The 134265-nt window shown below is 59.2% G+C and overlaps 8 protein-coding genes and 1 long non-coding RNA gene across 15 annotated transcripts; 4 read left to right on the plus strand and 5 right to left on the minus strand.

The window, feature by feature from the left end:
• Positions 1–1875: 1875 nt before the first annotated feature.
• On the minus strand, positions 1876–14331 carry ADIPOR1 (adiponectin receptor 1). Its single transcript, XM_037160987.2, has 8 exons — positions 14206–14331; positions 8492–8726; positions 7113–7229; positions 6441–6612; positions 5608–5794; positions 4537–4724; positions 3230–3423; positions 1876–2690 (listed from the first exon to the last, which is right to left on the minus strand). Exons 2-8 carry the CDS (start codon positions 8630–8632, stop codon positions 2562–2564), a joined length of 1128 nt encoding a protein of 375 aa, XP_037016882.2. The 5' UTR covers positions 8633–8726; positions 14206–14331; the 3' UTR covers positions 1876–2561.
• Positions 14332–16387: 2056 nt separating this feature from the next.
• Positions 16388–21249, minus strand: LOC119060804 (NADH-cytochrome b5 reductase 1). The gene is made up of 9 exons (XM_037161101.2): positions 21154–21249; positions 20766–20915; positions 20577–20649; positions 19960–20066; positions 19636–19765; positions 18924–19007; positions 18014–18099; positions 17474–17573; positions 16388–17183 (listed from the first exon to the last, which is right to left on the minus strand). The coding sequence occupies exons 1-9, from the start codon at positions 21166–21168 to the stop codon at positions 17011–17013; spliced, it is 918 nt and encodes a 305-aa protein (XP_037016996.2). The 5' UTR covers positions 21169–21249; the 3' UTR covers positions 16388–17010.
• A 114-nt stretch (positions 21250–21363) lies between these two features.
• LOC128626577 (uncharacterized) lies at positions 21364–27156 on the plus strand. Of its 3 annotated transcripts, none has more exons than XR_008390539.1 (3): positions 21364–21455; positions 23231–23342; positions 24652–27156. It is a non-coding gene; the product is annotated as an uncharacterized LOC128626577 (long non-coding RNA). The 3 variants fall into 3 exon arrangements; XR_008390540.1 differs by lacking the exon at positions 21364–21455 and adding an exon at positions 21480–22412; XR_008390541.1 differs by lacking the exon at positions 21364–21455 and adding an exon at positions 21480–22346.
• A 3402-nt stretch (positions 27157–30558) lies between these two features.
• LOC119060798 (alpha-1,3-mannosyl-glycoprotein 4-beta-N-acetylglucosaminyltransferase C-like) lies at positions 30559–37917 on the minus strand. Of its 2 annotated transcripts, none has more exons than XM_053659577.1 (2): positions 36829–37917; positions 30559–34557 (listed from the first exon to the last, which is right to left on the minus strand). In XM_053659577.1, the coding sequence occupies exons 1-2, from the start codon at positions 36947–36949 to the stop codon at positions 33584–33586; spliced, it is 1095 nt and encodes a 364-aa protein (XP_053515552.1). In that variant the 5' UTR covers positions 36950–37917; the 3' UTR covers positions 30559–33583. The 2 variants fall into 2 exon arrangements, with proteins under 2 accessions (XP_053515552.1, XP_053515551.1); XM_053659576.1 differs by having other exon boundaries at positions 30559–34689; positions 36829–37915.
• A 2778-nt stretch (positions 37918–40695) lies between these two features.
• Positions 40696–50410, plus strand: TMEM183A (transmembrane protein 183A). Of its 4 annotated transcripts, none has more exons than XM_037161004.2 (8): positions 40696–40906; positions 41025–41114; positions 41883–42050; positions 43826–43985; positions 44811–44991; positions 47317–47397; positions 48138–48285; positions 49740–49834. In XM_037161004.2, exons 1-8 carry the CDS (start codon positions 40798–40800, stop codon positions 49832–49834), a joined length of 1032 nt encoding a protein of 343 aa, XP_037016899.2. In that variant the 5' UTR covers positions 40696–40797. The 4 variants fall into 4 exon arrangements, with proteins under 4 accessions (XP_037016899.2, XP_037016900.2, XP_037016898.1 ...); XM_037161005.2 differs by having other exon boundaries at positions 43829–43985; XM_037161003.2 differs by having other exon boundaries at positions 40697–40906; positions 43829–43985; positions 48130–48285; positions 49740–50410.
• A 3546-nt stretch (positions 50411–53956) lies between these two features.
• PPFIA4 (PTPRF interacting protein alpha 4) lies at positions 53957–82027 on the plus strand. Its single transcript, XM_053659608.1, has 31 exons — positions 53957–54066; positions 59635–60264; positions 61728–61829; positions 62046–62210; positions 62457–62531; positions 62762–62851; positions 63362–63553; positions 63657–63803; positions 64041–64175; positions 64435–64518; positions 64754–64885; positions 65109–65171; positions 65761–65852; positions 67455–67551; positions 68711–68910; positions 69765–70005; positions 70367–70402; positions 70537–70670; positions 70937–71103; positions 71270–71363; positions 71702–71783; positions 72149–72349; positions 72817–72879; positions 73250–73276; positions 73549–73602; positions 74522–74697; positions 76633–76730; positions 77115–77290; positions 78952–79020; positions 80191–80332; positions 80763–82027. The coding sequence occupies exons 2-31, from the start codon at positions 60031–60033 to the stop codon at positions 80810–80812; spliced, it is 3618 nt and encodes a 1205-aa protein (XP_053515583.1). The 5' UTR covers positions 53957–54066; positions 59635–60030; the 3' UTR covers positions 80813–82027.
• A 1911-nt stretch (positions 82028–83938) lies between these two features.
• MYOG (myogenin) lies at positions 83939–86240 on the minus strand. Its single transcript, XM_037161073.2, has 3 exons — positions 85645–86240; positions 85050–85131; positions 83939–84580 (listed from the first exon to the last, which is right to left on the minus strand). Exons 1-3 carry the CDS (start codon positions 86119–86121, stop codon positions 84459–84461), a joined length of 681 nt encoding a protein of 226 aa, XP_037016968.1. The 5' UTR covers positions 86122–86240; the 3' UTR covers positions 83939–84458.
• A 17131-nt stretch (positions 86241–103371) lies between these two features.
• On the plus strand, positions 103372–128070 carry ADORA1 (adenosine A1 receptor). Its single transcript, XM_053659615.1, is given in 3 exon segments — positions 103372–104194; positions 124166–124398; positions 124401–128070. Coding segments are annotated over 3 exon segments (978 nt in total). The 5' UTR covers positions 103372–103853; the 3' UTR covers positions 124805–128070.
• MYBPH (myosin binding protein H) lies at positions 126840–133429 on the minus strand. The gene is given in 11 exon segments (XM_053659614.1): positions 126840–126891; positions 127181–127367; positions 127496–127582; positions 127584–127633; positions 128650–128809; positions 129117–129253; positions 129421–129616; positions 129972–130060; positions 132179–132346; positions 132976–133110; positions 133199–133429. Coding segments are annotated over 11 exon segments (1419 nt in total). The 5' UTR covers positions 133392–133429; the 3' UTR covers positions 126840–126874.
• Between the last annotated feature and the right edge of the window lie 836 nt (positions 133430–134265).

Here is a 134265-nt window from a genome sequence, read left to right on the forward strand (position 1 = left end):
TCAAGTCTTTTTTTAAACTTAACATAGTTTTTTATTAAATATACTCATTACATATATGCAAGAGAAATGACCACAGCTTAAGGAACACCCAGATCCCTGCCATTTGGTCAGAAAGAAAGTAAGCTACAGTTCTGAGATGCCCGTGTCCCTCGCCTCCTGCTCTTGCTTTCAGGGGTAATCATTTTTTCAGGATTAATGTTACCTTTTTTTTTCTTTCTGTTTTTAAATTTTATTTAGTAATTTTTCAAGTACAGTTTTTTTGTCTATTTCTCCCATCCCAGCCTCCCCCGCCCCTTGCTCCCCACCTCCCTCCCATTTCCACCCCCCTTAGTTCTCGTCCCTGTGTCCTTCCTATTTGTTCCTGCAAATCCCTCCTTTTTCCCCTTAACTTCCCTTCCCTCTCCCCTCTGGTCACTGTCCCCTTGTTCTCTATTTCAGTGTGTTTTTTTTTTCTGCTTGTTTGTTTTGTTGTTTAGCTTCCTGTTAAAGGTGAGATCATATGGTATTTGTCTTTCAACACCTGGCCTATTTCATCAGCATAATGCTTTCCAGTTCCATCCATGTTGTTGCAAAGGTAGTAGCTCCTTTCTCTCTGCTGCATAGAATTCCATTGTGTATATGTACCACAATTTTTTGATCCACTCATTTACTGATGGGCACCTAGGTTGCTTCCAACTCTTGGCTATTGTAAATTGTGCTGCTATGAACATTGTGGTGCATAGGTGCTTTGATATTGATGTTTTAGGATTAATGTTACCTTTTTAAATGCTTACCATATTTGTGTCCTTTAGCTATCATTAGTTTTGCAAATTTCTGAACTTTACATAAATGCAACCAGACCCATTATGTCCTGTAAATTGCTTGTCACTGTCATTAACTTTTACTGCTTAACAGTGTTTCGTTATACGAAGCCATGAGTTACTTTCCCATCCAACAGTCTGGACACGGGCTTGAGCACAGTGTGTTGCTACTGCCTCTGGCTGCAATGGACTTTCTGACACAAGCTAAGTTCCTCAAGGGCAGTGGTGCTCCAAGTGTGGGTTGTGAGCCGTGAATGAATTCTGAAACAATCTAGTGGGTCAGAACCGGGGTTCGTAAAAATGCAGTAACTTAAGAGTGCATTTCCGATGCACGTTGTGAGGTGTTTGATGAGGTGCTTGGAAGGTGCACCCCAAGTGTGTGTGGCTCGCACATCACAAACTGGCCCCACCACCATCTTTCCTGGTCTCCGCTCCACGTCTGCACAGCGTTCAGGATCTCGGATCTGTGCTGAGCTGGTAGGGAAATGGTTTACCACTTCAGTTCTGATTTGCATTTCCCCGACTTCCACTTGAGGCTGAGAATTGTCCTGCTTGTTGGCCCAGCTAGATTGTTTTCTTAAAGGATAATTTAGTCCTCTAGCTGTACAAACTCCACCAGGAAGGAGCCCATCTTTGTCACTCACAAAGACCGCCTGCTGGGGTGGTGGGGCCGTCACCCCAGGCCAAGGACAGTAGCAAAGGCACAGAAAAGCAGGGAATAACCTCCTCCTGATGGGACACCCTTCAGCAAGGCCGTCCTCAGACAACGGAACCCTAGAGTGACAGGGAGCAGACCCTTCATATTTGAAGGGATGTGTCCCAACACTATTGAAAATCTAGTCATTCTTAAATACTTTAGCATAGCAATTTCTCTAGTAAAATTCTGTGTATTAGGCAGAGAAAATAGGGTTGTGTGGAGGAGCTGATGCTAGAAACTCAATGGGGCCCCTTCCTTGGCTCACATATGCTAACCTACCAATGCCTGTGACTCTGATTTGTGCCTCAGCAGAACCTGAGATGACTTTCCCAGTTTTAACCCTTTGGAGTTACACACAAATAGCTTGGATCACATGTGTTCAATCTTGAATGCTAATTGTCTTCTGTACTTCCTTTTATTATCATCATAGTCTTTGCATCAAGATACATAGCAATGATAGCGATTTCTTTTTAAAGCTTAGTATTAAATATTAAATATCTTTCTCCATTTTAATTTTACATTACTCTGCCAAGAAAAAAATTAAAACGCAACCTATCTGAAGCCTGGACACACTCCCACGATCAGCCGGGCTGTACCCAAGCTGGTGACTGTCCTTGCTGTCAGCGGTCTAGGCCCCAGAAAGACGGGACCAGCGCACCATCGTTTCTGAAAAGTGTGCTACAAAACAGGTGGCCTGTTCTGGGCCAGGTTACAAAGTAAGGACGGAGTAAGGGGGACGTTGTCTTCCTGAAACAGGATTTCCCAAGAGTCCCAGTCCATTACTTCTCCGCCAGGTGGCTGGAGGAGGGCAAACTCTCAACAGGAGCTCCAGTGCTCTGTGCGAGGGGACCGGCCCAGCAGACACCCCCTTCCTCAGTGAGGGGCCCGGGAAGTTGAGGCCCCCGCCGCAGGGGGTCTAGGGGGTGGGCTGAAGCCTGACCGGCACTGAATTCGCTAGGAGGTTTCTTCTAGAAACAGACAACTCTTGGACGCCTCACCTCAGTGAGAAAGTTATTTTTAAAAGCACTTGGGAAGTTCCTCTCTGGCCCCGGGGGGGGGGAGGCTCAGAGGAGGGAGTCGTCGGTGCAGCCGCCCTCCAGGCCGTAGCGGAACTCCTGGAGGTTGGAGACCCCATAGAAGTGGATGAAGGCCGCTGCCACCACCAGGACGTGGAAAATCTGATGTGACTGGAACTGTGGGGACAAAAGGCAACTCTCAGGAGGGACCAGAAACAAGGAGGGGAGCTCTCACCTCGTCCACTTTCTCCTTGAAATTTCATTCCTGTGAAAGTGCTACCTTTGTTATGGAAAATTTTCTAAAAGTCATATCAGAAATATACCAAAATGTGCCCTGGCTGGTGTGGCCAAGTGGATTGAGCAGGAGCCTGTGAAGAAAAGGGTCGCCGGTTCGATTCCCAGTCAGGGCACACGCCTGGGTTGCAGGCCAGGTCCCCAGTAGGGGACACATGAGAGGCAACCACACTGATGTTTCTCTCCAGATCTTTCTCCTTCCCTTTCCCCTCTCTAAAAATAAATAAAAAATATTTTAAAAAATTCCAGTCTTAAAAAAGACAAAACCCCACCAAAATGTTCCTGTCAGTTACCACTGCCAGCTGCCCCCACACTCACCCCTGCCCCCCGCACAGCACACAGGCCCGCTGCTCTCATCGCCTTGGACTCAGGCTCTGCACTGGGCGCCTGACCATGGGGGCCGCCAGCAGCCTGCCCCTTACCCAGATGTCGAACTTCCCAGGAAAGAAGCGCTCGGGGATCCGAGCGGCGTAGAGGCCGGCTCCGGTGATGTACATCACGGCCATGAGGAAGAACCAGCCCATCTGGCCCACGGTGGTGGCCTTGACGAAGCCCTCGGCAATTGTGAAGTGCATGGTGGGCACGACGCCGCTCAAGCCAAGGCCCAGGAACACCCCTAACAGAGCAGACACAGGGCTGTGAGAAGCAGGGACGCGGCTGCCAAGCGGAGCACGACACACTAGTGCCCCACTCTGGCATGCAGACGTGCACGCCTGCATCTGCTCAGGAAGTGTGGCCCCACAATGGAGAACAGTCCGCAGAATCGCTCCAACATCCAGGACGGGAAGGGCGCTGAGAAAGGGCTCACACGGACACTACCCTCTAAGCAGCACCAGAGCCAGTGCCTCCCAGTCTCGTTTGCTGAGAAGCCTGGGCAAAAAGGACAGGCCCAAACCGTCTGATGGCTGACTCGGGAATAGACGGCAGAGCTTCGGGTGGCTTCAAGGAAGAGGGGAGTGGACAGGTTTCCTGAGAAGAACATAAAGACCCATAACCGGAGACTCTGACCCACCCAGCAGGGAGAGACAACAGGGTAGGAGCTGTTGAGGCTGTGGGAGCAGACAAATCAGAGGAGGGACGAACAGACGCCTGTCTTCCCACCACCGCACTGCACATACGGGATGGCAGGGACCCCGCCTCTGCCTGTGCAGACACCCTGGCAGCCGCACCACGCTTGGCGAGGGGGTGATGCTCAGTGCGTATTTCATTCCTTTACCGAAAGTTATCAACACACCAGGTCCTGAGCAATCCGAACAGGTCACTGGTGTGCTGCTGCAAGTTATAAAGCTTAAAACAAGGGTCTGGATGAGACAGCCCAAAGATGCCTGTGCTGTAGCTTTGGCACTAGTGGTGACGAGTGTCCAAGCTCACACTAAGCCTCCAGGTCCTTCAGGAACCAGCTCAGGTGGCTCCAGTCCAACCCTGGCCTGAGTGCCTAGGACTCGAGCCACTGAGAAGACTGTGCTGTGTGTGTCTTGCAACACTCTCGAACCGAAGATGACAGCGGCTCGCTGACAGCCTTGGTCATCACATGTCCCACGGGCATGCTATTAAATCAGTATAAAAACTGAGGGGACAATGCACTTCAAAACTCCACACTGCTCTGAGAGTTGCAGACAGAACCAGGGCTTGAGTGGGGTCCTCAAACTGCAAACTTCAGGGCCCAAACTCGAGCCTGTTAGGGTCAAGATCCATACACCTGTGAGGCTTACCTGGTCGTCCTACCCACCTGCTCTTGTCTGCCGGTGTTTAGGAGTGGCAAATCGGTCCCACTGGGCCACAATGATGGCGGAAATGCCCAGGACACAGACGATGGAGAGGTAGATGAGCCGTGGCTGTGGGGAGCAGTAGAAGGAGTAATAGAGCCAGGGGACAAAGCTCCCCATGATCAGTAGAGCGATCCCTGAATAATCCAGTCTGGAAAAGAGCGCAAAAATTGAAACGTGTCAGCGGGAGGAACGAAGAGGTCCTTTCTGTTTTCACCTGCACCCACATCTGACCACCCTCATCTCGTCTATAGCCTCGATCCAAGCCCCACAAGGTCAAGTACTTCTCCTTGCAGTGGCAAAGTTTCTAAAAGTCCCGATCACAGAGCCTTGTCTGTCCCTCAGTTGGGAAAAGCCACGCCCCCCAGTGGGCCCTTCCACTCAGGAGCTGCGGCCTAACCCAGCTGGATCCCAGCTCCCGTTCAGGAAGGGCTCTGAGGGTCCCCGGCACTGACAGGCTGAGTTCTGAAGGCAACACCCTTACACTGGGAGTAGTCTGAAGGGGCACTGTTCTGTTTCAGTTGACTGTTAAGTGATGAACACAGCAACACCACTGCCTTCAACACCAACAATGAACACAGGCGGATGAGGACCCCGGGACTGTGGGAGGCACCAGATGGCGGACATCTGGGGCTTCCACCAGCGCATGGGCAGCAAAGATAAGCTCCTCAGCTTCAGGCAGGAGCTCAGCAGAACACAACACAGACCAGGCCACCACGCCCTGCCTAGCTCCGTCACTTGGCCTCAGAGAGCAACCCACTGCACCCACGTTTTACAAAGGTAGTGCCGTGCAGGTGGGAGATGTATCCCACAGCTGGGCTGCAGCTGTGGGGGAGGCTGTGCGGGCCGTTTCACAAAGGACTTAAGAGAAGGGCCTTCTCACACGACCACACCGCAGCGCAGAAGGCCTGTGCTCTGGCACAGCAGGGTGTCTGCAGGGTCCCTGGGGTCCCAGGACCCAGTTGGCACTTGGATCACAGTACGAGACCACGAGGCTGGCACTTGTCCCCATTGACGAAGGGCCTCTCACTCACTTGGAAAAAGTCCGGGAGACTTTCTCTGAGTGACAGTAGACGGTGTGGAAGAGCCAGGAGAAGCTGAGGCAGAGCACGGCACCCAAGAAGAACATCCCGAAGACCACCTTCTCCTGCAGGGGGGCCATGAAGTACATGTTTGGCCTGAGCATGGTCAAGATCCCCAGAAAGAGAAACAGCACGAAACCTGCAGGAGGAAGAAGGGGACATGTGTATTTCGAAAGGTGATGGTGTTAAATCAGGACTAAAATGACAGGTTTAACTGTGAGAACTGCAGCCCAGAGGTTCCGAAGAAAGTGGCACCAGTCACACAAACCCAGACAGAAAGGTCACTGTAAAACACACTGCTGTTCTGGCTGGTGGGGCTCAGTGGACTGAGTGCTGGCCTGTGAACCAAAGGGTTGCTGGAGTTCGATTCCCAGTCAGGCCACAGGCCTGGGTTGCAGGCTGGGTCCCCAGTAGGGGACGCGTGAAAAGCAACCACACCCAGAGTTTTCTCCCCTTCTCCTCCCCTTTCTCATAAGCAAACAAAATCTTAAAAAAACAAACCACTGGCATTTAGCTGTGACCATGGGAATTCACGAAAGGGAAGGGACGTGTCCACGCCGGGCAGTTCCTCCGGGGATCACGAGAACAGCCAGTTCCACTTTCTTCTCCTGTTTCCAGTCCCCTCCCGCGGTCACCTTCACGGTCAATGACCACGAGCCAACCAAGCTCACTGGCAATTTTGAGGTACAATGCCAGCTTTCAATCAGAACCACCTGGTTCCTCTTCCTTCCAGTGGCACTTCAGGAGGAAAAGAAAGCACCTCCTCTCCGCCCCAGATCACTCACCGAGCAGATGGGTCCAGATGTTGCCGGTCTCCGTGTGGATGCGGAATATGCTGCGGAAGCAGGCCCGGAAGGAGGGCATGGGCGGCCTGTGGCCGTGCAGCAGGTAGTCGTTGTCCTTCAGCCAGTCGGGGAGCACGTCGTACGGGATGACCCTCCAGCGGCCCTCCCAGACCTGCAACAGTCGCCCCGAGCACCGTGGGTGGGGCTGCGCTGGCCCGCGGGTCTGCGGTGTTTCCGGCGCAGGCAGCTGACGCCCCCACAGCAGGGTCGGAGCTGTGACCGTCACCAAAGGAGGTCACCGAGGAGCTCGCCCACTGGTTTGGCAGATACTAGAATACTCTTTCTATTCATCACCACTTAGCTTATACATTTTACTAAACAAGTTGCATCCTGTCACCGACACACATTCCACAAGCCCAGTAAGGAGCCCATGTGACTACACCACATTTGAAGACTGTGATGACCATCAAAGGGATCCACGTATTCTGAACAATGACTAACACACCCGGCAGGAAAAATCTGCCAGCCTTTCCCTGGATTTACTTCATTTTAAGAAAAACCAACTCTACGCACAGTTAAAGGTCTTCAACCCAACACAGGCCTGCCAACTGGGACCCCCAGCCAGGCCGCCGTCCCGCCTACCCCGCCAGGGCAGAAACTGGCAGGCTGTACCTTGTACACAAACTCCTCCATCTTCTCCATTGCATGGTGGGCCTGCAGGGGGAGGGTCAGGACCCGCACCTCCTCCTCCTCCTCTTGGGGCGCAGGGCATGCTTGCTCTTCCTCAGCCTGCACCCAGAAACAAGCACAAACAACCTAGCGGTCAGCACCATCTCAGACCAGATGCATCCAGGGAAACCGGGCTCAGTGCCTTGTGCCTCTCTGCTGCCACGGGGCCCGGGGCCTCTCCTCTAAGAGCACGACAGGCAGGCAGCGCCCACACTTGTCCGGGGTCATTGACACTGTGTGTGTGTCGCAGGGAGAGCTTGACTCAGCACACGGGGATGGGCTGTGGGAGGCTGGCCGCAGCTGGGGGGACACAGGGGTAGCACAGCAGCCCCCAAAGCTCTCACAGTCTGAATGCCCTCCCTGTCACCGTCCCCGCAACAGTGGTTCTCAACTTCCCCTGACCTCCCAGTCACATCCATTTCAGAAACCTGCGGCCTCTGGGCCTGCCCAGGTGAGTGACACCTTGTAGCCCAGCAGCTCTGCTCCCACAGGAAAAAGCCTGGACACGGTGCACTGGGGGGGGGGCACTTGCCCACTGCGGGGACTCCCTCCATCCCAAGACTCTGAACCGCAGAGGACGGCCCCGCACTTCAGCTCCTCCCCTGAGCTGTCTTCTCTTTCCTGTTGACACTCCCCAGTGGCAAACGTGGTCCCCTCTCTGACTCCATGGCACACACTCCTGCTTGCCTACCCCAAGAGCCGCACTCTCTCGTCCTCAGTGACAAAGTCCTTGGTGTTGGTCAGGGTGGTAATGTGCCTCGGACCCAAAGCAAAGGCTGCGCAGCCTCCGCTGCAGCTCAACGTGAGTGGGAACAAGTCCTCGCCCCAGGGACGGCCATGGACGGAAATGACAGTGCCACGAGGCACTTCCCCTTCCTCCATCGTGGTGGCCGGTACGTGGGCGTGATGAGCAACATTGTGAGTGAAGGAGGAGCAGGACAGGCGCATGATAGTGGCATGGCCTTGGCCTGGTTCCATGTAGAATTCTTTCATGGCAGAGACTCCCGTCTTGGCAGGCCACAGAGATTTCTGTTTGTTACCTGAAGCTGAACCACATCCTAACTGCATCCTTCACTCATTCAGATGTTTGCTGATTGCTTGTGGGATTTCAGGCCTTGTGGTAAGCACTGGGGTCTCAAAGATGACAGTGGGAAAAAGAGACCCACAGGCAAGAAGGTGCTTATCGTGCAGCTTGAGGAGGCTGTGATGAGGCCGCCCGGGGCACTCTGACCCCTCCTGCGGGGGTGGGGGGGCCCAAAAACCCTGGACAACAGAGATGCAGGGATGCTGATGAGGGAGTGGCTCCTGGGGAGACGACTTACTTTGGTGGGGTTGGCGATTCCCCGTTTGCCCTTCTCTTCTAGCAGAGGTCCCAGTTCTGCCAGCTCCACCGTGTCCGTTTCCCTGGTGCTGGCAGGAGCCCCGCTGCCCTGGGCCCCCCCAGGTCCTTTGTGAGAAGACATCTAGCTGGTCCCTCAATACCCCGCAGCTTCAGCCTGGGGAAAGGCTGGGTGTCTCGGCCCCGGGGAGGCTGAGGTCTCCCTGTGACGGTGGACACTAAAAGCAAACACAAACACAAAGCGGGATGACAACTATTCCTCCTACGGCTCCATCTCCCCCAGTCACACCTGCGTGAGACACTAGCCAATCAACTCATGCCCTGTCTCCAGCTCTAAAGGCTGACTGATTGCTACAATGGAACCTACCCCTGCTTCTCCCTTTCTAATACCACCCTTACTCAGAACCCACTAACCTAGCAGATCAGCCTCAAAACATAATGCCTGGCTGCTTGCCCTCAAAGCACCTGTGGTTTTCATACCAAACTGTCACCACAGAAAAACAACTTTCCACCTCAACCCCCTCCCATGGGCATGGAGCCCGTTTACTATGAAGAAACATCCCATCATTCCCAAAGCTGTTCTGTCCAAGAAAGGTCTGACTTTAAGGTTGTGGGGCAGAAGTATGTGAATCAACAGCCAACTGGTACTACCAGACCTCTCATGCTTATAAAGGGAGCACATGCTGGTTGGTTGAACTTAGCTGGGTTTACCCACAAGCGCTGACAAGCGTGCCCCGCAAGCAGAGCAGCCCATCGTGGGCGGGAGGCCCAGTGGCCACCTCTTTGCAAGGCCTACTAATTCTGCTGTAGGGTTAGAGCCCGGGTCCAGCACCTGGAGAACAAGCTTCCTCACAGTCTCCGTAACCAGTAACTTACCTGGAAGCAGGAAGCTGCACACAGGGGGGCAGCCCCGCCCTTTGCCACACACACACACACCAAACAACCAGCTCAGCAAGGGCCTGGCCAGCTGCTGCACTAAGCGCCACTGAAACTAGTTTTCTGGAAACCGGAGACAGGCACACAGATCCTCTAGGAGAATCGGAGAAACCCAGAACTGGGTCTTCTAGGAAAAGTCTAAAATTTCCAGGTTTGCCCTGCATTGAATATCAGGTGGTGTCTTAATCAGGCCTCAGGGAGATGAAAGTAATACTGAAAAGTTCTCCAAGCTTTCCAGTCTTGCAAATCAGTTTTTTTTTTCCTCCCAGAAATAAAGAAGTTTATTACTCATAGCAACAGCAGTAGCCAGAATATTAGCATTTCCTTGCACTGGTCACCTGAGTCCCCTCGGCCGCAGAGCAATGTGGAGGGCCGGGGACACCTGCACCCGCAGGGAGCGGCAGAGGCTGCAGCTCAGGGGGCCCCGGCCTTTGTTAGGGGCACGAGCTGACCCTGCGCCCCAGGGATGCACCTCCCACAGCTGTTCTCTACACAACATCTTTGCAAACATCTTGGGCATCTTCTACCAGCTTCTCTTTTTTAAAATCTGAGAGTTACCCCACTTTCTTCTCAGGGATTATAACTGGGCTTACGTAGCAGATAAGGGCAACCCTCAAGGTTCAGAAGTCAGGCTGTGCTCCACTCACAAGCAGACCTAAACGCAACAGGCAGATACAGTTCAAGACAGCAAACGACAGCCCGCTCTGCAGCTGCCTCTGCATAGTGTCGACTGGGCCAGACTGGGCCAGACAGGCCAGACGGACGAGACTGGGGCGCTCGGCTGACTACTGAGACCAGGAGACTGGAGGCGCCTAAAAGCCTCAAGAGAGAGGCAGTCCCCGAGAGAGGGGCTGGGCAGTCCCGTTCAACAGGCTGACCACAGGACACGCCTCCTCAGAGGAAGTGCTGCTGGATCAACGGCTTTGCTAAGAGATGATTACACTGGAGAAAAACGTAAACAACTCTGGGCATTTGGAGAAGTAAGTCAAAACAGAGAAACACTTTAGCTTAGAATACAGAGACCAGTGCTTCAGAGGTTCAGGGTGTGGGACCAAACACCACAGAGGCAACAAACTGATGTACACCCTGGATTCTGGTCTGAGCACACATTTCAAAATGAATGAGTGGAGTGGCACTCCAGCCAACAAGAACATCCCTTGTTACCTTGTTGTTCCTTGCTGAGGGCCGCGCACTTTCTTGTGCTCGTGGGACTTCCCCATAACACCTAACGCGTGTGCTTGGCGCCCACCCCGCGGCAGGTGAAGGCCTGTGCCAGACGCAACAAGGAGCCCATGAAGTCGCTGTCTCTGGCGACCCCTCAGACAGTTAACGTGTGGCATGTACAAAGGCCGAGGTACCCTCGCTGCTCCAGGACGGCAGTGGAAGGGGAGGGCCCTGAACTAGAACGGCCGCCCACTGGGTTCGGGCATCTTGGGTGCTGTGTAACTGCTCCACCAGAGGCAAGGAGAGTCCTGCAGACAGACTTTAGGTTGGGCAGTTAGAGACAGATGCAGGTCCCACCTTGGTGGTGTTCCTTGGCCCGAAAAGCTTCTGTACCCTAAAGCCAAGCATCCACTTAGGGTGACCTTGGCCTCTTGGCCATGGTCAAAGTCTCCTCTCTTTCCATCCAAATCACTTTCTGATTCTTCTGATTCCCTCCAGCTTCCCTATCACTGGCTCCCACGCCCCTTCCCCAGCACTGTGTCCTAGACTCAGAGTCACCAAACCTAGCACCCTAGTTAACGCACAAACCAGCCGTCAGCTGCACCGCACCACACAAGTCAAGTCGTCATACTGAGCAAAGTCCATCGCGTACTTTGGTCCTCACAGAAACAGGGAAGGCGGAGCGGGGTCAGAGGCAAGAAGGAAGAGCAAGCTCTGCTAGGACTTGAAAACACAATTCCTCGCAGGGCAGGCCACTCACGAACACCGAGAATTTTTACAAGTGTTTTAGTGTTCATGACATAAAATCAGCACACACCCCTAACACTGATTCCGGGCACACTCAGGAGAGCCAAATACACTTCACCTTACGTATTTCAGAGCAAACACGTTCTCCTTCAAACTCACCACACTGAAAAGGGCAAATTAAAATTGGGCCAAACTCCTCAGAGTGCATTTTTGATGGGATTTCTCCAATTGTAGCTATTAAGTGTTTACCACTAAGCTTTCTAACTGGATAAACCTACTTTAGAGAATAGAACTGTGGGGCAGGGAGGTGTTTGTGCTCCTGTAAGTAAGACAATCCTGGGCCAAACCAGGCAAGCACTGATCACCAGCCAGCTAGCTGGAGAGTTTATTTCCCTCAGTTTTTTGAGACATTTATTCTTTGAACCAGTTCCCAAGTTTTCGAGGCTACAGCACACTCCTTCCCTGAAGTCCAGGTACAACAGAGCTTCTAGAAGTTTTCCATCTGGGGCCCCGGGCCCTTGGAGAGTCCGTGGGCAGGCTCTATCTTCGTCTACCTGACTCACTGTGTTAAAGCAAAGCCCGGCCTAGCAGTGAGGACAGACCACAGCTACTTCCTCCTCCACGCAGCTTCTCTTAGAGACCGCAGGTCCTTAGCCCTGCTGACACAAGTGAGTCTGGCCAAGGCCTATGTTTGAAAGTTACCAAACTGCAGCAACAGGGCCTCAGCTTGGCTGCTTGATACTAAGTCACTGACTTAAGAGTCTGAAGTGGAAAATCAGAAGGTAATATCCTTTGTAGCTCTTTTCTAGTTAAAGCAGTCCCACCAGAACCCACCAGAAGTCTTTCTGATTCCAGACAGGTAAGCTTCTCAAATTCCATTAAAAAAAAAAAAAAAGTAAATGGTATACAGAAACACGAAGGAGTTTCATGCCAGTCCCTGTTTTTAATACCTGGCTGTCAAGTAGAACATGGAGCTATATGGTCACTAGTCACAGAACACGGTGATCGCTTCATACCTGTGTCCCAGAAGCACCTATGAAACACAGCAAACAGGTGCATGCCCAGCAGCCAATCACTCAGAAGTGGTTTGTCCAGAGGGCACACTCAGGGACCTTTTGATTGGAGTTAACTAGATTTTAGAAACAATCATCACGCCCCCACACTTCTGAGAACAAAACTAGAATCCACTTTGAAGCCTAATGAGAGGCGCCAAGTCTGGGGTAGGGGTCGGCATTAGGGACCAATGGATGTTAAAGACAAAATGTAACAATGACTTTAATGAGGATCAGCACCAGAAAAAAACCCACGGTACTTAATCAAGCCTCTGGGTTTACAAATGACTGTTTAGTTCACCAGCGTGATCACAAGTAGATGGGACAGAATAATTTCCGACAGAAGACAACAAACTACACTTTTTTTCTTTTCCTTTTCCTTTTTTCCTCTTTCACAAAGGATTCCTGGGCAGGTGAAATGAGGCAGGAGTGCAGAAACTGAAGACGGCCTGAAAGCCGAAGTGCATCGAGGGTGGTGCATGTCATCCATTAGCAATGCGTTAGTGCTGCGTTCTGATACCTAAGTCTCACCTAAGTCTTTCCTACGCAGGCGAAATGGTTGATGAATGTTTTCAATCCTCGGGAATCATACAATCTCTTAGCTACAGAGAACAAAATGCTTTCAGATTTTACTCTGCAACTAGGTACAGTGGAGGCACTCCAAGATGGACCTTCACAGACAGCACACGGGCTTTGAGGACAGATTTCCCAAGTACCAACCAGTACACGGGGACAGAAGCTACTCCCGGGATAAAGAAACTGAGTGGCTGCCGCGGCCAACTGGTATCTGACACTGCCATCTGTTTAGCACACCCAGCCTGCATTCCTCCTTCTGGGCGGACGCTCTGAAAACACGGGGAACAACAGCTGCTCCGTCACAGATGATTCAACCCCAACCAAGAGAGCAAGGCAGTGAACTGACCCCACCATTGCGTTTCAGCGCTCACTTGACTTAAGGTGGCAGGCTAAGTCCCTGCTGCTTTCTAGTATGTCTTCTCTCTACTGGGAGAAATACTATGGTTAGTCCAGTCAAGTGCGGTGTCGGCCTCCTACTGCTGCTCCCACACCTGATCCTGTAGGAACTGAAACGTGCCTCGTCCGTTTCCCACCGCCTATGAGGCAGGAGAAACTGAGAGAAAGCACGCATCCGTCTCAAACATAAGATGACATACATCAGTGTGAGATTTCCAAGGAATGAAATTTCGTTTTCCTCAAAGTAGTTTAGATTTTGCTCATGTTTCAGCGTTAAGGATTAACTTAAATAAAGGTAAGCCGTCCACTGAGCTTCCCTTTTCCAACATCAAGGTGTGGGCACCATCTTGACCGAGGAACCCTGGAGCTCCCAGGCCACCAAAGGCTGGAGTTCCCAGGCGGGGCAGGCGGCCCTGAGACCCTGGCCCGCGATCCCCGCCCAACCCCCGCTCCCTACTTGCCTCGCGCGGCGGCCACGCTTAGCTCTGGGCTTGGCCGTTGTCGGGCCAGAGCCTGAATCCAGACCTCTCATCCCCCGCGGGGCTGGGGAGACATGCACTCACCGGGACCACTGGCAGCTGAGGGAAGCTGGGGGACTCGTAGCCCATCCGCCCTTAAATGGCATTTGAGGTCTCCTCGGAGGCGGAGGCGGCGCGCAGTGGGAGGGGCCGAAATGTTTACAACGCGGCCCGCTCCACATGGGGGGGGGGGCGAGGTCTCGGACCCTCCGCACGTCCCTGCCGCAGGACTGGGCCGAGGCGCCCCAGATCCCGGCGCTCCACCGATCCACACCCACTCACTCGCCGCAAGAGCCCCGGATACTTACCACCGGGTGACAGGCTCGACTGGGGGCCGCAGGCCCACCGCTACATCCCGCAGCACGGTAGGCGGCCTGCGGCCAGCGGCCCCGATATTGACGCTCTCCGCGCCGGAAGGGGCGCCGACACACTACGTCACCTCCGCGTCCCGACCCGCTCCCGGAGTTCCCGCCCCCTCACACCGGCCAATCGCAGGCACGCCCCTCCCCGACTCCAATTCCGAGCTCCACCTGCACGGCGGCGTGCGGGCCACACCCACAGTCGCGAACCCGGGGCTGGTGGGGGCGGGGGCGTGTCGGAGAATTTGACTGGGCCCGCGGCCGGCGACCGAGTCTCACTGCAGCTCTTGTCCTCTGCGCGGACCTTTCTTCCGCAGCCCATCTCCAACCAGCGCCAACCGCTTAATCTTCCAAAGACATCGTCCCTCTTCGGCCCTGCCTACAGATATTTACTGAGCCCGCCCATGCGAGGTACTGGGCTAGCCCTCGGTTCGCCTTCCGTTATTTCTTGTCTTAAACGACGAAACTGCTTCTACTTAGTCTTGCTAGAGAACTCCCAGCTGCAGCCCTTGCTCCCACACTACGGCCCGAGCGCACGTCCGGGGAACAGGTAGTGAGAAGTGATTGGAGGGACCTCTTTCTCGGTCCTCTGGTGGTGGTACGTAGCTTTTGTTATTCTAGATGCAGAGACGCCTCGAGGTAGTGGGGTTAATTCTCTCAGTGCTGGTCACACACGTGAGGTCTGGAGTCACCCTATGATCTCGAGCACTTACTGCACCCCTCCCTCCAAATGACTGTCTTTTAAAACTTGGAGAGAAAGTGCTACTAAGCTGGGTTGAGGTAGTTCAGGCAGGCTCTTAATATGAAGCCAGATGCTTCATAAATGTTAGCTATCATGTGCTGCCCGCTGTATAAAACCGTCAGGAACCTTCGCTGACCACAGAGCTGACTTTGTTTTCTCCAGCGGGACTAGCCGTATGACCTTTGGCAAATCCTTACAGACTCAGGATTATCACAAGGATTAAATTTTTGAGGCTTTGGCACAGTGCCTGGTGCATGGCTGCTAACTCAGTGACATTTTCTTCCCCCACCTCTGCATCTTCACCCCATCTATATCTTGTGGCATTACTATCGTATTAATCACACTGGAATTAGCTATCACGTGTCTACCTTACTCCAGACTATGAGCTCTCTGGGGGGTCTAATCACGTCTTGAGCTGAACACAGTGCTTAGCACCTGATGGTCCTTGACCTGTTTGTGTGCTGAGTGGAGGAGGCAGAAACCTATGCAAACAAGGGATCTCGAGCTTGTGTGCAAGAGCTTCTCTCTGCCAGGTGGCTTTACTGTCGGAGCCCGATCCCCCAGGCCCGGTTTCCCTTTCTGGAGGTGAGGAAGCCAAGGGTCTCCCACTACACAGCTTTGGTATGTATGTACCAGGGGATGAAGAAGTGGCCCACAGAATCCCAGTAACAGAATTTACTAATTAATGATTCTGCCTTGCGGAGGGGTGAATTCTTGGGGTCCCAGAGCCTTTCTTTTAGGGGCCCCACAGAAAGCAATACATACTGACATGCAGAAAAACAATGTTGACCTTCCTCCTGAGAGTGATACACTGTTCTGTCCCAGTGGGACTAACAAAGATTCAAGAAGCTGCCCTGGCCCAGCTCTAGAAGAAGGGAGTGGACCGGGTGGTGCTGTCAGAGCACGGGAGAAGGGCGGTCAGGATCTGTGGGCCAGGAAGGCCAGCTCTGTCCAGGCACCAGCAGGGCTGGTGATGTCAGGTTACTTTTTAAAGGAAGAGGCTTCTCTCCCAAACAGAAAGACAGTATTTTGAGTTGTTTGCCAGGTACCCTGAGGGATTGAATATGGCGAAGGAAGGGTCAAGAGAAGGCAGAAGGAAGAGTAGCCAAACCAAAGGACCCCTTGAGGAGTACCTGGACTCAAAGAGCATCCCCTCTGACCTGTACTGTTTCCCCCACCCGAAAAGCCTCCAGGGAAAAGTTGAGCTTCTGCTGAGACAGCTGCTAAGATGATCATTACATTTGGGGGCTGCTCACAGTTCAGCCCAAGGTGTAACTGTTCAAAGGTTCTTTGGAAGACCTGGAAAAAAATCTGTGCTGGGAAACCCTTCCTCCCAGAATTTCCAGGCACAAAAAGCCTTGGAAACAAGGATCCCAGACACAGCAGTCCTTTAGGTGTCACACTGGGGCCTTCGCCCCGTTTATTTGCATAGCCAGAGGTTCCTGCCATAAGCAGAAGTCTCAGACTGCGGACAGACACTTCCCTCCAGCCTGGGCCAGATAGAGAGAGACACACAAATGCATATTTCAGATTCTTCTCTCGAGGTCTGCAGTCTGAAAAAGCCACTTCCTCCTCCCCTGCAATCTGTGTAAGACTAGCTCTAGAAGTCTGCTCAACTTGCACTCGCACACACAACCTGCTGTGAGGTAAGCACCGAGTAGTAAGAAAACCCATCGCAGACTGTTCCTTCCACCCCAGACACAAAGAAGAGGGTGATGCCATCCAGGAACTAGCCAGTGTTGGAACTAGCCACCTCCTTTCTGACCCATGGAAGAGACTGTCCTGTGGCTTGAGCTGGACCTTGTATCACGGAGATCTGGGGGGGGGGCCTCCCAGGGAATGCTCAGCCTTGACCTCTCCCAGGGTTACAAGGATGCTGTCTCTGCAGGTGCCGTTCAGAAATCAGCTCCAGAGAAAGACAAAAGGCTGGTCCTGTGGGGAAAGAAACCTAAGGCTTACAGCATTCGAGTACTGACCAGGACAACTGCAGGGAATGGGAAGCAAGGGGACGCTCAGTAGGTGAACCGCATCTTCTGCGAGTAGCCCAGTTTGTCCAGGTTGGGGTGGCAGGCCAACTGCACCATTGGCGGAGGCCCACAGAGCAACAGCAGCACATCGTCCCCCGGGGCGGGCAGGTGCTCCTGGATCATGTCCGCTGTCACAAAGCCCTTGCTGTAGGTCCAACCTGAAGTACAGGGACAAAACTGACACTCCAGACCCATGCTGGCAAGGCCTGCACAGCCAGAAAGGCTCTTGAGGTGTTGAGCAGGATGGCTACACTCAGCCCCCCTCAGCAGCACAGGTGTTCCTGCCGCCCGCCCAGTGAACAGGAACCCGAACGGAAGGGCCGGGAGGGCACTGCACCCCTGCAGCCAAACTTAGGACTTTGGCTATGTCGAGGAGGGTTGGCTCCACTGGAACAAGAACCCAGGGGGCAAGGCCCTGATTTTGCGATATGCAGAACTGGGAGGGTACCTTCTGGGGGATGATCCAGGGTGAACCAGAGCTTAAAGCGACTGGGATGTCGGGCCTGCAGCTCCTCCAAATCCTCCCGTAAGATTATGTCCTTTTCAGTCTGAAGTGAAAAGGGGAAGCAAAATCTTTAGGCACCTTCTCAGGCCCACACAATGCTGTCCAGTCAGAAGAGAAAAAGAATGCTGAAGTTCTAGGCAGGAAGCACAACTTTTAGGTCGTTAGCGTAAGGGGAAAGAGAGAACAGCCTTTATTTACACAACGTGAAGAAATAAAGATGGAGTATTTAACAAAGGAAAGTCAAGGTGTAAGTTTTTATGCTCGGGACTAGATTCCCAAGATGTTTTCTTCTTTCCTTGTGGGCCAGGGAAGAAACATGGCTCACGGCTCAGTCTGCTTATTGAAACAGTGGTCCTCTACCTACAGGGGATACCCTAGGCAGAGGCCAGCACAGGCACCAGCCCACCTCTGTCCATCGGTGCCACATTGCTGAGCCCACCTATGCCACTATGAAGTCCCAGGATTAAGGAAAAAAAAACCAACCTGGTTGGCAAATAGCAAACAGCACTGGGTTGGATCTTCAGGGTCTTTCAAGATGGCCCGGATCAGCTGGAACATCGGGGTAATTCCTGCATGGAGACACCCCACAGTGAGACGTGGCAGCCGCAACCCACCTGTCCCAGCCCCTCAGTTGACCAATGCTTCCATCTGAATGCTGCCCATTCAGCCCTGCACCCCACTTTCATCCAGTGTCTAAACCCTCCAATCTCCTGTGTGTTGTCCAACACCCACATTTCTGGGCAGGTATGCCTCTTACCCCAAACTCATGAAATTCATATCTGGTAGGAGAATTGTATGAGTTCACACTGTTGAAATTCTTCTAAGACTCTTCCTCTGAACGTCCCTTGTTGATTAGGACTCAGGTGCCACGGGTGCTGATTTGGCGTGAGAGCCCTGGAACACTGGGCTTGCGGGTTAAGTGCAAGTGCTTCAGGTGTGCACGACTCGGGTAGAGTGGGATGGAAACCCTGTGACCACCTAACCCCTCTGAACTTACATTTTCTACAGAAGGAGAAGGCAAGCATCCACTTCACAGACACAGACGTAAAGAGACTAGCATAGTACCTAATAGAAATGTCCACTATGCATTTTCTTTCTCTTCGACTATCCTATTTCTAGGTCTTTCCCTATTTTCACTTAAAAATCACAAGACCCATTCCATGTGGGTCTTGGGAGAACGCACGTGATTTCTCATTCTATCAGTCAGGAATTTTTTTTTTTTTGGTTTCTACCTAATCACAATTTTGTTTTCAGGTACTGGGGAGCCCTGGGCAATGCTAGGAATCCCAATAAACAGCTTGGCTATGATTCCTAGACCTTCCAGGGATCACTGGGAAGTTTTCATGGCAACATCAGCAACGGTGGGAGAGAAGGACTCCCAGGCGACACACACCTGTCCCGCCGGCGATCATGCCCAGTCTCTTCGCCACTCGGGACTCCGGTGGAGACTTTTTGTTAGGCTGAATGCTAAAATTCCCTAAGAAGTGAAGTACAGAGGGGATGGGAAAGTGGCATCAATAGAGGAAACAAAGAAAACAAACGTAGAACCAAAGACACGTCCCAGGCCAATTTAACAGTTGTGACGGAATCTGACCCTGGAGCCTGTGGGGATGTCTGAGTTGAGCCAGGTCTGATAGCGATAGCTCACATGAGGGACAATGGGGCCTGGGCCATGTGTCCCGTATTAGCTGCCAGTCCATTTAGGGCCACAGAGTGAGTCAGCAGCTGCCTCTGGCAGATGGTCACCCCCCAGTGAGGGTGGCAGGCCTGGTGCCAGTGTGACTCTGCTTTCCCAAGTGTACAGAGCAGCTCCAGCAGCTGGCTAACATGCCCAGCGCTCTCCCTGGGGAAGGGCTGAAAGTGCTCTCTGGCTCTCCACACAGCTCAGCCTAAGGGGTGAGCCATGAGGCGGGGCTGCTTCCTGACCACCCACAGCTATTATGGCTGGTGAATTCAAGTGGATGGGGAACCTGTCCCAGTGACAAACAGGGCTGATGTTTGCAGGAACATCATGGCTCTGTGCGCAGGAAGGGCAGCTCTGGCCCATCGACATGGTGCGTATGCCCAGAGGATGGTGGGCCTGGGGGACTGGTTGTGGCCATCACCTTTCCCCATGTAAGTAAGCAGTCCACTTGGCCCTCGGAATTCTACCACATCCCCGATCTTCAGGCTGTTCAGGTACTGAGACATCTTCCCTCCCTCAGGAAATTTGGGGTGCACACCCTTCAGGTAGACCTGATAAGACAGAATAGAAAATATGTTATTTGGACAGTCACTGAGTTCTGAGCCCTGCTGACTGAGCCTCTGAAGGGTACATGTGCACTCGGCACATCCACACATAACATGCACCTCCTTCTATCCAGCAAAACCTGCACGTTTCCCAGAAAGAGTAGAATAGGGAGCTCCTGGGGTTCCTTCCTATCCCCTACCTTGATGACAAGATCCACGTAGCCTTGGTCCTCATCACTGGTGACAGGAGTGTATGGTCTGATGACCAGGCTGCCATCGATTCGGGCAGAGAGGTAGACGTGTCTGCCTGGGGGCCATGCAGAGAACTACATGAGTGTGGCTTGTGGACAGGCTGCATTCCACTCGCCTTGTGTAAGTGCAGGGAGGTTAGAGAAGACAAGAACATCTTGCTTCCCAGTGCGGTCCCACTGAGCTACCAAGCAGGGAGGAGTCATCCCTTTGAACTCCCTGTTGGACCCCTCATAAGTGCCCCATTGGAGATATTTTTATCAGTTTCTGCAGGGCCTTAGCTGCAACCGCAGGTGAGTCGGGGCAGGGTGGGGGGCGTGCAAACAAGTCCTGCAGGAGGGAGGCAGAACTGCTGAATGTTAAAGACGCCTGGGGCAGCCGGTGGGGGAGGCACACAAGCCACACCCTACAATGGCCCAATGGCACCTCCCAGCCTGGAGGATCCAGCCAGGTGGGGAAGGGAAAGGGCTGTGGATGGAACAGACTAAAGCGGCCTGTTTCTGTTTTGGGAGACTCTGGGAAGGGAATCGCTCAAGATACGAGAGAAAGGAGCCCACATTTTCCTTACCCACAGGCAGCCCCAGAATGTGCTGGGGAGTGGGCAGTGCAAAGCGGAACCTCTTGGTGTTGTGGCTCACAGTCTGCAGGACAGACGACAGTTTTACCAGAACGCCCCAACCGCAGAGGAGGCTGTCGCTTCCCAGGAGGAGGGGAGTTCTGGTCCCTCCGCCGCCCTACCTCTTCCTCCACAACTCACCGTCTTGTCTATCAGACGCAGCAGGTACTTCTCATCGGGGTCCAGGAGAGTGACCCGTGGCCGGCGGGACCTCCGAACCAAGTAGGAGCCCAGAGCCAGGCCGAGAAGAGTCAGCAGCCCCGCCCCCAGGGAGGCCAGCAGGCCCGGGCTCTGTGGGGAGAGGAGGCAGTGTGACCGTCCCGCGGGGGAAGCGCCCACTCGCCCAGAGGTAGGCGACCCCGAGCTGCAGCGCGGGGGCAGGCTCAGGCCGGAGGGGTCCCCTGGGCAGGGTCCCGGGACCCCAGCACCCAGAGCGGGGACGGCGGTGAGACCACCTGGTACACAACTGAGCGGCCAGAACCGGATGGAGCCGCATCCCCCGGGGTAGGGCATGGAGCGTGGGTCTCACCGGCTGGAAGCCCATGACCGAACCCTCAGTCCTCCTCCGTAGCCACGCCCGCGGGGTGAACTGCTCCCACAATTCGTCGCGGGGCGGGCAGGAGGCGGGGCCTAGAAAAAGCCGGGGAGGGGCGGAGGCAGGTCTTGGAGAAGTGGGGTCCAATCAGTGTCCACCGGAATAGGTGTGGGCTGGCACAAGCAGAGACGGAAGTGGCGTAAGGCCAAAAAGGCGGGGCTTCTCGGAAGGGGGCGGACCCCAGAATGGTTGGCCTCAGGAGGAGGGGGTGCGGGAAAAACATGGGCCCGGCGGAGGTAGGTAGGCCGAGAAGGCGGAAGTAATGTGAGCAGGGAGCCGGAAATGTAGGGCCTGGCAACAGCAGGTCCAGAAGGGGCTTGGGGCGAAGGGGACGAGGCTGTCAGGGGCGGCACCTGATCTAGAGCCGCCGTGCCAGAAATAGCTGCGTGTGGGGCCTAGAAACACCGGGGTCTGGAATGTTTGGTGCCGGAAGAGGCGGGGAGGCTAGAGGAGAGGGTCTAGAGCAGCGGGAGGTCGAAAGGGGCGGAAGCCGGAAGTGCGGGGCCTGGCAAGACCCGGGCCTGAGGGGGTTTGGGGCCAGCGCAAGCGTCAGTAAAAGTTTTAGACTTTGTGAGCTGTACAACTTAGGTCGCAGCTACTCAGCTTTGTCCTCGTAGCTCGAAAGCAGTCCTAGGCAGTATACACGTGATGAGCATGGCTGGGCAAACTGTTCCAGCAGGGTCTCAGCCTCGGCACGTTGCAGGATTGGGCCTTTCTGTGGTCTGCAAGTGCCATCTCCGCAAATTCATGTTGAAATCCTAATCCCCAGGGTGGTAGGAGGTGCAGCCTTTGGGAAGTGGCCTTGAGGGTAGAGCCCTCACGAATAGGATCAGTGCCCTTATCAAATACCATAAGTGCTCCTTCACCCACTTGTGCCAGGTGAGGACATAGCAAAAAGACAGCCGTCCATGGATCAGGAAGTGGACCTCTACCATCACCCAATCAGCTAGCACCTTGGTTTTAGACACCCCAGCTTCCAAACCCATGAGAAATATACTTCTGTTGTTCTTAAGCGACCAGTCTGTGGAATTCTATTGCAGCACCCTGAACAGACTAAGAGGCGTGTGGATGTGAGCCACTGTCGGGCCTCTGTGATCACGGTACTATCAAGACTGTTGCTACTCTAGGTAGGGCCATAGCTTTTTCATGGAAAGATCTGAGAGTGTGACACTCGTGTGCAGATTGGAACCAAGGTAGTTCATGGTGACTCCTTCCCTCTCTCTGACCCTTGGAAGCCAAAGGGATATTGTCTTGTCTCTTCCCCTCATCAGACTGTTATCTATCTCAAGTGGCCTGCAAAAATCAGAATCAGGCGGAGCATACATCTCTGCTTGCCTGGGAAGTCTGGCTTACATCTGTGGTTATAGTGTCATTTTTAACAGTTCTTCCTTCCAGTCTCCGAAGTACCCCAGGCTGGACAGTAACTTACATGGTCACCCTACTCAGAGTGCGCAGGCCTTGGCCAGTTTCTAGCTTTATTTCTTGCCGGTTGTGAAGATTGCCTGCCCAGGACCAGTCCTTGCAGAACTCCCCGTGTGCCTCTAGCTCTCCTCCTCCTCGGGCTGTGTCCAGACCCTGATCTGCCTGATGAGCAGCCAGGAGTCCTGAGAGGCCAGCACCAGCAGCTGTATGCAGCTTGGCTGCTCCACAGAGTCTTCTTCATAGAAGACCCTCTGGTCCAAGTGTCCCTCCACCAGCAGTCCGAGCAGGGCGTAGCGAGCACAGCCTTCGGAGTGCGGCAGGAGGCTGTAGCCCAGCTCCACTTGGCCCTGCTGCAGCCGGTACAGCCCTTGTTTGTCAGAGCCTGTCAGCACCTCCACCCGGATGACTTTCTGTGGCTTTTCCAAAACCACTGTCAGGTAGTTGCCTCTTAGGGGATCGAGGGTGTAGTAGCTCTCCTTGTTCAGAACATAAGCGTACTCGGGAATCGTGTTTGATATTGTCCTCATGTCAGTGAGGACACTGGCTGCGGGGTTGTCTGGCTCACCGAAGGCCGGTTCCTTCTCCACAGGAAAGCAGGTGTCCGCAGGCGCGGAATAACTGCGTACAGGGTGCAAGACTGAGGAACTGAAGCGAATCGGAACATGCTGGGCCAAGAGAAGGCGGAATTCGGAAAGAAGCAGGTGAGTGGGCACGTCTTTGGTGAATAAGAGTAGGAATGCAGTCAGGCGGGCAAGGTCGCTGGTGTGGAAGACTTTCCCGGAGAAGGTCAGGCTGGAGAACTCTAGGGTCACCCAGGGTTGTTCTTTCCAGGCTGACAGTGCCCAGTAGATGGCAGAGACAAACTTGGGGGTGCACCGAACACGGTCTTCCATCATCAGAAAATATTCAGAGAGGTTGAGAGCAAAGTTCATGAGGAGGGTGTAATCGACCTTCTGCCTGGAGTACACAGTGGCACAGGGCGAGGAGTCACCAGCATCACCTGGGTCTCCTGGGGCAGGGTGGCCACCGAGACGGCCGTGGATCACGAGCAGCTCCTGGGCCTCAATGTGAGGTTGGAAGAGGCTGGAAATACTGGCGGCCATTTGTCTGAGCCACTGAGGGTCAGGGCCTGACAGGTGGACCAGCACCACGATACAGTGCAGCTCTGGCCCTGAGGAGCCTTGGAACAGGGACTGCAGCGTGTCCAAGAGGGCACTCCTGTGAGGACGCTGCCCTGAGGAGATCCCCACTGTCAGCAGTTCTAGGGGTGAGGGGACAGAGGGCGCCGTTAGCACTTAAAGGTGGTGATGAGACCCTTCTCCACTCTCCCCTTCGTGCCAACATCTGGGACAGATTCCCATTTCCTTTCCCTTGGAGAGTGTGGTCGATAAGAGGTTGATGTCTGGTCAGAGGATGTGACACAGTTTTGCTTAACCAGCACTTGCAGGGATGTTGGGGGCATCTTTATGAAGGACAAGGCTCTTTCTAATGGGGAGGCTGCCAAGTACCAAACGTAAATTTGCTGGTGTGGCAGATTAACCTGGCCTTGACCTCAGATCTGGGTGGGAGGGTCTGCAGGGACCGAGGAGCCCAAGGGCCGCAGTCTAGGGCCCAGTTAGTTGGCACCTGCCGAGCTCAGCTCCCTCCCTAGGGGGCCAGTCATGAATAGGCTGTTCTGGGGGGAGATCCCTAGCGGCCATTGTGGACTCTCCACCGTGTGAGGCACTCCGGGTGGCAGGTGGGAGTGGAGCCTGCACCCAGTGCCCAAGCACGGCTGTCCCCAGAGCCCCGATTTCCCCAAGATACCAGCTCATTCCCTTCCCCTCCCATACCCCAGCTTCATGATGGATTGCCTGTGTCACTCCCCCCCCCAATCTGGCCTCCCTTCCCACACGCACTCACTCTTCTGCTGGGGCGGGGCCCCAGCCAGGACTCTGTAGGTGGCATGCTGGAGGACAGGGGGCCTTTTCTGCATCTCCCTGAAGGCCTCCATGTGGTTCTTGTTTTCAGAGTCGGTTTGTTCCTGCTCTAGATGCTGTAATATCTTCTTTTTCTCCTGCTGAGGATGGATAAGCATCGGCCCTGAGCTTCACCCTGCTCCTCTGGAGACAACTGAGGACAAATCCTCTTTTAGGACAGGCTGGGCAGTCCCCAGGTCCAATCACTAGGGAGCCCAAGTGTCAGGATCCGTGAAGCGCTGTTCCCACCTCACCACGAGAACACATGTGCTCTAGGCGGGGCAGTAGGCCCTGGGGTCGGGGAAGTGGTTCCTTGTGGGGTGCCTCTGGAACTCCCCAGGCTTCTGCAGGGGAAGAACCCACCTCCCCAACCTTGCCGCACATCTAACTTCTCCACCACCACAAGCTGGCAGCATATCTCTGTTCAGACTGTGCCAGGCCTGTAGCAGATGCCGAAGACCATGTGTGCCTTGTCGTTAAGGAAGTCACACCTGGTGCCTTGATTCTGAAGCCCTTTCCTCTGCTCAGTTCTGGCCATATCCTTCCTCACACCCCTCAGGCTCTGCTCTCGCTGGCTGGACCATGTAGGGAGGACGTGGACCCCAGAACCTGAACCTGACCTTCTCCACTGCGGACTTGTACGTGTGGTGCAAGGAGTGCCCCCCACCCCAGTCCCCACTGCCCCCAACGGGAGAAGGGGAGAAGCACTGCCTCCCTGGTGGTGAGGGGGGAGGTTGCCCCTGGGTAGCCTTCTCTCACACTGGGCCTGCCTGCAGCATGGCGGTTGAGGTCTGTGCAAGGCTTTCTCCCTTCCACACTCAAATTCTATCCATAGTGAAGGCGGATTTAATATTTATCTTTAAAAAGATTTTTGTAGCCCTGGCTGATGTAGCTCAGTGGATTGAGCGCAGGCCTGCAAACCAAACAATCATGGTTTGATTCCCAGTCAGGGCCCATGCCTGGGTTACAGCCCAGTTCCCAGCAGGGGACGCATGAAAAGCAACCACACATTGATATTTCTCTCCTTCTCTCCTTCCCTTCCCCTCTAAAGATAAATAAGTAAAATCTTAAAACAAACCAAAAAAAAAACCCTCTTTAAAAAGATTTTTTAAATCTTTACTTGAGGGTATGTTTTCATTCCATCTGGAGACAGAGGAAGGGAGAGACAGAAACAGCGATGCAAAGAGAAGCATCGGTTGGTTGCCTCCCTTACATGCCTGGACCAGGGAGCAAAATTGCCCTGAGTGGGAATCGAACTTGCAACTTTTCAGTTATGGGATGATGCTCCAACCAATGGAGTCCCAGTAGTCAGGGCAGTATCTATGTTTTTCGGACACTTTCCTGAATCTTCAAGGGCCCTTCTCTTAGCACTGCTGTGGTGACACTAGAACTTTCCTCCCAGCTGAAGTGTTGGCGGGTGGCTCAGCCTCGATACATGGCACTCACCAGCGACAGGCCATGCTCCAGGGGCTCTTCCTCATTGTCCTGGAGGAAGAAGCTCAGGGAGAGGAAGGACACAGCCACAAAGGTGCATTTCCATAGGCAGCGGTGCATGGTGCCAGGCTCGGCTGTGCGGCAGGAAGGGAGCGGGACCTGGACCCTGAGAGCCTCCAGCTCGGGAAGCCAGGAAGCTTGTCCTGTGGCCCAGAGGCCTCCCCTCCCCTCCCTACCCTTTCTCCTGGACACCTCTGGCACTGCCCTTTCTTAGCCTCTCCCACCCGTGGCGCGCCTCCCCCTCCCTCCCCACTTGTAACCATCTAAGGAGAGACAAGGCTGTGGAGCTTGGTTCTCTTCAGCTTCTGCCTTCACCTCCTGGCAGGGTTTCCAGGGGAAACTGGAGCAGCTTCTTACTTGTCCGTTCTTGGAGTAGATGCCCCACTGGAGAGGAACCCTTCCCTAAACTCAAACTCGAGGTACAGCCTCCACTGGCCTGCCAGCTCCTCATGGGCTTTTTGTCTGATCTCCCCGCCCCCCAGCATTATGTCGGACAGGTGAGAGAGAGGTTAGAATCCAGGCAGAGGGACCAAGGGAAAGGCTTGTTTCTCCCCCACCCTGGCCTGGTAGCAGTGGCGGACACCTAGAGGTGACCAGGAATTTCTATGCTGTGGCAGTCTTTACCCTGTCTGTGGATCTGCAGCCACTGGAGACTTTTTGTTTGACAGAAAAAGTGGCTTCATAAGTCATCAGAGAGCAGGATTTCTCTGAAATCGATGAGAAGAACTTTAAGGTTGTAGGGCGGGGCCCAGAGGGGCTCATCTGAGGTGGAGTCATCTCCTGGGAGACCCTGCCTGACAACCATTGTTCACCCCGAATGGGGCTGCCCAGCACCTGTCTCACACAAGCACCTGTCTCTGGGTGCAGTGGGAATAGGCGTGAACGCCAGCTTTCCAGTCTGACCTCCAACCCAGAAGCCGACAGTTAACTGTTGGTTTAAATCAAGTTGCTAAGGGTCGATACTGAGTGATCCCTTCCCTTATTAGAAGGGAACCATCCACATTTATAGGATATCCAATTATAGGGTAAATAAGTATCATTATTCAGTTCACAAGAATTTTTAATTTCTTTTTTGTTGTTGTTGTTGATTATGCCATTACATTTGCTCTATTCCCCCCTCCTTTCCCCTCCACCCTGCATACCCCTCCCCCACCATTTCCCCCTTTAGTTCATGAACATGTGTCTCAAATTCTTTAGATTCTGTATTTCCCCTACTATTCTTACCCTCCCCCCTATCTATTTTCTATCTACTGTCTATGTTACTTATTTTCTGTACCTTCTCCCCCCTTCCCCTCCTCCCACTCCCCTGTTGCTAACCCTCCATGAGATCTTCATTTCTATGGTTCTGCTCCTGATCTAGCTATCCTCTTAGTTTGCTTTTGTTTTAGGTGTGGTTCTTAATAACTGTGAGTTTGCTGTCCTTTCACTGTTCATCTTTTTTATCTTCTTTTTCTTAGGTAAGTCCCTTTAACATTTCATATAATAAGGGCTTGGTGATGATGAACTCCTTGAATTTGGTCTTATCTGAGAAGCACTTTATCTGTCCTTCCATTCTAAATGAAAGTTTTGCTGGGTAGAGCAATCTTGGTTGTAGATCTTTGGATTTCATGACTTGGAATACCTCTGCCCAGCCCCTTCTTGCCTGTAAGTTCTCTTTTGAGAAATCAGCTGACAGTCTGATGGGAACCCCTTTGTAGGTGACTGTCCCCTTAGCTCTTGCTGCTTCTAGGATTCTCTCCTTCATTTTAATCTTGGCTAATGTAATTATGATGTGCCTTGGTGTGTTCCTTCTTGGGTCCAACTTCTTTGGGACTCTCTGAGCTTCCTGGATTTCTATTTCCTTTGCCATCTTGGGGAAATTCTCCTTTATTATTTGTTCAAATAATTTTTCAACTGGTGGTTGTGCCTTTCCCCCTTCTGGTACCCCTATAATTCGGATGTTGGAACGTTTAAAGATGTCCTGGAGGTTCCTAAGCTTCTCCTCATTTTTCTGAATTCTTATTTCTTCATTCCTTTCTGTTTGATTATTTTTTTCTTCCATCTGGTCCTCTCCCTTGACTTGAATCCCAATTTTCTTTCCATTACTATTGGTATCTTTTGTATCAGCATTCATTTCAATTAATTTAGCTTCCATATGTTTCTCTAATTTGTGACTAAAATCCACCAGTTCTATAAGGATCTTTATAACCAGTGTTTTGAACTGTGCATCTGAAAGACTGGCTATTTCTTCATCACTTAGGTCTATCGGTTCTGGGGCTCTGAGTTGTCCTAGAGCCATTTTTGGTCTATTCGTGCTGTTAAGTGAGCGGAGGGAAGCCTTAGTTGTTTACCAGGACGGGGCGACCCAGGTCGCTGGTTTGTGACGCTGTGTGTGTGGGCGGGGTCAGAGAGGGAGCAATGGCGTTCCTCTCCGCTAGCCCAGCGCATTTAGTCACTCAAACGCCTCGGGCTTGCTTATCCGATCCTAATTTTGCGAGCCTGCTGCACCGCGTGGGTTTCCCTTCTCACTGGTTTCTCCGCAGTAAATGCGCGCGACCGACCGACCCACCGCGCCTCTTCCCTGTGCCTCTTCTCTGTGCACTCCCGCAGCCAGCTCACTGGCGATCAGCGCCCTCGGTTGCCTGCGCGCTCCACGCACCGCCCCGGGAATTTTTTCTTGCTAACCTGCTCCGCTGCTGGCCTCGCTCCTCGTACCGGTCCAGCCGAGTATCTAGTTGTCCTTTGGACTCCGTATTGTCGATTTTCCGTGTGGCTTGGTTGTGACTGCTGTTAAAAATAGTTGTTCTTAGATTTGGTTGTGCACAGAGGTGAGGTGGAACCTCCACCTACTTCTCCATCTTGGCGGAAGTCCCAAGAATTTTTAATTTCTACTGTGATTTCTTCTTTGACCTATGAGGTATAAGAAATGCTGCTGGACTTTTGGTCAAGATGGAGGCGTATGTGGAAACATTGTGCCTCCTTGCACAACCAAGTTTAAAGACAACAAAGTTTTAGTAACAAAAACTCAACCAAAACAGAAAATTGAACTGTACGGAAGTCTGACAACAATGAACCATTCAGCCAGACTGGTAAGAGGGGCGGAGTCAGCGGCTGTCAGAGCAGGGTCACGCAGGAAAAAGTGGCCAGACCTACCCAGGCGCACAGGCAGCAGTTGGCAGATCCCAGGCGTGGGGTGGCAATGGGCAGACCCAGTGAGGGCTCAAGGGGGCTGGCTGACCGCGGTCACACATTTGCACAGATAAACCAGGGGAAGGAGCGAGCAGTGAGACAGACCTCACAGGCCAGGGCCCCAGCAACGGGAATTAAAGCCTAAAAGCACCAATTGGAAAAACTTTTGGGGGTCGAGGTGCCGAGAGAGGCTCGCAGGCTCACAGAGAGTTTGTTGGAGAGACCCACAGGGTCCTGGAGGGTGCACAAGCCCACACACCCGGGAACCAGCACCAGAAGGGCCCAATTTGCTTTTGGGAAGCAGTGGAGGGGACTGAAATCCAAGAGAGCGCAGAACAAACGCCATTGCCCCTCTCTTACCCCACCCCTACATACAGCGTCACAACCCAGCCACTGCTTCACCCCGTCCTGGTGAACACCTAAGGCTCCGCCCCTCATACGTAACAGGCACGAACAGACCAAAACATTATGGCTCAAGAAGAAGAACAGCTCAAAGCCCCAGAGCCAATACTTGTAAGCAACCAAGAGATAGCCAACCTATCAGATGCACAGTTCAAAACACTGGTGATCAGGATGGTCACAGAACTGGTTGATTTTAGTCACAAATTAGAGGAACATATGAATACTAAACTAATTGAAATGAAGGGAAATGCACAGGAAACCAATAGTGATGGGAAGGAAACTGGGGCTCAGATCAAGGGAGCAGACCAGAAGAAAGAAAAAAAATGACCAAACAGAAAAGGATGAACAAACAAGAATTCAAAAAAATGAGGAGAGGCTTAGGAACCTCCAGGACATCTTTAAATGTTCCAACACCCGAATTATAGGGGTACCAGAAGGGGAAGAGGAACAGCCACTAGTGGAAAACTGATTTGAACAAATAATAAAGGAGAATTTCCCCAATCTGGCAAAGGCAATAGACTTCCAGGAAATCCAGGAAGCTCAGAGTCCCAAAGAAGTTGGACCCAAGAAGGAACACACCAAGGCACACCATAATTACATTAGCCAAGATTAAAATGAAGGAGAGAATCCTAGAAGCAGCAAGAGATAAGGGGACAGTCACCTACAAAGGACCCATCAGACTGTCAGCGGATTTCTCAAAAGAGACCTTACAGGCAAGAAGGGGCTGGAAAGAAGTATTCCAAGTCATGAAATCCAAAGACCTACATCTAAGATTGCTCTATCCAGCAAAGCTTTCATTTAGAATGGAAGGGCAGATAAAGTGCTCCTCAGATAAGGTCAAATTCAAGGAGTTCATCGTCACCAAACTTTTATTATATGAAATGTTAAAGGGACTTGTCTAAGAAAAAGATAAAAAATATAAACTATGAGCAAACTCACAGTTATTAACAACCACACCTAAAACAAAAGCAAACTAAGAGGACAGCTAGATCAGGAGTGGAACCATAGAAATGGAGATCACATGGAGGGTTAGCAACGGGAGTAGGAGGAGGAGAAGGGGGGAGAAGGTACAGAGAATAAGTAGCATAGACGGTAGGTAGAAAATAGACGGGGAGGGCAAGAATAGTATGGAAAATATAGAATCTAAACTTGAGACACGTGGACATAAACTAAAGGGGGGATGGTGGGGGAGGGGTGTGCAGGGTGGAGGGGAATGAAGGGGAAATGGGACAACTGTAATGCATAATCAATAAAATATAGAAAAAATAAATACAGTGCGTAAAAAAATGCTGCTTAATTTCCAAACGTTTGTGGGTTTTCTAGATACAAAATTATTTTACTTTTATTCATTTGTGGTTAGAGAGCGTTTTGTATGATTACAATCTTTTAAACCAGAGTCACCCTTTTCCCACCTCATCCCAGTCTTGACTCTCTGGCTTCCCTTCCAGATGAGCCCTTGAATCTGAGCAGGTCTGGCTTCTGACGGTCTGCCATCACGTCCTTGGAAGCATTGTCCCCGCTGGCCTGAAAGGAGTGGCCATCTCAGCTACGCTAAGCTCACCACCCTCCTGCTGGTGTGGCCCTGCGGCCAGGCATCCTTGACAATGAGCGCCTGTCTTTTCCTGTAAATCTACAATTCTCATTTTTGGGGAGCTGCACTGTGCCCCACGTGGACCTGAGCCTGCACTTTGGCTCATGCTTCACCTGTGCCCTTTGGCACACCTGCAGCAGGGCGGGGTACCAGCTGCATCAGGCAGGAAGAGCAGGGGGTCACCTCTGGTGAAATGAAGCCTAACCCTCTCTCTAAACCACCGGGATCTGCTTATTTTGTTTAAAATAGAGTTGGTGGAGTGGCCCAGTTTTTTATCTGGACTCTACCCCAGCCTTGTTTGGGTGGCTGAGTTGGTTAGAATATAGTCCTGATACACCAAGGTTGTGGGTTTGATACCTGGTACAAGAGGCTACCAACAGTCCTTGCTGGTGTAGCTCAGTGGATTGAGCACGGGCCTGTGAAGCAAAGGGTTGTGGTTTGATTCCCAGTCAGGGCACATGCCTAGGTTGCAGGCCAGGTCCCCAGTAGGGGACACGTGAGAGGCAACCGCACATTGATATTTCCTTCCCACTCTTTCTCCTTCCCTTCCCCCTCTCTAAAAATAAAATTTGTTTTTTAAAAGAGGCAACCAACAAATGAATCAATAGTGGAACAACAGGTCGCCGTTTCTCTCCCTTCCTCTCTCTAAAATCAACTTAAAAAATCAAAAAGGAAACCCAGCCCACCTGTGAGCCGCACCTCTGTGCGTGTGCAGCTGCGTCTCGCCCAGGGGACTGGTGGGAACTAAATCCACCACTGGAAGCCCTGGTGCAGGCTCACCTTGGGAGCCACCCACCATAGGAGGGTGTGCCTTCTCCTGGTTTGTAGAAAATGGAGCAGCGTGGCCTGGCTGAGTCCACTCTGGGTCCCACACCAAGATGAGGCCCGGGTGCAGGGAATTATTGGAGGGGGTGGTGGTGCCACATAGCCTTTGAGGTCGACCTGCAGGTTTGACCCATGGGAATCAGGAGGGCGGGGCTGTGCAGAGGGCACCGTGCACATCGGCACAGCCTCAAGAAAGCTTCAGACAGGCCAGCGGGGACAGTCCTGGTGCCCTTGGAATAGGCCCACCCTTGCAAACCTCAGCCATCACCTCAGAGAGCTTGGTGGCTTCCCTGATGGTGTGACCCAAACCTACATTCCTAAATGGATTCCGGGTTCCCCACATGTCCGGGGGTCTCCCTCTCCCTGTTGTGCAGCTGCAGGTGCCTTTCGGGAGTATGTCTGGGGGGGTCTCACAAGGCCCATGTGTCTCAGGGTCTCCTTCCAGGGACCTGCCCACCTCCTCCATCAGCACATGTGGACGTGAAAATTGGCTTAGGTTCAGGGATGGGGCCAGGGCTTGTGACTTACCGGATGGCCTACTGCCTGGTGCTCCCAGAGCTGCTCCCTGCCACCCTACTGTGTATCCCCACTGCCCCTCATCTCTCTCTCGCTGCCCTGTTTCCAGACACTCCAGCCCATGTGTCCACTCTGATGACAGCTCATGTGGACACAGTGCCCGGCTTCCGATTGGAGCTCTTCCCTGACGTCCATCTTAAAGCTCTCCTTTGCTTGCTTCCCTCCCTGCCAGGGAGGGTCGCACTTCTCCAGCTAGCAACACCCAGATGCTGCACGTTAGCTGCACATCAGGGCTCAAATGTCTTCTGGGACTCTCACAATCTTCATAGCCAAACTGAGCTGAAAAAGTAAAGCATCCAAAGTTTTCCCCGTCAGGAGCATAGTCCCTGAGATAAGACTGTGTTGGACACAGGAGCCACCAGAAACAGTGAATGATTTTCAGTGATTCTGAGGCTATTTAGAAAGGAGCACCTGACATGCCGGGTGGTCACGGACAAGAGGACTCTGCCCGATGTGAAGGAGGCAGTGTCATGAAACGACTGTCTTGGGTGCAGAGGCCACTCCGGGGGACACAGGCCTGTTTCCCTGCTGCCACACTGGACGTTCAGCCTCCAGTGCGTCCGCTTGGTGCTGGTGGAGAAACAGGCCTCCCCATCTTCTCTCGTGTCCATCTAGAGCCTCAGGACATGAGCGCCAGTCAGTCCCACCCACTGTTCCTGCCCCAAGCGAGAATTCTGAATGGGGGGCTTTCAGCAGAGGGACCCAGGAGGGGTTTAATGAGCCCCCCCCGTGCCTCTGGGACCAAGAGCATGTCACCTCCTTTCAACATGCTGTGTCTTCTAGACCAGCAGTCCCGAAAGGGCCCAACAGTGAAAGGCACCCCACGGATTTCAACATAGTAATGTTTTGGATTTTAAGCTCTGCAGACTAACCTCCAACCTGGCCTGTCCCAGAGCTCCCGGTGGCCCCTCCACCTGAGACACAAACTTCACTCGGCCCACAGGCGAATGTGCCTGAGCACCACTGCGGAGGGCATGCGGTCTGTCACAAGCACACGCACACACTTCACCTTCCTCCCAGCCCTGTGTGACAGCACCCGCTTGTCCAGGCTGCCGGCCACCAGGGGCCCCAGCAGGACGTAGTCATCGCAGTCGCTGACCCTGTTGCTGGAGTCATAGCCCAGTTCCACATATCCCTCTTTCAGCCGATTCTCATCTCTCAGGTTGGAGCCAGTCTGCACTTGAACTCGGAACACTTGGGCAGGTGTGTCCAGAACCACAGTCAGGTGGCTGCCAGCCTCCACCGACTTGGCGTAAAAGACGTTCTCATCCAGGCTGTAGGCGCTTGAGGGAACAGAGTTGTTGGCAGCCTCCAGGCTGGTGTGGATGGAGGCAGCTGGGTTGCTGGGAGAGCCGACGTTGTCCTCCTCAAAGTAGGAGGGGCTGCCCGAGCGCTGGAAGAGGGAGGGCAGGAACTGCACTGGCGTGCTCTGCACGAGGCCCTGAAAATGGGAGAGGAGCTGGGCACAGGGCATTTCCTGGTGGAAGAGGAGAAGGAAGTGGGCGATGCGGGGCAGGTCTCCAGCGTGGAAGAGCTTCCCAGTGAGGCCCAGCTGGGAGAACTCCAGAGTCACCCAGGGCCGGTGTGCCCAGGCAGACACTGCGGTGGCTATCTGGGTCACAAATCCGGGGGCACAGTTCACGCCATCTTCGACCATCAGGAAATAGTCAGAGCGCTGGGTGGCAAAGTTCATGAGGAAGGCGTAGTCCCTGTTCTGCCTGGAGTGGAAGGCTATGTGGGCAGGAGGATCGCCAACGGTCTTCTTCAGGTCCTTCAAGGGCAGGCTGCTTGTAGGTGGAGTGGTGATCACTACAAGCTCTCTGGCCTGGACGTGAGGTTTAAACAGGGCCGAGAGGTTGTCGGTCATCTGAGCAAGCCACCCAGAGCCCTTGGGGTCGGGGCCTGCAACATGGAGCAAAACGGTGAAGTGTTTCCTCTCCAACGAGGAGGAGGCGGAGAAGAGGGACTGCAGGGTGCTCACGAGGTTGCTCCCCTGGAGAGGGGGCACTGCAGAGATGCCTATGGTCAGCAGTTCTGGGGGTGGGAGACAAGAGGGTGTTTGTCCACTTACAGAAGTGAGAAGAACAGTTGCTGTGGGTGAGGCTGTGATACTCTCAGATCTTTCCGTCTGCCAACTTAATGAGTTCCTATGGTTACTGTACATCTTCTCTCCCCCAGGCCTAAGTATGGACTATGTTAGGAGTTTAGTACCTGGTCACAAGGTGTTTTTTAAAAAATTGCTACCTTTCAGCAACTATTGTGGGAGAAATAAATAAAGATGATAAGCTAAAAACACTTGCATTTATGTCTCTTCCCTCCTAAAATCCCACTGAAAAACCCGAAGGGATGCCATTAGAGAACCAAAATATTTGCAGAATTCCTGGAAGACCGTGAAAGTGCACGGGAGAAGTCTAAGTAGAAGAATTCCTAGTTCAGCAGACACAGAACACAAATGCACAGGTGCATCTTCTTACCAAAAGCCTCAGAGGAATTCTAAGTGTGCACCACCAAAAGAAAGGAACGAGCCCTGGGGTGGTCATCTGGACAGTGCGTCAAAGGACCGCTTCCAGAACCACTGGACCAATGACCACCACAGGGCTGGCTGTGGCCACACCCACTGCAGGTGGACATGCTTAGGGTTGTTGTCAAAGTGAAGTGGAAGGTCTGCCTGGCAGAGCCCATGGGCTGAGTCCTGGGGCTGCAGGGAACCCCAGGATGGAGGCAGGAGCTTGAGCAGCAGCGGGGAAGGTGGGGGCACATCAGATGTGGCATCTGCCTCCAGGATAAAGCCCACCGCTGGCCCCCTGAAGGTGGCGTTGGGACGCACAGAGGTATTTGTGTAAGCTCATGGATTTCAAGTTTCAGACCACTGAGAGTTTATCCTGTTGATGCTCAAATTGTTCTGTATTTGGCAAATAGCCTTTTGAAGTTAGATCCTCAGCGTTTTTGAAGTGACTAGTTATTCTCAAAAGCTTCCTCACTCTACTGTGACATTTCCTGTCTTGGACCCTGAGTCCGCCTTTTTTTCCAAGGAACCTGGTTCCTTTTAATGGAAAACAGTATTTAACAAGCACTCATTGCTGGTGGGTCATTTCTAGGCCAGCAGACAGACCTAAAACGTTTTTTGAGAGAAAACACATCCTGAGTTTATACACATCCTGAGTTTATACAGATACTTCGCAATGCCCTGAATTAAAAACGCATTTAGCTAACTTTGCACAGTGCAGCATTTTAGCCATGAGGGTTATGCAAGGTGGGGTTAGTGCTCATTTGAAAAGATGCCTTTGAACTTAAAGAAAAACTAGTTTTTCCTTATTCAGGGTCCTTATATTATTGTTGTTTTTTATTGATTTGAGAAAGAGAGACATCGATGTGTTTTTCCACTTATTTATGCATTGTTGGTTGATTCCTATATGTGCCCTGACCAGGGATCGAACCCCCAGTCTTGGCGTCTCGGGATGACACTCCAGCCACCTCAGCTGCCTGTCCAGGACAGAGTTCTTGTCTTGTTAAGGCCAACACACTTAAGCACCCTTCAACTTAACTATATTCTGTTGACACAATAGTTTACTCCTGTCCTTTCAAGTCTTAAACTATTTCAACCAGAAAAGTTTATTCTGTTTTATGGTTTATTTTTTCTTACCAAATACCATCCCAACTTATGGGGGTCAAATGTGTGTCGGAGTCGGACCTCGGAGGGTGTGCAGTGTCAGTGGGAAGCTTGCTGAGCGGGGAGAACCAGTGTCCTGACGGAGCCGCAGATTAAAGGCCACGTGTTGTCTAGGCACGGATCTCGGCAACAGAGGCCAGCACGGTCCCCACCCGGAAGAGGATGCTGCAGCAGGGTGGTGAGGACTACAGACAGACAGAGCTGCAGTGTGGTTCTGAGACTAACCAGTGGACAGATGGCTCTGACACTGGGTGAAGTCACCAGGCAGTCCGGACAAGGACGGAGCTCTGGGGTGCATCGGCACTTAGGTGTTGGAGAGAGAAGATAAAACTAGCAAAAGACCTGGGGATCTACCTGTGAGGTGGGAGGAAAACCAAAAGAGTTTGGGACCCTGGAAGCCACTGGGGAGCGTTGGCAAGTGTGTGTGTCAGATGCTGTCACGGTCCCTGCCCCTTACCTGCCTGACCTGCCCCTTGGAGAGCTAGACCTTTGTGCACACTCACTTTTTTCGCCGGGAGGGGCTCCAATCAAGATTTGGGAGTTCACTTGTTTTAGTGGTTCTGAGTTTCTCTGCATGTCTTTGAAGGTTTCCAGGTGGTGTGCTCTACCAGAGTTGAGCTGCATCCGGGCTCTCTGCCAAGCTACCAGCCTCTTTTCCTCCTGAGAAAAGAGTAGGTTTCAGCTCTGAATCATGCTCCTTGGGAATAAGGGCTGGGTGGGCTCCCTTTGTACCACATAGTAAAACATCACCAGGATCCACGGCAGGTTGCTCAGGGTGCAATTCAGTTCCTTCCTCACCTTCTTGAAAAGTTCTGCCCTGGGGGTTCTCATGTAGGTTATGGGTTGGGGGTGAAGGGAGTGGGGCTTCTCTCGCTCTCTAGGGTTACATGTAGGGAATGAGGTGCATCAGTCCCGGCCGTTCCCCACCCCACCAGTCAGGTCTGCCTAGTCCGATGAGTCACTTATTCCCTGGAAGGGCAAACGTGAGAGGGGAGGCAAGGGGATGCTTCTCAGCCCTTTCTGGCGGTGGCACTCCACCCTCCAAATTCATTCACCACTCTGCTTCTCTTTCTTTGCCTTTTCTGGGTTCTGGTGGAGTTTTCTCAACCACCTACAATTTTTCTTGGCTCGGAGAAACGACAACTTGGCTGAGGTTCAGGTTCCTGTGGTGTAAAATGGGGATAAAATGGGTAACTTTAAAACCACAGGAAATGTGTCATTTCTTTACGGCCTTGGATTCTCTCCTCCAGAGTGCTACATCCCTTATTGCCTCATCGAAGAAAAATACATTGAGTCCTCAGGCTTTAATATCTTTCTTCTTTGACTGTCTACAATGTTAGTGACAATTTTTTTAACTTACTGATTTTTTTATGGAGAAAGAGGAACAGAGAGAGGGAGATGGAGAGGGAGGAGTGGGGATGGGGAGGGGAGAGAGATTTGTAGTTCCATTCACTGATGCGTTGACTGGTTGCTCCTTGTATGTGCCCTGACCTGGGTCAAATCCACAACCTTGGTGTCCTGGAAAGATGCTCCAACTGAGCTGCCCAGCCAGGACTGTTCGTGACAACTTCACACAAATAGATAATTAGCTGACACCTCCTTTTTTTCTGTCCAGGGGGTTCAACTTTGCTCACCCCTAGTCTCTGGCACTCACCACGGAGAGGAAACTTGAAGGGTCGAAGGGGTTTTCTGTGACAAAGAAGAAGACTGACAGCACTGCCACTGCCGTGACAACAAGCACCCACAGGGACTCTTTCATGGCGCCAGCTGGAAACTCGTGCAGCTGCTGCTCAATCTGTAGCCTCAGGGTGCACACTCAGCTGTACTTCCACTTAGCTGTTGAGAATAGTTTTCATTGGACAGTTTTTTAAAAAGACTTTATGTATTTTTAGAAAGAGGGGACGGGGAGGAAGAAGGCAAAACAAACAAACAAACAAAAAACAGTGAAACACTGATTGGTTGCTTCTTGTATGTACTCTGACCAGGGACTGAACCTGCAACGGAGGCATGTGCCCCAACCAGGGATCAAACCAGCACCTTTCTGCCTTGCCGGACAACACCTAATCGACTGTACCTCACCAGTCAGGGCTAGGGTTCACTCTGGATGTCATATGTTCAATGAGTTTGGACATGACATGTTGTCATATGTTCCATGAGTTTGGACATGACATGTTATCTGTCATTATATATTTTCACTGCCCTAAATATCCTGAGCTCTGCCTGTTCATTCCCCCACCCTAACCCCTGATCTTTTTACCATCTCTATAGTTTTGTCTTCCACAGTCATACAGTTGGAACCTCACAGTATATAGCTTTTTCATATTGCCTTCTTTTACTTAGTAACGTGCACGTAAGACACCACCGTGTCTTCTTGTGGCTTGACAGGTTATTTCTTTTTAGTGCTGAATAATATTCCATTATATGAACATACCACAGCTCATTTATCTATTCTGCTGATGGACATCGTGGTTTCTTTCCAGTTTTGGCAATTATGAATGAAGCTACTATAAATACTTGTGGGCAGGTCTGGTAACATGTTTTCAACTTCTTTTCTGTTGATGATCTTACTGAGGACCCCTTGTTATGTGATGGCTCCTCTCTCTCCCTGCTTTCAAGATTCTGTCTTTTGAAAGTTTGATGATAACGCGTTGTAGTGTGGGTCTTTCTGAGTTTGTTTTACTTGGAGTTCATTGAGCTTCTTGGAAGTTTATGTTCAGCAAATTTGGGAAGATTTCAGCCACTATTTCTTCAAACATTCTCTCGGCCTCTTTCCCTCTCTCCTTTCCTCCTGGGATTCCCATGATGGGTTTGCTGGCTGCCCCCTGCTTCAGCTGTGACACCTGTTTTCTTCTGCTGTCAGACATTGGCTCCCCTGGTTCACAGGTCTTCAGTTTTGGACTGGCCAACGCGCCAGCAGCTTTCCTGGGCCTCCAGCTTATAGACAGAAAACTATGAGGTTTTTTTCATCCCCCATAATTTGGTGCACCAATCCCTCACAATAAGTCTGTTTCCTATATATCCTATTGGTGTTCTCCAGAGAAATCAACACAGGCACTTATTCAGGATCTATGAATGGGATCAAGTCAGATATAGAACCATCTCCCTTTCTGATTTGACATTCCACCCCCACCCCCAGGGCTTCTGAGGAGGCAGCAAGGAAATGAAATACATTTATAAAATTTATAAATATGTAAAAGTTTTCAACATGACACTGAAAGTCCTCACTGTGAAGGGAGCTGTAGTTCCATCTGAGATTGTTCTTCTCTGTGTACACAGGAATTGAACTCCACACATTCTGAGTGTTCAGGACTTCCCCCAAAGTCAAGAAGAAAACTGGGGGGGGGGTACGGCTGAGATGAGGCCAGAATATGCATCCCCTGAGGCAAGAGGAAGCTGGCCCTGCTCAGGTGACACCACCCTGACAACCATTGTTCTCCCTACCACGCCCGACTCACACCAAGCACCACCTCCTTGCCGGGGGTCCCCAGGAAGTGGTGAGGAGGTCCTGGTGGCAGCTGTCTGGGTTTCTGACCTAGATTCCACAGTGTGGGCTGTGACTGGGCCATATTTTTCTCCAAATAAAAAAAGTTTTATTGGTGACCTGGCTGTTGTGGCTTAGTGGATTGAGCGAGGGCTGCAAACCAAAGGATCACTGGTTCGATTCCCCGTCAGGGCACAGGCCTGGGTTGCAGGCCAGGTCCGCAATGGGGTACCCAGAGAGGCAATCATACATTGATGTTTCTCTCCCTCTTCCTCCTTCCCTTCTGTCTAAAAACAAGTAAATAAATAAAATCTTTTAAAAAAGTTTTATTGGTGTCTTCCTAAGTATAAATTCGACACCTGCTCAGTGGAAAACACTGAGTCAATGACAACGGAGCTCCCAAGTGTGGCAATCTGAGAACAGGTAAGTCTTATCTCTGCAAACTTACCGCTATCAATTTCCTTGGACAACTTCCAGTTCTCGCTTATCCCAGACACGGTTTTCCCTCCAACTCTTCCCCCTCTTCATCTCTGCCTTTCCAATCCTCACCTCCCTCCCTGCATTCTTGGACTGCTCTCGATGACGTACACATTTAGCTACTACGGAAAACCAAGTGAGATAGATGGACTCTGTGAACGAAGCCACAGGAGCTGAGCAGGGCTGTAAGGACGGGACCCTGCGGACACTCAGCTCTGATCCACAGGGCGTGGATTCCGGGCCCGAGACAGCAAACCCCTCAGGGTGGAACGACCGGCGAGAACACCCCAACACCATCTACCATCGCGCAATCCTGTCTCAGGCGGGCGCTGGGCGCTCGATGATGACGTACCCCTACGCCTGGCGGTGACTGGCGGCCGAAGCGAAACGTCTTGCCAACGCGACGCGGGTTCGGCCTGAGTCATCGCGAGAGCTGCGGGCTGCGGGGCGGGATGGCCACGGAGCCGGACGGAGTTGACCTGCGGCTCCTGGAGCCGGCCCTGGTGCCCGAGACATGGCCCGGGGTCCCGGCCCGCTAGGCCGGCCTCGCCCCGACACGGGCGCCATGCCCAAGCGAGGGAAGCGACTGAAGTTCCGGGCCCACGACGCCTGCTCTGGACGAGGTAGGCGCACGGCGGGGGCGCTGGGAGGCTGAGGCTGCGGTCGGGCCTGGGGGCGCAGGGGGCTGGCGGGGCGGCGCGGGCTGGAGGCCGCTTCTCTGAGGGTTGCCGCTCGTTTCAGTGACCGTGGCGGACTACGCCAACTCGGACCCTGCCGTCGTGAGGTCTGGGCGGGTCAAGAAAGCCGTCGCCAACGCCATTCAGCAGGAAGGTAGGCTCCTGACGAGCCTGGACACGGTCGCGGAGGCTGAGCCTGGGGCCCTGTCCCTGTTTTTCCTGCAGTTTTTCGGGCACCGTCCGTGAACGCGTTTGCCCTCTCCACGATCGCGCAGTGGGTTCCGGGGAGGGTGCGGGGTAGCCTGGAGCGCCAGCATTTTGTGCAGCAGAAATATCTACCTTTGCGTGCGCTCTGGTGTCCGATACCTCCTTGGCTTTTAGTCTTTCCCTGCCGTTCACGCATGCTCTGCCCTTTGCTTTTCGTGTAAGAGCCTTGAAGTATTCTTCTTCTCCCACGCTTCTCTTACTTGCAAGCTGCTTCCTCACGTATCCCTGAGACTTGTGTTTTTAGGACACCAATTATCTCCAACTCAGAAACATGGTTAAATTGGATTCAATGCCTCTCAGACGCTGGTCCTCAGAATTTACGCGAATGACAGCAGCTCCCTCCTTTCGCGGCGTTTATAATGGGGGAATAATGTGTTCCCTTTTTCTTCAGGTTAGGGTTAGCACTCTCTAGGAGTTGGTTTGCCCAGAACTTTACAAATTTTTTTTTTGTATTTAGAATGCTCAGTTTTTTCTCTTGTTAGAGAAAACTAAAGCTTTTCTCAGCTTTCTCCAGAAGACCCTAATGCTGCTTTTTGCTGCTGCTGCTGCTTTTTAAAAAAATTTCCCCCCCTCATGGATGGCTGATATTCTGCTTACACCCTTTGTATTTCTGGATGGGACTCTGCTTTCTCACTCTTCTCTTATTTTCTTCTAGTAAAATCTCTTTGTGGCTTGGAAGCCTCTCAGGTTCCTGCGGTGGAAGCTCTTTCTGGGGCCGGTGAGCCCTGCGACATCACCGACAGCAGTGATGAGATGGACACCCCAGAGGAGAACATCCAGGAGAGGACCGTCTCCAGAAAAAAGAAATCCAAGAGGCACAGAGGTGCAGGGCTTGCTCTCTGCTGGTTGACTGGTTGTGTGGTGACAACTTGAAGCTGTCACTTTTTCCATAATCCCAGAGGGGAGAGGAGTGGAGAATTCAAGTTTGAATCTCAGTAGTGGGACAGGGTTGAATATACTATGAAGCTTTCCTCTGCTAATTTCATTTCCTACATTGTGAAATTTCTTTTTTTCTTTTTTTAAGATTTTATTTATTTATCTTTAGAGGGGAAGGAGAGAGGGAGAGAAACATCAATGTACGGTTGCCTTTCGTGCGTCCCCTGCTGGGAACTGGCCTGCAGGGAACTGGCCTGCAACCCAGGCATGTGCCCTGACTGGGAATAGAACCGCGATTGTCTGGTTCGCAGGCCCGCACTCAATCCACTGAGCTACACCAGCCAGGGCTGAAATTTCTTAATAGTTATGTTTAAAATGTAGGTCTTCAGTAATTACTGAATTTGGATCCTAAAAACAAAAATTTTTAAAGCCCTCTGCTTTGTAAAAGTTCTGATGGGTCGTCTCAGCGGAAGGGATTCTGACAGTCACTTGCCTTCTCTTTCAGAGCGAGATTTCATGTGGGGTAAGCCAGGCCCACACATAGTAGACTGAGCCCTAAATGATTACGAGACAGGATAGGGCCCAGAAAGAGGATGTTTCAGAGGCATTGGTCTGATGTGAAGAGTCCAAGATGAGAACCGGACTGAGTCACAGAACTGTAGGAAGTAGTTAGCAAAAAAGCAGGGGCAGCTTTGAGCAGGTGGTGCAGGGGACTTTTGACTGGGAAAGAGATGGAAGAAAGCTGATTTTTGCACAGTTATATGATGAGGTCTGAGTTAAAGATTAGAGATAGGATTAGCCCAGATTCAGGTGCCTGTTTGTGGACTGTGAATTTTTACTCGGACCTGCGATAATATGGTGAACCTCAGAGTCAATAGAATTAACATTAATGAGGTCTGATGGAAGAGGTGGGATGCATTAAAACAGTATCTTTGAATACTGAATGCGTGTGGCTAAGATCATAGGTCAGACTGGCAATGAAATCAGGAAGAACTAGAAGAAAAATATGTTTGCAGGTGGCTGTTGAGTGATGAAGAGAGTACTGTAACTTACCTGGTTTTTAATTCAGTTTGCACTTCCAGGTTTTCCTCATAGCATCTTAAAACCGGCTTTGTTTTGTCAACTGAACTGAAGAACATGTTTGGAGGGTGGGGACAGTGAGGAAGCTTAAGGGCAAAGCTGAACTCCAGAACCAGAAAGTCTGGGTGGCAGGGGTATGGTTTCTTGTTAGTGAAATGGGCTCAGTGATATTTTCCCTACTTCTGTTGAAAAATTACTAGAATGGAATGGTTTACTGTATGCATAGTTACTTTGTAAACTTCAAAATAGCGTATAAGTAATTGTTAAATCAAGGCTTTAAAAAACAAGACCCATTACAGGAACAAGTGTTAAAGAACACATGGCCAAAAACAAGGGGGTGGTGGAGATGGGAGGGAGGTGGGGAGGGCTGGCTGGGATGGGAGTAAAAGACAGAAAACTGTACTTGAATACAAATAAAATAAAAAAGAAAAATAAAAAACCCACAAGACCCATTCACTTTGGCAACAGGAAGCAAAAGTGTCCAGCAGCTTGAGTAAGCAGGAAGTGATGAGTTTGATAGGCTGCCTTGGGCCTATTTAAAACCTTTCTCTCAGCTGTAAAGTCTGGGAGACCTGCCATGATTGGGGATCTTTAGATCTGTGTGTAATAGGTCAGACATTGTAGCTCCTTTTTCTGTTTTAGAAGACCTGGACGAGGCTGGAGGAGAAGAGTACCCCATGGATATTTGGCTGCTGCTGGCCTCCTACATCCGTCCTGAGGACATTGTGAATTTCTCCCTGATTTGTAAGAATGCCTGGACTGTCACTTGCACTGCTGCCTTTTGGACCAGGTTGTACCGAAGGTGCGGCCACAGGGAGCTCACTGTTGTCTGATTTCATGCTGTTTGTGGTGTGGACCTGCTCCCAGGATGGAGATCTTTGCACTTTCTCTACTCCATGCCAGGTGTGAGCCTGGCTTCGGACTGCTTGAGCCCTCTCTAACTTAAAATTGATAGTATTAGTTCATCCAGGTAACTGTCTTCGCTGTGGTTGTCTGCTCCCCTCATCCAGTGTCCATTTGTAGCAAAAAGTCTTGCTTCAGGTTTCAGAAGAATTGTCTTTTGATTTTTTCTCAGGGGGTTATCTCAGCTAAGTGTTCAAAAGCTGCAGCTGCCTATCTCTTGGCCTCTTCAACTGGATTAGTTTCTTAGGTCTGCTAGTCACCCAGAAGTCCCGTGTGGCTTTCATATGCACGCTGTCCTGCGTGCAGTCATACAGCCGGTCGTACTGGTGGGGAGAGGGCTGCAGAAGCATAGCGAAGGTGAAAAGGGTCAGTGGTAATGTGGCAGGAAGGGAGCAGAGACGTGTGCCAGGAGAACCTGGTGGCCCTTCCCCAAGGCACGGCCTGAAGTGTGCTGTCAGGGCGAAGACTTGTGCTTCTTTAGAGTGAGATACTGAGGACCACAAATTTTCAAAAGGATGGAGAAGCACAGGTGTGCACTGGGTCTCACATGTCGAAGCAAGCATAGCTGAGAAGTGGGGGAGCTGGTGGTTTGTGTGTGAGTGAGCCCCGGGGGCAAGCTGATCACTGGTTGGTGACACCGTGCAGAGATGAGGAGTCATAGGAGCCTGACGTGGAGCAGGAGAGACAGGCCACACGGTGGTGGGAGTCACGTGTCCTGTTGCAGGCACTACACGCTGGATGCCTCCCTGCCTCTGCGCCTGCGACCAGAGTCCATGGAGAAGCTGCGCTGCCTCCGGGCGTGCGTGATCCGGTCTCTGTACCACATGTATGAGCCCTTCGCTGCCCGAGTCTCCAGAAACCCAGCCATTCCAGAGAGCACACCCAGCACCTTAAAGAATTCCAAAGTGAGTGAGTGTCCGTGTTGGGCCCTGTGTGGTGGGCCTGTCCTTGGGCTTGCCTCCGGCTTCCGTGGTGGGGAGGGCTCGGGCTGCAGGCTCGAGGCTTCTAGGGGACTAACGTTCACTCTCCAAGGCGTCCCTGCTGTGCCAGCCTAGCTCCCTTGTGGTTTTAGCCACATTTTCCTTACCTTCTTTATTGTAACTTGTTTTTGCGCATTGTGCATTGTACTGGGTTAGGTGGCTGGGATGGTTTGAGCTAGGAAAAACACAATTTGGATGGTAGGTCTGAACTGCAGTTCTTGAGACGTGCTTTTTGTCACGATGCAAAGATACACCGTGAGCAGCCCGCTAGTTCTCTCTCTGTTATGACCTTGACGTCTGGGATCCCCTTCCTTGTTGGCCTCCTTCGAGGTCCTGGTGTAGACCTCGCTCCCTTGGCATTGACTACGTGCCCACTGCTGCCAGGCCCCGTGGTAGGTGGTTTAAAAGACCAGGAGGTGCTCCCAGCCAGGGCCTCCAGCGCTCTAAATCCTTCTGTGTCCGGGCTGCTACTTGTGCTGTGGAATTTCCCCAGCATTTTTTCACTCAGACGTCCTATTCAAGTTGCTGGCATTCTGATCTGCACGTAGGTGTGTTAACCTTTAGTCCGTTTTCTTTCTTTTTGCTTCCTAATGAAATCCTTAGTGAGTGCACCTTTGCCCAGCTGGGCTAGCACAGCAGGTAGGATGATATGGGCAAGTCAGTGTCTCATTCCCGCATCCCCCACCCCCTGCACCTGAACTAATATTGTCTAAATTTTGTAGTTTTTGAGTCTGTGGATAATTTTTATTACTCTGTGTACACAAAATTGGTTGTTCTGTACCACTTCCTCTTTTGTGTTTTGTTTTTATGCTTTGGGTGTTACAGAGACTCTTTCCCCTAGTGTAGCCCTCGTGTGATAGTATTGGACCTGATACCTGCTGACCAGAGGGTACTGCTGATTTCTAGGTCATTTGTCCGGGTTCCTCCCAGGGTTGCAGATGCAGGTGGTCAGGGCTGTGGGCTGAGCTCAGTGTAATGTCATACCAGCTGATGGGTGCAGGGCAGGGGTAGAATTTCACCCAGCAGCTGCTTCTCCTTGTCACGTGAGTAGGCAGTGTGTCGCGTCCCATTCCCAGTCTTCGCCCCCAGAGACAGTGGCAGCGTCAGAGGAGGGCCCATCTCAGAGCTGACCTGCCAGGGGTAGGCCGGTTGCTGGCAGCAGAGCAGCGTGAGGCAAACTCGTGCTGACACCTCGTAGCGGCTCCAGTGCCCAGTCCTAAGGGACCTGTGTCTTCTCACACTTAACACCGTGCAGTAATTTTCAAAGTGGACTCTAAAGAGCCAGTGTGGAATGATAGCTATGGTATAATCCAGGGAATGAACCCGGGGCCACCAGGCTGCTGCTTTTGTGCCTGTTGTTAAGAGATCATTCGAGGAGGATGTGGGACCTGCACTGGCAGCTGTCCCATGCATGGCCTGGCGACTTGTACAGCCAAGTTGCATGGCATTCTGAGAGGTGCCAGCATGCCTGAAGGAGTGGCCCCATGTCCCAACGCCAGCTTTTTGTACACGACTCTCCCTCTCTCTCTTTTCAGTAGCATAGCTTGTGTGGGACACTGGAGCCGTTGTGATGGCAGCAGAAGTGTTTGCCCCTTAAAGCCAAGCCCATTATTTTTGATGGAACATCAGGATGTGCAGGGCACGTCTGAAGGGCAGGACAGCTGGCACGGCGGACGACCCACCCCTTGCCCCCTGGGAGGTACTTGACTTCTTGTGCTTAACCTTAGCTGTAGCCTGCCTTTTACCGCGGTGTGTGCTGAGCTCAGCCCAGTTCTGCAGCATCCACACCGCTGTCCGCTCCCAGAGGGCCCTGAGTGGCTTGCCCCTGTGTGTTTTAGGGCCGGCCATCTGCCTGCCTTTGTCACCATCTTGCCCAGTGGCTGCTTATGTTCCAATGTAGAGGAGTGGCCTGCTGAATCAGAGAATGCCCCAGTCCCTAGAGGCCATGTTTTGTCTTTAAAGATGAGAACAGGAGGGGCTACCTTCACAGCCTCAGAGGTTGACTTACCTTGGTCCCTCTTCTCCTTGCTGAAGAGCCCCGGGACCCTCTCTCCATGTGGCACCAGTCAGATCGGGGGTCGGGGGGTCTCCACTGGGGCCAGAGTGGGTTCGCAGCATTGGGACTGTGGCTGGCTTCAGAGATGGCAAACAGAAAGGTTTCTGCTGCTGCTTTTTTATTACCTTATTTTGATTTTTCCCTTTTCTGTCTTTTGTTTATTTTTGGTTTATTTTATTTTTATTTTCTTACAGTGCTTACTTTTCTGGTGCAGAAAGATTGTTGGGAACAGACAGGAGCCAATGTGGGAATTCAACTTCAAGTTCAAAAAACAGGTATGCAGTTGTATCTCCTTGGTTTTTCAGATATCTCGTTCTAGTAAATTCAACTCAGTGCAAAGTTGCCTTATTGCAGTCAAATGACATCAAAACTTGTAGTGATGCCATGGAGAGAAATTACGAGGGAGCTGTCCTGTATGAAGGACAGCCGGGTGAGGGAGGGGCCCCTGAGTGTGTACTAGGTCTGTGAACACAGCCGTATGAGATGTTTAGGGACAACTAAAGTAGAATATTCTGAGGATATTATATGACATGACATTTTTGTTAATTTTCTTGAATATGATCAGAATATTGTGGTGATACACGTGTGTCTGTTCATGTTGAGGGTGGAGTGTCAGTGTCATTTTTCAAATGGCTGTGCACTTCCCACCCCAGAGTGAGTGTGGGTTTTTATGTGCCGCATGTGTGTGAAATGGGAGGGGAGAGGAAGGTGTGACAGGGACTTGGCCATCCTCCCGACGTCGGAGCGCCTCTGACACAGCTGCACGTTTCCACCTCTTGCCGGGGGGATGCAGCACTGTACCCCTGCCATGTTGCTCATCCGAGGGCCCCTGCTTTCAAAGGGCAGGTTTCCTTGATCTGTGTGGGAACCAGTATATGCATGAAGAGAGAGGAGAAATCCTAAGCATGGGTCTCATGGCATCCTGTGAGCTGTGAAATTTCCCTTGGTAGAGTCTTCGAGCCCTAAACAGTCGCTCTACAGCATGAGATGAATTCTGTTCCCCTCAGTCCCCCAGATTAAAGAGCAAGTGCATTGGGGTGCTGCAGCCTCCCGTTCAGTACGAAGATGTGCACACCAACCCCGACCAGGACTGCTGCCTCCTGCAGGTCACCACCCTCAATTTCATCTTCATTCCCATCGTCATGGGCATGATATTCACTCTGGTGAGTGGGAACAGGGCGTCCGCGCAGCTCTGGCACACAGTTGGACGGCGCCTAGGTTTCAGAGAAATCTGTACATTTAACCTCCGGAGAAGAAAGCTTTGGTGAAGATTTTAAAAAGTCTGAGAGTAGACTTGCATGTCAGGAACAGACAGACTTGTGGAGGAGCTCTCTGCGTGTCAGGGCACGTTACCTCTGCTCTCTCCAGTGCAGGGGCACTTCTGCCTCTCCCGAGTGACGAGCATTGATGTCTGAGAGGCATCATCGCGTGGGGACAGGGATGAGGCTGCACGGTGGTTTCATACATGCGTATATATTTTAGAACATTTTTAAAAAGTGTTTTTGAGCCCTGGTTGGTGTGGCTCACTGGATTGAGCACCAGCCTGTGAACCAAAGGTTTGCAGTTTGATTCCCAGTCAGGGCACATGCCTGGGTTCTGGTCAGGTTCCCAGTGGGGGGAACGTGAGAGGCAACCACACACTGATGTTTCTCACCCTGTCTTTCTCCCTCCCTTTTCCTCTCTCTAAAAATAAAATAAAAGTCTTTTTTTTAAAAAGTGGGAGAGAGAAAAAGAGAGAGAAGTATTGATCTGTTGCTCCACTTACTGATGCATCATTGGTGGATTCTTGTGTGTGCCATGACCAGGGATTGAACCCGCAACCTTAGCACATCGGGACATTGCTCTAATCAGCTGAGCTGCCTGGCTGGCGTAATACATACAATGTTAAAACATAGAGTGACCTTCTCCTAGGGCAGGGGTTTCAAACTCATTTTCCCTGGGGGCCACATCAGCCTTGAGGTTGCCTTCAAAGGGCCAAATGTAATTGCAACTCCTTAACAGTTAAGGAGTAGTTACATTTATACAGTCCTAAAATTATTTTGGCTGCTCTTTGGGACTGCTCTCCTGGGTCACGTGCACGCCCTCTCCAGGGAAGTCTGGAAAGGGGCGTATGGCCCCCGGCCCTCCGTTAAGCCACGTGAAACACCTACTTACACGGCACTCGTGCTCCCTGTACTTCAGACTCGTGCAGTTCTTTGCAGACCTGCACATGTACGGCCATATTTAGAGCTTTCATGGTGTATTTTATCAAAAAATGGGGGTCAGGTGTGTGCTTCATGTATCTTGCCTGACTTGCTCAACAGTATCTCATCAAAATCCCTTCAAGTCATCCCTTACAGCTCCAACCCAGTGTTTAAAGTTGGCTTGGGTGGGAGTCTGCGTGCAACCCCGCTGTCCGAGAGGCGTTCTGTAGCATAGTCTAAATATGTTAAGCCACGAACTGATAAAATCACCTTTAATTTTGTGTCTGCGAAGGTGTTGGAATCGTAACTTAGAGGTTATCTTGGGGCCTTGCCAGTGTGAATTTGGTGAGGACTGTGTCGTGTTAGAGTGGACTGTGAGGGGACAGTGGTGTCATTGGGTTGTGGGATCTCATGGAATGCACTTTTCCCTCCAGTTTACAGTCAATGTGAGCACGGACATGCGGCATCACCGAGTGAGACTGGTGTTCCAAGACTCTCCGGTCCACGGTGGTCGGAAGCTGCGCAGTGAGCAGGGCGTGCAGGTCGTCTTGGACCCGGTGCACAGCGTCCGACTGTTTGACTGGTGGCACCCTCAGTACCCGTTCTCCCTGAGAGCGTAGTCGCTGCGCCTCGCCCCGCCCCGTGGCAGGCAGGGCTCGGCTGCCCCAGCGGCCGTCACGAGTCCCGGCTGAAGGGGCTCTGGATTGTTTATCTGCTTAGTGACGCACGTGCTCCTGTTGGGGACGGGGACGGGTTGGACCTCATGTTCTCTGAACGTAAGAGGAAACATAACCGTGACTTATGAACATATTTAATGTAAGGATTTTGTGTGAAAGGAGAAACCAGGCCCTATTTTCTGTGTTAAACCCCATTTGGTGCTATTGAGTTGGTCCTTTGATCCTTTATCCCAATGGTCTTGCTCTGGGGAAAAGTTAGACTCTTGAATCTCTGGTCTAGGAAGTTGAGGCATTCCCTGTGGACCAGAGGAATCCGAGAGGCACAGGCTTGTTGCTGTGGTTGCTGCCAGTTTAGCTGCCCCTCAAATTCAAGTATTTCTTCTCTTTCCCCTTCTCCAGAAATAAAGCAGGTGACAGGGTTTTCAGAATCTGGTAAGCTTGACTTGTGTACTTTTCTTGAAAAACAACTTTTGGGTGTTTATCACATAAATATTCTTTTGCCAGTCTTGGATTTAGGTTTGTTTTTGCACGGGGCTGACAGCAGTGATGACAGTGACTATGCCCTTGGCCCTGTGCTGGGAACTTCACAGAACAGCACTGATCCTCACTGTCCTGTGGGGCAGGTGGCACTGCTGTCATTCTGTGGTCGAGGGGATGGACTCAGTGACATGGGCAGGGCTCCCACCCAGGCTCTGCTGCCCCACTTAGAAGGTCAGTCTTGTTTTTCTTGTGATTGTTGCTGGCAAGGGAGCAGGCAGAGTGCACAGACGTAGAAGTCAGAGTTGTAAAAAACTGGATTGTGGTACACCTTATCCCTAATCAGTCTGAGGGTGCGTAAGATGAAAGAGGCTGCTAAATAAGTCTTTTTAAGTCTTTTTAAGTGAAGTAAAACCAAGAAAGTTAATACAGGAAAGATAGTGGTATTTTCACTGAATTGTTAGAAAGGCATTGATTATACTGAAGGCCATTAAAAATATGTTCCGTGTTGAAACCAGCCTCCTGAGCTGGAAGTGCTCAGTGACTTTCCCACCCTGCCCTGCCCTGCCAGACCCACTGCCCCGAGTGTCCTCACCGTAGGGACGCTACCTTCAGACCATTTGCTGGGGCTGGTGTGCTCGGAGGGGAGCGTGGAGGTTGGGATACTTTGCCAACAAGATAACTGCTGCATCCCCCCCCTCATTAGCCTGTGAGCTGGGTATAGCCACAAGGTGAGCGTTAGTGTAACAGAACAGACCCAAGGTGGGTGTACGATATACTATTACCAAAAGGACCCCCCCACTAGGTTCCCTATGCCTGCCACCAGAGGAAAGATATCTCAATGCTAGAGATTTGTGAAAAGGAAAGGAAATATTTATTTAAAGCTATACAGACTTAGAGTAGTGACTTAATGTCTTCATTAAAATATTAAAGTCCTTTAGGACACCCACAGACACACACACAGTCCTTCCTTCTCTCTCTGACCTAATCTGGGGTACCGTATCTCAGGAAAAGAAGTAGAAAAGTCCATGATTTGGGCTCCTGGCACCATTAGCTGTGTTGCCACCATGGTCTCCAGTTAATTCAAAGCTATGTGGCCCCTTCTCATGGCCCACCAGCAAGAGTCCTTTCACCCCTTTTCTTCCAGGCAAAGTCTTTCCTGCTTCCTGAGCCACGTGGCAAAAGGGAGCACTGCAAAGCCACGTGATCCTCACTCTGCCAAAGCCAAGTGGTTCTCCCTTCACGTGGCTGCTGTGTCTGGGTTTAAATCCCCAAGCCAGTCTTCCTCTGCAGCCCCATTTCCAGCTCCTCCCACCATCGGCTATACCTGCCAGCATTCCTGTATTATTCCAGCTTTTCTGGGCTGTGGTAATGAGTCTGGGCAGGTGTGGCCCCATGGCGTGGAGCCAGTCTTCTCCACGCTCTAATGCAGGCGCTGTAATGGGGGGCTGGGAGTTGCCTCCCAGTTACATCTTGGGTGGAAGTCACTTCCATCCCCCTGGCTCAAAGCATGGCCACAGCTATTTAACGTATCTATGCAACCAGTTAAAGGTTATAGATACGTTGTATGACCATGCCAGAGGTTAGCTGCAAAGCTGTTGCTATGTAACACAGCTCCCAACTACCCTGTGCCATGTGTCCCTTCCCCCAGCTTAGCCTTGTGGGGCAGGGTCAGGACATCCCTTATATTTTTCTAATATTTCCCAGACACCTTGAGTTCTGGACCCCATTACAAATCCCTATTTGGGGCTCCCTTGGCTGCACCCTGTTACGTTAGGGTCACATTCTTTAACTGCTAACATCTTTTGAGGGCAGCTGATGCCATATTGCAAACTTGGTATGTCCTTTCGTTACTGTCCTCTCTGCCCCTTCTACTTAAGGACTGTTTGCATCTGCTGATAATACCTCTGCTCACGGCTGTCCTTTCCCCACACCGAGGATGGAGCTGAAGCCGAGCCTGGGGCCATGAGGAACAGCATTTGGTCATTTAAATGATAAAAACAAAAACCAGAAGATGGAAAGCACCTTGCAAATCTTGCCTACAATCAAAGCTTGCTTCTGCCCTGACATCCTGCCAAGCGAGAGCAGGTTGATTCCCAGTCATGGGTTGGGGCATGTGCAAGAGGCAACCAGTCGATGTTTCTCTCCCTCTCCTCCCTCCTTCCCCCTCTCTAAAAATAAATAAAATCTCAAAAAAAAGTTGCCTCTGAGGCAGGAGGAGAGAAGCACAGACCCCTAGTTCCCTGGAGCGGAAGGGGGCTGTCCGTTGGGTTGTTGCCCCCCACTTAGGAGTTCCCTTTACAAGGGAACTAGTAGCAAAAACAAAACAAAACAAGTGCTCCCTAAAACTGCTTTTGGCATCATCAGTGTGTTCCGACTCAGCGCCGGAGTGGTAGATAAAACGCTAGGTGTTGCCTCAGCTGCACCCTCAGAGTGATGTCACCAACACTTGGCAACTCATGCTGTGCCTTCTTCAGCTTCCTCCTTCACCGGGTGCGTGGCCTTTTCTTGAATGACCCGTGTTTCATCGAAAGGATGTGAAGTGTCCCAGGGAGTTCCTTTCTGTGAGAGCCCCCACCCCCAGTCACCAGGAGTTGGGGCTTTCTGCACTACTTTTCTGTAAAATCTAGTTTGTGATCGTCACTTCCTTAACCTTGATTCTGCTCTGATGGTCCTGAAAACATTAAATTTCATTTCTAACCCCTCTAATAAATCACAGTTATTCAGATTTTTCTGCCTTCCACCGAAGATTCCAGGAAACTGAGCCAAATGGTGACTATATTGGAGCAAAAGAAAAAAGGCAGGTTATATATCCCACATACCTGAACTGCAGCCTTCGTCCTGTAGCTGTAAACAGGCACGCAGTGCACGCAGCTGCAGCTTCCGGCCGCTCCCCCCCCCACACACGCAGTGTAGTGCGCAGGTGCGGGAAGCTGCAGGCCCCACCTCGGGGGCGTGGGGTTGCTGTGGGTTGTATGTGCCAGGGACATCTCATTTCATAGTAACAGTGTTAGCTCCGCCAGGGGCCTGTGTGGAGACAGGCGATCCTGTTCACTTACAAACATTACAGAAATGTGTCTTGATTTCAAGTTTCTCCACTGGAAAATGGGTGTGACCAAAGGGAAAGTACTAAATGGGCTAGAGGGAGGAGGTGTGAGAGTGGACAAAACCACTGACCACAAGGTCGGGACCAGCCGATGAAAAGAGCACCTAGATTTGGGAGGGGGCGAGTTTCCAAGGCAGCCTGGGAGCGCTGGTCCTGGCCCAGCTGAGACTGTGCGCAGCCACTCAGCTGCTCTTAGGTCACAAGTGGGGGCGGGGTGCTGCTGGGAGAGGTGGGTATTGAGAGGCCCCGCCTCTTGGGGGTGGGGTCAGACCTGTTGAGGGGGCGGGGCTCTGCCCTGGGAGGATGCAGCTGCCTTTGGTCACGTGAGGGGTGGGCCCTCACGGGAGGGGCGGGGCCTCACTGGAGGAGGCGGGGCACATGCCTGGGAGGCTGCAGCTGCTTGGTGTCCGGCTAGGGACTCGTGAGGCCTCCGCAGTGCCAGGAGCTGGATGCCGAGCCGACCTACGCGTCTCCAGTCTTGTCTTCGGAGACTGCAGGCAGGTGAGGGTCCAGAGTCCGGGCTTGGGGTGGATGTCTATGTTCCCCCCTCCGGCTGCTGCACCGTTTGGGGAGGAGTGCCTGGCGCGTGCGTTTGGCATCAGCCCCCTCTCACTCTGCAGACGTAGATTCCGCCCCCTTTGCGGACCGTGGCTGCCCCCCCGCCCTTGGGGTGAGCTTGGCTGCGATGCCCAGTTTGTGTGGGGTGGAGTTTGCGCCCCGCTGTCGGCCTCGGAGGAGGGGGCTGAGCTGGGGGTCTGATGGAAGCCGGAGGGACTGCGCTCTTGTGCCACCCCCACCCAGTCCCAGGAGAGTGAAGAAGAAGCTCCTCAGCTCCTTGGTCAGCTCCGCCCTAGAGATACCTGGGGCACATGAGGGTCCGAGGACGTCGGGCTCCCCTGAGGTGGGGGTCCTCAGCCTCCCTGCCTCACCTGCAGTGCCCCTTCTCCCTGTCACTGGCTCCTGTCCTCCTGCTGCCGGACGCGAGCAGAGCCTGTGATGCCAGTCTCTGCAGGGCCGCCGAGGTCTGCCAAGGCGGGGGCGAGGGTGGCGCTGCTGGGAAAGGGCTGGGAGGGTGCGGGCGCAGAGCTGACTTTCCACCCCGCAGCGCCTTTCCCAGAGCAGACCCTGCAGCTTTCGGTGACGAGCGGCAGGAGAGCGGCCCGGGCTGGCTGGAGGACGTGGAAATGTGCTGTGGGCGCTTGTCTCTGAGAAGGATGGGGGTGGGGGACAGACGGCCAGGAGGCGCTGATGTCACCTCTGAGGGAGGCGTCCGGGCGGTGTCCGTTAGAGGGGCCGCTGCTGCTCGGCTGCTGCCGGTGGTGAACAAGTGGTCACGGCTGTGCTTGGGGGGGGGAGTCCTCTCCCCCGGCGGGAGCTGAGGGGGACCCTGCAGCAGCCAGGGTTCAGGGACCTCCTCAGCCTTTCCAGGGGCCATGGGACTGATACTTAGTACTTAGTTCACAATTCAGCAAACATTTATTGGGTACTTACTGTAAACCAGGCACAGTGCAAGTTGCTGGGTCCTTTGAAGCGATGTAAGGCTGTGGGGCAGTTGAAAGGCCACACAGCAGGCACTCTGTCCACCCCCCCTCCACACCCCCCTTTGTTATATTGTCATTGGATTAGAAGGGTCCGAACTGGACTCTGAGTCACCCACCCGCTCCCACTGTTAACTTGCTGCCTCTGCAGGGGGCACGGTGGGAAAGCTTTCCCTGGCTCTTCTCTAGGATTTTGTCCTGAGGCCTCAGGAGGCTGTGTGGGGCACATGGTACCTCAGACTAAGGGGACAGTGACCGGCACAGTGGTTACCTGGCTGATGCTGTGCCAGGTAACCGCTGTCTGTGGTGACCCCTGGCTCAGTGGGATGTCCAGTCTCTGAATGGCAGTGGGCGTGGAGGGAGTGCTCACCCTCTTGCTCACCCTGTGAGTGCTGCCCAGCCGTCCTGATGTCAGAGCCCTGGGGCCTGTGCTGCTGGGGGTGGGCAGGGCCAGCAGCCAGGCTCCCGGGGCTCCCTCACTCCGGACTCCGAGCTGGAGAGACTTGTCAGTCAGGCTCTGGAAGGACCAGAGCCCTGGTGAGGGAGCTGGGGACAGGGTGAGGAGTCGGGCTGAGCAGGCAGTGAGGCAGGGCTCAGACTCAGCAGGAGCTGGGGGCCCCGAGGGCTGCAGGATGTATGGCAGCTGCTGAAACGATTTCGTGCCAGGGGCAGGGGTCCTCTCACCAGGAGTCCTCTGGCTGGGGCTTAGGCCTTCGGATGGGTTGCTGTGGAACCACGGCGTCGTCTTTGGAGCTTTGGAGCTGCACAGGAGGGTTCGGTATGGAGCAGGGGGTACTGATGGACAGGAAGCTGCCCCAGGTCCCAGGTGGAGACCTGGGAGCATGGAGGGTAGGGAGTGGGGCACTGCAGCCGCCAGAAGTCACCCTCTGTGCCCCCTCTGGCCTGCCAGCTCACTGATCCACAATTAGCTCTGGAAGGCCTGTGGGGCTGGCTTGCAGGAGCAGACGTGCCCCTTTGAGTGGCCATCAGAGTAAAAGTTACTTGGAGAAAAACTCTGAAGGGTTGCTCCTAGGGGCTGGGATGGTATAGCCCCAGAGCCCGAAGAATCACCCAGTAGGCTCACAGCTCTGCCCTCAGAGAGCCTTGGGTGCTGCAGTCCCCGCCTCCCTCGAGGCTCTCCTGTTTCTCCAGGTGACGCCAGCTCCAAGGCCAGACAGGTCTGCGCTGGAGCCGCTCCACTCTAAGGGAGGGGAGGAGCAAAGTCAGTGGGTTAGACCGCAACGGGCCCCCAGGCCGACCCCCGGCCTGTGCCAGCTGCTGGGTGGTCGGTCACATGCTCCTCTGCCTGGGGTGCTGTCCAACTGTTGCTTGTGTAGCTGCGTTCTCTCAAGTAGCCATGAACTTCCTGAGGGTTGGGATTGCATCGTATGGGCCTTTGGTACCCATAACAAGACCCAGCTCAGCATGGGGTCTGTGGAAGTCTGCTCAGTGCATCGTTGTAGCACTGCACGGAAGCGGGGCCTCCCTGCAACCGGAACCATTCAACCTGGAACAGAGGAGCCTCTGAGGACCTGGGACAGTGATGCTCCACCTCAGTGAGGTGTCATTCGAGTCTGTCGGCAGTAAATACAGTGAAACCCCCAAGGGCCCATTGAGCATGGTGTGTGGGTTTAGGTCTTTAACTCTGAACAGTGTTAGTTACATGTATGTTACAGGAATGTCCATTGTGTACTGTGATTTTAGGAGCACGTGTATATATAATGTAACTAGGTGGTAGGGTGGATGACCTTCCTTTTATCCCTTTGCTACGAGGGGCTCACGTCCTGAGGTTCCCTCTTGGCCCAGCTTGTGGGCCCTGCATTTAAGCACTCGCTGGCAGCTAGGCACTGGCCCCATGGCCTCTGCAGGGTGGCAGCCTGGCCCTTGCCGCTTTCTCTCGCAGTGGTGGGGCTGCCATCTGGTAGGGCTGCAGGGAGCCAGCCTGAGTGTGTGACCCGCCAGAGCATCAGACTCAAGTGCCCATCCCTCCCGTTCGCTAGGAAAAGGCAGGGCTAAGTTCAGGGGAGTCCTAGAGGCCTCGGAGGTTTTGTGTCCACCACGTTCGTGAGCCCACAGGCCTGGTTTTGCCCAGCCCCTTCCTCTACACACACTCACACCCTTGCTCACCTGGAGACCCCTTCTGCGGTGTCACCCACAGACCCCCCACAAATGCCGGCTTTGGGGAGGGTGGCTTCTGCCCCTGGACCAGGACATGAGTGTGTCACTGGTGGGACATGCCAGAGTGGAAGGGCCATGCTGGGTCGAGGTGGCAGCCTGCTGATGGAGTCCTATAGCCAGAAGGAGGCCCCCTTGTGGCTGCCACACTGGTGCCCTCAGCAGGGCACCTGGATGTACGTGCTGGTGCTGGGGGAAGTGGTGTCGCTTCCTGGCACCTGGTTGGAGGGAGGCTGGGGAGGGCTGGTGGCACTGCAGCCAGCTTCTCAGTTGCCAGAATGACCAGGAGGATTTGGAAGAGGCCAAGCTGGACCAGCTAGCATGTCACAGCGGGCGGGCTGAACACTTCCCAGCCCTTTCCTGTAAAGAGCTTCAAAAACCCACCCGCAAGCCCACCCTTACCTGCCCCACTGGGTGGGCCCTACTCCCCTGCAGTCGTGGCGCATTCTGCGTTTCCAGGCCCTGCTTACCCTTGAGTCTGTCCCTCTACGGTGGGCAAAACGGGTCACGGGTTTCATCTTACAGCAGAGGCCTCGGCAGGCGGTGACGAGCCCAGGGCCGCCCAGCTGCTCTCCTCGGCGCCAGCTCTGGGTCCCTTTACGCTCAGCGTCCCTGAGCGCCTCAGCATGCTTTCTGACACAAGGGCTCCTGCCCCAGCCTGGCCTCCTCTTCCGTGCCCTCATTTCTTCTTGGGGCAGGTGTGGGAGAGGGAGAGGGGTGAGAACCTGGCCGTGCTGAGCTTGGAAAGGTGTGGGGGCCCGTGCGGCCTTCAGCCTCACAGGTGGAGCCCTCCGGGAGTAGGGTCCTGGGCACTGTGGGTGGGTGTGGGAGGGATGGCTGTCAGCATCAGTGAGATGGCAGGTCTGGCCTCTGCCGTTTGGGAGGGCAGGGACGTGGCAGTGAGGGGGGCAGGTGCAGACCAGGGTCCTACTTTCTGCCTCCGTGGTGACTGTCAGCTTGGGGACAGGATCCCATGGGTCAGAGTGTGTCTGGGAGCACATGTATCTCCACATGTATGTATGTCCTGTCTTCTCCCGTGTGCATGTGTGTGGGCAAACACATGCCTGCCGTAACCACTGGGCCCTCAGGGGTGGCTGTGGAGTGAGCTCTGCGGTTCTCGTGCTGGCTCCCTAGCCTCTGGGTGGTCCAGGCCCACGTTCCCCCCCAGCCTCCCTGTCAGTCCCTGTTTCTGCCTGCATCACCAGGACTCTGGGGGTGGGTGGCAGGTGGGTTTGGGTGGAAGAGGCTTGGTCCTTCTTTGGTTCTCCTGCTGGGTTCAGCCCAGTGTCTGACTTACGACCTCACACTGGGTCCCCACGTGTCCTGTCCTCTCCCAGCCTGCCACCTGAGGGGTGGAGAAGAAGCTGTCCCAGTGTCTCCCATGTGGGCAGGGGAAGGGCAAGGAAGGAAAGTACTGTTTGAGGGGCCTTGCGGTGCGGGGCGCCTCACATTTTATCTCGTGTCACAGGGGCTCCGAGGGCAGCTCCCTCTGCATGTGACTCGGGTGGTGGCCTCCCAGCAGCAGGGACGTCAGAACCGCTGCAGGCAGAAAACCCCCAGCCGCATGCGGCCCTCCTCATCACGCCTCCATGCCCTGACCTCTGGGCATCTTCGTGCCAGGCCCGTGGCGTTCCTGGAGCCAGGCTGTGCCCATGCTAACTGCCCCAGCCGCTGCTTCCGGCAGCACCAGCAATGGGCAGTTCCATGGGGGGGAGAAGATGCCAAGCATTGAGCAGCCCCCACCCCAACCCTGCCCTGAGAGAGTGACAGCCCCACCCCACGTCCGTCCTGGGTCCCCTGGATTGCCCAGCAGTGAATGCAGAATGAACACTTGAGGCTGCATGCCAGGGTCCGGGATGGGGGCGCTGAGCCAGAGCCTCCTCCCCGAGTGCCGAGCCTGTGTGCCAGCCCAAGCTGCTCCAAGGAGCCGTGGTGCACCAGTGACCCACGCAGAGCCACCCTGTGTGGGACCCAGCGGCACTGACAGCCCTGCAGCCCCTTCTCTGCCTACCTTGGCCAGAGTGTGGGGTGCAAGCTGGGGAAGAGGGGCAGAGACCCTGTTTCCTCCCCCCACCCTCTCCCACCCCAGGTCTCAGGAGGGCTCTGGGCAGCCTGCCGCTAACTGAATCATTTCTATATTTGGCCAGGGAGCCACGTGAGTGGGGGAGCCACTCCTGTGCGTTGCACTCTGACAGCTGAGGTGTGGGAGCAGGGGGCAGAGGCTGTGGGTGGGCAGAGCATTCCTCAGGAGAACTGAGTAAGCCGAGAAGGGGCTGCACCTCCCTTCCTTCCCTCCGCCCTCCCTGGACACCCCGTTTCACTCCGCCAGGCCTCACGGCAGTCTCTTCTCCCGCAGACTACTGCCCTCCAGGACCATGGGTGTCGCTGGGCCCAGTGGGGACCCTGCCTGGCTCCAGTGCTCAGTCTAAGCACGGGAGCCTCTTCCAGCCCCTCTCGCTGCTGCCCGCCATGGCCGCGCTCGGCTGCTGCTCGCCTGCCTGGGGACACGGGGCACCCATCCCCAGCCCTGACCAGTTAAGCCAGGTCCTTGGGCTCCATTCCACAGGGGCGCTTTGGGCACCTGGCCCCTTTCAGAGCAAGAGCAACTGATGCCCCGGGAGAAGCCCTGGTGCACCTGTCCATTCGCCTGGCGCTGCCCACTCTGAGACCTGTGCACTGAGTCCTCCTGGAGGTGCCAGTCCTGTGACCCCCCTCCCGTCCCCCATGAGAGAAGGCCCTGCCCACCCCCACCATGTGTGAGGTGATGCCCACAATCAACGAGGGGGACCCTCTGGGGCCCCCACACAGCGCCGATACAGACGCCAACTTTGAGCAGCTGATGGTGAACATGCTGGATGAGCGGGAGAAGCTGCTGGAGTCCCTCCGAGAGAGTCAGGAGACCTTGGTGGCTACGCAGGGCCAGCTCCAGGATGCTCTTCATGAGCGTGACCAGCTGCAGCGCCACCTGAACTCTGCCCTTCCCCAGGTAAGGCCTGACCTCGGCACTTCTCTCTGCCCCTCCTCAACCCTGCTGAGCCCAGCGTCCTGGGACCCTCAGCTCAGGGCATTGCAGCTGCCTTTGGGCGGGTGGAATCCACAGAGCCTCCACGGCTCCTCAGCCCCTTGCGGGATGCACTCTGGTGCCCTGGAGAAATGCGGGCAGGAACCCTGCTGGAGTTGCCTGTTGCAATGAGCCACTGTGGCCAGCAGGTGGCACCCGAGACTGGCTGCTGCTCCCCAGACCCTGTTCTTGGAGGTGCTGGGTGGGGAGCCCCCTCTTATCACCTAGATTAAAAAACAAGAGGTGTTCCACAGAGAAGAATAGGCAGGAGCCAGACACTTGTCACGCTCCTCGGTCAGCAGCAGCACCAACCGGTGTGTGCTCCCTGAGACTCACCCAGGTCCTTGTGGCTCTGACGCAGGTGTTGCTGCTGCCAGCATCTGTCTGTCTCACAGACGATGACATGAGAGCCTGAGACCAGTGAGTGGCTCATGGCTGCCCCGCTGTTGGCGAGGCTCCAAAGAACCAGGCTGCTCAACACGCAGCTGCGGGCCTGTCCCCACGTGGGGACCAGTGTGGGCCCAGAGTCTGGTTGTCACCTTTTCAGTAGCACGACGGGGCCCCGGGGCAGAATTGGGGTGGCAGGTAGCCCGTCTCCACCCCTGGTGCTCACAGCCCAGGACTGAGACAGACACGAGCCCCAGGGACTGGAGAAGTGTGAGCAGGTGGCTCTCTGGGTCCTCACAGTGACACTGGAGGACGGGGCCTCTGCCTCCCGGATCAGAGGGAGGAGGTTCAGTGACATGTCCGAGATCACATGGCGTGTGGGGCAGAGCAGAGACTGCACCCCAGCCCCGCACCGGGAGCTCAGTGGGGGCAGGGGTCACGTGTCTCGGGCCCTGTCTGGGAGTCTGGCACAGGCCTGGTGTGTGGTGGGTGCTCTCCCCACCGTTCCGGGTGGTTTTCAGAGCGGGGGGGCTGGGCAGGTCCTGAGGGGGATGTGATCCCCTCACGTGGTGACAGAGGGTTGGGTTCTCCGGGGGGTGGGGGGGGGACCTGTGCAGCAAAGGTGTGGAAACAGCAGGTGACTCAGGTTGATGAGGTATTAGGGCAAATGGAAAGGAGCCGTGAGACAAGCTGGAAATACTCCCGACAACGCTGTGCTTTGTGTCAGGTGGGCTGAGTTGGGGAGGCAGGTGGGAGGCATTCTGGGGGCTGAACCAGGCAGCGCTGGGGGAGGGGCGAGGACAGAGCACCAGTCTGCTGGGGGTGGTGGCCCTCGTGTGCTGTGGAGTCCTGTGACAGAGTGAGTGCAGGGGTGTGAGCCAGCACCGGCCGGGCCTGCCAGGGTGTGACAGGCGTGACCTCCCTGGGCCTGGATGGAAAGGCAGTGATCCGGGGGCAGGGTCAGAGGAGCCCCAGCCAGTGAGGGGCTGTGGGGTTTTCAGGAATTTGCCACCCTGACCCGGGAGCTGAGCCTGTGTCGGGAGCAGCTTCTAGAGCGAGAGGAAGAGATATCGGAGCTGAAAGCAGAGCGGAACAACACGAGGGTGAGCGGCGTGACCTGGCATGTGTGTGGGGTGGACCCCGTGGCCAGGCCAGGTGCATCCCCGCCTTGTGTCTGGGGTGACAGCCAGATGGTTCCACCATCAGCGCTGGCTGTCACCTGCAGTCGGGGTCCCAGGGGAGAGGCTAGGGCTGCCGGCATGGGGTATACCCGGCTGTGCTCACCTGGGCCCTTCCCCGGCCTCCTTACTCCCGGCCAGCTGCTCCTGGAGCACCTGGAGTGCCTGGTGTCCCGCCACGAGCGCTCGCTGCGTATGACTGTGGTGAAACGCCAGGCCCAGTCACCGTCAGGGGTCTCCAGTGAGGTGGAGGTTCTGAAGGCCCTCAAGTCTCTGTTTGAGCACCACAAGGCCCTGGACGAGAAGGTACCAGCCTGGCCCCCTCCTCCGTGACTTCTGCACCCCCATGGGAGGAAAGCTGCCTTCCAGCTTCGTTGGGAGCCCCCTCGGCTGTTGCCCAGGGCCCAGGCCCTCCACTTAGGTTTCCCCAGAACTGTGTTTGGCGGAGCCTCTGTGCCTCGTGCCAGCAGTGGTCGGCCAAGCCCTGCTGTTCCCTGCATTCAGTGGGGTCTCTGCTTCCTCCTCCACCCTTCACCTTCTTACCTTGGGCAGGTGCGAGAGCGGCTGCGGGCGGCCCTGCAGCGAGTCTCTACCTTGGAGGAGCAGCTGGCAGGTGCCCACCAGCAGGTAAGCACCTGCCCACCCTCCACCTGCACTTGAGCTGGAAGCCAAGGCTGGTTCACCCCCTTGCCCCACTCGGCTCCTCGTCAGATTCCCCTTGCTGGCTTGCTGGCTTGCTGGCTTGCTGTCTTGGCTGGAGACTGCTGGCTGAGGAGCGGCGGGTGCCCCGAAAGGGTCTGGAGCACAGGACAGGTCCTCCTGTCTCTGACTCACTGCGCTGGGGCTGTGCCCTGCAGGTGTCTGCCCTGCAGCAGGTGGCAGGAGTTCGGGATGGAGCGGCAGAGGAAGAGGGGTCTGTGGACCTGGGATTGAAGCGCCTGTGGAAGGTGGGTCATGGGGACCGCATAGCGGGGGGCATGTTTTCCCCAGACAGGAGGTGGGGGTCCTGCCCCTTCCTGTTCTGTAGAGTGACTGCTGGAACTGAATTCGGGGCTTCCTCCAATATTCCCCTTCTCTTTCCTCCTCCCCCCACCCCACCTACAGAGAAATGGGTAGATTTTTGTTGTAGCCCCAAGCGCACTGCTAGGCACACAGCGTGCTTGCCCACCTACCTGTGTGTCAGCTTCAGGCAAGACCCCGTCTGTCCCTGAGCCTGTGTCCCTCAGTCACGCCCTCTCTAGGTTACCGGGTGCTGAGATGGCCTGTCAAGCTAGAAGCCATTGCTTTTGAAAAGGCACACGGCAGAGCAAGGGTGTTGGTCTTCGGCGTGAGCTGGGGCCTGGAGGGAGGCAGGTGTGTCTGGAGGTGTGCTCAGAAGCTGGGGCACAGCCATCCATCCCTCCTGCCACCTTCCTGGGGCACTGACAACAGACCAGCGATGGCTCATCGTCCCCCAGGATGATGTGGTTCGGCTGGAGGAGCTGCAGGAGCTGCTGGAGAAGCAAAACCTGGAGCTGGGCCAGGCCCGGGAGCGGCTGGCCACCCTGACTGCAGCAGTGGCCGAGCTGGAGCAGGACCTGGGCACAGCCCGCCGGGACCTCATCAAGTCGGAGGAGCGGAGCAGCAAGCATCAGCGGGACCTGCGGGAGGTGACCAGGGCTCGGCCCGCCCGGTGTGCTAAGTGCGGCAGTTGTGGGGTTGGGGCAGAGAGATGCTGGTGGCCTTCCCCATGTCCCCTGCTCCCGTGCCCAGGCTCTGGCCCAGAAGGAGGACATGGAGGAGCGAATCGCCACGCTGGAGAAGCGCTACCTGGCTGCTCAGCGTGAGGCCACATCCATTCATGACCTCAACGACAAACTGGAGAACGAGCTGGCCAACAAGGAGTCCCTGCACCGCCAGGTACCTGCTCCCGATGTGGCCTGGAGGCATCGTGCTTGACTCTGGTGTCTCTGTCCTGTGGGGACCTACCCTTGGTGGCCCAGGAACCCCTGGGGTCCTGCAGGTCACCACAGGCAGCCAAGAGCCAGGGGTGTTTCTTGTTCCTTTCCTGCCCTGGAGTTTTGGCGGGGCTGCGGGGCTGCGGGGCTGCGGGGCTGCGGGAGCCCCTCCACATGATGCTTCTGATGCATTTGCCAGTGTGAGGAGAAGGCGCGACACCTGCAGGAGCTGCTGGACACGGCCGAGCAGAAGCTGCAGCAGACCCTGCGGAGGGCAGAGACGCTGCCGGAGGTGGAGGCTGAGCTGGCTCAGAGGATTGCGGCCCTCACCAAGGCAAGTGGCCAGGCCTGGGGGTCTGCATGTCCCCACTGCAGGAAGCCTACCTGTGTCTCTCGGTTGGAAGAGCAGTCCTCACCCACGAATCCCCCACTCTTGGGGAGAAGGAAAGCAGCATCCTGAGCATCGCCCCAGGGCCTCTGTGCTTCCGTGGCAGCTTTGGGGCTCTGGTGGTGGTACCTGCAGCCTGGCTGTCCCCGCTATCCCAGGACCAAGTCTGCTCTGCCACTGACCTGTCCCTGTCCCTGTTCCCCAGGCCGAGGAACGGCACGGCAACATCGAGGAGCACCTGCGGCAGCTGGAGGGCCAGCTGGAGGAGAAGAACCAGGAGCTGGCAAGGGTGAGGTTCCTCCTGCCCAGCCCAGCCTCCTGGGGTGGTCTGTGGACAGGGCAGGGAGGAAGCAGGTGGGCAGAAGACCCTGGCCAGGGACCCAGCAGCAGAGAGGCCGGAGCAGGTGGTTGGCAGAGCTGGAGTGAGGCTGCCGGGAGGGAGAGTGTGGGGTGGGTGGACCGGTGTCCAGGGCAGGCAGCGGGGTAGCTCTGGGTGCACGGTGCGAAGCCGGCTGACCGTGCAGGTGCGCCAGCGGGAGAAGATGAACGAGGACCACAACAAGAGGCTGTCAGACACCGTGGACAGGCTGCTGAGCGAGTCCAACGAGCGCCTGCAGCTCCACCTCAAGGAGCGCATGGCGGCCCTGGAGGAGAAGGTGCTGTGGGGTGAGGCTGGAGGGGTGGGCCAGAGGAAGGGGCGGGGCTTTGTGGAGGGCGGGGCCTGGAGAAAGGGGCGGGGTCGTTGTGAGAGGTTGGTGAGGGTGGCATGGCCTGGGTGCCTGTGACCAGCCACTGTGAAGGTGAAGAAGGGTGCAGTGGGGCGGGGGGTCAGGCAGGGGTGCACTGGCAGGCCCCTGTCTCACTGCTGTTCTTCCCCAGAACTCACTGATGCAGGAGCTGGAGAGCTCCCAGCGGCAGATCGAGGAGCAGCAGAACCACAAGGTACCCAGCCGCCTGCTCACTGGCAGGCTGGGGAGGCGCCGCTGTGCGGGGCACAGCCGCTGTGGTTCCCTCGCACAGCAGGCCCAGTGCTGTTCTGTGAGCACCCGTTATTCCACTAATCCTGACGGGAGCCCCGCGGCAGGTGCACTGCACCCGCACGTAAAGAAGAACCTGAGGCCCTGGCGTAGGGCTTAGGGTGGGCAGCAGGGATGCAGGGCCCAGTGAGGACCCAACAGAGGGCTTAGTGAGGCCTCTGGCCCTGTGACCCAGGGAGGATGGGTGGCTGTGCTGCCTCAGCAGTGTCTCTGGGGCACCGCCAGCCTCCAGGGCCCTGCCAGTGTGCTGAGGGCTCTGCAGACCTGCTCCTGAGTCCCAGACACACCCCTCTCCTGGCCCTGCCTGCCCGCCTCTCCTCGCCCTTCCGCTGGATCCGTTTCTTTGCTGTGGCCTGCGGGCCCGGCCTGGGCCCTGGCCGTGCGCTTTTTGGTGTGTTCGGCTGCGTCTCCCCAACTCTGCTGCCCTCTTTGTCCCTCTCTGCCCTCTCTGCCCCTCCCTGGTCCCCACCCCACCCTGGCTCTGCCTGGCACAGGGCCGCCTGTCCGAGGAGATTGAGAAGCTGCGCCAGGAGGTGGACCAGCTGAAGGGTCGCGGGGGGCCGTTCGTGGATGGTGTCCACCTCAGGTACTAGAGTGTGGGAGGCTGGGCGTGCTGGGAGCGGTCCTCCCTGGACCCCGAGGAGAGAGACTTCCTCCCACCGAAAGACTGCTGAGGACCTCAGGGTCCTCCTGCTGTCTGGGGGCGGTGGGGACATGGAGGCTTGGAGGGCCCACTGGGCAGTTAGACGGGAGCCCTGACACCGGGGGCTGCCCCGGCTCCCCACCCGTCCACGGAGAGGGTTGGGTCCCTCTGGCTCTCCAGTGATGCTGTCCTCGCAGCTGCTGTGTGAGCTGCACCTGCCTGGGTGCAGGTGTGGGGTTGGTGGGGGGCCCCGGGAGCCCCTTCCTGTCAGTCCCATGGCGGTGGCGTCCCTTCCTGAAAGCATTTTCAGAGATGGCAAGGGAGCTTCCCCAGGGTTTGAGTGAGCCAGCGTCGTGGGGGACTTCGGGGTTCGTCGGCGTGTGTCCTGGAGGGTTGGTGTGCTGCCGCCCGCAGTTCCCTCCCAGAGGCGGGATGAGGAGGAGACTGAAGCGGGAGCGTCCAATCAAGAGCTGCAGCTCCTGGCTGTTTTCCCCAAAGTGTTTAGACCTGCACCCCTAGGCAGCAGGGATCTCAGGGCAGCTTGGACCCCTCCCCTGCAGAGAGGGGAGGGAATGTACCCAGTGTGTGCCAGGGTAGGGCTGTAGTTAGGGAAGGGCGGTGAGTCTGGGCGTCAGTGGTGAGCCTCGGGTCCACCTCCGCACTGGTCACGCGTTGTGTGGAAGTGGTTAGAAGCAGGGATGGGACTCCTGTCTTGCTGCGGGCTATGCAGTTGAGACGGCCCCCGAATCAGTAAGATGTGGCCCCGGGCACACCAGCCACAGGCCGCTAGTTGCTTTCCTTAGTGGTTGGGTGCTCGGCTCTGACTGCAGACACCCTGAGCCCATCACAAAACTGGGGCCAATGGCAGAAGAGTGTCATCGGGGGCGGGGAAGAGAAACCCTCTCTCTCCAGCTGTGTTGTGGGCCTGTGGTCACCTGCCCTGTCCTTTTGCTCTGGGCTTGCTCAGGGCTCCAGACTGGGGGGGGCACCTAGACATCCCAGAGGGTTGTCACCAGGACCCTAAAACCCCACGGCTGGAATAGATTCTAGGGTTCAGCAGCAGGGCCTCCTGAAGCTCCCCGAGAACAGGAGTGAGTCTGGGAGGGCTTGCGGCCAGGACGTAGCCCAGATGATGGGAGAGGAGGGGACGGGCCCGGCAGGAGGCCCAGGAGCAGACTGTGTCCCTCAGAGCGAAGGACCTGGAGAGGCCTGCCAGGTCCCTTCCAGCATCACGGCGCCACACATGTCGGGGCTGCGGGACCTCTGTGAATACTTGGATGGGAAGCTGAGCTTTTTTAAAGCTGCCAGTTGCGTCATAAGCCCACTCTTACTATTCGAAGGTGCTTCTTATAACTGGAACACTGCCTTCCTAGAACTCTGTCCCCTGGATGCCTGATGCCTCAGGCACCAGAGAGTGAATGAAACTCCTGCCTACACGGCAGCCCTTGGGGCACGGACCTAGCTTCCTGTCCTGCTGAGACCCTGCGGGCCCAGTGGGTGTGAGCTGGCTCACTCCCTACCTTCCCTCCCTGCCCCCCACACAAGGTCACACACGGGCAGCGCTGTGGACCTGCGGTTCTCCCTGAGCACAGTGCCCCCGGGCCTGCGGCGCCGCTACTCACTGCGGGAGGAGCCTGCCAAGGTGAGGGTGGAGGTGGGGGCATCTCCTGGGAGTTGGGGGTCTGTCAGGCCACGTGCCTGGCTCCAGTTTCACAGCCGCTGGCGTGCGGTGCAAACCCTCTCCCTGCACCCACCCTCCAAGTCAGCGACAGCTGTGGCCCAGGGGTGGGGCCTTGGCAGCTGCAACAGCTGTGCCCCCGGCCTCCTGGCCCCTGAGGCCCCACTGAAGCGTGTGCACGTGTGCCTGGGTGTGCAGGCGTGTGGTCGGGGTGGGGGCCGGGGGGGGCAGGAGGGCATCGGCACGCTCTGTGGAACAAAGCCGTGGTTTATGGGGAGACGGGTGGGACGACGGAGTGGCTGGCCCTTAGGTGGCACCTGGAGGTTCCTGAGAAGCTGCAGAGAGTCCCTGCTGAGCCCTCCTGGGGCAGGAGGGGCAGGCTGGCTGCTGCCTGGCTCCGGGCTGGCCCTCTCTGTCCTGCACCCAGGGCCCCACCTGCTCCCGGCCACCAGAAGGTGCAGGTGGAGAAAGGGGACTCGTAGTCTGAAGGCACCTTCTTCTCTCCCCTCACCACTTTGTTCATAAGAACACAGCCCTGCCCCGGGCCCTTCCGTGCCCTGGCCCCCTTCCTTGTCCCAGCTCGGTTCTTGCTGAGCCTGCCTGCAGGAACCTGTGCCCTCTCCACCGGCCTCTGTCCACCAGGGAGGTCCACGGGTGATTTTGGAGAAGCTGCCCCCTCTCGGCTTGACCGGCGGGCCCTCCCATGTGCAGAGCAGGGACACGAGACAGCCCTGGGGTCTTCACCCTTTGTGTTAACAGTGCTGACTCTGTGCCAGACGCTGCCATCCTCACGACCGCTTGCAGGCACTATGACAACCCCATTACACAGATGAGGAAACCGAGGCACTGGGCGCATAAACAGCCTCTTTGTGGCCACAAAACTAGTGTTCGACGGGGCTCATCTGTCTCTGCAATATGTCCAGTTCCTTGTAACAGTCCAGGACTGTGTCTTAGACCCCAACATGCAAATAAACCACCCAGAGCACTTATCAAAGTGCTGATTCTGCACCTGTAGGTCTGGGGGGGTCCTGCGACTCTGCACTCCTGACCCCCCTCCCCAGAGACGTCCCTGCTGCTCCCCCAGGTCAGGTTTCTGACTGCTCTCTCTTCCTTCTCTGCTAAGGACTGGGAGCCGTGTCCGTTGCCACGTGTGCGGGCCCCTACGGCCACCCCTGCCTTCGACAGTGACCCTGACGTCTCCGATGTGGACGAGGAGGGTCCAGGAAGACCTGCGGACACCGTCTCCCCCGGCAGCCGCTCCGATGCACAGACCCTGGCCCTGATGCTGCAGGAGCAGCTTGACGCCATCGACGAGGAGATCAGGCGAGGGCGTCTGCAGGGTGGGGTGCCAGGCTGAGTGCCGCCTCTCTGGGCCCCAGGTTCAGGCCCCCCGCTGGGCCCAAGACTGGGCCCAAGGCACCAAGAGCCAGGACCCCGGGGCCAGGAGCTGCTGTGTCAGATGCTGAGGGGCGGGTCCCGCTCCCCAAGCCTGTGGCCAGTCTCGCCGCAGTCTCTGGGGAGGCAGCAGTGTCCCCACTTTGGAACACAGACGGGGAGGCTGACCGATTTGCCCAAAGCAGCAGTGAGGTGCAGAGCCAGGGTTCATGTGGGTCCCCACTTCCCCGGTGAGGCCTGAAACAGTCACCGAGACAGGCCTAGAACCTGCCTTTCGGGGAGGAGGCGGTTCATGTTCATGGCCGACAGCAGATCTGAGTGAGACACCGTCAGAGCTGCAGAGGCCTGTGGGTTGTGGCTCCCTCGCTCCCCTCTGAGCGCCACCCCCACCCCCACTGTCATTGTTCCCATTCCCTGAATGGGGAACGTGCTGTCAGGGGTCAGCGTCAGCAAAAGGTCTTGTGTTTGGGGTGCAGACCACTCCCGTGCTGGGAAACAGACCTGAGAGCCCAGGCCTGCCTGCAGCGCCCCCCCCCACCCCCACCCCGTAGCTGGCGGCGGGTCGAGATTGCTGGTGTCCAGCAGGTTTGTGCTCCGCTCACTGAAGTGCCTCCCGTCCCAGCAACTGCTTTGGTTAAACTGGGGGGTTCTGTTCCACTGGCCCAGCACACGAGAAAGTAGGACAGTGTTTCCAAGCTGCTGTGGGATGTGCCCGGCAATGCTGGAAACACCCGCCTCCTGCTGGCCCACTGGGGCTGACACCAGGTTCTGCCACCTCCCAGGATGATCCAGGAGGAGAAGGAGTCCACACAGCTCCGAGCCGAGGAGCTTGAGACCCGAGTGACCAGCGGCAGCATGGAGGCCCTCGACCTGCCCCAGCTGCACAGGCGTGGCGCCATCCCCACCTCTCTGACAGCCCTGTCCCTGGCCAGCGGATCCCCTGCAGTCGTCAGCCGAGCCACACCTACGGGAACCTCTCGCAGTGCTGCCCAAGACCTGGACCGAATGGGGGTCATGACCTTGGTGGGTCTTGGGACGGCCCCGCCATCCCTGGGCTCAGCTTCGGGGACTGGCGAAGGCCACGCGTCTCCCCGTAACAGGCACAGACAGTGGGCATTGGGCCAGCGGCCCGCCCTGATCTCGGGAAGGGCCCCTCCCTAGGCAGGTGCATGTGCAGGTGCTCCAGAAACCCACAGCTGCCCACACCACCTGCTCTTTCAGAGGGGCCCTGGCTTGGTTTTCTGGGCCAGCTGTTTTCAAAGGTGATGTTGTCTCCGGGCCTGCAGTAGGCACCAAGTCTGTGTGCTCCTGAGACCGGGGGCTCCCTGCGGAGTGGACTCTGGTCCCTGGAGGGGAGTCTGAGCCCAGCTTCTGTCTCTTCCAGCCCAGCGACTTGAGGAAGCACAGGAGGAAGCTGCAGGTGAGCGTGGCCTGATGCGGGCCCTGTAGTCAGTCCTCGGCCCCCCCCCACAGCTTTTCCCCGGGCCCCTGGACCTCCCCACTGTGCCCCCAGCTCTCCCCCTCTATCGCCTGATGGCTCCGCTGTCTGTTCAGCCACCAGTGTCTCGGGAACAGAACCGAGAGGATAAAGCCACCATAAAATGTGAGACTTCTCCTCCTTCCTCACCCAGGACGCTGCGGCTCGAGAAGCTCGGCCACCCAGCCCTGAGCCAGGAGGAAGGCAAGAGGTAAGGGGAGTGGCCCCACCTGTCCGTCCCCAAGGCCATCTCACCTGCCCAGGTGTCTCAGCAGCTCACTTGTCTGTGAAAAACACCATGGGGAAAGACAGTCTCACATCTCCCCTGTCACCTGCTGGGATCTCCCCCCTCACCCCCACCCCACTCTGACACTACTGTAAGTTCTTCCCATGGTCTGACCTGCGGCCCTCCTGCTGTGATTGACGTTCATTTCCTGCCCCCCTCCCCCACTGCCTGCCCCCCGTGGCCACCCGCAGTGCTGCGGAGGACCCAGGAAGCAACCCCAGCAGCAGCAACAGCAGCCAGGACTCCTTGCACAAAGGCGCCAAGCGCAAAGGCATCAAGTCATCCATCGGCCGCCTGTTTGGGAAGAAGGAGAAGGGCCGGCTGACCCAGCTGAGCCGGGACGGAGCCACGGGCCATGGTCTCTGCTCCCGTCCTAGGAGGGGCTCCAGGAATTGTGGGCGGTCCCATCAGGCCCTGGGTTTTTATGGGCTGAGGAGCTTCCTGCTAGTCTCCCCACCAGTCCTGGTCAGGCCAGGGGGGGACAGGCAGAGGGTCTGGCTGACTTGGTGTCGCTTCCCTTCCAGGTCCCCTAACAGACTCCGAGCTTGGGCTGCAGGAGTCCCTGGTGCCTGCCAAGCTGGGCACCCAGGCAGAGAAGGACCGGCGGCTGAAGAAGAAGTAAGAGCCACTAGGCAGCCTGGGTGCCACTGCCCGTCGTCCCCTGGGCTGTGAGGGGAGGGGGCTCAGCAGCCAGAGCTCAGCAAGGCTGGACTGAGGTGGCTTTGCGTGGGCCCAGCAGGGGCTGGGGGCCAGGAGGCGGTGCTGGGGCTCGGACAGAGCAGTCCCCCCACCATTTAGGAGGGAGCGCCCCTGCCCTCCCTGTGTCTCGGTGTCCTGCTGCTCCTGGCGCAGAGCAGAGGTGGCAGTCCCGGGGTGAGGCGCAGTCCTTGGTCCCTGGGAGTCGGCATGGCGGAAAGACAAGGGTGGACTGCTGAGTCCGTTGCTCTTCCTACAAGGCACCAGCTGCTTGAAGACGCCCGAAGGAAAGGGACGCCCTTCGCCCAGTGGGACGGCCCCACGGTGGTCTCCTGGCTGGAGGTAGGCCGGCAGAGGGTCTAGTCAGGGGCCCAGGTGCGGGCGAGGCCTCCACGGCAGGACTGTCCCCGGCCTGCTCCTCCCCTGCCAGGCGTGTGTGTGACCTGGCACCTGCCCCACCCCCCACGCGCAACAGCTCCCAGCGATGCCCTCGCTGGGTGAGGGTGACCTGGCTGCTGAGCTGCGGGCGCTCTTCCTGGAGGCGCCCCGGGTGGCAAGAGCTCTCCCCTCCCCAGGCCTCAGAGTCTCCGCTGTAGACAGGGAATGAGGGTGTCTGCTCTCCTGAGGCCGTGGCTGGGCCTGGCGCTGCCCGGGGTGCTGCCCGGCTCCTGGGGAAGGGCTGAGAAGCCCCGTGCCTGTGCCCACAGCTCTGGGTAGGCATGCCGGCCTGGTACGTGGCGGCCTGCCGGGCCAATGTCAAGAGCGGCGCCATCATGTCTGCGCTGTCGGACACGGAGATTCAGCGGGAGATCGGCATCAGCAACGCCCTGCACCGGCTCAAGCTGCGGCTGGCCATCCAGGAGATGGTGTCGCTGACCAGCCCCTCGGCCCCGCCCACCTCCAGGACCGTGAGTGAGCCCCAGGACGGAGTCGCAGGCCCTGGAGTAGCTCTGCGGGGGCTCTCGTGGTCTCGGGCGAGACCGAGGCTGGGTCCTCCTCTTCCTTCCCACCCCACAAAGGGCCCTCCTGCTCTGCATGCAGGGGGGTGTCGTCAATTCTGGGTGCGGCAGGCCCAGTGCCTGCCTCCCCCACACCCTGTAGGCTCTGCCGCCAGCCCAGAGCTTAGCTCAGCCCCTCCAGGGCTGAGGGGTGGGCGTTCGGGAATGCACCTCTGGCCAGACGGCCCTCGTCCCACGGCCACAGCATTCCTGCCCCCTCGCTGAGGGGCCACTGGGTGACCAGTCCCTGTGCCCGGGCAGTGGGACTTGGAACTGGGCAGTGGGCGGGGCCTGCGGGAGGACTCTGGGAGGGAGCTCTGTCCTTGTCCTTAGGGGACCCACGCGCAGGACCCGCTAGGTCTCCTCTCTGCTTACAGTCCTCTGGGAATGTCTGGGTCACCCATGAAGAGATGGAAACTCTGGCAACTTCCACTAGAACAGTGAGTCGGCCTGGGCCTGGAGTCAGGTGACCCAGGTGCAGGGTTGGGGGGAAGGAAGCGTGTGTGGGGGGAGCAGGAGGGGTTCGTTCCTCAGCCGCTGCTCCCCTCCAGGTGGAGTGAGGAGAGCTGTGGGGGGCGGGCCGGCGGCCGGGGTTCCACCTCCAGGAATGAGTTCGGGGGTGGCCTCTGTTGCGGCCACGCTCACTCTGCTGCCCTCTCACCAAACGCACGGCACCGCAGCGACCTCCCGTCCTCTCTTGACCTTGCCAACGCCCTGCCCTGGGCCTCGCTCTCTCCCGATGGGTCCAGGGCGCGCGTGGCCCCGTCTTGACTTGGCCCCTTTCCCTTCATGCTGCGTGGTTCCTGCTAGGACAGTGAGGAGGGCAGCTGGGCCCAGGTAAGACCTCCTCGTCTGGGCCGCGTTCTCCCGGCGGGTGCTCCTGCCAGGAGCCCCCCTCCTCGTTTCCCCTTCAACCACGGCCCTGGCTTCCCAGGGCGGTGGGCTCGGAGCCCTGGAGGGCAGTGCCCCCCGCATGCCTGCCTCTTCCCCCAGCGAGACTGCCTTCAGGAATAAGAAGACATGGGTTGGAAGGACCGTCCCGTCCCTTCTGCCCCTCTCGGGAGCCCTGGGGGGGTCAGCAAAGGCTTTTCCGTTCACTTCGTGAGCAGGTGGTCACGACCCCTGAGCGGCTGCAGGGACCTCTCCAGGCTCTGGACACAGAAGTGAGCAATCCAAGCCCTCCTGGGCTTCTGTTCTAGGGAGACACAGGCAGTGAACAGCCACCCAAATCTGGGGACAGTGGCTGGGCAGGGGCCCCTAAGAGCAGGGGCGTGGAGCGGGGCCAGTCCTCACAGGGAGGCGGTCAGTGGAAGTGTGCCCCTGCCCAGCCCCCGGGCCACCGCGGGGTCGGAGTCCCAGGAAGGCACCCTCAGAGTTGTATGTGGAAACCCAGAAGCGAGTAAAACTAGAGGTGTATTGCTTGGAGCAGCGCTTCTCAACGGGTGCGCCGCAAGAACGTTTAACACGTGAGGCGCCTGCTCAGTCAGGGGCACCGAGCCCTGTTCCTGCAGATTGTTGATTGACAGAACGACAGCGGCCCAACAGCAAAGCTGTCCAGCGTGAAGGAAACGGAATCACAGCTGGCTTTTGTCCGAGCGGCCAAAACCGTATTTTTCAGTGTGCCGAGAGCGCCCGTAGTTTACGGGTGCCGTGAGATGGATGAGGTTGGAAATCACCGGCTCAGAGAAATACTCGTCAGCGCCTGTGAAACTGTTAAAACTTTTTTCATGCAAGCCACACAAAGCCCGCACTGCGGCTGCCTGTGGGGGCTCAGGTGGGGGAGTGCAGGCCCTGTCCTGCGTTTTCCTGTCCAGTTCCTCCTCCAGTGGCAGTGGCTGAGGCCGCCCAATGCAGCTGGCAGCCGCCTACAGGCACTGGCGCTGCAGGCGCAGGAGGGCTCGCTCCTTTTCTCTGGGTAGCGGCTTCTGTCACCAGCGTAGATAATCAGTAGCCTTTCGGGACCCTGACAAGGTCCATTTAAAATCCCCACCGCCCACCACTACCAGCCCTCGGGTGAGAATAAGCCGCAATTTTACTGAACTGCCGTGCGGGCTGCAGCCTGGCCCTGCCTTCCTCCCCCAGACGCTGGCCTACGGGGACATGAACCACGAGTGGATCGGGAACCAGTGGCTGCCCAGCCTGGGTCTGCCCCAGTACCGCAGCTACTTCATGGAGTGCCTGGTGGACGCACGCATGCTGGACCACCTGACCAAGAAGGACCTGCGGGTGCACCTGAAGATGGTGGACAGCTTCCACCGGTGAGTGGAGCCGGCCGGCCACGCCCGCCAGGTCCCACTGCCCTGGGCTCCGTCTCCAGGACACCGGAGCTCTGTCCCTTTCCGTGGCCTATCCTGGGTGTTAACGGCTCCCCCTTTGAAAGCCAAATTCTCTCCCTTCAACCCTGAAGACACAAAAAGTGATTTCTCTTTAGCGTCACTTTCTTGGAAGTTTCTCCCAGGGCTGAATTTTGTTGCTTGTCATTGGGCTTGCTGAGTTCTCTGTGTTTACCCTGAGACTCAGAGGGTCCAGCGACTGGGCCGGGCCACTAGCTCCTTCCGAGTTGCGGGGAGGGTCCCTTGGGGCCCTGGCCCCATCTGCCTCCGGCTCCGAGCCTCCCAGCTCCGAGCCCACAGGGTCTTCTGCAGGATGTGTTCTCTTCACCGAGAAGATCTCCCGTTCAGAGGTGTCTGCTCGGGGGGGCCCTGGACTGGCGGCCCCTGGGCAGAATGTGGCTGACAGATGTGTTTTGTTTGGTAGTTTTATGATTAGGAATTTAGTTGCCAGAATGTGGGCACTAGGAAATTTTACCCCAAATTTTGGATGTCTGGTTCTTTGGAAATTGAAAGCTCTGTGGACACATTGTAGCAGGGACTGAGCAGTGGACGGGCCAGGCAGTGGCTGCCATCCCCGCCACCTCCCCGGCTGTAGGCTCCTCCAGCCCCTGCAGCCTGCCAGTCCCCGTGCAGTAAACACCTGCGGGGCCCCCGGAGGCATCTGGGTTGAGAGCAGGGGGCCGGGTATGGCTTAAGGGGAGGCAGGCTTTCGGAAGTCTTTTCCAACACTAGCTTCTTGCTGGCGCTGTCTGGAGGGGTGTCTCTGAGCTGCAAAGTAATTAATTGCTCCAGGCACTAGGGCGGGGGGACGACGGGGCGCTGCAGAGCCGAAGGAGGGAGCTGTCTGCATGGTCCGATCTCACAGAGCAGTGACCTCAGCCACAGAGGGGAGAGAAGTTGGGTTTGGCAGGGAGTTTCTGCCCCCGTCCCTTGGCTTTGCCGGGGACCGCATCCCGAGGCTGTGCGCTGGTGGTATTTGGGAGAGGAGGGGAGGGGTGAGGGGGCGGCGTTCTGATCGCTGCCGAGAGGCAGTGAGCTCTCTGTCAGTTGAGGTGCTGAGGCCCAGGCGCCCCGGCTCCCACATTAGGCAGGTGTTCGGAGGGACGGCCTTGGGGGGGCCCATCTAGCCCCCGGCTTCTGCGGTTCTCCGCCAGGTCCGGGCTGTCCCCTGAGTGCTCTCAGTGCTCGCACTCACTGGCATCTGGGACGTGAGTCGTGTGCCGGCCACTGCTCTGGGGGTGACAGCCGTCAGGGAGCAAAGCAGGGTTCCCAGCCGCCTGGAGCTTCTCTGCTGACTGTGGTGGGAGATGTGGGCACCAAGAAGGGTGGGAAGATGAGGGCCAGGCGAGGAGTGTGTGGGGGCGTCACGTAGTCAGGTGGGCACGGGATGTTCCAGCAAAGGTGGAAAGCAGGCCGGCTCTGGGCAGCAGAACAGTTGGTGCAAAGGTCCTGAGGCTGTGGGCAGGGGTACAGGGCTGTCCCCCGCCCGCCACCGAGGGGCAGGGAATGACATCTGGGAGCCCAGAGGCGGGAAGACCTAGAGCATCTCGAGGCTGTTGTGAGGAGTCCAGTGCCTGGGAACACAAAGGCACGTCCTGCTCCTGCTTTTCCTGTGGTGGGTGGGCCGTCAGGTCTCTGTCCCTCAGTTCCTCGGAGGGAGGGAGGGATAGGCCACTTTCCCCTGAGAACCTTTCTCCCATTGGCAGGTCCGAAGGGCTGAGAGGGTGGGGCGGGGAGGGTGGGGCGGGGAGGCAGAGGCAGTGGCCGAGAACAGGGGAGGAGCAGGTGGTTGTGGGCCGGGGCAGACCACGGGAGCAGGGCCCCTGAGGCAGTGGCGGGGCGGGGGCTCTGTGCCTGCAGAACCAGCCTTCAGTACGGCATCATGTGTCTGAAGAGGCTCAACTATGACCGGAAGGAGCTGGAGAGGAGGCGGGAGGAGAGCCAGCACGAGATCAAGGGTGAGTCGTTGGCTGGAACCGAGGGGACACGAGGCCCGTGCCCGGAGGATGCTGCCCTCAGGTGGTGGAGAAGAAAGAGCCCCTGCGCAGTGAGCTGTCACCCCTCCAGATAGTGGCACTACCCACAGGCTGGATGGGAAGTAGACCTTGAAGGGGGAAGGAGAAGCCATTGCAGCCCAGGGGCGGGGACCCGGGGAAAAGGCAGGAGCCCACCTGCCAGACCCTGAGTCGTACAGGCTGGTGCTCAGGGCACCCGGTATCGGGGCAGAGAGAGGGGTGTGGGCATGGGAGCCCATGAGCAGGAACCGCGGGGGCCCTGGTCTGGGAAGCTTCCTCTGTCCCGGAGACCCAGTGAGCCTGGTTCCTCCGCTCCTCCTCCTCCAGATGTGCTGGTCTGGACCAATGAGCAGGTGGTTCGCTGGGTGCAGTCGGTCGGGCTGCGGGACTACGCGGGCAACCTGCAGGAGAGTGGCGTGCACGGCGCCCTGCTGGCCCTGGACGAGAACTTCGACCACAGCGCGCTGGCCCTGGCCCTGCAGATCCCCACGCAGAACACCCAGGTGGGCGCCACTCCTGCCCGCACTGGCCTCAGGAGCGTGGGGCCTCTGGGGCCTGTCCTCGGGGCTTGCCTCCAGGAGGTCCATGTCACCCGCCCCCCAGGAGTCAGTGGCTTCACACACATGGCACAGGCCTCGTGAGGTTTCTGCAGCAGAGACTCCCTGCCTGTCCCTCCGCAAGCTGACCTCTGACTCGAACTGTTTGATGAGAACTGGCCCTGGGTCTACCACCCACATGTCCTCTGTCTCCCACCTCAGGGCTCTGGGCCTGGGCCCTGATCTCGAGGAGCTAAATGGACCAGTCACCCACCCAGAACCAGGCTCCATCTCCCGAGAACAGCTCAGAAGAGTGGGCCTCTCAGTAAATGCAGGTTGCCATTGTTCTGGGGCCGCCCTCCAGGGACACACCCAAATTCTCTGTGGCCTGTCTCTGTTCAGGCTCACGACCTTCTTGTGGGTGATGGAGTCTGGAAGTGCCACCTCTTGCCAAAGGACTTCCTGACTGTATTTGCCCTAGAAATGCCCCAGCCCCAGTCCTCTAGGCTTGCTCACTAGGTCTGAGCTTCCAGGATTCCGTGCCCTGTGGCCGTGCTGCCTCGGGGGCCAAGGCTTCATCTCTGCCCACTCCCGATTGCTTTAGCCTTTCCTCCTGGGGGCCGACTTCTGCTCTGATCACTTTAGCTGTCTCGTCTGGACCAGGGGCAGCTGGCAGGCCTCTTAAAATTCAGTTGCAGAGCCGTGAGAGCTATTCTGGGAGCAGAGATGTTTGGCTTGTGTGAGGGGAAGGCTCTGCTTGTCTCGGAGTTCTGGGTGGCGGGTGGCCTTCTGGGGGCAATGGCAGCACACGGGCCAGTGTGTCCGTGAGGTTCTAGGAGATGCATCGTGTCTGTAGCTGCCACCTCTGGCCTGGTCTGCTCTGCCCTTCCCACTCCCGCCCCTCGGGAGATGTTTGCGGTTGGAGTTGCTCCTTGCCTGTCCCTGTTCTGAGGACAGTGCCTTCTGGGCGCTTGAAATTCACCCCTCCCCCGGTCATTCAGAAGGAGGCCGTGTTCCCAGTCCACCTCTGGTCTCCTGTCTGTGCACACACAGCTGCCGTGGGCAGGGTTTGCCCCTGGACAGGAGCAGGTCCACCGCTGTCCAGCCTTCCTTGCTCCCTTGGCCCCTGCATGGCTGGGCTCTTAGGGGAGCCCTTCGTTAGAAAGGCTATGAGTACCTCGTGGCGTTTTTGAAAACCTGCTTATTTCTGGCATTTCCCCAACCCCCCCCCCCCGAGTGAACCCCCCCCAGGAGTTGTGGAGGAGACGTCAGACTGCCGCTCAGCCCACGGTGAGCTGCCTCCAAAGTGAAGTGTTAGATGAGGAGCCGTGGGAACCTGTAGGGATGAGTTAAGTCCCCATTCCCTGTGGCCTGCACGGGCATTTGTGCCCCACCCCCGAGTGATCTTCTCCTAGGGACAAAATGTGGGTTTTTCCTGCCCGTCCAGGTGTTCTCTTTAAAACACTGCAGTTCCCTGACTTGATCAGTAACAAACAACCCGAAAGTTTACAGTTGACTTGTAAGAGGACCCCGAAGTTTGCCCTTGGAGCTTTGGGAAGCAGGTGACCGACAGGTGGCGTTGAGCGCACTAACTGCAGCCCCTCGCCTCTCTTACCTGTGCACTGCAGGCCCGCCAGGTGATGGAGAGAGAGTTCAGCAACCTGCTGGCCTTGGGCACAGACCGGAGGCTGGATGACGTGAGTGCTTGCTGTGAATTAGGGGCCTTGGGGTTTGGTCCTTGCCAGGTCATGGGGTAGAAGTTAGTGAGCTGTGCTTTCCAGGGGCTGATGTTGTCCAGGTAGCCTAAGGAAGGGAGCCCTGGGGGAGGGGACGAGGTCGGTGAGGAGGCAGGGCCAAGCTGCCTCGGGCTGCGGAACCCCTTCCCGGAACCAGAGCCGCAGGCTGCCCTTCTCCCAATACCTCTCCCAGCCGCCCGGACCCTGGGCCAGGTCTCCCCAGAGGCTGTCTCCTGGGGATCAGAGCTTTGTCTCTCAGACCCTCTAGTCAGGGCTGTAGGCAGCACCTCTGTCCAGGGGTTTGCAGGCAGAGTGATGCTGGGGTCCCTGAGTGGCAGGTGGGTTGCTCCTTCCTTGGGGCAGAGCGAGGCTGTGAGCTCTGGTTTGAGCAGGATCAGAGGAGGACAGACGTGATGAGGAAAATTTCTGATGACCCTGGGGGCAGGACGCCTGCCCGGGAAGCCAGCCACCATCTGTGCCCTGAGGGATATTTACCAGGCACCTGCATGTCTGGGACGCAGGGCAGGCCGGGCCCAGTTGGTCAGAACTACGAAGGGGGCGGCCTGTGCCCCAGGGAGGGTAGAAGTTGAAGTGTGTGTTGAGGGACGAGGAGGTTAAGGAAATGGTCTCGCAGGTACCTGTGCAGTGCTCCTGGGCCCAGAGCTGGGACAGGGGTACACATACCCCCTAAGGGGGCTGCCCACGGGCCCTTTAGGGGCCCGCCCGTGGCGGTCGACCCCATCCGTGCCTCCGTGCCTCTCTCGGCCCATCAGGTGGGCAGCCTGGGGAGGACATAGGAGGTCCAGGATGGCGAGGAAGCCGGGGCTCCTGACCCCTGGCCCCAGGGGAGGACTGGAAAGGTTACTGGTGTCCCAGGTCCTGTCTGAGGTGACCGGGCCATGGGCAGGCTGTTGCATGGGAGGGTGGTGGCGGGTCCCCTGGGGGGGCCCCTCTTGTGCAGGGCAGTGTCTGCTTCAGCCGGACTCATTTTATAGATGGGGAAACTGAGGGCCAGAGTGTGGCTCTCTTCTTTCCAAAGGGTCTGGAGTGGGACCCTGCCCCGCTCCTTGCTGTGGCACCCTCTCCGCAGCGAGGAGGGCAGGTGACATTTCCAGTGTGTCCCCACTGCAGGCGGAGGACAAAGTGTTCCGACGTGCACCCTCCTGGAGGAAGCGCTTCCGGCCGCGGGACCTGCCCAGTGGGGTGCTCGGGGTACCCGCCCTGGGGGCCCTGCAGCCTCCACCAGCACCAGCCAAGAAGGTTGCACCTGAAGGTGAGCTGTGGGCCAGTCACCCGGCTTGCTCCCCGGCACCGCGCCGACCCTGCTGTGGCCGCGGCTCTGGCCGCCCAGCACCAGCGCTCACACTAATGGCGGTCCTGTGTGTTCCCCTGGCTACCCGCTGCCTCCTCCCAGCCGGAATGGCCGGGGCTCAGAGAGTGGAGACAGCCACGGTGCGGACCTACTCCTGCTGAGCCCTCCCGCCATGGTCCGGCCGTGTGCCTGTGGTGCGGGGTAAGTGGGCCAGGCCCAGCCGCAGCCTCCTCTCTGCCTCCCGTGCCCTCCCGGCTGGTGGCTGGCCCTGGGCGTGCGCTGCTCCATCCGGCCTGGCGCTCCCTGCTTGTGCCCCCGCTGCAGCCTGCGACCCCGGCCTCCTGGGCACCGACTCCTGCTCACCACCAACGCCTGTCTCTCTCTCTCTCAGCTCACTCCCACTATCTCTATGGACACATGCTCTCCGCCTTCCGGGACTAGCCACGGCCCTAGGGCTCCACCGGCTCAGCCAGCGCTGACCCTCCTGTCCGACCCCTCCTCCCACGGCTCCCAGGCTCCTCCGTGACTCCAGTCGCCCTGGATCTCCGAGTTGACTCGTCCGTGCCCTCGGCAGCCCGTCCGTGCCCTCGGCAGCCCACTGCCCTGGCGCCGCCCTGTGTCCCATGTCAGTCTCCCGTGGATGTGGCAGATTTCGCCGGAGGCAGAGGACAGCTGCCTGGGCAGGCGTGACTCCACCTCCTTCTGGTCCTGCCCGGCCTGGACTTCGACCTCAATGGGATGCCGTGCCGAGGGCTGGGGCAGCCTTGCCGAGGAAACAGCACTTCACACTCGGCCACACTTGGGCTCTTTGGCCCTCTGGTACCTGTCCCCATCCTGGCTGTGCCCGATGGCCTGACATCTGTGGCTTCTACCTCCGGGACCACCTCAGGGGCTTGGGGGCTGTAGGAGGCCTGTCTTCCCAGGATGGTGAGGCCAGGGGGCAGTCCGCAGGCCTGGCTGCAGCTGAATCTCAAATGTGAGTTTGAGAAGAATCAGAGATGTGACCCCTGACCTTTGGGCCAAGGGTCATGGTGGGGAAAAAGCTCTCCACCCCTGATTCGGTGGGTACAGGCCGGCCAGTGGGAAGAGAGGCAAGGGTCTGCAGTGGTCTCACCCCAGGGCAAGGGGGTGGGGTCTGTGCATCTCGGGCTAGAACGAGCTCACCCCCAGGCACTGCCAGCTCTGCTCTGCCCCCTACCCCCTGCGGTCCCCTCCGCCCACTCTGCAGTAATCCCAGCCCCTTAACAGTGGGCCTCTCGGTGCCCTGAATACACTCTGACCTTGACCTCAGGTTTGGGGAAAAGGAAGGTGGGAATGACACAGAGCTCCCATCAGTGAGTCAGGCCCAGGTCCAGGCTTCGGGTGCCGGTGAAGGACTCTGCCCCGCTCACCCCGGAGCCCCCGGCCTCCCCATCAGACCTTCCTGGGCGGACGTGCAGGGCCTGCCTCCTCTAGAAATGCCCAACACCTGCCAACTTGCCCCTGTTGCCTCCGTCCGTGTATTTGCAGAGTCACCAGTGACCCGAGCCCATGCCCAGCCCCCGAGTCTCGGCCCCTCCTTGGCGTGCCCTGGCTCAGTGCGTGAGAGCAGGGCTGTGCGTGCGTGTGTGTGCCTGGGCGTGTGTACCTGCCAGTAAACAACCTGGTTTTACGACAGCTTACGCGAGGCTCTGGGCCATTATTCTCTCGGAGCTCACCTGACATGTCCAGCTACCCGCACAGCCCTGGAGGCCGGTGGACCCTGGGAAGCAGATCCCAGAGTCGTGAACGATGGTGGTGGAGCAGCCGAGAGCTGGAGAGAATAGACGGGCTTCCTTGGGGTGGGAAGGGTCGGGGGCAGCTGGCTGCGCCGAGGTCACCTCTTCCCAGCGATTCCCACCTCTGCCTTCTGGCCGGGCTCCCCAGGAACATGCGCAGCATCTGGCTGACCCAGTTCGCTCTGTCTCAGGTGCCTCCACTGGAGACGGGGGCTTAAGCTAATTTCCCCGAAGGACGGCCACGCATCCAGGAATCCTCATCTGTGATGTAATTGTGACGGCCAAGTTCTCTGTGACTTAGCGGAGTCCGTGGGCTGGGCAGCCTTTGCCGTCACACCCTGGCGGCCTCCTCGCAGCTGGAAGCTGAGGGACGGAGGGGCTGCGGAGCAAGTTGGTGGGCCGCCACGCCTGACCCTGGTGGGGAGCCACCAGCCCTGAGAGCCACTCATCGCTGGGGACTGTTTGTTCCTTCCAGAATGTGAATGTGAAATTCAGTTTCCAATGGGCATGATAACTGAGGAGGAACAGACTTTAAAAATACACCCGGCAACGCCAGAGCCTCCCAGCTCCCTCACAGAGGCAGGGCCCTTCTCGGCCAGCACAAACCCCCAGCGCGGGGGGCAAATGAAGGTGGCTGGGTTGTGTCTCCCTGAGAGCCTTGGGGTGTGGGGCCTGAGGTGGGAGGGCTGGGTGTCGGGGGATAGGTGACCCTGCCATGCCCTGTGGCCCTTCCCTGCTTGGGAGACTGAACACGGCGATACAAAGAAGGGGGCCGCCCCTCTGGGGTCTGAGCCCGCTTTGAGACCTCTTCCTCCGTTTTCTTAGGCAATTTCTGGGGAAACCTTGGGGACCCCGGCTTGAGCCCCCTCCTTGGGAGCAAATCAGGAGACAGGTGTGGGGAAAATGTCCTGCGGAGCCCCAGGGGCACCGGAGCTTGGTGGATGACTCTGGGTTCGTCTGCTAAGGGCCCCAAAGGGCTGAGTGGGGGTTGAGGGGAGCATGCTCTGAGCCCCTGGGCTTCAGCGGTGGTTCTGAAACCCACACTTTGCTGTCACTCAAACTCAGCCACAAGCTGGTGGAAACAAGGAGGTTTTGAGTGAATGTTCACGTCCCACTGACGCTGGAGCTGCTGGTGGCTCCTGTGCAGTCTTGTTCCAGGGTCTGTTCTCTCTCAGGAACCCAGTGTGGGGACAGCGGCCTTAGCTGCTCTTCCTCTCAGGATCCTGGTGACACCCCACCAGAGGGAGGCGGGGATTGGGGACGGGAACCCACCGATTCCAGCTGCACCCCTGCCCGCGGGCCGTGGGCCAAGCAGTAGGCGTGTGCTCAGTTAAGTGGAGGACCTGGCGGGACGAAGTGGACTTGCACAGTGTCCTGAGTCAGGGGGCGCTGGGCACTCAGTGGGGCTCCCTGCCTGTCCCACAAGCACTTCTGTGGACTCTGGTTTTCACCCTGCCTGTGGACCAGGCCTGGCCTCTCGGGTCATAGAAAGAGCAGGGGTCCCAGGGCCTAGTGACCACCAGCAGCAGGGGGCGCTGACGCTATGGAAGCCGCCAGCCTTGCAGGCCGGTCCCTGGGGTGTCTGGACAGGGGGTGAGGCAGGAGCAGCGGGCCCCCCTCTGTCTACATCATCACAGACATCCAGCACCCACTCTTTATTCATTTTTTAAAAAAGGAAACCCAAATAAGTTAGCAAAAAAATTACAAAACAATAGCAAACCCACACAATGCTTAGTTAACAAAAGAAATCACCCCAAGAATCCCTGTCCCCTCCCCATCCGCCCCCCACCCCGTCCCTGGCAACTTGGCACAGGACACATTGGTCAGATGGCAGCTTCACAAACAACACACAAAAACGAAACGTAAAGCCACTGAAAGGCTCCCAGGATTCACCACAGAAGCTCGGCCCCCTGGGGACTCGGGAACAGAGGACTGTCCCCTTCTCCTCTCCCAACTCAGGGCAGGCCCAGCCCAGCCACTGGCCTCAGAGAAAGAAGGGAGTCGGCAGTCAGGGCAGTGTCTATGGCTCGCACACGGATGTTTGGGGTTCGGGGTGGCATTGGAGGCTGAGCTGGGGTCAAAGGGAAGCTCCTGAGTGTGCCCTGAGTGGGGCGCACACGGCACGCTGGTCCCCTGCGTTACTGCTCTGGAGCTGGGATGGCTTGTGCCCCGAGTAGTCAGCTCAGTGAGCACGCCTGCTCACTCTCAGGGCGGTGGGTTGACCTTGCACGGGTGAGGGGGCGTGGGCTGGCCTCCTCTGGCGGCCCCACTGAGGTCATGGTGCCGCCAGTGGCCAGCCCGTGGCACAGACCCCGGTCTGGCAGACACCCTCAGCGGGGCATGGCTTCATCCGGGAAGGCCACCGAGACGTCCTCCATGCCAATGCTGTCTACCACAGACGTGAGTGAGTGCAGGTCGTGGGCCTCGGTGGGGTCCGCTGTGAGCAGGTGGTCTGCAGGGAGGAGGGGGGGGCTGTTACTAGGTGCACACTGCGTCCGGAGACCCAGGACATCGGGGAAGCAAAGCTCAGGGGTCCTCCTCCTCCTCCAGCGCTGGGCCTAGAAACGGCTGCCCCCACTGTGGTGGGGGTGAAGGTGGGTGGGGCCTGAGTGGCGTGTCCTGGAAGGTGGACCTGCCCTGGCTGGCCAGCGGGCAGCACTGACGCAGCGACTCCTGGGGACCCTGGGGCAGGGGCAGCTTCCTCCCTGTAGACAGCAGCCACCAGCCGCCGGCACCCTCTGGGAGCTTTGGAGGCTGGAGCTGTGTCAGCTGGTCAAGGCTTCAGGGAGGTACGGGGCTCCCCAGCCCACACCTGGGGCCCTGGGGTCAGCAGGTCGCTGCAGAGGCCAAGGTAGGGGATGAGGTGAGAGGGACCACACGGGCCGAGGGATTTGAGCCAAGCTGACCAGGGCCCTCCTCACCCGCTGCGCTGGGGCCGAACTCCAGGGCACTGCTCCACTCGGGACTGCAGGAGGCGCTGTGGGAGCTGCATTCACCGGCTACCTGCGAGACGCCGAGGCCCAAGGTCACGCACAGCGTTGGGTGGTGTCCTCTGCCCAGTCCCCCAGGCAGAAGCTCCTATGTGGAGGTGCCGCCCCCAGCCTAGGCCACAGACACCTGGGATCTTCACAGTTAGCCCCTGCCCTGGCCATGAAGCCCCGGCGCCCAGGCCTTTCCTGGTCTCCATCTGGGTTGGACCCTGGGGTGAGGGTGTCTGGCTGGCTCAGCCAGGGCCTCTTCATGCGGCGCTGGGGTTCCAGGTCGGGTGGGGTGGGGCAGGGCCGTCCTCGCCGGTGTGATTGGCCTTGCTGTTGGGCTGCACCCCCAGGCACCCTGGCCGGCTGACCGTGGGCTGGCTCCTTGACCCCTCCTTCTGTCCACCGCCCCCCATCTCTGCTTCTCCTCCCACGGCTGCTGTCCTGTCTGGGAAGGACACGGGGACGCGGGGCGGCCGGACAGCCCAGCTGTCACGGGGGCTATCAGACCTCCCCCGGGGACAGTAGGGCAGCCACTTACCCCCGCCTGGGGCCCACCCCCGCCGCCGCTGCGGCAGCGCAGCCCGCGTTCCTCCTGGTTGAGGGCGCTGAGCAGGGCCTGCAGGCGCTCGATGTACTGGATGGCGCTGCGCAGGATTTCCACCTTGGGCAGCCGCTGGCTGGGGTTCAGCAGGGTGCTCCTCTTCAGGGCCTCGAAGGCCTCGTTCACTTTCTTGAGCCTGCGCTTCTCCCTCAGCGTGGCCGCCCGCCGCCGGTCCACGGACACCGACTTCCTCTTGCACACCTTGCACGCCCACGGCAGGCACTGGCCCGGGCAGTGCTCCGGGGACCCCAGCCCCTTGTCTTCGAGGGGCCCCCGGGCTTCGGGACTCAGGCCGAGCTCCGTCCGCTCGTAGCCTGCTGGCTCGAAGCCCTGCAGGTGGACGGGCAGGTAGTTCTCCCCGTCGTAGAAGTGGGGCTCCTGGTAGAAGTAGGGGGGTGTCTCGTACAGCTCCATGGGGTCGGAAGAGGCTTGTTCCTGCCACCAGCCCCTCACGCCAACTGCTGGGTGCCATTTAAACCCTCCCCGCTGGCATGGAACCAGAGATAAATATAGCCAACGCCACGGAAACCTGAGCCCCTCTAAGCTGTTGCTACACATCAAGACGTTCACAGCGGATTAGACGTGAGCCCCCCGCCCCCCACCCCCCGCTCCAGCCTGCATCCACCCACCCAGGCTGCCTGCCTGGCCGGCTGGCGGCTCCTGTGCCCGGGAGGGAGCCCGTCGAGTGTAACTTGATTAGTTTTCATTTCTCAGCAGCCCCCGTGGGGCAGGCGGGGAGGTGGGGACACATTCTCATCTGCTGCTTTCAATTACCGCTGGTGGGGGGCCGGCCTGCTCTCTCCGCGCTGGTCCCAGGGAAGCAGAGGTGGGGGGCAGTGAGGGTGGGTTTAGGCTGGCAGGGGTCTGACGCCCGGTGACTCGTCCCTCAGCTTCCGGGCTGTGCTCCGCGCGACTCACCCACAGGGCGGGTGTGGGGACTCGGTGTCAGATGGGGAAGGGCACAGTGGCTTCCCCATCCGGGTCTTTGTCCCTCTTGGACATTGTATGCCTCTCAGGGCTTGTGTGATCGGGGTGCATTGAGAGGAATTTGGGAGCCTGGTTTTTCTTTTTTGTCAGGGTCAGTGGAAGTTTCCAACAGGCTAGTCGGGGGCAGAGTAGCCTTGTCGCCCCCCCCCCACCGTGGAGGGTCCAGTCTCGAGTCTGGTCACCCCGGCATCTTCTCCCTGTCTCCCTCTGGGTCCTCCCAACTTGGCTCCTTGAGCCTGTTTCCGCCCTGGTCAGGCACCAAGATCTTCCTGGCTGCTTGCTGTGGAGGTGAGGGGGACAGAGCCCCCCGACCCTCGCTCTCCTTGGCCACCTGCCTTGGTCCTGCGTCTTCCTGTCCGAGCCATCGGCTCTACCTGCAGCCTGCGGTCTCAGACGTCCAGCACAGGAGGGACTCCGTGATTTTGGGGATTCTCAGTCCCTGGTTCCTTCGTGCCTTGGGGCCTGAGAGGACCATGCTCCGTGTGGTGGGCAGGTGTCACGGCCTGTCTCAGAGCCATCCAGGTCTCTCACCTTGACAGTGACCTACCTGGTGCCACCCAAGCCCCAGTGCCAGTCGCCTTCCCTGCACCACTGCCCAGCTCCGCCGGCCCCGGTTCCGGCCGCAGGGAGGCCTCTAGATTCTGAGGCACAATCTGCCCCTTTCCCCGATTCCTGGGTCCCAGTTTTTTCTCTTGGGCTCAGTGGACGAAGCCTTGTCCCTCCTCTAGGACAGATGGGACTGATGCCGTCCCTCCTGGACAGTGGCGAGGACGACAGGGAAAGGGAAACTGTGGGGACTCCGGGAACACGTCCCCACAGGGGAGGGCCCGGCTTCCCTTCTCCTCGTCTGTGGGGCGGAGCTGGGCAAGCGCTCTGGTCCTGGGGGGGAGGCAGGGCTGCTCAGTGCGGCCCCAGCATGTTGAGGGCCACACCTGGCCCTTGGCCCTGCCAGTGAGAGGGAAAATGCCCCGCAGGGGCCCTGCCCCACTGCTGGACTGAGGAAGAATCTTTGTTTCTGAAATGCCCCTACCGAAAAGGACAAAAGGAAACTGCCTCAGTTCACACTCTACTCCCATGAACCCTAGGAATAGGAGGGATGCTGATGTTACCATGGAAACCCAGAAATGGCAGCACTTGGTCCTTATGGGATCTCGTGGCCTCGCCTGTCAACAGCGTCCCTCTGTCCTCTGAACCTGGGAACAGGAGCACCGGGGTGTTTCGAGGGGATGCTCAGGATCTCCCTGCCCCGTGGATGACCCTGGACACAGATGTGCCCGTGGAATGACGTTGCAGCCAGCGAGGGGCCACTGCGCGGGAGGGTCAGGAGTCTGCCGAGGGCTGTGTGGAGGACACACAGGGTCCAGACGGGGAGCAGAGTGAACGGGGAAGGGGGGCTCTCTGAATGGGGCTCTAGGCTCAGGACAAGCCTATGGAGAGTGGGGGCCGCCCGGCCGGGCCTACAAGGGCTTGGAAGCTGAGGCAGGGACACCCCGTGGGAGACCACGGCGGTCATTTGGGGGTGAGGCGCCGGAGGAGGGCTGGGCTGGGAGAGAACAGGTGTTCCAGCTGGGAGAGGGGTGCGTGTGGGCAGGTGAACACCTGTGACGGACGGGCACCTGGCCTTTCCCGGGCTGCCGGCCTGGCTGTCCCACAGCCTCGGGGAACCAGAGCATCGGGGCTGGGGGAAGGGCCAGGCCTCTCCCGGACTGTGACAAGCACTTAGCCCTTCGTTCTCCGAGTCAGGAGACGTGCCTGGCCCACCTCGTGCCGGGTGCCAGGGTCAGCGACGGGAGCAGGATGCGCACAGGCCTGCAACACACTCGGTGCGTGAGGAGAGCAGCACGGGCGTCCGGCCTGCAGAACATGGTCGTGGCGCACAGACCCCGGGAAGGGTGGGGTGACGCAGAGGAGGGGGCCCCCCACCTGCCACACTCAGCAGCCCGAGGTGGGGACGCCGTGTGAGCCTGCCGTGCAGTGACTCAGGCTGTGGAGGTGCATGTGTCTGTCTGAGTGGCTCGCGGACCATGTCACAGCCGGGGGCACAGGCCCTCCCAGGACTCAGAGGAGAGGGCAGCGCAGGTGTCTGTGACCTCAACACCTTGATGAGGGTGGAGGGAACTGCCCCTGGACTCACGTTGCTCCTCTCAGAGCTGAGCCGGGAGCAGTGGCCCCTGGAGGCCGGGCTCCCCTCCCCCGCAGCCCCACTGCCCGAGCTGCCCTCTGACGGACAGGGACACGTTGGGGCTGCCACAGAGCGGGCTTTGTGCTCCCAGCAGTGGGGATCCGTCAGCTGCGGCCTGACAGCAGGGAGTCAGGCCCTGATCCCCTCCCCCCCTTCCCCACCGCTGGCCTGGGCCCACAGGTCCTGCTGCCCAAAGCCCCCTCCCTCAGCAGCTGGACCCCCTAAAGGAGGGGCTGCCTCAGCCCCGCCGTCACTTCCCAAGCTGGGCCGGCCCTGTTTGAACAGCCTCAGGGTCCCCTTCGCAGCTTCTACTCCTCCCTGGCCTGCTGCCCACCCAGACCTCTTTGACCCCCAGCACATTCCGGGGCTGCCGGGCTGCCTGGCTAGCGCCCAGGAGGTGCCCGTCCGGGGGTCTCGTGCTGGGAGTCGGGGAGGCTTCTGCGGTTGGGCCTGAGCTGTGTTCCTGGGCTGGGCCCCTGGCTGCAGTGCGAGGGAAACGCTTCCCCAGGCCCTGCGTGCCGAGCCGAGCTGTGAAGGCGGGCTGGCACCGGTCACTAGGGCAGCAGCCCTGCAGTGAGAATGGACTACGGTCACAGGGTCTGGGCCGGAAGTCTCCCTGAGATCAGCAGCCCTCCCCTCCCTCCTGCCAGCTGGGACACTGCGGCCCGGAGGACAGGTCTAGCCCCAGGTGCGTGGGGCACCGGGGTCGGAGGGCGAGGGGTGCTGGCTCTGGGAGCCTGAGCTGAGGCCTGGGGCGGAGGCGGGTGCCCCCTCTCCTTCCCGGGCGCAGACCGGGCCCCGCTGCACGGCGAGTGCCTGTGTCCCCAGTGGGCTCGGCCCGGGGCAGGGTGGCAGCAGCTCGAGGTGCTCAAGGCTTCGGGGGGAGCGTCCGGGGACACGTGGGAGAGTAGTGATGAGAGACATGGAGAAGACAGACGTGCCAGGGCCGGGGAGGCCGGAGGCCTGAGGGCTTGCGGTGGGAGGAGGGTTTGGAGGCCAGTGGGGAGAGGAGGCCCCGCATTGTTTCCATTGAGGACGAGGGTCAGGTAACCGCGGGGAAGTCGCCCCTGCCTGGAATCTGCCCTCGGAGCCAGGCTCACCCACCAGGAATCTCAGGCCTCCGCCTGCCGAGGCCAGGCCGGGAGGCAGGAAGCGGGGGTCCTTGGACAGTGGGGTTCCGGGGAGGGGACTGGTGGTCACTGGGCTCAGTGGGGTGTGTGGCAATGTGGACCTGGGCCTTTAGAGACGTGGGTGGGGCTTCTGAGCAGTGCTTCCCGCACGTGGGACCCTCAGCGGCCGACATGGACGCTGGGGGGAAACTCAGGGGGTAGAAGCAGGAGCCCAGGTCAGGAGTTGGTGTGCTGCGGGCCTTCCTCCTCTCTGGGTCTCGGCCCCCGTTTGTAAGTCAGGGCGCGGCACCAAGTGACCCGATGGCCCTTGCAAGGCGGTGTTCCTGTCCTGACTCAGCACGTGGCCCCGCAGCGAGCCCGTACGTGGGGTCAGAGGTCCTCAGCCTGCGGAATGGACTTGGGACTCAGCCAGGGTCAGCGAGGACCCTGTCCTTTACCGTCTGCACGTCCACTCCCACGGTCAGTCTCTCTGAAAGGTCCCTGGGCGGCTCTCTGGCCCGTTTGCAGACCTGCCTGGCACCTGCCTGTCCTACTCACCTCTGGACACCCCCCCCCCAACCTGCCCCTCCCGCCACCTCCCTTCCGGTGCCCCTCCTTCCCTCCTTGTGGGGCCACAAGCCCGGGCAGGCCACCCACCCCCTCTCCCTCCCTGGACAGCTTCTATTTCTGCTCTTTGACAAGTTGTGACATATTTGGGAGCAGCTGCTGCCTGGGTGGAGATGCCTGTGCTCGTCTCCGGCTCCGGCTCGTCCTCCCAGAGCGTCTCCGCTGGCCGCCCCCTCCCAGCCTGTGCTGCGGGTCCTGCCCTGCTTTCCCCTCCTGGGAGCTCGGACGCTGCCCAGCTTCACCGGGCTCCTGTGGGACTGGCTGGGGCTCTGCCTGGCACTAAGGGACCTGTCTGGGAGGGAGAGCCCGGTGGCTGCTTGGGCGGCACAGAACACCTTGGCCACACCCAAGCTATGTGGCTTGAGGCGAGTCTTTTCCCCTGGCTCTACTTTTCTGTCTGTAAAATGGGGATAAGAACCGTCTTCCCCGCTGACCATAACTGCTATTGTTGCCTGGTAACCAAGCAGACTGGGAGCTCCTCTGGTCTTCTCTGAGGATTTCATTCCGTGTCCCTCTTTCCCCCTCTTCGAGGGCCTTTCCCCAGGCTCGGAAACGGGGCGGGGGTGTCTCCCATTGAAATCCCTCCCTTTTCCAAGCAGCTCTCAGCTATGGCTGTGTCACAGCCTCTCCTTCGTCACCGGGTTTCTGGGACAAGGACTTTACACTTACTCACTGATCTGCCCATTGGCTTCCATCTTCCCTGGGGTGCCAGCTGCCCTCAGCAGGTGCCAGCTCCGGGCGACGGTCCGCAGTTCCGCCTTGATGCTGGTCTGCACCGTTGCCCGAGGCCCTGCGGTCCCAGGTTCTCCCCTGGGCTTACTCGTCACTCCTCTTGCGCTCTCCCTGTTGTCTCCCTCCCTCCTCCTCTTCCTCCTCCTGGGCTTCCCCTCCGCCTGCCCTGTAAGAGGGACCTTCAGGGTCAGATCTCTTCTCTGCCGTCTCCCTGGGCCGCCCTGCTCTCCCACCTCGGGTCAGGCGCCAATGTGTATGGGGGTCTGGCAGATGCAGGCCGCTCTGCACTGTTAGGTGCCGACGGCCCCCAGTGTGTACTCCCCTCCCCAAGCTGCAGGTCACAAGTCCAAGGTCTACAGTGCCCATGTCTCCCAGGCATGGGACCCATCCCGGCGTCCCCTCTTTCAGTGATGACTGAGGCCACCATCCACTCGGTCACTATTGGCTTCATTCCCGGCCCCACCTGACATTCTCCGTTGTCTGTCTGTCTGTCTGTCCCAGGCCCCCTCAGACCCTCTCCAGAGAGTCACAACCAGACAAGGAAACACAGGTTCCTGGGAGTTGGGGCAGGTCCATCTGCTGCCTTCCCCGTAGAGCAGGCTGGGGGGGCCCCTGCAGCCTGGTGTGTCCCGCCTGAGCCATGCTGCTCGAACCCCCTTCCCGGGGCTGGTGGACCTTGGGGTGGCCCCTGATGGCAGGGTGGTGCCGAGAACCTGCTCCCTGAGCCCAGGGGCTCTTCCCAGCAGGCATCTCCTGCTGATGTGACTGTGTCCATCAGCTCCCATGCTCTGGTCCTTACCCACCTTGTCCCCACTCCTACCCGTAGTGTGGTCCCCGCTTTGCCTCCCCTCAGCCTGTGGCCCTTACAGGTGGGGAGGTGGAGGCTCGGGCTCCGGCCCCGGGCTCCTCCTCCCCGCTTCCCTCTCCTGACAGCTGTGCTGTGTCTAGCTGCCCGAAGCTCCCATCACCTGGCTGTTCCTCATCTTTCCTGGCTGTGACCGTGTTTCTGAAAGTGACTGTTGGCTAGTGAGGCCCTCACACTTCCAAGTCTGGGCAGTGAGCAATGTCCTCTTGGATTCCTGGACCCAGAGCCAGGTGCCTTCTGCCCGGAGCATCACTGGTGGGGGTCAGATGGTCAGAGGAAGCAGCCTGGGCCCAGGCGGGACTGCCCAAGGGGGCAGTGTTACCAGGCACTGTGACAAGCGCGTCACACACAGGAGTGGCGCAGTCCCCGCAGTGGCTCTGCTCACACTTGCATCCTGGGGGTCATGGCTAAGAACTTTGCTCGTGTCACTTGCAGGAGGAGGTGGACACAGGATTAGCACCAGCCGGGCCGACTCGGAGTCGGGGAACGTCCTCCACAAAGGTTACTCCTGACGCTCTGGCCTGACACTCCTGAGGGGGCCAGCCCCTCTCCAGGGCCTGTATGCAGCAGGCGCTCAGCAAGTGCTCTGGTGAGGTTTCCTGGACACTTGCTGATGAGCTGAACTGAGAGGTGGAGCACTTCACCCAAGCAAGTGTCTTCTGCAGTGCAGGGCCGGGCGGCTCAGAGCCCTCGCCCCCACCCCTCCAGGGTGACAGGACCAACACAGCTCCTGTCCTCTGAGACTTGGGGGAGTTCCTGGTCCTTTTGATGCTTCTCCCTTAGGGGAACAAGGGGGGTGCAGAGGAGCTTGGAACAGCCACCCAGACAGGTAGGAGGCTGCACGCCCAGCCTCCCGAAGGGCTGGTGCCGCCCCAGAGGCTGGTGAGCCGCACCCAGCTGCCGGGCGCTCTGTTTATTCCTGGAGTCGTGAATTCAGGAATGTCCCCTCCGTGCGCTGGCGGGCAGGCCTGGAGCCGAGCCTGGAGCCGAGCCTGGAGCCTGCGGGTGGGTGCTGTCACCATCTGCGGCGCTGGCGGCGCTGGCGGTGCTGCGGCAAGGAGCAGACGGTGCAGCCTCTTCCCTGCACCCCGCCCCCTCGTGGCCCCGGTTTGGCTCCGGGCCTGGAGGTTGTAGCCAAGAGCCCGACCTCTGACTTCAGACCTCAGACATCCACCCGAAGCCGTCCCTCCTGATGCTGTGGCTGCAGTGAAGTCACAGTGGCATTTATTTGACCGGGACTGGGCAACACCTCAGACTGAGAGCAGAGAGCAAGAGTGAGAGCAGTGAGCCACTGGCCAGAGGGCACAGACCGCAGAGCCCAGGGACCTGCCCGCCCGTCCTCGGAGCCGGGACGCACTGGTTCGGGGGACACTGAGAGCCCTCTGTGCATCAGCACCTGCTCGCGCCTGGCGGATCACCTGGGTGCAGCGCACACCGCACCCCCACACTCCCACTCACCGACACACGCTCACACCCGTGTGTGTGCACGCTTGCTGGACCCTCCCTCTACACCTCTCCTGGGTGGGTTAGTCCCCTGTCCCCACCCCACCCCCATCAGGCTCAGGCCCGGCGTCTGTGGCTCAGGGCTGCTGTGACGGCAGGTGTGGGCGTGCGGACCCTGGGCCCCTCCTCCCTCCCACAGGAACCCGGTGCCAGGCACAGCCTTGCTCATCTACACCTGTGAGGCTCAAGGTCTGTGACTTACCCTCCAAGCCTCAGTTTCTCCTTTTACAAATAAGGAAAAATGCTTCCCCAGGCCCCAGGCCCACTCAGCAGGGTGCCCGACTCCCACTGGACCCACTCCCAGAGGGGCCGCGGCTGGGCGGGGCCCCACAGCCGGTCACTGAGACCTGTGGCCCCAACACCAGCACCCAGGGGTCCTCGAGGAGGTGCCCGTCCTCACCCTGCCCACCCATCGCCAGCCCAACCCCGGCCTGTGAGGGCCCTCGCCCTGTCTGTTTCGGGTTATAAATAACCTCCGCCATCTGTCCCATGAAACCCCAGTGCTGAGAGCAAAGCAGGAGCTTGCTGAATCCCCGTCTCCCTCCGCTCTGGCAGGAGTTTCATCTTCCCGGCTTTGGGACTTCGGGCTCTTCCCTTCTGCGCCTCCTCCCCTGACTCTCCGTTGCTGCAGCACGAAGGCCCGCGGAGGGAGGTCACAGGGTGGAAGCTGCCCCCTCTTCGGGCCTCGCTGGGCAGCCGAGGGCGGGTGGGTCAGGCACAGGGAGCCCAAGGGGATGGGGCGGCGCCACAGAATCAGGGCTGCAAAGTGGTTTTCTGCATCTCCAGAGCTGAACACGTCTGCAGCCGTGTTGGGGGCGTGGGCTGAGGCCCCCAGGGCCCGTCTGCCCTGAACACATGTCCTGCCTGAGTCCCGTGCACCTGGCCCCCCTGGGCCTGCAAGCCGACCGGGAGCTCCTCTGGGTGGCTGCGTGCTGGGGACTGAACGTTCCTGTTACCCCAGGTTCCTGTGTGGGAGCCCTCACCGCCAGCCTGCCGGTGTTTGCAGAAGGGGCCTTGGGAGGTGGCGAGGGCCGGGTGAGGTCACAGTGGTGGGTCCCTCGCGATGGGGTTCGTGCCCTGTACCGAGAGACACCAGGGAGCAATGCTCTCCCCACCTTCTTGCACCAAGGAGAGGCCCGTGCGCCGAGCAGGAGGTGGTGTCTGTACCCTGGGAGCAGTGTCCTCACAGAACCCGGCCACGCTGGGCCTGACCTTGGACCTGAGCCTCCAGAGCCGGGAGGAAAGGAATCGCTGTCCTTTATGCCCCCGCCCACGGCGCTCTGTCACGGCCCCCCTGCTCGTCCGTCCGTCTGTTTGCCGCTTGTATAAGAATTAGTTTTACCTGCGAGGCTGCAGGCGTGTCTCTCTGTTCACCTCGCACCCTGAGCAGCCCCTGGTTCAGGTGCTGGCTGCGAGTAAGTGACCTTAGTGAGAGAACACTGTTGAAGTTGCAAATGTTCTCTTGGGGAGACTGGGCTTTTGGCTTTTTGTGGTCTGGAGTGTAGGTTTGCTTAGGACCCGTCCCCACCCCCGACCCCCACCCACCCCTCTCCCGTCCTGGCAGGTGGAAGTTGGGGGTTTTGAAGTTGAGCCTCTGCATCGAGTCCTGGCTGGGGCGGTGGTGGGGGGATGACAGGTGGGGCCACACGGCCCTGCTGCTCCGACCGAGGGGAACAGGTGGAGGCTCCTGAGCCAGAGTGTGAATGCTGGCGATTCATGAGTGTCAGGCAGGCGAGTGCCCGCCCGGCTCAGGGGCTCTGACAGCTGGCCGCACTTGGGTGGGGGGGGGATGCATCCACAGGGAGAAGGCACGGAAGGGCAGGAAGCAGGGAAGAAAAGAAGGGGCACTCCTCCTGCACCCCCGAACGGCTGGGGCCAGCTGACCTGAAAGGCTTGGGAAGCTGCGGGGAGAGGGGACAGGGGACATGAGGAGACAGATGAGAGGCTCCTGGTCTGTGCCCTCCCCCGCCCCCGCCCCGGCTGTCCTGGGCCCAACCCGAAACCCGAGGCATTTGGGCCATTCCAACAGCTGGGCCCGGCTTCTGGCTGGGTCAGGGCCCAGGCAGAGGCCAGAAGCAGCTGCCTGCTCCCCTTGCAGACGGGGTAGGGACACCAGCAGGCTACCGGGCGGAGCTTGTCTTGGGCACATGACAGGACATGCCACACGAGCCCTGCGCCCCTCTCGCCATTCTTCCTCACAGGGAGTGACGGGGAGGAGCGGCGGCATCCACGGACCGGGCTGCTGATTTCCTGGCACATTCCTGCCCCTCCCTACGGCCTTGCACAGGAGTCGTGGCTCCGACATGCGGGCGAGAACACTGAGTCTTCTCGATCAGACACTTGAGAAGGGACAGAAGGGAGATTTGACAGCAAATTTGTTGGGCACTCGAGACGAAACTCGTAACCTCTGAGGGAGATGCATTGACGAGAAGCCCAGCAGCCCCCAATTCCAGGAGAAATGGGAGGCGGGTGGGGCGAGGTCGGCATTTTCTCCGGACGGGGATGACCGACCCATGGGGCTGGTTTAGGGGACTTGGTCCAGAAAAGGGGGACCAGAGCCCCTTGGACTGGGTGTCAGTGCAGCCCCTCCGTTCTCTGGTGGGCAGGTCACTGGGCGTCTTTGTGTGGCCCACGGTGTCTACTCTCCGGGAGAGGCCACAAACCCGGGAGCGGTGGGGCAGCTCACGGAAGCCGCCTGGAGCAGACAAGGCTCCGCCTATGGCTCAGGAACCCGGGTCGTGCTGGGCCCGCCACCTCCTCCACCCAGGCCGTAGCTCCAGTCTGGCCAGCAGGGGGCACCGGAGCCCCAGGCACTAGCTCTGTGCAGGGCAGCTGCTCCTGGCTCTAGACCCATCCCTGATCCACTACCCCACAGACCCACACCCATGCTCGTGCCTCAGTTTCCTACTCTGCAAAATGGAGCAATAGTTACGCTTCACTGGCCATCTGTGAGCATGAAAGAGTTCTGGACGGTAAAGAGGGTCAGCCTGGTGCTTGCAGACACTCGGCAGACGTGTCTTGAGCTCCCGGAAGCCCTGGATGAAGTCCGTTGCCTCGTGGACCAGGGACAGTGTTTGGACTAAGAAACCCCTGTTGCTGGAAGGCCTCCTTGTGTGGCCCACCCCACCTGACCAGTGGACACCTCCGCCAGCTGCTGCGTGTTCCTTGGCCTGGACTCGGGGCTGTAGGGTGGGTGGAGGGTGGGGACAGAGGGAGCCCAGGCTGTAGCCACCTCTCCACCTGGACTGCAGGACCGCGCACTTAGTGCGGAGACCTCTGGCTCACCCCACCTGTCGGGCGTCAGGGGTCAAGGCCGGTGGGAGCTGAACAGCCCTAGACCAGCACTTGAAGTTGTGCCTGAGACCAGGGAACGAGGGCCGAGCAGAGGCTGGGGTAGAGAAAATGGGCTGAAGCCGGAGTCTGGGGCCAAACCTGCGGTTTTCAAAGGTCTCCAATCTGTTCTCCCAGGAGCACTGACCAGCCGGGATTCCTCCCTGCAATGGGGCGACTCCTGGCTTCAGGGGGACAGTCACTGTGAGCACCTGAGAGGTGGGCTCTGCAACAGGTTTGCAGGCTCCAGTGGAGGAGAGACGGCCCTGGTTAGGTCTCGACTTCTCTCCCTTCGGGGCTCCTTGGGCTTTGGTCCCAGCCCTGAGCCCAGGACACAAAGTGTCCGGTTCCCCCTCTCCCCGATCTGGCTCGTTCCCTGGGGCGAACCTCGGACCGTCTCCTGGGGGCTCCCTGTGCAGGTCGGCAAGGGCCCTGGGTGGGGTGTGGGAGGCCCGAGCTCATGCTTCATCCCAGCGTTTGGTGGTCCCGGGTGCCCCCGAGCCTGGGCATTGTACGCTGGTCAGGGATCACAGTCGCTCCCCAGCCAGGCAGCGTGACGATGTGTGACAGCCAGGCACGGGGTCCCGTGTCTCCGTGCAGATGAGAGGAGACACACACATACACTGGGCATGGGTGTTAGCCTCAGCACCACCCGCAAACACGGACACAGCCCACAGGCGTCGACTGAGGCAGGCGAACAGAATGCGGTCTGCTCGCCGGGGGTGTCACTCAGTCACACACGGAGGCGACGCGGAGCATACCGTGCCGAGCGGCGGAAGCCAGTCACCCCGGGCCACCCTCCGTGTGGCTCTGTGTGCGCAAAGCGTCCAGAACGGTCAGGTCCAGAGACTGGGTGGGTGCGTGCGAGGTGGGGGGAGGGCTGTTCACCGTGCGAGACTTTGGAGAGGTGACGAAAAGGCCCTACGGTTAAACGAGGGGGGTAGGTGCACAGTTCTGTCCGTGCTGAAAACCACTGAGTCCCACACCTCGAGGGGTGAGCCGTGTGGTATGTACATTATACGTCAGAAATCGGGTTCCTGAATGGCACCGAGCAACTCGGTTTCTGCCCCACCCCCAACCCCCACAGTCTCCATGGCCTCGTCTGCCTCTCAGGACACGCCAAGGCCGTGACCACGTTTCTCTCCTTGAGGAGCAAGGGCGCAGCTTGGCAGGTGGGAAGGAGTCGAGGAGGCATTACGATGTCACACGACCTCCCTGCCTCCATTTCCCCTCTGCCCTTGTGCCCTGGCAGCAGGTGTGTGAGGGCCTGGGAGGGAGGGGCGAGGGGACGGGCCGGAACGGGGCGGGTAGTGGCAGTGGCCTGAGCCCCGAGTCTGGTCCCTGGTGGAGCCAGGTCTGTGGGCGGTGGGGTGGCAGGCGCTCGCCCAGAGAAGCTGTTTGGCTGCTGTCCGGGTGAGAGAAGCCCAGAAACCCAGGGCTGGCGCTGTAGGCAGGGGCAGGGCGAGGGCTGGGCCGCGGGCCTTGGTCGGTGGGGGCTGGGTCGGGTGGGCGGGGCTCGAACACGGTGTGGGGCTCCTAGGCCTGGTCGGCCAGCCTTTGGAGCTCTGTGTCCAGCTGGCCATCATTACCACCAGGGCCTTGACTAGCAGGGTCCGTTCTCAGCTTCTCCTCCCTCTGATGCAGCCCCTCCCTCAGGGGTGGACACGCTCAGATCTGCTGCCTGAAACCACCCTCTCTCCTGCAGCTACCAGCCCACCTTCTGCTGTCTTCCCGGCCGAGCCTTCAATGCGTTGTCTGTGCTGGGCCCCTGTTTCCCCTCCTGCCCCAGCGTTGACCCCCTTCTCGTCCCTGAGTCCCTACGGCCCCCGAGGATGGCTCACGGCAGCTCCCCAGCCCAGAGCCCCTCAGCACCCCGTCCCTGCAGGGGTCGGGGGTGCAGCCTGTCCTGTCCATCTTCTGTCTGCACCCTCTCCCTGAGCCACCTCGTCTCACCCAGAGCCCCCTGGGCTCTGCACTGAGGCGACTGGGTTGCACTGTCCCCTGGGCTGTTCCGAAAGCCTGCTGGACCTGCTGGACCCTGTCCCCAGGGGCACATCCCCGCACCCCGTCCAGGAGCGACCTCCTTACCCCCGTCAGCCTTTCTCAGAGGCCCTTTGCATCTCCCTTCCCTGGGCTGCTCCTCTTGGAGGCCGAGGGGCCCGGGCGTCCCTGCGACCTCTGTCTTCCCACCTTCCCTCCTGCGCGGTTTCCTTCTGGGTTGGCCCCGTCGTCTTCTCTGGTCAAGCCCACTGCCGCCTGTGGCGGCTCCTCCTGCTGCTCCCGCTTTGCCTGCTCAGCACAGGATCCAAGCATCTTGCCAGAGCGTCTCTCAGCTCCTTCGGGCCCCTGTTCCGTACCCTCCCCGCTCCCCTCACCAGCAGAGCCGACCCTGAGACCTGCCCAGTGACAGCAACCTCAATAGCACGTGCAAACAGGTGACACGGTTCAGGGAACCGAGGCTGAGAGAGGAGCTGCGAGTCATCTGGGCTCACCTGGTGCCAGAGAGAGGAGTCCGGGCCTTCCGGCTTTCATTGGCCCCGGGCCCAGTTCAGTCTCTAACCTCCCAGCAGCCCCAGCAGCTCCTGGCTGTCACCCTGCAGCCAGCGCCCAGACTCTGCTCTCTGGCTCAGCCGGTGGTTCTTCCTACTGCCCACAAAACCCTGCTCCAGCCACCAGCCCTTCCCCACACACGGCTTCCTGCCCTGCCCAGGGCCCGCCCCAGCCTGCGCCAGTCCAGCGCACGGTCTCCCTGGGCCACAGCGCCAGGCGCAGGAGCAATTCTGCGCAGGCTCCAGGCAGCCTTGCCCTCCATCCCACACTGTGCGTTCCTGGAAGGGGCCCTTGAACAGTGCCACCTCCACGGTGGGACCCTAGTAGATGCCACTGAGTGGGCACATGCACGGGGCTGCTCCCCCTCCAGGAACTCAGGCCGGTCAGTTCCACGGTTCCAGCCACCCCAAGAAAAACACGTCACATCTGGGGAGTCTCGGCTCTCGGTCCCCTCACCTATGACGGGGGACTAAGAACTCCGCCCTGCTGCCCCCCGCTGTGTGGCTGGAGTTAAGTGGGAAGCTCTCCCCACCCCTGAGCTGCTCTGGGTGCGGCGGCCTGAGGTGGGAGGAGCGGAGGCCACTGCACCAAGTTCAGCGTTTAAGGGGCTGGCGCTAAAGAGCTGGGCACAGCTCCCCCCACCTCCAGAGTCTCTGTCCCCCCCTCGGCACCAGGCTCTGCCCCCACGGCACCCATGGGTTGGAGCAATTTTGTTGCCTCTCTGGGTCTCAGTCTCCTTATTTGTACAGTGGATGGATTAGCTTGAAGCTTAAATTTTCAAGTCTCCAAAGCTGCAGAACTCATAGAATCTTGTGTTCAAATAAAATCCCGCACCAAGAAGCCATATGTGGGGCACATCAAAGCAGAGCTGCTCTGCTAAAGCAGGGGGCGTGCCTGAGTCCCCAGGGCCTGGCCCCCCTCCCAGCCCCCGCCACCCCACAGCTCCACTCCTCACCTGGGTACAGAGCCCCCGCCCTTGGGTGTCAGGCCCTGCAAAGTGCAGCCAGGGGAAGTGCTCCTGGGCGGGGCTGGGACAGACGTCCTGACCCTCACTGGAGAGACTGTCAGCTGGGGTCCCCTGGGTCTTGGGTCCCCACCTGATGGGCAGCTCTTTCCGGAGACTGTGGCGCTATCGCCTCTCTGTCCCCGGGGCGCAGCTCACCGTCGGCGAAGGGGCCCAGCACCCGTGTGTTGAACAGAGTAAATGGATAAACGAGGGAAGCAATGATGATGTTGAGAAGCATGTGGAAGCAGCTTGGTCATGGATTTGGAAACACGCTGCCCACCTGGGGAGACCTGGACCAGCCCGCTCCCTCCCCGGCCACCCCCACACAGGCACAGGAGGGAGTAGTCCGCCTGGGTCTCCCACCCCGCTGACCCAGCCTCTCCCCCACACGAGGCTCTGACGCAGGAGAGGGGACGGGGAGGGGGGGTGGCAAAGAGGCAGAGCTAGATTCCAGCCTGGAAAGGGGGGACTCCAAGGAAGTCACTGCATGGGGGGGGCTTGGCTTGGCGCGAGGGGCCCTGGGGGAAAGGCCGGGGGCTTCCTTGCCATCAGAGATCTTTCTCTTTCCATCTGCCTGCCCTTGACCAGCTCTGGTCCTCCGCCTCCCCCACCGCCCCCGCCCCGCCTTGAACACTGCCCAGAGAAGTGCTGAAGAACAACACAGGGACCAAAATAACCCCCCCGCCTACTGGGAGGGGAAAGAGGAGAATCGGAAAACTCCCTCTGCTCCCCAGGCCTCCCGGGAGGCTGCGGGGAGCCCTGTCGCCCCTCCCTGACGTGGCCAGCTCTGGGTCGTCCAGGGGCCCTGGTCCTGGCACACGGGCAGGGGACGGTGGGGGCGGGAGAAGGGATGAGGGTATGAGGGTTTGGGGTTATTTCACCTAGAACTGAGGAACAAACAAATCACCTACAGGTAGTAAGCAAAGGTATCTACTACCTGTGGGTTGGGGGTGGGATTGGGGGGCAGGGCGCCCTCTGGAGGTGAAGGGCGAGCCAATCGCCCACCCCCTGCCCCAGCCCAGGCCTGCCTGGCTCTTTGCAGCTGTGTCTAGACGAGCCCGAGGCAGGGAGCTGAGTGAGAATCAAGAGAAAGTCTTGACCACAAACGAACTCAGGCCAAGGAAAAGCAGAGGCCCAAGGGACGGAGCAAAGGCTTTGCCGCGGGGGACATGGCTGCCCCTGAGCGCTGAGGCCGCCATGAGAAGCCCGGGGAAGGATCCATTTCTGCAGCCGGACTCAGGCAAACACCATGACTTTGCCGTCTGGGGCAGAAATGGAAGTTACCGCCTCCCCTGACACCTCCCCAGGAAGGTTCAGCAAAGACCCCCTTCTCTGGGCAGAACTCTGGGGGGTCCTGAGATGCAATCGGGGCGGAGCCTCAGGCGACCGACGCATCTGCAGGCCTGGGGTGGCCTGCCTGACTCGGCTCCCTCAGGGCCCTTTCCCAGCATCCGTGTAGTTTTCTCGGGTTGGGGTGTCTGCAAAGCACCTGTTCTGAGCGAGGGTCTGCCGAGGTGGGGGGCGGATACCGGTAGGTGCCAGTGAGCCGGCTGACCCGAACCCGCAGCGGGAGGCAGCCAAGAAAATCTGGGTCAGGCCAAGTGGCGAGTGCGCGGTTCAGGGCTCCGTTAGGATTTACTGTGCACCTGCTTCCCCGCCGGGCCTCGCTATTTACACCACCAGCGGACCAGGCTGTGCGAGGCGGTCCAGAAAGGGACCCCAGAGGCGGCACAGGATGGAGCGGATCCCGGGAGCGAGACGTCCTCTCGAAGCCTCGGTATCCCCATTTGTGAAATGGAAATCACGAACAGGCAGTTCTGAGAGCCGGGAAGGGATGCGGTGACTCGGGAGCGCGCTTGCAGCGCGGGTGGGGAAGGACGCCAGCCCCTGAGTGCGCGGGGCCCGGGAGGCTGGGGGAGCGGGTCTCGGACGGAGGCTTGGGGCGCGGGAAGTGAGAAGGAGCCCAGAGGGGGTGCTGCGCGGCCGGCGCAGTGGTCGCCTCCCGGGCACCCGGCGACGAGAAGGGAGAGTGGACGCAGGGAGGCTGCACCTCTGTCCACTCCAGAGGCTGGATTCACACAGGGGACCTTAACGGAAAGCTCCCATTTCCCAGCTTTTCTCACCCAGAATCCCTCCCTTTGTTTAGCGTAGGTAGGGGGCGGGGAGAAGGCGGAGGGCGAGGAGGGAGGTCCCGCGGTATACCGCCCCCGCCCCCCGGTGTGCGCAGGCCGGTGTAGCTCAGCTCCCGCGCTGGGGGCGCCCGAGGCGAGTCCGCCGCCCCATCCCCGGACCAGGCTCGCTGGCCCTGGGTTCTCGGGCACCCACGAACTGGCGGCGCTGAAGGCGTCGGGCTGGCGAGGGTGGGGGGCGCGTTTGGACGGACCCGCTCAGGTGGCTGTGAGTTCTGCCAGCTTTGGTGACCTTGGGTAGGTCTGTGTTTCCGTCCGCACCGGGAGTCCCCGAGGGAGACGCAGGAGAGGGTTAAAACCGGCGACTAGAAAGCCCCTTTCTAGGAGCAGGAGTGGGCGAGGGTCCCGGGTAGAGCTGGACCGGGGCCTGGGGCGCGGCTGGGAGGCTGGCGCTCGGTGGCTAGGATGGGTGGGCGCAGGCTGGGGAAAGGGGACCGCGCGCCACGGCCGATGCCGGGCTCGGTTCCTCGGACTTGCGTCTGTCAGCTCCGTCCCAGGTGCGGAGCAGGGCGCTACCTCTTTAAAAGCGTCCGGGCCCAGCCTCCACGCACCATGTGATTGCTCGAAAGGCCGGGGCTGCGGCGGAGCCGGAGGACGATGAGCCGCGCTCAGGCTGCGCGGAGCCCAGCCCTGCCCCGCGCGGCCCCGAGCTCCGGGAGGTACCAGGTGTCCCCAACTTTGGGCACCGCCTCTGGGACCCCCTAGCGGCCAGCAGGCAAGCTAGTGAGCTCCTGGTATTCTGTGCTGTGGGCTTCGGTGGGCAGAGGCAGGCGTGGGGGACCGTGCATGCCGAGAGCCGCCTCACACCTGATAAAAAAGCCAGCGGAGGACCCAGCACTGCTATCTTGAGTTGCTGAGTGGAACCTCCAGGGACGACAAGGGGAGGGACAGAGATTAGGCCGAGAAAGGGCAGGGCCGTCTGGCCAGCCTAGGCAGGCGCCCTCTGTGCCAAGTGGGGCTCATCTCCCGAGGGAGGGGACTCCAGAGCCCCGGGCCCCTGGCCGGGCAGACCTCCCACCCCGCGCGTCCCGACCCCAGGTGCCACCGCTGATGTGCCTCGCCTGCCATGCCGCCCTCCATCTCCGGCTTCCAGGCCGCCTACATCAGCGTGGAGGTGCTCATCGCCCTGGTCTCCGTGCCCGGGAACGTGCTGGTGATCTGGGCGGTGAAGATGAACCAGGCGCTGCGGGACGCCACCTTCTGCTTCATCGCGTCGCTGGCGGTGGCTGACGTGGCCGTGGGCGCTCTGGTCATCCCACTCGCCATCCTCATCAGCATCGGGCCGCAGACCTACTTCCACACCTGCCTCATGGTCGCCTGCCCTGTGCTCATTCTCACTCAGAGCTCCATCCTGGCCCTGCTGGCCATTGCCGTGGACCGCTACCTCCGCGTCAAGATCCCCCTCCGGTGAGTCTGCCGTCGGCCGAGGCGGGAGGTGCCGGTCACGCCCATGCTGGGCAGTGTGAGGGCCATCCCAAGAGGCTGGACGGTGGGGCACAGGGCCCCTGTAAGCCAAGTGCCCTCTGGGCCGTTGTGCCCCAGCGCACACTCTGTCCCCTGCCCTCTGCTTTCCAGTGCCAGGCTGAGCTGTCGCTGAAGCAGGAGGGTGCTGGGTGGCTGGGGGAGTGCCAGCCTGGTGGTGCCCAGGACCCTGAGCCACGCTGCTGCTGTTCTCTGGACACAGCCAGCTGTCCAGCCTGGAGTGAGGGACTGGAGGGGCAGCAGGCTGCCGGGGGCTGTGAGCGTGTGTGGAGGGTGGCCCACCAGGAGCCCGAGGGCTGCGCTCCAGCCAGACAGGGCAGCCCTGACGCAGACACTCACACACGTGCTGGCTGGCGGCGCCCTGTGGGTGCCCCTGGGAGACCCGGCAGTCAGAGCACCTCTGCCCGTCACCCATGCCGGCAGCTCCGTTGCAGCAGGAGGAGGGACAAGTGCAGCGCCTTCTCTCGACCGCCCTGCTTGTGCACAAAACTGGCAGGTCTTTGCCAGTCACCGCACGGGGACTCAGTCTGTGTCCAGGCAGCACCAGGGTGGGTGGCCTCATGGGGACTGACTTCTCGAGAGTGCAGGTGCCCCAGGGGCTCCTTCCCCGGGGCTTCCAGGCCACCATCTCAGCACCAGGCAGGGCCTGGGCGCACTGCCAGCGGCCCTGCTGGGACAGCCCGTGAGGCCCCTCCGTGTGGCTCGGGGGCTGTGGCCGGCTCTGGCACCTGCCGTCCCTGCAGCAGCCTCCATATCTGGGACATGGAGCCTGTGGCCTCAGTTGGCACCTTGCCCGGGCAGGCCCAGCCACCCATGTTTCTCCCATTTGCACTGAGTTTGTGCAACTTTGGGAAGCTTTTTTCCACCTACTCTTTTTCCTGTTTTCACCATGTTCCCATCAGGAAGCTGCAGTGGGAGCAGGTAAAGGGAAAACTCCAACCCAGGTGTCTCCTGACGCTGTTCGGGGCAGAGCCTCCAGGTTTCCCAGGGCAGGCAACCTGGACACCCAGGACACTTGCCACCGCAGGGCCTTTGAGCCACCCCGGGTCCCAGGTCCTGAGGGCTGTGCAGGAGACACTGGCCGCAGCCCACTCGAGTGGCCAGACCTCTGCTGACCAGGTGCGGCCGCCTTGGGAGGCTCCCACGGACAGGCAGGTGTCCTGCTGGAGCGGGTGTGCCGGTGAGCAGAAACCTGGCCCTGCTGTGACGGAGGGGAGACCTGCCCTGCCTGCCCTGTGGGGCACAGTAGCTGCCGAGCTGCCCCCCGCAAGGGTCAGCTTTCGTGCTGCAGGCCTCTGTGCACCTGGGGGTGGGGGGCTGCCTTCTGAGGGTGGCGGCTGCACTGAGGCCAAGCGTGCACGTCTGGCTGTGTGACCTCAGAAAGTCACTCATTCAGCTGCTTAAACTTGGGTTCCTCATCCACCAAAGGGGACGTGGACACTGTCCCTTCTTCCTGGGAGAACATAAAGCACATAGTCTGGGTTGGGCATGTCGTGCGCAAGCCACACACGGCAGGTTCGTGTTTGTGGTCTCCTCACGACCGACACAAGGCAACGTAGACGAGCGCTGCCCCTACCCACACACGCCCCACCCCGAGTTCCCAGGGAGGTGTCCAGGCACCGTGGGTTGGTCAGCAGTGCCTGAGGGGCAGCGGTGGCACTCCGTCTGTGCCTCTCGCTGCACAGAAAGCCTGGCATGGCATCAGGCATGAAACAGGCCCTCAGCTGCCAGCGACTGAACTAGCTGGATGTCCAGAGCTCACTCGGTTGAGCCTCAGGCAGGCCTCCCAGATGCTGACCCTCTGACTTGCCGTCTCTCTGTGGCCGGGCCCTCCCTGCTCCCCGGCCTCTCAGCAGCTTGGGCCCCAGTGCCTGGAGGGCCCCCCTCCCAAGCTGGGCTCCTGGATGGAGGATGGGCTGAGGCGGCAGGGCCCTCCAGGCCCCTGCCTGTCACACTCCCCATGGGCCCCCTGGAGTCGCTGGGCTGCTGGATCTGAGGGACACCTCTCAGCCCGAAAGCCCTGGCACTCTGAGCCAGCCAGCCGTGAATGCGGCCTTGGGCACCGGGGAGGAAACTGGGACCAGCGTCGGCAGGTGTGTCCCTGCAGCTGCTGACGTGTCTGTCTGCTGGACCCCTCACTGAGCGAGGCACCGTTTGGTCAGTCAACCACAAGTTTTATTTCCTTTCACTTGGCAGATAGACAAGGGAGAAGACAGGTTCGCAGTATGCAGCGCGGTCCAGTTACCAAAAGAGAGAAAACCTCCAATGGCTGATTCATCAATGACCTGTGGTCATTTACATGTGCTTTGCATGTCATTTGCATAACACCTTCACTTGTTTGGCGACTGATGCTCTATTCCTCTTAGCTCCCGATTCTGGGACCCCCCCCACCTTTGTCTCAGTACCCCCTACCCCGGGGGTCTGGGTAGCACCCACTCCAGGGGCGGCCCCTGCAGAGGAGGCTGGCGGGACTCCCCGAGCAAAGCCCTGTCTGTGGGCAAGAGACCCGGTGGGTGGGGTGGGGTGAGGGGAGGTCGGTGTGTGGGAGTCAGCCTGACTTGAGTTTCAGCCTGGCTCTGTTCCTCACTGCCTCCTTGGGTGCCCCCACCCCCGGGCCCCTCCTGGTTAGAAGAAGAAGGGGCGGGATGTGCCCTCTCTGAGGTCCCTGTCAGCTCCGTGGCTTTTCTGTGCCGTTGCTCCCGACCGTGCTGTGTTGAGGTCTTGGTGAAGCCGTGATGTTTTAGCCCCTGGCAGGGAGCGGGCGAGAGGCTGCGACTTTACCTGCTGTGGCTCAGTGCTCACAGACTCTCACTGGTGGAGACCCTGGGCAGCCCCTTCCCGCAGACACTTCTTTAGATGAACTGAGGTCGAGGTCAAGCAGGGTCAGCGATTTGCCCAGACGAACGTCTTGTCAGGAGAAGAGACAGGGTTTGAATCCAGGCCAGGCGCCTCTAAGCAGTGAGCCCGCATGTGGCCTGAATCAATCCCAGGAAGCTGCAGGGCTCACGGGGGAGGGTGTCGGCGGGGTGGTCTCTCCCCTCTGATCTCCTGCTCTCCACTCAGCCCACACACGCTCCTCCCTCCCTCCTCACCTTCACCCCAGTGGGCAGAGGAGCCCCTGGTAGCCTCGCCTCTGTCCACAGCTGGAAGCCTGCCCGGCTGGGCTGCTGACCGGGAAGCACAGCCAGGAGCGGAGGCCGGCCTGCTGGACCAGGCTCAGGCGGAGCAAGAATTTGGGTAGATTAGGGTGGGTTCACTTTCAGACACCACTGTAGCCCTCCCCCTTCCCCACTAGCTTGGGCTTCTCTTGACAGTGAAAGAGGGCTGTGCTTGTACCCACGCCCACCTCCAGCCAGCCGCTGTCTGGGGCCTTCAGCATTCCCCTTGCCTGGACAAGGACGGGTCCTCCGGAGGCCGGAGCCTCTGCGGAGCAGCCCTGCCGTCCAGCCCCCTCCCCTGCAGGAGGGGAAGCAGAGGCCAGGGTTCCAGCGTGGTGAAAGCCACCCACGCAGGAGGTTTGTCCTCCCCTGCCTCAGTGCTCACTCTTATTCCCTAGCCTCTGACCCTGAAGGCGGAGCCGGGCGGGAAGAGCTCTCAGTCACCCCCTTCAGGGATAGAACAGAGTCAGCAGGTCACTGCTGGGCTGAGGAGGGTGTGATCGGTGATTAGAAAAGTCATTCTTTGTTTGAATTAGGGGCGGTTTTCAAGTAGGTTTTGCCAAAGAGCGAGCTGGGCCCGGTGCCGTGGGCTGTAGGTGAGACCGACGTGGATGGGCTCCCAGGGTGGCCACTTCGCCACGCTGGCGAGGAGGCGGCCCCCAGGGGGCCGCCTGCCCAGGTCTGAGCTTCTTGGAAGCAGGTGGAGGCCCAGGTGCCCTCTGCAGGGGTCCTGGGGTGGAGTCCTGAGTGTATGTTTATTGTTTAAAATGTCAAAAATCTAGGAAAAAATGAAGATGAGAAACTCATCGGTAACTCTACCACATGCGGATGTGTTAATATTTGGCATTCCAGAAACACCCTCCGCATGTCTGTTTCTCTCCCTCCCTGGTCATCACCTGTCATTCTGACACAGTCAAGAGTACCTGTGGCTTTATATTCCAGTTTGTTCACCTCGTGTTCACCTTCCCACATCAAGGGACCAGGTGAACGTCTCCGTCAGGTGCTCAGGGCGCATCTGTGTCTCCTTCCCCGTCGCTCATGGCCCAGGTGGCTTTTCTGAGCTTGGTCAGTGCCAGACGGCCAGGAGCACATCTGTCTACCCGCTCACGTTCTCCCACGCCCGGCTCCGAGGAGGCCGGCTGTCTGCATTTCTTCAGTAAAAGAACATCATATTTTATTTATCCATTCTTACACTTTCGCTTACTGGGGTTATTACCATGTTTGAAAATCATTCCGACTGTCACAGCATGACATTCAGGAACCTCGTGGCTGGGAGGGTCTGGCCGACCCTGAACCCTGGGCTGCGTCCAGCACAGGCCCCAGCTGTGAGGGGTCCCGGGCGGCAGTTTCCCAGCTCTCTCTATGCCAACTTGGTCTCCACTCCAGCGCGGTCACTCCTCCAGGTCGGCCCCACGGGAGCTGCAGCCCCCGGGAGGGAGCCTGGCATTCCCCCGGCCCCCCGGCCCCTCCTGGCTGCGTGGGCGGGACGGGTGGGCCGAGAGGCTCATCTCGTGCCTGCCCTGTCCCCTGGATGTCCTGTTACTCAGCCTCTCGGTGAGGAGCGCCGTCCCAGGCCGCAGGGCGGGGGTGTGTCCCCTGCTGGTTGTCCCGCGGGGGCAGGGCAGGGACAGAGCAGAGATGAGAGACGACATGGGGCCCTTGGGCTGTTGGCCGCCCCCACAGCCCACTACACTCAGGCAGACAGCTCTGTGGGCATTCACAGACGCCAGACCCCGTGACCACCGCCCAGGGCGCTGTTTGGGGCGATTTCCGCCACCCACAGGGCTCCCTGGTGCGGCCCCTGGTCAGTGCCCTCGAGAGTGACCACCAGGCTGGGCTTTGCGTCCGTCGGTTTTGCCTGTTGTTGAGCTTTTTCTAAAGGAAGTTGAGTAGCGTGTATGCTTTTCTATATACCATATTGTGTTCAGTTTAAGCACTGATTTGTTGACTTTCTGACATATTTGGAAAAAAGAGCCCAGCCCAAGAGTTTGCTTGTGGATTGGATGTGGGCATGAGAGAAAGGAGAGTCAAGTGCAACCATACTTTTCGTCCCGAGCCCCCAAAGCGGGGCTGCGGGTGCGGCTGGCATGAGAATAACAAAGGTTCCCTTTCGGACTCGCTGGGTCTGGGCCCAGGGTGATGCTGAACAGGTGGTTGAATGTTCATGGATGGACCTCAGGGGTGAAGTCAGGGTGGGGGGTGGGGAGCCACTGGCAGGTAGGCCCCGTGGCTGGACAAGTCCCCGCAATGGAGAGGAAGAGCAAGGACTGAGCGTTGATAGGCTGGGGAGAAGAGCGGGCACCAGCACAGACAGGGAAGCAGAGCCAGACACATGGAGGGGCCCCAGAGCCCTGAGCACGGTGCCCGAGAAGCCCGGTGTGCAGAGCGGGTCGGAGGCAGCTGGCAGGGGTGTTCCTCTGAGGGGCCTGGAGAGCAATGCAGTGGCGCAGGGCAGGGGGCGGCACTCTGTTCCCTGTTGTTCTCTCGGATGCGGTGACATTAGTCTGTGTGCCGACTGGGACTTGGTACAGCATGGAGTGAAGGAGGGGCTTTCTGGAGTGAAGTCCTGGAGAGGGGGCAGGCGGGGACCTGGGGGCCACCCAGAGGACCCGTCTAGAGGGCCGTGGAGCTCAGCTCCAGGCAGGAGGCAGAGTGTGTGGCGCAGGTACTGGGAGGTGACACCCCTTCTGAAGGCAAGTCAGCGGTGGAGAGAGGATGTGAGAGGCGGCGATGCACAGAGTCAAGACCGAGAGTCGTGTTCAGCTGCAGGGCACAGCCCCTAGGAGAGTCCCCTCCCTCACTGACCCAGGTGCCAGACCCTGGCCAGGCTCCAGGCCCCTGCCTCTGTGCCCTTAGGGACTGGTGGGCGAGAGCGATCTCCAGGGCAGGGGCAGAGCTGCGCTACAGCCTGAGGAGAAGGCAGGGAAGGGAGCCGCCCTGGCATCCCCGCGTCAGGCTGTGCCTGGCCTCTCCCCAGGGCAGCCGGTGTCTGAGGGAGGCCGGGCCCGCGGCTCAGGGCCAAGCACTTGCACTTCAGTCTGAGTGCACCAAGAAGCCTCAGAAGTGCTTTAGGCAGGGGTGACGTAATCCCAATTGCATATTTAAAAGGTCGAAAGTCCTTAATAAAGTATTAGTGAATCAAATCCAGGGGTATACAAGAAGCATGATCTGTCTCAATCCATTGCCCTGTGTGCAAGGGCCGTACGCCCACCACGTGGACACAGGGTGGTCCGGCCTGCTGGGTGCAGGGTGGGTGGGGGCAGGGCGGGCTGTGGCGGTGTGGGCGGGCAGGGCGGGGTGTGGAGAGGACCGGAGAGATTGCAGCCTGTCCGCCTCCGAGCCCGGGGGGTGCTGGAACGGATGTGCGAAGTGGAGAAGGAGTCAGCTGTGACTCTGCGGTTTGTGGCTGAAGCCACGGGGCGGATGGTGCTGCCCTGCCTGGAGTGTGGGGGGGGTGAGGGAGGGCGGCAGGTTGACCCAGATCCTCAGAGAGACTGCAGTGGAGGTGACGGCAGGTCCCCCATGGTGGCCCTCTCGCTGGCCCCTGCACAGTGGTCTCTCCACCCCCACAGCACAGCAGGGGCTTGTCACAGATGCCGGGCACTGAGTGGCAAGTGTCAGCTAAGGCAGCAGGGACGGTGGTCGCTCAGGCTGCCTGCGGTGATTATGTGCCCAGCGCAGACCCAGGGGGAAGAGCTGGTGGGCACGGGGCGCTGGCAGCTGGAGAAGGCCCCAGCTGGCCTGACCTGCCACAGTCCCCTTTAGCTCCTACAGCGAGTGTGCTTGGCAGGGCGGGGGTGGGGGGAGAGGGGGAGGAAGGGGGTTGGCCCAGGCACTGGAGCCAGACCTTCGGGCTCTCAGAAGCATCCAGTTCCCAGCCCGCTCGCCCCCTCCCCCGCCCCGGCGTAGCCAGAGCAGGCTGGCAGCCTGGTTTCCCTCCCAGTGGAACCAAGGGCTCAGGCCACAGCCACCCAGCTGGACCAGGAAGTCAGCGGGCAGCACCCTCCTGGGAGCAGGCGAGGGGAAGGTCCATTTGAAGGGAGCCCCTGCACCCTTGACACTTTCAGTGACCCCCTTTCTGGTGAGGGGTGCCGCCCTCCCTGTTCACGGGGACGCGCCTTGGAAGGACAGTGTGAGCATACCGAGCACACACCTCTTCGCGCTTCCCCGTGTTGTCGTGAGGCTTGCGGACGAGACGGAGGGCCTGGCCAGTGCGGGCACTCAGGGAGTGGGCGCTGTTCCTGGGTCGGATTTCCCGGAGCCTGTTTGACGTTGGCGCGCGGTGTCCACTGGCCTCCACCGTCCGCTGCGCTCAGGTCTGTGTCAAAACAAGCTACAGGCTCTTGAGGGCCAGCTCGGCGCTCTCCCTGCTCTGCCTCGCACCCCAGCCGGCCCTCAGCAGCTGGCTGGGTCGGTGTGGCCCGAGAGGAGGGTGCTCGCCTGGAGGACAGCTCTCGGGGGCAGGGGGGGTGGGAAGGGCCAGTGGGACGTTTCACAGTCACCCACAGGCCAAAGGCAGGCCCTGGCAAAGGAAGGATTATTTCATTAAAACACCCCCAGGGGATCGGGGGTGGGGGGCTGGGCACAGGGCAGTACAAGGTCTCGCCCCAGCTTACCTGGCAAGTTCCAGGGGCGGGGGAAGTACCCCAGGCTCGTGACATCCCCACAGGCCCCTGCTTCTAGGAGGGAGGGCTGTGAACAGCTCCCCCCGGGACCTCCGTGTCTCCCGAGTCCCTCCTTCCCTCCGGGGAGGAGGACGTTCAGTGTGTCTGGGGAGTCACTGAGCCCAGCAGACGCAGGGGCTGGCCCTCTGCAGGGAACTCCCCCTGACAGGCTCCTGGGGGCCACCGTGAAGACAGTGGTGCAGCAGACACCGCCGGGAGCACTGGTCGGGCCCCGGGCCTGACCGTCTGCACCAGCCAGCGAGCTCGCAAGGGGTGTGAAAGCGTGGCTGTAATCAGGACAGGGGCCACGTGGCTCCGTGGGGCAGGCGCGTGGGGTGGTGTTCACACATTTCACACCTGCGAACTGTGTGTGTGTGTGCCTGTGTATGCGGGGGGTTATACCTCTTCATTCTTACTTTTACTTAAAATGCAGGCCCGGGCTTCCAGATCATTCACGAGACTGCCTGTTCACCCCGTATTCCCTCCTCCCGCCCAGCCCCTCGTGAGTCCCAGCTCGGGGGGCCTGCTCCCTGTGCGTGCTTCACCCCCGGGGCAGGAGCGCCCTGTTCAAGTCAGCATGTGTCTGTGGTGACCCCAGGCCTGTCCTCGAGGGCACAGACCTCAGGCAATGACTCCCCAGGGGTCCCAGGAGGAGGCCTGGGCAGGCTCGGTCCACTCCGTCCGGCTGGGCCCTGGCAGCGCCCAGCCCCGCGCTGCCCTCCCCGGGGGCTGGGAGCGCTGCCTCTGCCTCCGGCCTCTTCTTCCCGCCCAGGCCTCGGAGTTCAGAGAAGGATGAGACCTCTCAGATAAACACCCCGGAAATCTGCTCCCCTGTCTCATCAGTCTAGTTCCTGCTCACTCTGTGAGACTCTGCTCAGAGGACACCACCTCCAGGAAGCCTTTCTTGTCCTGCCCTCACTTCCCTGCAGCTCCCGGGCTCCCCTGAAACACGGCCCTTGTCCGATCTGCTCACTGGCCCAAGCCCATCCTTGCTGTGTCCACGCTGCCCAGCCTGGTTCCATTTTTGTCTCCAACAACTGACCCAAGGGGTCGCTGAAGGGACGTTAGTAGCAGCAAATGGTCCTTGAGCACCTGGTGTTCGCGAGACTGTGCCGAAGACCCGGCGTGGGTTCTCTCGTGTGAATTCTTGCACAGCTTTCTGAAGAGGCAGCATTTTGTCTGAACAGTGTAATGCAGCCCTGGCTTCCACACGTTCTGAGAAGCTGAGGCTCGCAGAGGTCAGGCAGCCACGGAGCTGCTGCCCGCAACGGGTTGTCCAGTGAGCAATTGAACCGGTGGATGAAAAGACCTGTGTTTGAGCCTTGGCTGCAGCACTGCTGGGTGACCTTGGGGGAATCACTTACCGGTCTGGGTCTTAGTTTCCACGTCTGTGAAATGGGCTCAATTCCGATACCTGCAGCAGAAACCTGCCTGTGAGGCAGCTCTGTGGGATCAGGAGGCGAGCATAGCGTCCTTGTTCAGGGGTGGGCTGGCTGTGGGTGTGTGGGGAGGATTAGGCACCCCAGCCCTTTGCTCCCGCTTGGTCTCTGGCCTGCAGTTCAGAGCTGGCCCGGGGCTGGCCTGACTGCCTCGCATGGACCTGCAGGCTTGTGGGGGCAGAGCACGGACCTGCACGGTTGTGGGCGGATGTGTCCCATGCCTGGAGCACACCCGCTGCCTCTCTGTGTCCCGCCTGTGGGAGCTGTGGAGGGCTCCCTTTGGGTGCTGGACAGGAGGGTGAGGCTCGGTGACCAGTGGGGAGAGGGAGGCTCCACCCGGGCAGGAATGCCTGCCCCGTGTGCGGCGGGTGCTGGGCTCCGGGAGTGTGTGTCTCCCCACGGCTGAAGCCGCATCGGCCAGGAGGGGGCAGTATCAAGGCCCCCTCCCCCCATCAGAACGTGGCCAGAGTCCGAACTCTGTAGTGAAGACGAGAAGAAAAACGTTCAAGGGACACACTTGTGAGGAGACTCAGGGGTACAGGAGCCCCTCCCATCTGTGGGGACCCGGGGGACGAGGATCCCCCAACCCTCCCACTGCCGAGGGCGGCTCGGGCCTGGGGAACCGGAGCCCGGAGCCAAAGGCCTAGGCTGCCGCTGGCTCTCTTGACAAGCCACCTCATCGGTAAGGGGACTCTCGGTCCCTGGTCCCCACCCGACTCCCTGGGGGGCGTCAGCGACACAGGCCAGAGGCAGCCAGGCTGCTGCGCTGGCCTCCCCGTCTCAGCCAGACGCTCTGACCCTGTGTTTCTCCGCCCGTGAACTGGAAGCACCGTGTGCCTCTCGGGTTGTGGACGCTCCCGGGAGGGCGAGTCTCCCCCAGCGCTCCGGCGCTCCTTCCCCTTTCTGGGAGGCAGGACGAGCGGTGGGCGGCGGTGTATGCGTGTCTGTCTGTCTGTCTGTCTGGTGCGGTTGGGGTAGGCAGCCGACCATCCACACTGTGGCCTGAGGCTTCCTTTGCACGGACGGTGCCACAGTGTGACTGTGGGGAAGTGACTGTGGCCTGGCTGGCTGCCACCCGGAGCCCGAGCACAGGTGAGGGCCTGGCCTGTCACTGCTCTGGGCACAGGCCCAGGCACCTCCCCTTCTGCCACGAGCCCGGCAGTGAGCGTGGGGGCAGCCTGGCAGGAGGGCCCCCAGGAGGGGAGACCTGCTCTGTGGCGGGTGAGGGGTGCCGGCTGGCCCACGGCGCTTCGGTGCCACCTTTGTGGTGCATTCGATCTCACTGACGTTGGCAAGGCCGGCATCAAGTCCACCGTACAAAGGAAGGCGCTGAGATTCGGGGAGGTCGAGGAATGTGGAAAAAAGTTCCAAAGTGGAAAAGGGGGCTTGAAGAGCTGCCTGGTGGGCCCCTGGGGGGGCGCCGTGTGTGATGTGCCTGCTCGCTTGGCCTCTGTCATCGTCCCGGCTTCTGCAGACGACCGGGGTTGGCGCAGGCTGCGCCGAGAGGTGAGAGCAGGGATGGAGGCTGCCATGGCCGCAGGCTGGTGTGGCTCCTTGCCGGCCCTGCCTGCTTCCTCTCCGGACCCAGCGCCTGCACGTGCCTGTCTGCACGACCCCTCAGTCCCAAGGGCGGGGAAGCCAAATCTGGAGGCAGAAATGATCCCTCGAGGCCCCCAGAGGTGAGCGGTGCGGAGAGGCTCGGGGAGGCCTTGTCTGCCCGCACAGGTAGAGGCGCCGCAGAGAGCCCGGCCTCAGCTCCGCAGCAGCCAGCCCTGCTGGGGCTCTGGGTGCTCCCGGACCTTCCTGGGCCTCCGTGTCCCCGTCTGTGACACGGCAGCGGCAGGAGCCCTATCAGTAGTGTGAGGGGGCCTCTGCCCTCCCCGCCTCCCATCTGGTGCTGCTCCCCAGGTGCTGATTTCACTGATGGTGCGTCAGTGTGGACCTGGCAAGGGTTTTCCTCCTTCTGGGGTGCTCTGTCACCTCCCCCCAAGATGAGGGGCCGGAGCTGCATTGGAGCCGGGCACCGAGTGCTGCGGGCCTGGAGAAGCTTGGACCAACCGGCACGAGACTGTGCCCCTCGGTTCCTCACGGCCACAGGGCAGGTCCCTGCTGCAGCCCCAGAGCAGGGCGTGGGGGCTTCTGACTTGGTTGCAGTTCCGTTTGTTCGGCCACCAGCTGCATGACCTTGGCCTAGCCCCGCAGACTCCCGGTGCTTGGACCAAGGACAGGGAGGAGACCGCTGGGAAGCAGGGGCCCAAGGGACTCTGGACGCCTGGGGGAACGGAGGCAAGTGTGGCCCCCGAGTCACAGAGGCGGAGACAGGCTCTGAGAGGGGGGTCCGATTTGCTGGCAGCAGCCTGAATCTGAATCAGACCTTGTCGCTCTAACGCTGGCCTGTGTTTGTCCCTCTGTTGGAGAAGTGGTCAGTAGCTACAGAGGTGAGAGGTCAGGGGCGGGACTCGAACGCTGGTGCTGGGCTCTAGCTCTGCACCCACGGGGCAGCTCCAGGGCCCAGAGTGCGACCTCTGACCTCCTGCGTGGCCCGCACTGGGGGTGTTGACTTCAGGGGGAGGGAAGGCACGCTGGTGTCCCCTCCCCCCTCCCCGGCCCTGTCCCGCCCGTTCCTGCCTCGTTCAGTCCCTAAGGCCCGCTGTGGCCAGCAGCCTGGTGTTCTTTTTCCAGCTCCGCACTTCCAGGCTTTTGTGTGCGGTGGGTGGAAAACACGGCTTTGATTTAATAAGCTCCCCCCTCCCCGCCCCCACACCACCGCTGAGGTCCCCGCAGGGTCCTGGTGCGTGTGAGCACCTTGCAGGGCTGTGCGGAGGCGAGAAAACCGGCTGGGAGGGCCTGGATGGCTCGCCCCTCGGAGTTCCAGGCCCCCTGCCGCTCCGTTCTCGGGTGCAGGCCACACCCCACGGAGAAGCACAGGCTGCTCCCCACGCCCGCGGTGAGCAGAGTGCCGGCCTTGCAGCGGGAGGAACTGGGGTCTGACTCCTGCTGGAACCTCCTAATGAAGCGGCCTAATGAAGCCTAATGAGGCTTCACATGCCAGGCTGGGTGAGGTGGGGCAGCCCGAGGCTCCTATGGAAGGTCTGCCTGGGGGGGAGGGGGAGCGCAGGCCCTTGTGCAGGCAGGAGGGGGCTGTGTGAGCCGGAGCCCCCACCCTCCTCCCAGTTTTCTCCCGTCCAAGCTGACCATTGATATTGCTGAATAATATCTCTCGTGTTTGTAACTTTTCTGTTCACTGGGTTCGTTCTCTTTCCACGGTCTGTTTTCAGTCGAGGATGGTGTGAGGACCTGCTCTACTTCCCCGAATCTGGCTGGATGCTGACTGGGCACCGGGGACTGGGCGGGTTTGGGGAACCCACGGGAACTAGACGTGGTCCTCACTTGGTCCTTTGACTGGGACACACAGTCACAAACTTGGGCAGGAAAACAGAGTTTCACTGATTGTCCCCCAAGGGGGCCCCGTTCCGTGCCTGCATCCACCTGGGCCAGCCTGGTCCCTGCCCACCTCCCACCGCATCAGGGACCTTCCCGCCCCCAGCCCGTCCCCGGGGCAAATGCTAGGGGGTGGAGGGGCAGGGTGGGTGGGGTGCGCTCGCTGGCCAGGAAGGGCTGCTTCCCGGGTGGGGCCCAGACTCGGCTCTGGCATGTTCGGGGGACAGAAGGGAGGGGACGTGAGGGGACCCCACTGAGAGGCGGTGAGAAGCAGCCCTGTGCTGGGCTTCTTCCCGCCGCCGCCCCCCCCCCCCCCCCCCCCGGGATGCAGCAGGAGCCACGAAGTGGGGCCCTCGGGAGCACTCGCTGATGTAAAAGTGCCAGCGCTGGAGAAAAAGAGGCCCCGGTGGGAGTGTGTTCTTCCTCTGGGAGAGCGTCCAAGGCAGGGAGCCCTTCCCTTCCTCTCCGTCCTCCCCTGTTGCCTGTTGCCTCTTTCCCAGAGGACTAGACGCCCTGAAGTCTGGGGAGCCCTGAGGGCTCAGAAAGGGGGTGCAGAGGAAAAGAACCCAAGCCTGGGGAGAGCATTGCCCCTGAGCCCATCTACGCAGAGTCTCTCCGGCAGGGACAGCCCTTCAGGCAGAGGCTGAGGCGCCCCTGGTTCCGGACGGGTCAGGAGATGCTCAGAAGGGCCTGGGGGGAGGGCCTGGGCGCCTGTCTGTAGCCTCCACACACACCACGAACCCCAGAGGCAGCTACCACCCCCGCTAGTCAGAGGGGTCAGGGAACACAGACTGATTCTGTACCAAGGCCAAGTCTGCTACAAAGTAGATGCCAAAGCCATGTGAGCAGCCTCCCGAATCGAAACAAGACACTTTTTGTCCCTGTGCCTGCTGCAGCTCCGCAGGACGGACTGGACTTTCCAGGGCACTCGGGTGCCTTCGGGTGGTGGAAGCAGCGGGCACTAGCAGGGGCCCAGCTCAGTCCCTGTGCCAGCCTCTGGGCCACGTGGCTTCCACGCCGGTCTCACTGTCCCACTGTGCCGAGGACAAGACCCACAGCGAGGAACTGTGACCTGCTGAAGGCCACGAGCTATTGGCTGGTGGGGCCGCAGTCTGAACTCCTCTGACTCCTCAGCATTCCACTCGCTCAACAGATATTTAATTCTCTTTCCATCTCCCCGCCCCCTTGCCCCCCACTGCGGCCATGAGCGAGTGGCCAGAGTGTGACATTCTTAGTGGGGGGCCCCCTTGGGGAGCTGATGTGCTTTGGGGCTCCCGCTGCCCAAGCTGGTCCTCCTGCGCCTGCCTCACGTCGTCCTGCCGGGGATCCAGGCGCCAGAATCCGGCGGGGACTCCTGACACCGGCACGGAGGCGGTGAGGCAGGAGGCTGGCTGCTCCCAGGGTCCCGACGTGGCCGTTTCACCTCAGGCCCCCTCTCTGGGCAGCACAGGTCCTTGTCAGCACCCTGCAGCCGGGCACAGTGAGATGAGGACACTCAGTGTCCAGGCTGTGGGGTCCTCGGCCACCTCTTGCAAGTGACCAGAGTCTGCTCCAGTTGCCCATGGCGGCAGGTCTCCCTGCTTCGCCGGAGAAGGAATGTCGCCTCCTCTGACCAGGCGGCCGCCCTGGGGAGGCCTCGCCACTCAGCCACTCACAGGTCACTGAACCCTGGTTCAGACACGGTGGCTTTTTCCATCCCACCCGATGAGTCGGAAAGTCACCCACAGTGGGTGGGGCCCTGCAGCTGCTGAGTCAGCTTTCGGTGCAGGAAATGGCAGGAATGCTGAGGTCGGGGGACACTTTCTGGAGCTGACTGTTTGGGCCAGACTCCCTCTTCCTGAGGACCCTGGGCCATGGGCCACTGGGCCGTGGGGGCTGCACCTGCTTTTGGGGGGCAGAGCTGGCTGCCGCTGGGGCGGCAAGGAGGCAGCTGCCTCTCAGAGTCACCGGGGCAGTTTCCCAGCGCAGCACCAGGGCCGCCTGTCTGCGGGGTACGTCTGGACTCAGGAAAAGGGCGGGGACTGCGGACAAATTCCCTCCCTTGATCTGGGGAGCACCTTCCAGCGCCCCACTCCCTGTGGACGCCTAGTGTCAGAGCCTCTGAGCACAGCAGGGCCCAGACACAGGGCCTGTGGAGCCCGGGAGCGTGGTGCCGCTGCTGCCTCAGGGCACCAGCCCTGTCCCTCCTGCTGGCTCCGGAGGCAGGGAGGGTCCTCAGAGTGCCCAGCAGCACTTTCCGAAGCTCATAACGCTAATTACCCAGTGGACTCACTTGGCTCCTTTCTCTCAGAGCGCAGGGTTCCCCCTCCCCCAGCAGCTCTGCAGGCTGGCCGTGGGCCCGGACGCCCCCTTTGGGGACGTGGGACACCATGGTCCCAGCTGGTGGGCGATGCCACAGGCCGCAAAGCAGCAAGATTCAAAGCAGGGTCATTAGGACCCAGACGTCCTGGGCTCCGGGGCCCCACCTGGCCTTTCCTCCAGACTCCTCTGGGTAAAATTACTGTTACATCTTTGGCCCCTGGAATGATCATATCTGGTTTCCTGTTCTCCTCTGGGAGGAAGACTTTCTCTGCAGGAAGCAGTTTAATAGTCTGAAAACCTTACTTCCCTGGTCTTGGGATCCAAGTTTCCAGTTACAAGTGCCTGAGAAAGGAGGCAGGGAGGAGGGGACCACAGCCACGAAATGCCCTCCTCAGCCCCGTGGGAATGGGGTTCAGCCATCTCAGGGGCATGACCGCAGAGGGTGCTGAGCCCCCTGGCCCCCCGCCCAGCACCGGGCCCGGGACCCGAGTGAGGAGCCTGTGGCAGGGATGTGGACGTCTGGCTGGGGGACCCTGCCCGGGTGTCAGCAGTGGGCCGGACACCACCACCCTGCCTTTAGGTGTAGCCACGCCTTCCTAGCCCAGCATGTGGAGTCTGTCTGTGTCCTTCCGAGTCGACACGCGTGTGTTAAGAGGCCGGTCAGTGCTCTCCTGATGGCCACGCTCCATTCTTCCTGCTCTGGTGCCACTCCTGGGCCACTGGGAGCACGGAAGTCAGCCAGGGGCTTGCAGTGGAAGGCCTTTCCTGCCAGAATCTGGGCACCCAGGGGGTGAACCACTTGACATGGAGGTCACCCAGAGACCAGCAACCACAGCAAGCAACCCCCACCCTGGGCTGGGGGCCCAGAGCTGGCCGCCCCTTGACTGTGGGGGTCTGTCTGTGGGTGGGGGAGCCAAGGAGGAGACAGAACTCCTGCCCAACACCCATGGGGGTTGGTGACGGGGGAGGAAGCACCCTGGCTCTGTCCTCCCCCTTCTGGCACTGCAGTGCCTCCCGGGGACCCAGCTGACTCGGGAGCTCGGGAAAGACCCCCATGAGGCAGAGTGGGGCTTCAGGGCCCAGTCTCCCGTCACTCCCGACACCCTTTCCTGCCCAGGCCCCTCGGCCCGTGTGGCACCTGCCGGCCTTCCCAGCCTTTCCTGTGTGAGGATCCTGCAGCTGAGTCCTCAGAGTGAGCCCGGGCGCCAGTCCCGCCGTGTTCCGGAGGGGCCTGCGCTGAAGCGGCAGGCAGGGAGAGGTTCTGCTCTACGCCCGGTGGGCCCCCCACTGGAAGTGACCTCATCCATGAAAGGGGCCTATTCACGAGGCAAAGGACAGGTGGGGAGCTCGGGCACATGCTCACGGCCCCTGCTGGGACCTGGCCTGGGATGGAGTCCCGGCTTCTCTGGACTGTGGACTGGAAGGGTCCAGTGTGGGGGGCTGGGACTACATCTGGCCAAGAGCCTCCGCAGTCCCACACTGCGCTGGGGCAGCATGGGGCTCTGGCCGCCCCGCCCGGACCTGCCTGGACCCGCTGGAGCCGGCTGGTGGCCCGGGGGCACTGGCTCGCACCTCTGTAGGGGTCCTCCTCAGAGCAGCCTTAGGTGGCAGGACCTGCGCAGGGACCCGTGGTTCCTGACTCGGCAGTGGGCTCCCTGCTACTCCCGGGGCCCTGGCTCCGCCTTCACACTGACCTTCTCTAACTGAGCCCCTGCTGCAGCCTCTGCCTCTCCGTCCTCACGTGGGATTGACTGAATCATCTCAGTTTGTCGTGGAACAGATTTTATTTTTCACTTGTTATAGCCATCAGGCTGTGACTGTTCCGCCCCTCCCTTAGCCTCCAGAGCGCCCTCTCCTGGCCCGATTCAGATCCAAGGACTGTAGCCTTCATCTCTCTGGCACCTCTGAACGGCCTGTGCTCCCTCGCTGTGGCGCCAGGCAGGTTGGCAAACACTCGCTCTCGGCAGCAGGGACCCCGTCCGCCTTTTCTTCAGCCCCTGCCTCTCCCTCGGAGAGTCTGTGCCCTCCACTGCCCCCGACACCCCAGGCCACCACACCACTGTCGCCAGCAGAAGATACTGACTAATGGGTTACTTGGAGCCGTATCTTGGAGCTGTTACCTTTGCACACAGAGGAGGCCCCACACCCAAAGGGTTGTCTCTCCTGTGGTGGGTGGGGCTTAGCCCCCCGGGGGGCAGGCTCTGGAGGTGGGGTGTGGCTGGTCCCTTCAGTGACGTCCTTCAGGAGCTTCCCCCTTGCAGCACCACTGCCTGCACGGACGCCCCCTCTGCGCCCCCAACCCATATCAATCTTAGACTGCCCCCCCAGGGCAGCCGCCTTGCTGGTAGTTCCCAGTGCAGCTGTGGAGGTGGTGAGGCCTTGAGCCCCATTTGGGAGGGGCACCCCGAATGTTGGAGGCGTACGCAACATACCCCACCCCGTGCGCACCCAGGATGCGCAGTGTCCACTGTTCTCTCTGGCGTGAGGACAAGGTGGGCCCCTGCCTGGCCCTTCCTGTGACATCCTGCCCTCCCTCAGCCACGGTCCTGCGTCCAGCCTTTCCCACCGTGGAGAAAATAGCAAGAAAAACAGATGGGAGCTGATACCCTGAGCTGCAGGGTCTGCTGGGACCCAGCCTGGAGGAGCCCCAGGGACACTGTGACCCGGGGGCTCCTGGGAGTCAGGCCGGACCGGAGGAGGGGAGGGTCACCTCCCCAGCTGCAAGTCGCTGCCGTCTCCCACCTGAGAGACGGTCGGTACCCACTCCACTCCCAGGGCGCCATCATTGCCCCCACACGTCTGAACTGGGTCCAGATGGTTTTGTTTCAAGCCCGTAGGAGACTGACGTTCCGTTCCCAGCTTGCCAGCCATCTCGTGTCCAAATGCCCCACGGCGAGCCCGCTGCCCTGAGGGAGGGCGGGTCTTGGAGCCGGGAGCCGCGCACTCAGGCTGGCCCGCTGTCGGGCCTTGAATCTGCACCCTGTGGAGTTGGCTCCTCCCAGCCTGTTGTGGGTCCCCTGAGGCGTGGACGTGTAAGGCCAGGAGCAGTAAATGGGGTGTGGCCCTGCAGCCGAGGCTGGCCTGGGGCCCGAGGCCCTCGGCTCCCTCCCCTCACAGAGTGGCCTGGCTCCTGTGTTCTGGCCCCTAGACTCACGGCTGGGCCTGCTGGGCCTGCCCGCTCCAGGGGACATTGCGGGGCCCCAGGGGCCACTGGTCTGGTGTTTGCCGAGCATGCAGACATCCCAAGGTTTTCTGGTTGTGAACGTCTCAAGGGGCTTAGAGGTGCGGGAGCCCAGGCACAGGCGGCCACGTGTTGCCTGGTCCTCCTTGCTGAGGGGCCCCATGGGCTCTGGTCAGTCTCAGGACTTTGTCCAGTCTCTGGTTCCAGCATGTGCAGCGAGCTGGCTCTCTTGCCAGGGATCTGGCAGGAGGGTCTGGGCTTCAGTCACTGCAGCAAACAAGGGTTTGGATGAAGAGAGGCTCAGGAAGGCTCACAGGGGCGGGGCGGGCCGCCAACACCGTGGGTGTGGGGACCACGGGGGCTCCCTCAGTGCCCGGCTGGAAAGGTAGGGAAACTGGAAAGGAGGTTCCCGAGGCCCCGTCCGGCTCACCGGCCTTGTATGTGGGGCAGGGAGGGGACCTGGCTTGTCCCGCCCCCACGGTGCCCCTTCCGATTCTGTGAAGCCTTCCCGGGGCAGTGGGCACCAGTGGAAGGAAAGGCGTCCGGGAGGAGAGGAACCTAGGGGCTGTCTCTGTGAAGGGCCCGTGGGCAGGGGCAGGGGCAGCAGCTGGAGGGAGGAGTGCTGGGAGACAGTGACCGGTGGCTGCTGGCCGAGCAGCTCCGTGTGTGAGGCCCGAGTGTGGCCTGAGTACGCGCTGGCCGCTGGCAGGGTTTGCTTAGTGGGAAGTGGGGACGTGGAGACTCTCAGCCCTTCCTCACGCAGGGCCATCACTGGCCGTGGGCGCCTCACTGGTTTTCATGTCTTCTGGAGCTTCCGCCGTCTGTGTGTCACGCACGGCACGAAAAGCTCGGCAGCCCTGTCCTTGGATAGTGTCCCTTGCATTTCCTTCCAAGGACACAGGACAACCTGTAGTCGTCTTGTCAAGTTATGTCCTTCCTTTGGTGTCATCTGAGACTTCTCGAAAAACATGAGCCTCACAGGGCAGGACCGTATCTTGCCCCTGCAGAGGGTGGGCCTGGGACCCACTGCCCACGGCGGTGTCCTCGGCCAAGGGCGCCCCGCACGGGGCAGAGGCTCCGTGGGCATCCGGAGCCTCTTTCCTGAGAACATTCCCAGGTCGTCTGGGTGTGCAGAGCTGGTTCTCGAGACCCAGCCCTCAGGAGATGAGCCCTGGGCAGTGACCCTGAAGGGGGAGGGGGGAGGAGGAGGCGGGTGATGGGGGGTGTCCGGGAGAGCGGCCGGAGCCTGGAGGAGGTTGCTGTGCTTCCTGAGAGTCGCGTCGGCTGAGGGGAAGGTGGTTGCTTCGCCAGCGGCTGTGTGGTCAGTGTGGACGTGTGCTGGGGAGCACGGGGTGGCCCTGGCAGCTCACGCGACCGCTTTGAACCTCCATTTCTTCACCCGCCCACGCTCCCCCTGCCACCCCCAACGAGGTCTGTTATGAAACAGTGATGTGATCGCAGGTGGGGGTGACGGGCCCAAGCAGCTTCCACCGCGGTGACTCTATTAAAACTCCTAAGGGGCGCTCTTTGCTTTCCGTTAAGGTTTCTTTGTTCACCGGGAGAGGTGAGCTGAGCTGGCCTTAATCTTAGGTCCTGAAAACATGGTGCTTTAGCCACAGACACGCACTCCCCACAGCCTGGGCCCCAGCGGGCAGGGCCTCCTGGGGGCGGGGCCGGCCTGGCAGGTGCCTGACACTCTGTCCTCCCCGCAGGTATAAGACGGTGGTGACGCCCCGCAGGGCGGCGGTGGCCATCGCCGGCTGCTGGCTGCTCTCCTTCGTGGTGGGCCTGACGCCCATGTTCGGCTGGAACAACCTGCGTGCGGTGCAGCGGGCCTGGGAGGCCAACGGCAGCGTGGGCGAGCCCGTGATCAGGTGCGAGTTCGAGAAGGTCATCAGCATGGAGTACATGGTCTACTTCAACTTCTTCGTCTGGGTGCTGCCCCCCTACTGCTCATGGTCCTCATCTACCTGGAGGTCTTCTACCTGATCCGCCGCCAGCTCAACAAGAAGGTGGCGTCCTCCACCGGCGACCCGCAGAAGTACTATGGGAAGGAGCTGCGGATCGCCAAGTCGCTGGCCCTCATCCTCCTGCTGTTCGCCCTGAGCTGGCTGCCCCTGCACATCCTGAACTGCATCACCCTCTTCTGCCCCTCCTGCCACAAGCCCAGCCTGCTCATCTACATCGCCATCTTCCTCACACACGGCAACTCGGCCATGAACCCCATTGTCTACGCCTTCCGCATCCAGAAGTTCCGGGTCACCTTCCTCAAGATCTGGAATGACTATTTCTGCGGCCAGCCGGCGCCCCCCAAGGATGAGGACCCCCCGGAAGACAGGCCAGATGAGTAGGCTTCATCTGCCCACGGCCGGAGCACCTCAGCTCGGTCCTCACCTGCCCACCATCCCGCTTGTCTCCCGGAGCCTTCCCTGGCCTGGCTGTGGGACGTGGGGTGTCCTGCGCCTCTGGGTCTGGAAGTGGGTTGGGGGGCAGTCCAGGGGGAAGGAGCGGGTAACCCGAGGGAGGAGGAAAGGGGCTTTTGCCTCCCCGTGTGCCTGGCCATCCCATGGGCAGCCCTGGCTTCCGACAAAGAGGCCTCGTGGGCGGGGCTGGGGGGCAGGGGCCCTGTCTTAGCGGTAGGGGCCCAGGGGCCCCAGGACCAAGCTGCAGGAGGGGGAGGGGTCCCCTGCGCGAGGAGCAACGGAGGGGAGCAGGGCCTTGCTTTTCTCTTCTGTCTTCAGGGGAAAGTGGCCAAAGCCACTGAGGGGCGGAAATGAGGATCCTCAGCCCCTGCCTCCCAGGTGCCTGCCGCCCTTGCTCAGAGCAGCCTAGGCTTATACTTGGGAAGGAGGCAGAAACAGCAAGTCGAGAAATCTCTTCTAATATCTGCTTTATTCTGCACCAGCCTTTGGACCCTGGGGGGTGCTCAGAGGCCCCTGAGCAAGTGTGGAGTGTGTTGTGGGCTTCCCACAGCCACCAGGTGGCAGCACTGAGTGCCCAGCAGCGGCCAGGACTGTGGTTGCCTGTCCTCTGGGCCACCAGCTCACGGAGGGGCCTGGACTCTCCTGACGCCCACCGCTGCTGCTGCTGGGCCTGATGGAGACCTGCCAACTCGTGGGAGCATCGTGCCTGCCCGGGGAGGGGGCGCACGAGGGACGTGGCTGACTGTGGACCCTGCTGGGGTGAGGTACAGCAGGCTGGGGCAGCCCAGAGGAGACTCCTCCTGAGGGTGTGGGCGAGGAGCTGCTGCTGGCCTCTGAATGCCTGCAGCACCCCCTGCTTTTGGCCTGGTTTTCAGGGCCTTTGGGACTCCGCTGCAGAGTTGAGGATTTTAGGTTGTCTGGTCAAGGGCACCCTTTACCAAACCTGAAGCCCCTTGTCCAGGGGGTGGGGGGGCAGGACTCTGCGTGTGATCAGAGACTCCAGGCCCACCCTCCCTCAGAGGCAGGCTGTGCCCTGACTCCCAGGGAGGACCCTGACTGATCAAAGACTGGGACCCCCATACTGGGGCAACCGACAGCCTCGGTGGTGGAGGGGATGCAAAGTGGGGCCCAGAAGTGGGGAGCGGGGCCATGTGGAGGCTCTCGGAGAAGGAGGGGCCAGAGAAGGGTGTGTGTGTTCTCACAATTCTTACCCTGGGGCAGCAAGCCCTGAATGCAGAAATAAGAACCCAAAAAAGCTCACGTCGGGCAGACACCCCCAAAGTCTCGAGTCCCCTTCCACCAGACCTTCCTCAAGGTGTTGTGCGCGGAGACCCCCTCTGGTGACAGTTCAGTACCCCCTTGCAGGGATGTGGCGCCGGCCCGTTGTGACGACGGTCACTGTCACAGATCGCTGCTGCAGACCCAGTGGCGACGTGCACACCTTTATTTGAGTGCCTCGCGCCCGCCCTGCAGCTCTTTGCCAACTGATCGTGGCCCTGGTGCCCGGGAAGCCGGTCCGGGCCCACCAGGCCCCTCCTGGGTCCTGGGCTCCAGCCTCGGGGGAGGGAGGCTGGGCTGGAGCTGGGGAGCAGAGCGGTCAGCTGTCACTTTGGAAACGGGTGTGGGGCATCCGAGGAGCTTGATTTTCGGCCTGGTGGCCCTGACCCCTCAGGCCTAGAGCACCTGGCAGAGGACGTGCGTCATGAGCTCTCTCGGGGGAAGTGGCCCCTCTCTCCTTCCCGATCTGAGCTTTGCCCACTTCTTCTGTGCCGGAGCCTCAGGAGCACCTTGCAGGGGAAGCAGGGAAGGTCCTTGGCCATACTTCCCTGACGAGACACAGGTCCAAGAGACACCCTGGCCTCAGGTCACTCAGAGCCAGGACCAAGCCCTGCAGCGAGTCACTGCCTCCCCAGCAGGGCCCTGCCTGCCAGCTCCCTGGTGTCCCCGGGGGCCCCAGCTTGTTACCTGTGTCCTCACCACAGCCTCCTCCAGCGCTGTTCAGTGTGTGGCTGCGGCTGGGAGAGACACTGAGTGTTAGAGTTGGGTCGGGGAGAGGGGTCCTCTGGGGGCCAGATTGGCAGCGAGGAGCCAGAGGGGCTCATGGCTACAGCCCGGGGGGACTCTTAGCCCCTCTGCCCACCCTGGGCCGCCTTCCTGGCAGCCGGGCCTCGGTGGTCTCACCACCCCTCAGCCTCACCTCACCTCTCAAGGCTCAGCCTCCTCTAGCCCAGCAGGAGGGGCGGGGGGCGTCTCCTGCTCACCCCCTGACAGGCCCCAGAGGAGAGACCCTCCTTCAGCCCTCACCTTTGACCTCCAGCCGGCAGTCTGCGGTTGCCTCCCCGAGCGCGTTGACGGCCTTGCAGGTGTAGACCCCAGAGTCAAAGGGGCTGGGTTTCCGGATCTCCAGGGTGCAGACGCCTTGCTCGGAGAAGGCGCGGTATTTGGGGTCCCCCTGGATGTTCATGTTGTTTTTCATCCAGATGATCTTGGGCTGGGGAGACATGGTCACAGGGAGGCCGGCGGTTGTGGGCTGGGTCTCGGCCTCCAAGGCCGTCCTCAGACTTGGGCGGAGACGCCGGGCCAGAGTCCTCAGCCTGCCTGCCCCTCCCCAGGCCTCACCTTGGGCGAAGCTCGGACACTGCAGGAGAGCTGGGTGCTGTAGCCAGGGGTGGTGGTGTGGTCGACCAGGGGCTGGGTGAATGAGGGGGGCTTCTGAGAAGTCTCTTGCAACAAACCTTTTAAGTTTGGCAGCAATATCTGGGTTCAGGGGAGAAAATGGAGTGAATCTGAGGTTCCAGGAGGAGACCCTTCTCCTAAAGCAGTCACCAAGTTCCCATGTAGGTGTCTTCTGCGGAGAATGTCTCTCTGGGCCATGCGCTGGTGGCCTGCAGAAAGGCCTCGGCCTCTAGAGGTGGGACGGCTGGGGCGCCAGGCGTGGCCAGCAGGCGGGCACTTGGAGACAGAAGGTCTCAAAGAGGCAGAGGGCAGCTGGGACCCAGGTGGGCCGGGGACAGGAGCAGAGAGAGGAGGTGATCTTGGCTGAGGTGGAGACCAGCAGATCAGAGACACTGCATTTCATTTCCGTTGTCTTTGGAGAGCTGACTGGCTTTCCTTTTTTCAATAAAAATTTCTCCCTAATTCTGTGCGGCTCAGGCTGGTGTTAGAAAGGGTGTGGCCCCTGGAGCCGGCGTGGACTCTGCGTGGGGGAGGGCCTGGGGGCCCACAGGGAGGGGGGCGGGGGCGCGGGACTTTGCGTGTGACTGAGGGCCCGGGCCCGTGGGAGACAATAAACGCCACATCTCTCTGACCGTCTCCATGGTGCTGTGTTAGGGTTGGGGGCTTTGCCCTTTCAACAAACTGGCCAGAGTCCCCCCCACCCCACCCCGCCCACTGCCTGTTGTGCTGGCGCCGGGACTGCGCACCTGAAGGCCCAGTGGCTGCTCTGATGTTGGCGGCTACAGAATAAAGACACAGTCTCCCAAGGGACAGTTCCTGTGGGCAAGGCGGTGCCCTGGTGTGCTCGTTCAAGCAGCCCGCCTCGTCCATCTCTCTGCAATGGTGTGTGCATGCGTGTGCGTGTGCATAGCTGTGCGTGGGCGTGTGTCTGTGCATGGTGTACGTGGGTTTGGACAGGGTGGCACCGTCCAGGGAGCAGCACCCCTGAGCAGCCCTCAGGCAGGGCAGCTGGCAGACCTGGGGACAGCTGGGGACAGAGGTGGGGACAGAGGGTCAGCCCGGCTCGCCTCCTGGTCCAGGCCCCGGCCCAGACCCACCTGCCTTCTGGATGTGGGCAAGCTCCTTGGTGACCGCGGCCGAGGCGCTGAGTCCACACAGGTTTTCCGAGAAGACTCGGAAGGAGTACGAGTTGCCCACGACGAGGTCGGAGACGGTGCAGGTGGTCGGGTGGTAGCGCTCCAGCACGGTGAACCATTGCTGCGGGGACCGGTCCCGTGACCCGGGCTGTCAGCCCGCCCTCGCCCTCCCTGCTCCCCTGCTCATCCAGCCCGGGGGCTGAAGTCTTGGGAAGAGGGACTTTCAGCTGGGGGAAGGGGCCCCTGGGGCATTCAGGTGACCTGTCTGGGGTCCTCAGAGGGTCCTGTGCCTCACACCCAGAGTGCGGCCTGAGGGCCCGAGAACGCAGAACCAGCCTCTGAGTCCTCAGCCCTGGCCTGGGGCCTACTGAACTACCACCTTCATTTGAGCAGGAGTCCCCTCCCCGACTCCGCCCCAGGGGGCTCACCCCTGTCTTCCTGTCGGCCTTCTGCACCGTGTAGCCCAGGAGCTCCGTGTTGCCTGTGTCCTGGGGCGGCGTCCACTCCAGGGCAGCGTTGCAGCCCCAGACGTCCAGCAGCCGGATGCTGCTGGGGGGCCCGGCTTCTCTGCAGGGCCCGGTGTCGGGGTGAGGCGGACGGCCGGCTTCGCTGCACACCCCCTCGCCTTGTTCCCAGGACCCTCCCCTGGTCCGCCTGTCTGAGCATCCACTCGGGGGGAGGTGGGGGTCTCTGCGCCCCCTGGTGAGGTGCCCAGCCTCCCTGGCCTCGTACCTGTGACCAGGATGTCGATGGCTGCCCGGGCCTCCAGGGTGTCCAGCCGCACGGTGAGTTCGTAGCGGCCTGAGTCGGAGCGCTGGGACGAGCGGATGAAGAGGATGGAGTCCTGGTCCCCACTGTGCACGCTCACCCTCTGGCTGTCCAGGGCGTGGCCGTCGTGGGTCCAGGAGGCCTGAGGCTTGGGATTCCCCTGGGAGGGAAGAGCCCCCAGAGTGTGTACAGGAGATGCCAGCCCCTGACAGCCCCCCCAGTTCTGGGGTCTCTGGAGCTGTGTCCGGGGAGCTGCCCCACTGGCCTCTCCCAGGACCGGCCACAGAGACTGGAGCCACAGGGCTGGGCACGGCCTCACCCCAGGTGCCCAGCCAGCCCTGGGACCAAACTGCCCCGTCCCGGGTTGGAGAATGTGCATGACAGAGGGAGGGGGGCCACCTGGGCGGGTCCCAGGGTGCCCCCACGGGTACCCTGACACTTCCTGGGCTCTTCTGGCCACCCCAGGTGGGGCCCTGGGGCCCATCCGAGCAGGTACCTGGGCAGGAGACACACACCTGGAAGGGGATCTGCAGGTTGATTGACTCTCCCACCTCTCGGATGTAGGTCTGGCGGAGGTGGCGGGGCACACGGATCTTGGGGGGCTCTGCGTCAAAGCAAGAGTCTCCGCTCAGCACAGCAGCGGGGCTGCTGACTGGCGAGGGCTGCTGGTAGGACGGGCGGGCTCCTGGGTGTGTTCTGGGGCCGCCTCCTTGTCCGGTGGGTGAAGCTCCCTCCTGAGACCGGGGCCTGCAGCCCGAAGGCCCCTGGGGACCAAGAGCCCGGAGACTCTAGGAAGGCGGGGCTTCCGCGGTGTGGGAGGGCAGCACCCGGCATTCCTAGGCTCCCGGACCTTGCCAGGCTGGGGTTTGCGCCTGCCGGCCTGCATTCCCAGAGGGCAGTGCCAAGCCTTGGCCTCCTGGTGCAGCCCCTCCGCCCCCACTGGGCCTTTCGAGAAGCCCCTGGGAGACCCGGGCGCCCAGTGGTCTGTCTCCAGGTCACATGGAGGCTCAGGCCGTTTCCCTTCCCACCCCTGTCCGGCCCCACAGCTGGGGAGGCCTTCCCGAAACCTGACTTCGGCCCCTGCAAGGGCAGGACCCCCCCGGCCTGCCGGCACCTCACCGGGTGCCCCCTCTGAAGTAGCCAATTGCCCCCATGGGGGTGGAGCTGGCGGTGACTGAGGCTTCTCAGTGCAAACAGGTGGCCGCAGTTGGCGGCTGTCAGGGCGGAGGGAAGGAGACAGTGAGAAGGAACACGGTGTCTCCGAGGATTAGCCGTGTGGGCGCTGGGCTCCGGGAGCCTCGGGTGGAATGTTTGGCAGCTGCAGGTGGCCGAGGACAGACAGCTGAGCAGCCGAGGAACCTGGCCTGGCCCGCACCCCGCCCTGCCCACCAGGCGGGCCTGGCTGGTCCCTGTTAGTTCACAGTCTCTCCCCTCTTCTCTCCAGGAAATCCCCTCGTCCACTGCCAGAGGAATTCCGATGGAGTCGTGGGTGCCGAGTCTGCCCGTCAGCGTCGGGCTTCGGAGGAGAGGCTGGGCCCTCGCCGGCCCTCGGAGTCCGAGCAGCCTGGGCCTCGGGGAGACTCCAGGACCTGCCCCGGCAAGAGGTCTGCGTGTCCTTCTGTGCAACCCTGTCTCACCCAGACTGAAAGGCTGGGAACATCCTCGGGTTTTGAAAATCCCGGAGAAGACGCCCTGCTGTGTGGCAGGCACGAACGGTCCTGGGGGTCTGGCTCTGGGCTATGTCTCCTCCAGAGGGTCCCTGAGCAACCGTGACAGCCTAAGGCTCTGAGCTCCCCATGGACCCCCCATCGTCAGGCCCTGGAGTTGAGATGTGTGTCCTTAAACGGAATTTGACCCTTCCTGTGGCCACAAACCCCCTGGTTTCTGGAGGCCTTGTTCAGAGCTGTGGGGTACCCCCTGAGGGTTGAGGTGCGGAGCAGGGGTGAAGGTGCAGAAAGCCTCAGGCCACAGGCTGGCCCGTGTCTCTCTTCACTGGGGCCCTGGGCCATCCCCAGAGACCTCGGATCAGAACAAATGACTCACTGCCATTAGCGGACTGAAACCTGACCGGCTCCGGGAGGCGGCACCCGCAAATAGACATCTCAGCCACGAGCTCAGGTCCCCAGGGCGGCACTGCCCTCTGGGGATGGGGAACCCTTCACGGGCCTGTGAGGGCCCTTGTCTCCCCTCCCGCCAGGCACATCGAGGGACAGTGTCTCTGTCCCCAAGCCTCTGGGAGGCCTGGAACCCAGGCCCCATGGAGCACGTGGAGAACGGGTAGAAGGGGAGCTTTCACGGCCACTGGAGGGATGAAGATGAGGCAGGAGGAAGGACGGAATAACTATTAGCACCGGCAGGTGAACCGGCAGGTGAACTGGGGGGTCAGGAAGCCCCCCCACACTTGGGGCCGGCCTGTTGCACCTCCAGAGGTCTGCTGTTGCTGAGCAACCTGGAACTTTTTTTGTTTTAGAAATTTTATTTTCTTTCACAATAAGCTGGTCTGAGAACTACTCTTTTGTGAATTATAAATAAATATCTATAGATGTGTATAGTGGCTGATGGTGGAACCTGGAACTTTCTTAAGGCGGGAATGTGGCAGAGTGTGGCTGGTGCAACCATGTGTGGGAGGGGGAGTGATGGCCCCTGTTCCCTGTTCCCTGGGCTTCTCTGGCCATCAGATAAGGTGCCTGGGAAGGGCCGGGGCCGGAGACGAAAGGTTTACCTACGATCTCGCGGATGTGCACAGGCTGGTCCAGCACAGCCGGTGGGCCGGCCCCTGCAGAGCTCACGGCAGCCACGCGCAGGAAGAACTTGTCTCCCAGGGCCAGGTTCCGCAGGGTCTGCTGAGTCACCATCACGGGCCGGGTGTTCACGGGCACCCACTCCGAGGCTGAGGGGGCAGGGGGTGTGAGGCCCCGCCTTGGGGGTCATGGGCACCCTGCTCTGCTGGGCTTACCTTCTCGCCGGTGACTGGAGAAGCTGACCTCCCTCTCTGGGCCTGTTTCCCCTCCCTCCCTTTCCCTGCCTCTTATTTGCAAACTGGCTTTGAAGACACCTGGCGTGAGAGCCGAGCGGTGGCCCGAGGTGTGGCTGCTGAAGCTCAGGGAGGAGGGACGCGTTGCCGAGTCACATGGGAGGTGGGGTGCATGGTGGAGCACGGGCTGACTTTGGCTGCCGTGGAGTGGACCACGGGAATCCGTCCCCTTTGTCCTCGTTGTCTCTCACGGTCCCCTGCCCCCCAGCCCCGCCCCCCAGCAGCGTCTTCTGAGACGCAGCCTCCCCACCCCTCCCCTGCAGAGCAGCGCCCAGGCCTGGGCTTCTGTGCCGTCTCTCAGGAGCCCCCTGGAGCTGGGGGACGAGCCCCTGCCACAGTCATTCAGACATCCCCTGCCTCCACTCTCTCGGAGGTGCCTCCCCCACCGGCCAACAGCATATCAGGGGCTCGTCCCTGCTGCCTGCCCACCCTCCTACCCCCCCCCCCCCCGCCCTGGGGCACGCAGGGCCTCGCTCACAGCTCACCTCCCTCCCTGCGAAGCTCCAGCAGGTAGCCCTGGAGGCCCAGCCTGCCCAGCTGCTCCGGGGGCTCCCAGCTCACGGTCACCGAGCTGTCGCTCACGTCCTCCACGGTCAGCAGCAGAGGGGTGCTGGGCAGGTCTGCGGGGGAGGAGGGGAGAGGAAGGTGGCCAGGCGCCCCCCTCCGGCCGCGCCTGCCTGCCCCTCTGGGCGCCCCACCTCTCCTCACCTTCACTTGGAGGCTCAGGTTTAGCGGCTGCAGGGGCAGGTGCCTGAGGCGTTGCCGTGGGAGCCTGCTCTTCCTGCGTGACCGTCTGCGACGCTGCCCCTTCCTCTGAGGGCTCTGTGGGCACCTGGGCCACCTCGGAGGCGTTCTCCTCCGGATCAGGAGCAGGGGCCTCTGAGGCGGCTTTTCCTGTCATGGCTGGGCCGGGGGGGAGTCTGGCTGGAGTGTGCAGAGGTCAGCAGTGGAGGGTCTGGGCCTCCGGGGGTGCCTGGGACACCTAGGTCCTGGCTTATATAGGCAGGGCTGCCCCACCCCCAGCCAAATGGCTCCCAGCTGTGGGGTCAGGTCAGGTGGGGGGACCGGGGGGCGGGGAGGCATTCAGGCCAGGAATAGCTCTGGGGGAGGGACTGCAGGGTCCCTAGAGGAGCACGCTGCGTCGTCCATCACCCCGGCTGGCTCTCCGCGGTCAGGGTGCTGGTGCCCAGACGGGAGGAAGGCGCAGATGGGTGAGAGGGGACGTGGCCAGGAGCTTGTGCCAGGGGTCAGGACAGAGGGAGCGAGAGTGTCCATCTGGAGCGTGAATCCAGACCAGGCCCAGCTGGCCTCCCGGGGGTCATGTGCGCCCAGGGTTCCTGGGGCTGGGGGTGGGGCCCAGGCAGCCTGAAACAGCCTTTCCCGGAGAGCCTCTGCCCTTGGCCCCGGCCCTCCCCTTCCCGGGGGTCTCCCTGGTGCTATAGGAGGTTGAGGGCTGGAGAGGGAGGGAATTGGGATTCCAGGGTGGGGCTGAGGAAGGCCTTCCGGGGCCTGATTGGATCCTGGGAAGGGGTCTGCAGCCTGTGGGTACCGCCTCTGTTGGGGATGCTGGCAAAGGCCTCTCTGGACCTCCGCATCCCCCCCGGTTGCTGAGCACACAGTGACCGAGCCCTAGCTCTGGGGTGGGGTCGGGTCAGCCAGGCAGCGGTGGCGGGGGGCCTGGGGAGAGCCGCTGGCCACCTCCTGGAAGCAGGGCCCGCAGGGCATTTGCAGTGCAGAAAAAGGTGCAGGACAGGAACAAAGTCTAGTCATTGGCT

This window comes from Artibeus jamaicensis, unplaced genomic scaffold, assembly GCF_021234435.1.
Source record: "Artibeus jamaicensis isolate MK-2021 breed Jamaican fruit bat unplaced genomic scaffold, CSHL_Jam_final scaffold_754, whole genome shotgun sequence".
NCBI classification, from domain to species: domain Eukaryota; kingdom Metazoa; phylum Chordata; class Mammalia; order Chiroptera; family Phyllostomidae; genus Artibeus; species Artibeus jamaicensis.

Bases quoted from the DNA above. Each gene is read 5' to 3' on its own strand.
- ADIPOR1 (XM_037160987.2), bottom strand. From the start codon at position 8,632: ATGTCTTCTCACAAAGGACCTGGGGGGGCCCAGGGCAGCGGGGCTCCT. The intron at 7,230-8,491 runs GTAAGTCGTCTC...TTCTGGGTGCAG, and splicing joins GAATCGCCAACCCCACCAAA to GCTGAGGAAGAGCAAGCATG. The intron at 2,691-3,229 runs GTAAGGGGCAGG...TTGTCCCCACAG, and splicing joins CTGGGAAGTTCGACATCTGG to TTCCAGTCACATCAGATTTT.
- LOC119060804 (XM_037161101.2), bottom strand. The intron at 18,100-18,923 runs GTGTGTGTCGCC...GTCTCCATGCAG, and splicing joins CATGATCGCCGGCGGGACAG to GAATTACCCCGATGTTCCAG. The intron at 17,184-17,473 runs GTACCCTCCCAG...CCTGTACTTCAG, and splicing joins CCTGGATCATCCCCCAGAAG to GTTGGACCTACAGCAAGGGC.
- LOC119060798 (XM_053659576.1), bottom strand. From the start codon at position 36,949: ATGCAGCTCAACTCTGGTAGAGCACACCACCTGGAAACCTTCAAAGAC. The intron at 34,690-36,828 runs GTGAGTGTGCAC...TCCCACCCCCAG, and splicing joins AGCCCCTCCCGGCGAAAAAA to AACTGCTGACCATAGGCATC.
- TMEM183A (XM_037161001.2), top strand. From the start codon at position 40,798: ATGGCCCGGGGTCCCGGCCCGCTAGGCCGGCCTCGCCCCGACACGGGC. The intron at 40,907-41,024 runs GTAGGCGCACGG...CGCTCGTTTCAG, and splicing joins CGACGCCTGCTCTGGACGAG to TGACCGTGGCGGACTACGCC. The intron at 48,286-49,739 runs GTGAGTGGGAAC...TTTTCCCTCCAG, and splicing joins TGGGCATGATATTCACTCTG to TTTACAGTCAATGTGAGCAC.
- PPFIA4 (XM_053659608.1), top strand. From the start codon at position 60,031: ATGTGTGAGGTGATGCCCACAATCAACGAGGGGGACCCTCTGGGGCCC. The intron at 63,554-63,656 runs GTGACCAGGGCT...TCCCGTGCCCAG, and splicing joins ATCAGCGGGACCTGCGGGAG to GCTCTGGCCCAGAAGGAGGA. The intron at 64,519-64,753 runs GTGAGGTTCCTC...CTGACCGTGCAG, and splicing joins AGAACCAGGAGCTGGCAAGG to GTGCGCCAGCGGGAGAAGAT.
- MYOG (XM_037161073.2), bottom strand. From the start codon at position 86,121: ATGGAGCTGTACGAGACACCCCCCTACTTCTACCAGGAGCCCCACTTC. The intron at 85,132-85,644 runs GTAAGTGGCTGC...GGCGTCTCGCAG, and splicing joins GGGGTGGGCCCCAGGCGGGG to GTAGCCGGTGAATGCAGCTC. The intron at 84,581-85,049 runs GTGAGGAGGGCC...TCCTCCCTGCAG, and splicing joins GTTCGGCCCCAGCGCAGCGG to ACCACCTGCTCACAGCGGAC.